The sequence below is a fragment of the Crinia signifera genome, chromosome 3 (assembly GCF_055691185.1).
Source record: "Crinia signifera chromosome 3, ASM5569118v1, whole genome shotgun sequence".
Taxonomy (NCBI): Eukaryota; Metazoa; Chordata; class Amphibia; order Anura; family Myobatrachidae; genus Crinia; species Crinia signifera.
The window spans coordinates 28472117-28587775 of NC_139219.1; the positions used below are offsets into that span (position 1 = coordinate 28472117).

At 48.4% G+C, this 115659-nt stretch overlaps 2 protein-coding genes across 5 annotated transcripts; one reads left to right on the forward strand and one right to left on the reverse strand.

Annotated features, from left to right (window-relative positions):
* The first annotated feature begins 23827 nt into the window (after nt 1-23827).
* Nucleotides 23828-46580, forward strand: ACBD3 (acyl-CoA binding domain containing 3). The gene is made up of 8 exons (XM_083175537.1): nt 23828-24118; nt 37072-37213; nt 39679-39819; nt 40615-40773; nt 41443-41617; nt 42848-43049; nt 43135-43419; nt 44684-46580. Exons 1-8 carry the CDS (start codon nt 23899-23901, stop codon nt 44893-44895), a joined length of 1536 nt encoding a protein of 511 aa, XP_083031663.1. The 5' UTR covers nt 23828-23898; the 3' UTR covers nt 44896-46580.
* A 5970-nt stretch (nt 46581-52550) lies between these two features.
* Nucleotides 52551-112674, reverse strand: LOC146063288 (nuclear RNA export factor 1-like). Of its 4 annotated transcripts, none has more exons than XM_083175538.1 (22): nt 112533-112673; nt 108216-108263; nt 102976-103032; nt 102779-102878; nt 101304-101387; nt 99785-99889; nt 98976-99104; nt 95450-95519; nt 84451-84539; nt 84192-84299; nt 78494-78603; nt 77696-77732; nt 77249-77317; nt 73860-73915; nt 72721-72828; nt 70590-70651; nt 69474-69589; nt 69109-69151; nt 66709-66781; nt 59845-60027; nt 54237-54297; nt 52551-52864 (listed from the first exon to the last, which is right to left on the reverse strand). In XM_083175538.1, the coding sequence occupies exons 2-22, from the start codon at nt 108239-108241 to the stop codon at nt 52799-52801; spliced, it is 1752 nt and encodes a 583-aa protein (XP_083031664.1). In that variant the 5' UTR covers nt 108242-108263; nt 112533-112673; the 3' UTR covers nt 52551-52798. The 4 variants fall into 4 exon arrangements, with proteins under 4 accessions (XP_083031664.1, XP_083031665.1, XP_083031666.1 ...); XM_083175539.1 differs by lacking the exon at nt 112533-112673 and adding an exon at nt 112438-112519; XM_083175540.1 differs by lacking the exon at nt 112533-112673 and adding an exon at nt 111845-111923.
* Nucleotides 112675-115659: the final 2985 nt, after the last annotated feature.

The window sequence follows — 115659 nt, forward strand, 5'->3', positions numbered from 1 at the left end:
TGCAGTATTTCACTACGAAGTGGTGGTAGAATAAAATAGGCATGGCAAGGGGACGGGTTGGGATCATTTGGTCTACAGCATGATGGTCGACAGTCATTAGGTCGACACCATTGGGTCGACATGGGAAAATGTCGACATGGTTCTAGGTCGACATGGTTCTAGGTCGAAAGGACATTAGTTCGACAGGTCATTAGTTTGACAGGTCATTAGTTCGACAATTTCTATGTCGACAGTCAAAAGGTTGACATGGGGTTTTTCACAGTTTTTTTACTTGAATGTCAACACAGTCAACATGGACACAGTTTCAAGTGCACCGCATCCCCTCGCATCGGGCACGGTGCCTCGCTGCGCTTGGCAAACTATTTTATTCTCCCACAATGCCCTAGTGCAGGGGTGTCAAACTCAAATTCATCGGGGGCCGCATCAGCAGTTTGGTCACCCTCAAAGGGCCGGTTGTATCTGTAGGACTATGTGTCCACTCTATTTTATCATAATAGTGTCCTTCATACAAGTATGTCCCAAATAATATCACTGTAACCTAGCAGTAGCATTTCCCTCCTGCTATTGCTGTGAACTGCAGTGCATTAGGGCACACGCTGCCTGCACAGGGGGGCAGCACTCAGTCTTAGGGCATATGTCCTGCTTATTATCATGGGACACAGCAATTAATGATGGGCTGCAATGTGCCAGTGCACACACACACACACACACACTTAGGCAGAGAGTTTGACACTTACCCGCTCTGATGCGTCCACTCCAGTCTGAGCTGCTCCACCACCAAGGACACAGCTGCGCTCTCACACAGGCGCATTTCCCCCTCCCTCCTGTGAGTAGCGCTCCTTGCACTATCTATCCAGGAGTGGGGGGCAGCGTGCTCCCGGTCACTGTGCAGTGCACACTCAGCAGTAAGTGACCTGGAGCGCACAGCAGCAACAGCACCATTCACCGCGATGGACCTGCTCTTTCCTCTCTCTGGCTCCTATACAGCAGGTGGGAGTGGAGGAGGGGTTGACGACCGGCGGCACTGCGCTAGAGGGCAGATGTTCTCTGGCTTGTAGGCTGCCACGCATGCGCTGAAGAGGCGGCTTTCTTGTTTAAAAAAAAAATCGAGAATAAAAGGTGAAGGCTGGCGGGCCACATGAAGAGGTCTGGCGGGCCGGATTTGGCCCGCGGGCCTTGTGTTTGACACCCCTGCCCTAGTGGATGGTAGGGCCTGAAATACCGCCTGTAGGCACATGTCGGCTCAAAAAACAGTGAAAAACCCTATGTCGACCTTTTGACTGTCGACCTAGACATTGTCGAACTAATGAGCTGTCTAAATAATGACCTTTTGACCGAGAACCATGTTGACTTTTTCCTATGTCGACCTAGACACATGTCAACTTTTTTCCCATATCGCCCTAATGGTGTCGACCTAATGACTGTCGACCATCATGCTGTAGACCAAATGACCGTATCCCGAGGGGACACGGTACACTTAGATGGTGTCCACGACGACTATGTCAACATTCAGGTAAAAAATGCTAAAACCTTATGTTGACCTTGTGACTGTCGACCTAATGCGTGTGTCGACTTTCCAACCCTGTCGATGTTAGTCATGTTGACCTATTTCAGGTGTCCACCTAAGGCCTGTTGTCCTTCAGTGGTCAACCCAATGCATGTCGACCTAAATGACCCATACCCCTCCAATCTCTATCTTCACAGCTTCCTCTCTCCATATTCAGCAAGTTTAAAACAGACCAGTATCCCTGCAAAAATTGCTTTCACTTTCTGTTATGACATCTTTTAGCACACAAAGGAGTAATTTTGTTCGTCGAGTGACCTCTAGTGGTCACTGGCGATACTTCTCCTCATGGGCTACATGCAAAAGCAGTCAGGATTTACCCTGCATAATGTAATTGTGTTGCAGGAAAGCAATAGCAATAACTATAATGACGGCTGCACCTGTGGACGCTAGAACAGAGAGTCAGACGGCCGGTACAGATTTGAGGCTTAGGGTTGTATTCATGTTTGTATGGATTTGCGCGGCGACAAGGAAGCGGCTGCGCAATTCTGTCTACTTCAAATTCTGATGCTGCAGGCATGGGAGGAGGAGCCTATGTGCAGTTTTCTTCTGGGTCCCCTCCTCTCCAGCCAGCACAGCTCTTTCTCAGGGTCTAGCCTGCATGTGCAGGTACCTGGGAAAATGTCTCTTCTTAATGCACCAGCGCAAAACTCTGGGGAAATGGCTGTCTCTCCAGGGATTTCTGCAGCGCTATTTCTGACTCAGCGCCAGCGGCTGCAGGAGGCGTCTGTTGGAGGTAGATGCCTCCTGTTAGCATTAGCAAGGATCCGAGTGCGACGCCTGAGGTCGCAGCCTCGGGTCACCATCACGGCCATTGGTCACAATTTGCAATGGTTTAAGGCCCTGGCCAGTCTGCCTAGACCCCCAAGTATGAAATAGACCCCCTAGATCAGCCGATTGGCATATGAACATGGGATATGATCAGCGGGACGACCCTATTACGGTCTTCATGCATTAGGTCAACCACTGAAGGTCGACATGGCTAAGATCGACAGGGTCAGAAGGTCGACACAAGCATTAAGTCGACAAAAGGTCTACATGAGTTTTTCATATATTTTTTTGAGCCAACATGTGGGTGTGGTGGGAGAATAAAATAGTGTGCCGAGCGCAGCGAGCCATGCGGGGGGGATGCGGTACACTTAGACGGTATATGTGTCGACTACATTGACATTTGGGACAAAAAACGTGAAAAACTCATGTCGACCTTTTTACTGTTGATTAATGCTTCCGACCCTGACGACCTAAGGCCATGTCGACCTATTTCAGGTGTCTCCCTAAGCACTGCGGGCCTTCAGTGGTTGACCGAATGCATGTCGACGTTAATGCAGTTGACCCATACCCATGAACATAAGTGCAGTTGTTAGAGAAACGCGGCTGCAGATGCACGGGGACGCAGAATCAGCCCCTACTGCGGGATATGTCTGTATGAACCAATCCACAGCACAGCGAGAACGGGATTATCATCTGCTTTATTCATCTAGAATAATGATTTCTTTTTAGTTTTTTGCTAATGAATTCCAATGTGGCTCTGGATCTGGAGTTAGTCATCCCCATTGTATATAGGTTATAATACCCCGGTATATTTATATCACAAATGGAAAACACATATTATAACTGGTAACAAATGATTTGTTTAGCACAAGAGCATCCGTCTCATTTCCATCTCCAAAGCCTGTGACTGTCGCATTCAGGGTCTGTGTAAGGAGGAATCTGGGCATTCGGAGGGGCAGCTGTCAGTCATACACCCCGGTACCGGGTGTGACTCATACATTCATTGTGACACATTGTTACAGGTGTGAAATGTGCTGGCACTGGATGGAGATCCACAATGAGATGTTATTGTATCTCACATCTCAGACACGATGCAATCCTCTAGATGTGTCTGTCTGTCTGCTGGTAGCGCAGCGGCCTAGGCATCCAGCAAGACAATAATGGGATAATGCAATTAGGGAGGATTATGTAATAAATGTTAACGTATTCTCTGAGCGGCGCTGTATTCATGTGTAGATAGGAGATCGTTCCTGGAGATCTGTAGTTTATATCCTATCACTGTCATTATACAGAAATGTGATTTACATTCTAGCATCAATCACTAATTTATTTATTAACAGTTTCTTATATAGCGCATACATATTACGCTGTACAGAGAATAGTTGAACAGTCACATCGGTCCCTGCCCCAGTGGAGCTTACACTCTATATTCCCTAACACATGTACATACACACACAGACATTCTAGGGTTAGTTTGTTGGGAGCCAATTATCCTACCAGTATATTTTTGGATTGTGGGAGGAAACCGGAGTATCCAGAGGAAACCCACGCAAGTACGGGGAGAATATACAAACTCCACACAGTTAGGGCCATGGTGGGAATGGAACCCATGACCTCAGTGCTGTGAGGCAGTAATGCCAACCATTACACTGTCTGTGCTGCCCCAATCACTTGTACATAGGTGCACACTCTCCGCCAACATCACCTACTGGTTATCCTGTAAGTCCGCTCCTACATCATCTCCCAGTAGTAGGACAATCTGGGTCTCATATCAGTGTCATTACTAGAGACAGGAATATATGCATTTGCATATGCATTTGCATATTTTGCCCATTCTCACTGGTTATGGCATATTTTTCCTAAAATCTAGTGATGGTGCATATTTTAGGCCCCGCCCTTTTCCCACCCGCGAGTTACAGCACTGCTTTGCCCTGCTGCTGCTGGCCAGGTAGTGGTAGAGTGTGCAGACTGGGGCAATATGTGTGCAGTGTGGGGAACCTTGGATGTACGCTATGTCTGACACTGCTCTAGGCTGCCAATCCATGTTGATAAAAGTCAGTCGGAGTGGATGCCATTACGAAGCTCCTGAACATTGCTTGCCCCTGGTCTGGGACTTTACACCAAGAGACAGACTTCTGCAGCAGAGGAGGCGGGAGGAAGGGTTGTGACATCACGCGGCGCGGAGGAAATGCCATGTCACAGTGAGTATGCGCCACCCTCACACGCTATGCTGACATTTGATCCATCGGTGCTGGAGATGAGGGTCCGTGTAGTTGATGCAAGAAGAGCTTTGGATGCTGCAGTCTGCTGTAGCAGCCAGGAAGTAAAAAAAATAGTGTGTATAGCACTAGACATCTGCAGATGCTGTGAGCCTATTTTTGAGGTTTATTTGCAACTAATTGTATGCTGATTTTTAAATAAATAAGTAAAAAATTATTTTTTTATTATTTAATGTAGCATGTAGTATTTTTCATGCATATTTGCATGCATATTTCAAGCTTTTTATGTTGCATATAATCCTTTCTCTAGTCATTACAAATCAATATTTGGCCTGATGGTAAGTACTAGTGTTAGGGTTAGGCCTAGGGGGAGCGTTATGCACTAGGGTGGAGGGTTAGGGTTAGGCACTAGTGGGAGGGTTATGCACTAGGGTGGGTGACATACACATCTCGGTCCTCGCACACTGTACCCCGGGAAAGGAATGACATTAGCATTAGCATAAAGCCAAAGATGCGACTACAGCAAAGCACACAGCCACTTTTTTTTTTAGGTATATAAGTGAAAGGAGAAAATCAAAACGTGGAATAGTAAGACTAAAGACAAGGGGGGGCAGATTTATTAAGCTCAGTGAAGTGCTGATATGACTGGTACTTTATCACTGGCCAATCAGCTCCTAACTCTGATGTTGCAGGCTTGGTTTGAAAATTGACGGGTAGGAGCCGATTGGTCGGTGATAAAAAACAAGACACTTTATCACTTCACTGAGCTTAATAAATCTACCCCTGAGAGTGGAAGTCTTCTTGAGAGGGACAATGTAATAGCAGATCAGATTAATAATTATTTCTGCTCAGTATTTACTGCTGAAAGAGAGGGGAAGGGCCCACAGTTAAGTTGCAAGTATAGTCAGAAAACTGAGGGAGAAACAAGTACATTTACAGAGGAGAAAGTCCTCACAGAACTCTCAAAACTGAAAGTGGATAAATCAATGGGGCCAGATGGGATACATCCAAGGATACTTAAAGAGCTTAAAGGGGAGCTGGTAAAACCATTAACAGAATTATTCAACCAGTCACTCGCTACTGGAGTAATCCGAGAGGACTGGAAAACAGCAAATGTAGTGCCACTTCACAAAAGTGGAGGTAAGCAACTATCGACCAGTAAGCCTTACATCAGTAGTAGGGAAATTGATGGAAACACTCTTAAAACAAAGAGTTGCAGAATATCTCAAAACCAGCAATTTACAGCTTAGATTTACTGGGGGAAGATCATGTCAAACAAATCTTATTGCCATTTTTGACTGGGTGACTAAAGTAATAGATCAAGCGGGGGAGGGGGGGGGGGCTGTAGATGTAGCTTATCTAGGCTTTTGACACTGTTCCACATCACAGACTTAAATAAACTTGAAAGCTTGGGATTGGATTCTAAAATGGTTAAATGGATAAGATCTTGGTTGCAGGACAGAAGGCAGAGAGTTTTAGTAAACAGAGCACAGTCAAAGGAGGGGAAGGTTACAAGTGGAGTACCCCAGGGATCTGTACTTGGACCAGTGCTTTTTAATATCTTTATTGGTGATATTGCAAATGGAGTTGAGGGTAAAATGTGCATTTTTGCAGATGACACAAAGGTATGCAACAGGGTAGACACACCAGGAGGGGTAAAACAAATGATTGAGGCTCTAGGTAGTGTAGATTAGCGAAATGGTCAAGAGCATGGCAACTACAGTTTAATGCCAAAAAATGCAAAATCATGCACTTGGGTCTCAGAAATCCAAAGACTAAATATAGTATAAATGGCACTATAATGGAAACTACAATAAAGTGACTTTGTGACTGGGTGCGCTTCTATAAACACCATATAGCAGCTAGATTGACAGTTCTTAAGGTGCCATCCAATAACACCTAACAAAGATGCACAGTACAAGTAATGAAAAAAACGGTTTTCCTGCGCTTAGGTGGTTCCCATCGAATGAATCACCAAATAGAGATTAAAGGAATGTCACAATGTTATACCACCATTAATTTCTTTCCATGGGTGGTAGATAGACACATCCAAATGTAATCCTCCTCCATACACAATACTATAAAATAGAAAGAAAAACAGATAGTGCAGACTGTAAACACTTATCTATTTGAATGAAGGTGTACACTTACAATATGGGGGGATAATAAAACACATGGAAATCCAAAACCCGGGGCAATGCAGGAAACGGAACAATCCCAGCAGCAGGGCAATCCAGTCTAGATCTGGCAAGAGTCCTCCTTACTGTGACCGATAAACCAAGAGTCCCAGGTCCAGAGTCCAACAAGGTACAGGTTAAGCTACGCCAAACGCATTTCGGATCGGACTGATCCTTCGTCAGTAGCGTCTGTACTATAATGGAAACTACTGAGGAAGAAAGGGATCTAGGTGTCACTTTTTCTGGGGACTTAAAGGCAGGAAAGCAATGTAACAAAGCAATGAGGAAGGCAAGTCAGATGCTTGTTGCATAGGGAGAGGTATCAGCAGTAGAAAGAAAGAAGTAATAATGCCACTGTATAGGTCATTGGTACGACCTCATCTAGAGTATTGTGTTCAGTTCTGGAGGCCATATCTCCAGAAGGATATAAATACATTCAGATATTAAAATAGTTTAGTGTAATATCTAACTTCAAGATTAATTCATCAAAAAACAGAAGTTTTGGATCTAAATCACTCCCTGCAAATGACAAATCAGATTTCATCTACCTTTAAATTTGATTGGAAAAAATCTCAATTCAGATATCTAGGTATATATCTTACTAAAAATTATTATCAGTTATATGAAGTAAATTATCCCTAACGGCGGGGGGGGGGGGGGGGGGGGGGGGACGCCCAAAACTTAGCTACGCCACTGCCTAAAACCTTTATTACTACGCGGTCCATATCTCACAAGCGGTGTTATGGCACTCAGGCAAGGGCACTCGTAGATGGGTGCAGCTGGAGTCAGAATGGCTCCAGCTGCACTCGGTCTCTACATTGTTATGGGTACCACGGAATTTGCGTTCCACAAATATACAGAGTTCTCCATCGAGCCTTATGAGTCAGACTAAGTTCTACGGGCTGTTATCTTCACCACCGGCCCTGGCACCAGTGCGAGACAAGCCCGGCTTTCCTGCCAGAAAAGATAGATTATTTTTCAAACAATGGGCTACTGTTGATCTACAGGAACGTACAGGAACGTATGACCCGCTCACGAGCTGACGGAGCCGCCATCCCGCACAGAAAAGGCACCTGATGTGATGGCGATCCGATCGCGACCTGCACCCACTGCAATGGTCGTTCCTGAGATCCTACCTGCAGCAGGGAGGATCTCAGAAAAGACCTAACGACCTGCGGGGCCGCGCATCGGATCGGGATCGCATCAAAGCGGCAGCGAAATGGCCAAAAACATGACCGATTTACATACAATCGGTCGAGATTGTATCTAAATTGACTCATTTTGTCTGGGTGAGTTTAGATATTGAAATATGGTCTAGCTGACACCAGTGGTACTGATAGATGAGTGACGCTGTATACTAAGAACTTTTGTATATCCTTTTCCTTTCCCTTACTAACCTATTATATATATTTTTTTCTTTTTGTTTTACCCCTTTCCCCTCTATAAGAATGTATATGTTTATATATGTACAATGATAAAAACTTCTAATAAAGTATTGGATAAAAATAAATAAAAAAACATTAGAGACTGTGCAAAGAAGGGCAACTAAAATGGTGCATGGCCTACATCACAAAACGTACCAGGAAAGACTAAAAGATCTTAATATGTATACTTTAGAGCAGAGAAGGGAAAGGGGGGACATGATAGAAACTTTCACATATATCAAGGGTTTTAACAAGGTGCAGGTGGGAGACATTCTTCACAGGAAGAGGAGCAACAGAACACGAGGACATGCACTGACACTAGAGGGAGGAAGATTCAGGGGAAATGCGAGGAAGAATTACTTCACAGAAAGAGTAGTAGATAAGTGGAATAGCCTCCCATCAGAGGTGGTAGAGGCAAATACAGTAGTACAATGTAAACATGCTTGGGATAGGCATATTTATATCCTTACAAAGCAATAATGATCAAATATGTTTCGAGGTAACATGTTTAAAAAAGGGGCAGACTAGATGGGCCAAGTGGTTCTTATCTGCCGTCATATTCTATGTTTCTATGTACCTGTCCTCGCCCCACAGACTGCTATTCTGCTCCAGAGACTGGGTCTCTAACCTGTGTATAACAAAGGCTCCTTTGTGTAGAGATCCTGCATTTGTCTTTGTCTTTGTGGATTGTGTCAGTGATGTCCCAATGGCTTCCTAATGGCCGGAGTCTGGAATATCACTGCCCTGAGGCAAATATCCACATTCTCTGCAGGTGGATGGATGGAGGGGATATGGTCATTAGGTCTGCAAGCAGATGGTCAACACCATTAGGTCGACATGCATTAAGGTCGACATTCAGAAAGGATGACATGACTGTAGGTCGACATGGGTAAGGTTGACATGGTAATTAGGTCGACACAAGCATTAGGTCGAAGTGGGGAAGGTAGACAGTCAAAAGGTTGACATGGGGTTTTCGGTACTTGTTTCCTAGAACGGCGCCCAGTACGCTTTTAGCGTACTGGGCTATTCTCCGTAGTGAAATCGCATCGCACAGCACATCGGTGCCGTGCGATGCGATGTCCATATTAAGTGCACAGGAGTGCTTATACAATGAAATATCGCATGGGATCGCACGGCACCATGCAGTGGGTGCGATCCGATGTGATATTTCAATGTATAAGCACCCATGCTATTAGATATGATCCGATGTCCATATTAAGTGCACAACAGTACTCCGTCCTTCTCATACCCCCACTATGCACGTCGGCGTGGAGTTGATTTTATAAACTGTGGCGAGCCCGAAGCGTGGCAAGCACAGCGAGCCCCATGAGGGGATGTGGAATACATGTGAAGTATTCCGCGTCCCCTTGCGGGGCTCGCTGCGCTCGCTTCGGGCTCGGTGGCTCGCTGCGATCACCACACTTTCTAAAATCAACTCCACGCTGACGTGGATAGTGGGGGTATGAAAAGGTCAGAGGACGCGTTCTGCCGCCCCTCGCGGGACTCGCTGCGCTCACCATGCTTTGGGGTGGCGTGGATATTGGTGGTGTTTTAGGAACACATTCACACTGCAATATCATACAGCGGACACAGTAATGACGATATGTGTTAACGAATAACTGTAATTAACTTAAATAATTAGAATGAAAAAGCATAATGAATTAATCACATTACAATAAATAATGATAATAATAACAATGAATTACAACATTAATTACTAAAAATCATGAAAGAAAACATATTAAAAAACAGTCAATCTGCTTTAGGCAGGAGCGAAAGTGCTCGAAGGATGCGTTCAAATGGGTTATCACCACCCAAAGTCTTTCGCCACATAAATTCCTGCAAATATGATTGGAGCTGGTGGCGTGCTGTGCCTCTTTGGCGCTTATTGCGCCATTTGCATGCGCCCCAGTCTTTCCACATTCTGGGTATGAACCCCTGTGGCCGGGTCAATGAAATTAAACCTATGGTTCACTCGTGAATGCTGATAACCAGCCAGTTCCAGCTGTTCAGTGCTGTACGCCCTCCAGCAGTCCCTATAAATAGTGGTCAATGTTTTCAGTTATAGCCACCATCAAAGTGGTGGCATCACGTCTGGGCACCATTTTAAGGAAACACTGTCCAGTTTCCCGACAAATTCCACCAAAATTCCACTGCTGTGGTAAAGTCCAACCGACGTTGCTTTTTCGCTTGACCAACAAGCTTTCATATACCTCCACAATGTGGCCAGGACCACCGATACGCAGTTTTTGGTACTCTTTACCTAGAAGGGCGCCCATCGCATGCACTAAAAAATCGCATGCGATGCGACCGACGCGATGCCCGCGATTTCCCATAGGGAACAATGTTAAATGTCCCAATTGACCCGATTTTCCTGTTCAATGTCTCAATTAACCCGATTTTCCATAGGAAACAATGTTAAATGGCCCACAGAGGCCAAATAGGCACCCTGAAGTGTGAAATGGCCCCCACAATTGTTAACGCCACCCCACGATCAACCTCAACCCGAAGCGTGGCGAGCGGCGGCGGTACGTGTCCTACGACCTTTTCATACCCCCACTATCCACGTCGTCGTGGAGTTGAGAATAGAAAGTGTGGCGAGTGCAGCGAGCCACCGAGCCCGAAGCGTGGCGAGCGTAGCGAGTCCCGCGAGGGGACGCGGACACCTTCACAGGTATACGCGTCCCCTCACGGGCTTCACAGCTGTCCGCGTCCCCTCGCGGGGCTCGCTGCGCTCGCCACGCTTCGGGTTCACGTTGATCGTGGGGTGGCGTTAACAATTGGGGGGGGCATTTCACACTTCAGGGTGCCTATTTGGCCTCTGTGGGCCATTTAACATTGTTTCCTATGGAAAATCGGGTTAATTGAGACATTGAACAGGAAAATAGGGTCAATTGGGACATTTAACATTGTTCCCTATGGGAAATCGCGGGCATCGCGTCGGTCGCGTCGCATGTGATTTTTTTGGTCGCATGCGATGCGACCGACGCAATTTTTTTTTTACTAACCATGCCCACGATCAAAATCGTGGGTGCCCTTCTAGGTAAAGAGTACCCAGTTTTTTTAGATATTTCCAGCTGTCGCCCACAATATTCGATGGACGTGAGCTCCTGGGCCCAGGAATATATGAAGCGAATCATAGTGACGAACGATAAGCGGCACCCTGGAAACCAATGGGCCGCTCTGAGGCTCACCTTGAGACGACATGCTTCCACTTGGCACCGCCACATACATTCCGTTACGGACAACCGCATAGATCATGGTGCTGGAAGAACTGGATAGCCGCCTCCTCCTCCGTCTCAGGTAAGCGGAACATGTTCACTGGTACAGACATTTCTCCTGCAGGTCTGAGGGATACGGTCCCTAGGTTGACACTACGAAGGTCGACATACATTAGGTTGACCACTAAAGGTTGACAGGGCTTAGGTGGACACATGACATAGGTCAACATGGCTAAGGTCTACAGGGTCGGAATGTCGGCACGAGCATAAGTTTGATAATGGGAAGGTCGACAGTGAAAAGGTTGACGAGTTTTTCATGTTTTTTTTTTAAATCTTCTTGTGCCGACAGGTGGTTTGTCATATACCCTACCATCCACTGGGGTATGAAAGCGGTGAGCCGGGCAAGGGGCTGCGGTACACTGATACGGTGTCCATGTCGACTTACATGTCAACTTACATCGAAATTTGGGACAAAAAAACGTGACAAACTCCTGTCGACCCTTCCCATTGTCGACCTAAATCTTGTGTTGACCCTCCAACCCCGTCGACCTTAGCCATGTCGAACTATTTTATGTGTCAACGTAAGCCCTGTTGACCTTTTAGTGATCGACCTTCATACAGTCGACATTATGACCCCTACCTGTTGTGATATTACATTATACTTGGCAGGACATACTGGGACTTGTAGTTCCACTAGGTCGCCTGCTCCTGTATTCTAGTGATGCCATTACCCGATCATACATTTATAGACCGGCTGCAGGTTATGTTGGCCGCACACACTGGCTGATATTGTTCAGGATTACCGCTCACTGGCGTCACCCGTCCCCGCTCCGTACATGGGGCCTTATTCTGATTGACTCGTAAGGCTGTGAAATTCGCAGCCTTGCAAGTCCATCAGACGCTGCCCTCCGCCCGCAGTGCCGGCTGCCCCCCTCGCATGCAGTACCCCCCCCCCGCACGGCTGCAACTGTATTGGGTTCCCGGGTTCCGGCGCAGTATGGTCCGCGGTACTGCGAATGCGCAGAACCCATTTCAGGGGCTGCCACGCATTTGCGCAGAGAGAGGTATCCCGGAGGGAGGGAACACCTCGCGATGGGACTGCCTTGAGTGACTGGCAGGTCAGACTTCCAATAGGAAGTCACTGCCAATCACAGTGAAGCCAGAGCAGTCTCACAGACTGTATCTGGCTTCACTTTAGGCAGAGACAGTGGTGGATTTTACCTGGGGGGGCTGCAGCCCTGCACAATACATCGTCAGTCCGCCCGAACATGCAGCCGTCAGACTCAATCAGAATAAGGGCCTAAAGGCCCCCATACACTATACGATTTGGGCACGATTTCACCCGATTCGGATGAATCGGGCCATGAAATCGGCCCAAATCGCATGTTTTGACATCCGATCCGATGCGCGGTCCCGTGCACATCGGATCGGAGTCGGGCAGTCGGACCGGCTGTACATAAGATTTCCTAAATCTTATGTGCAGCCTCCGGGCGGGGGACGCCAGAGCCGGGCAGGGGGAGAGCCGGGCAGGGGGAGAGCCGAGCAGAGTCAGCAGCGGCAGATGCTGGGATGGGGGGGGGGGGGCGCAGGAGAGCCGGGCAGAGTCAGCAGCGGCAGATGCTGGGATGGGGGGGGGGCGCAGGAGCAGGGGCAAACACAGGATTTTCAGAAGGGGGTTTCCAGAGGGGCGGAGCAAAGCACGGAGATGGACACTTAGGTGACCCAGTATATGCTTTGATGTCCTGCAGGTGGTAGGGGGTATTATATCAACTGCTCAGCATGTAGGGCCCGGATCAGTAATTTCCACTTATTACCCCTGTACTGTACAGATGGTGGGAGATGGGGTGGGAGAAGGGGGCATTGGGGTAGATGATGTTTAATATGCAGAGGAGGGGTGTATAGTGCAGTGGGCTTATTATTCATAATTTTCTGGTGGGAGGACAGCTTGCTTGACTGCAGATATCTCCAGTTCCCGGAAATAGATTTCTTAGATTTTAATGGAATTAACTAGAGAATCCCACCTACCAAATTATATTGGGGACTAGGGGATCAGAATTCAGAAGGCAGAGCAATCTGCCGAGTATATAAAACTATATACCAGGTGTGTGGAGCTGGAGCAGTAACCATCTGCTGGAAGGCTGATATCTCTGGTTCTGGGAACAGTAGAGACAAGCTACTAGTCTCCATCAAAGGGGGAGAGTCCCAGCTTTTGGAATATAACCTCAGAAAAACTCTAAGTCAGATAGAACCTGAAATATCTGACTGGGAACAGCAATTAACAGGCTTGGATGGGGACCACTGCTTTGAAGTCAGATATCTCCAGTTCCCAAGGTCCGATTTTTAAAAATGATTGTACTCATGGAAAGAGGGGACCCTCAGCTTTCAGCCTAGGGCCCTTAGACTCCTGGGGGGGTTTCTGGGTACTCGGAAACCCCCCCTGCGTGCGCTACTGCAGGAGAGCCGGGCAGAGTCAGCGGCGGCAGATGCTGGGGGGGGAGGGGGGGGGGCGCGCAGGAGAGCCGGGCTGGGGACACAGAGGCAGTGTGCGGGGTGGACACCGGTGAACTGACGAGGAAGCTGGGCGCAGGAGGACCAGCGACAACTCTGCATCTGCAAGGAAGAAAAAAAAACATTACAAATGAATGGGCAGCCAGTGATTGGCTGAGAGAGCTCTCAGCCAATCAGCAATTGGCTGAGAGAGCTCTCAGCCAATCAGCAATTGGCTGAGAGAGCTCTCAGCCAATCACTGGCTTCCCATTCATTTGTATTTTTTTTTCCTGGCTTGCAGTGCAGAGAGAGTGAGTCCCCGATCCTCCTACCCAGCTCCCTCATCTGTTCACCGACGTCTACCCCCGCACGCTGCCTCTGTGTCCCCAGCCCGGCTCTCCAACGCCCCCCCGCCCGCTGCCTATTTGACAGCTTACTATGCCCGGCCCCTCGCCCGCTGATTCTGCCCGGCACTCCCCCTGCAGCTCCCCGGGAGTTTCATATGATAAATCGCATGGCGATTTATCATATGAAAAACTTGGCACATCAAGTGCCTCATCATGTGTGAAACCTCCCGGGGAGCTGCCGGGGAAATCAGGTCCGACTTGTCCCTAGGACAAGTCGGGCTAATGTATGGGGGCCTTAAGTGTGGTGTTTGGTGGTGTTTGGTGGTGTTTGGTGGTGCTCCCTAGTGCTCCCTGAGCTAGAGACATACATAATTTTGCAAGGAGAGAGAGAAAGCTCTTTTGTTGGGGCACTCTTATTGGTATCAAAAGGGGGTTCACGAATGTGTATTTATTTTGCGCTAGGTTATTTAAAACGTAACTTTTAATTTATTTAACACTAGGTGATTCATCGCGCCCTCCGGGCGCTCTTCACACCGTCGTGTGGGTCTTCGCCCCCATTAGAAGTAGAAATATATGTGAGTGTGAGATATAGTCTAATTTGCAGAATAATGTGCTTAAAGTGCATTTGAGAGCATAAATGTTGGAAGCATGGATGTGTGTGTGTGTGTGTGTGTAGTTGTGAGTATTGTAGGCATGGATGGGGGTGTGTAGTTGTGAGTATTGGAGGCCTGGATGGGTGGGTGTGTGTAGATGTGAGTATTGGAAGCATGGATGTGTGTGTGTGTGTGTGTGGTTGTGAGTATTGTAGGCATGGATGGGGGTGTGTAGTTGGGAGTAATGGAGGCATGGATGGGTGTTTGAGTATTGGAGGGATGGATGGATGGGTGTGTGGGTGGGTGTAGATGTGAGTATTGGAAGCATAGATGTGTGTGTGTGTGTGTGTGTGTGTAGTTGTGAGTATTGGAGGCATGGATGGGTGTGTGTAGTTGTGAGTAATGGAGGGATGGATGTGTGTGTGGGTGTCGTTGAGAGTATTGGAGTCATAGAAGTGTGTGTGTGGGTTAAAATCACATTGATGCGTTAGTGGGCAAACCTAGTAAAGTGTACTGTGTTACACAGAGTTTTGAAGGCACCTTGAAGCAAATGTCAAAATTATAAGACGTGTATTTTGGAGGCATGGATGGATGGGTGTGTGTGTATTGTGTATTTTTGGAGGCATGGATGGGTGTGTGTGTGTAATTGTGAGTATTGTAGACATGCAGGGGTGTGTGTGTGTGTGTAGTTGTGAGTGTGGTAGGCATGGCTGGGTGTGTGTGTGTGTAGTTGTGGCATGAATGGGTGTGTGTGTAGCAGTGAGTATTGGAGGCATGGATATGTGGGTGTGTAGTTGTGAGTATTGGAAGCTTCGATGTGTGTGTGTATTAGTGTTTTTTTGAGCTATGGATGGGTATGGGTGTGTGTTTGTGTGTAATTGTGAGTATTGTAGGCATGCATGTGTGGGTGTGTGTAGGTGTGAGTGTGGTAGCCATGGATGGGTGTGTGCGTAGTTGTGAGTATTGGACGCATGAATGTGTGTGTGTGTAGTAGTGAGTATTGGAGGCATGGAGGGGTGTGTGTCTGTGTGTAGTTGTGCGTATTGTAGGCATGGATAAATGTGTGCATTTGTGGGATTTTGAGGCATGCATAGGTGTGTGTGTGTGTGTGTAGTTAGTATTGGAGGCAAGGATGGGTGTGTGTGTGTAGTTGTGAGTATTGGAGGCATGGATGGATGTGTGTGTAGTTGTGAGCATTGGAGGCATGGGTATGTGTGTGTGTGGGGGGGGTTGTTGGGTGCCATAAGACATAAAAGGAAGTGTGCTAAAGTTTAAAACTGAGGTTTCAAGGGAGGAGAGGTGTGTTAAAAGAGGGGTTGGTGGTGTAGCGGGATCCGTGCGGGTGTGGGAACGGGGCATAGAGGCTGAGCAGTTTTAGGAAGGGGCGCATACCTCCCAACAGTCCCTATTTTAGCGGGACAGTCCCGATTATTAGGGCCTGTCCCGCTGTCCCACCCGCGGGCGGCAGTGTCCCGTGGTGAGGGGGGGCTGTTGGGAGTCCCCCCTGTCGGCTGCTAAGCAGCGGTAGGGATGGCCATCGACCATCGATGATTCAAAATCATCGATGGTTCATGGCCGATGTCAAATACTTTTGCCATCGATGGGGGAGTACCAGATGGTTTCCCTCCATCGATGGAATAGCAAAACGATGGGTTTTTTGTTTTTTTTTCGAAAGTGCTGGGACACGGAGCATAGCTCCGCCCCCCGACACCCGCGAAGCCCCGCCCCCGTGTTTTGATTGGTCCACAGGCCAATCCATCAAACACAATGGATGACCATCGATATGTAAAAATATCGATGGTCATCCACTGCATAGTTAAGCACTATCGATGGCCAGTTGCCGATTTGCCATCGATGGCAACCATCGATGGCAATGGCAACGATGGCCATCCCTAAGCAGCGGGGAATAAACGCTGTGCTGGGGGCTGGGGGCATGGCTAGAGGCTCACAGAGCCTCCGGGTCATGCCCCCATAGCGGCAAAATGGGGGCGTGGCCTCGCGGGAGCGTCGCGAGTATAGACCACGCCCCCGAAATTAGGCCACGCCCCGATTTTTCCGTCGCGCATCAGCTGGGTCCCGCCGGAGGATCTTCAAAAGTTGGGAGGTATGGAGGCGGTGAAGGGGCGGTGACGTTGGATGGAGTGCGAGGCTGGGGGTGTAGCCGTGATGCTGGACTTGTATGAGAGTGAGGGGGGGGGGGGGGTGTCGCACGTTGTGTAGCTGCTGGCTGAGTCAGGAGGCTGGTGGGGAGGGGGGTTGCGCGGTGCGTTTCCTTGGGGATGCCCTATGGCCGGGCATGGGGTGGTGTGCCATGGGATGAGTTGGGGGTGGGGTTTGCGGGCGGTGAGCAGCCGTGGGGCGGAGTCAGGACATGTATGGGCGGGCATGGGGAGGGGCGGCCGAGGAGGGGTGTGAGCTGATGTGGAGATCGGAAGGCAAGGGGGTGCTGTGTAGAACGGAAGTGGCCAGGTTTTGCAGTGTGGCTGACGGTGGATGGGCCTGTTAATCACCCGTGAAACCCCGCCCACCGTTTGCCACACTGCGTAGACTGACAGATCTGGCTAAATATATAAGAGATAAAAGAAAGTTCTGTGCATACAATATATTAGAAAATACACAAACAGATGAACAGTAGTAGACAGGAGACAGGCAACTACATGTGCAGGTAGCTTTGATGGTTCTGTTCAAATGTCAAATGCTGTTATTATTAAAATAGTATTAAATATATATATTATTGGCTAGGATTGCACTAGGACCCAGAAACAGTGTTTGGTGAGATGCTGGTTATTTATAATAGTGCTGTTTTTTCAAGAATAAATTAAGTTAATTTCTAGCACTAAATCAAACCTTTCCCACACATACAGTAAAGCTGCTTGTTAGATATAGGGGGACATTTACTAACATGTGTATTCTACTTCACATGTGATGTTGCTATGGGCAACCAATCACATGTGAAGTAGAATACACATCTTAGTAAATGTCCCCCATAGGCACACTTAGCACTAGACTCATGTGTTACTTTGTAGTATGTATTTGTATCAGTTCAGACATTGCAATCAGAATACATTGTAACCATTTGACAAAGATGGATATAATTTGTAGGTAAGATTCCCTTCTGCTGTCCCTGCTAGAACGAGTGTGATTCCCTGCTGTGTCACAACATTGCAGGGGGTCACACCGCAATTCGGGGATAAAGGTGCCCACACACTCGAAAGATCTGCGATCATAAGATGTGCGCATAAATTAGCCTTCAAATCTTTTGTCCGATCTGGACAAAAGATTTCAGGCAAGCGCACATCTTTACCAAAGATTTTTCTTAAGATCCCGTGTGCGTTCCTATGGATCTTTTGTTAAATCTTCTGATCTTTTGTGCAGCACGTAAGATCAGAAGATTTAGCAAAAGATCCACGGGAGCGAGCATCGGCCGATTTTCGACCGATTTTCGACCGATTATCGGTAAATATCGGCCGATATATCGGCCGATTTATCGAAAATCGGCCAATCGGCCCAAAAATCGTTCTAGTGTGTGGGCACCTTAAGAGAGAGGCCCTAAAGGTGCCCACACACTAGAACGATTTTTAGGCTGTTTGGCCAATTTCCGATAAATCGTCCGATATATCGTCCGATGTTTTCCGATAATCGGTCGAATTTCGGTCCGATGCGCGCTCCCGTGGATCTTTAGCCGAATCTTCTTATCTTACGTGCTGCACGAAAGATCAGAAGATTTAACAAAAGATCCATAGGAACGCACACGGGATCTTAAGAGAAATCTTTGGTAAAGATGTGCGCTTGCCTGAAATCTTTTGTCCAGATCGGACAAAAGATTTGAAGGCTAATTTATGCGCACATCTTATGATCGCAGATCTTTCTAGTGTGTGGGCACCTTAAGATTTGTGTGAGTTATTTTGTTTCTGTGCAGAGTAAATAATGGCTGCAATTTAGATTTCAGTTTCAACAAACCCCACCCAAATGTAACTCTCTCTGCACATGTTACATCTGCCCCACCTGCAGTGCACATGGTTTTGTCCATTTTGAGAACAAATTTGTTCTGCGATCAGATCTGAATAAGGGCCAGAGTGTGAGATAGATAAGAATAATGACACTCTTCTGTATGCGACTCCTTGTTGTCATGTGACATTGCAAGGAGTCACTACTATAATCTGGGGATGAGAGGGAGTGTGAAAAGAAAGGGGGGGGGGGAGGGACGAGAGGAGCACAGTAGTAACAGTAGACTTTTAGAAAGTACAATAATTCGTATACATGTAGCACAATTGTTTAAATTGATTGTGCTCAATAATTACTTGACATACATGTCCCACAATGCTCAATCATTTACAGTGGGCTATGTCCAGTTCAATGTTACGCTCTGTGATATTTTGAGTGATAGAGCTAATGTTCGTATGCTGTCAAAACTGAGGTAAATGAGTCTCTGCTTATCAATTTATCATTAAATTGTGGTTTTTTTTGCCTGCTGTAAAATTAGAAGCACTCATCAGCCACATATACAGCTGCTCCCATCCTATGGAATGCCCTTCCACGCACAATAAGACTCTCCGCTAGCCTCCAAACTTTCAAGCGTTCCCTGAAAACTCCCCTCTTCAGGCAAGCCAATCATATTTAAGTTCTATACGCAGGTAATATAGTAGTGATGTCCCGCTGCTGATGCAGTGGAGGGGAGTAAGTGAGGGCTGTCCTGCTGGTACTTTCGAGCAGATACCTGCGTGTGTGCTGTATCTGATAGAGCGAGTGCTCTGTATTCCTCTGGAAAATGCGTTTCACCCTATGATGGGCTTGCTCACATTATTGCAGGTAGCTATATCCAATATCCACCCCAGCACTGGTTGCCTTTAGTAACCAGGTGGCAAGCGAAGCGAGCCACCGTGCCCTAAGCCTGGCCATTTGGGTCCCTCGTTCTGACCTTGCTCCTCCTCTCTCCTCCCCAGGTACTTACGGCGAAGGGAAACTAGTCACAACTATTCACAAAGCTCTGAATAATCTACAACAGGCAGAAGGGGTAGATTTACTAAGATGAGAGTTCTATTGAAGTTTCCCATAGAAACTAGGGATGTGCACCGGCCACTTTTCGGGTTTTGGGTTTTGGGTTCTAATGGGTTTTGGCAAAACACCTCCTAAGTGTTTTGTGTTTGGATTTTTTGGGGGTACTTGTGGAGTATCACGGCTCCCATCGTATGGCATCGTATGCCATATGTAGTGGCATACGATGGCATACGATGCGATACGATGTTTTACCGATTTTTGAGCATTTTTGCTCAAAAATCGTATGCCATCGCATGGCATCGTATGCCATATGTAGTGGCATACGATGTCATACGATGCGATACGATGTTTTACCGATTTTTGAGCAAAAATGGACAAAAATCGGTAAAACATCGGATAACATCGTATGCCATATGTAGTGGCATACGATGTCATACGATGCGATACGATGTTTTACCGATTTTTGAGCAAAAATGGTGAAAAATCGGTAAAACATCGCATGGCATTGTATGCCATCGATGCGATACGATGTTTTACCGATTTTTGAGCCATTTAAGCTAAAAAATCGTATGCGATCGCATCGGATGCCATACGATGGCATCCGATGCGATGCGATGGCACCCGATTTTGCACTGAAATGCATCAGAATGCATTGAAATGTGTATTAAAGTAGTGAAATGCCCCCAAATGCCATTTTTCATAGTGCACCACCCCCACTATCAACGTCAACCCGAAGCGTGGCGAGCGCAGCGAGCCCGCGAGGGGCGGCGGTACGCGTCCTACGACCTTTTCATACCCCCACTATCCACGTCGGCGTGGAGTTGAGAATAGAATAGCGTGGCGAGCGCAGCGAGCCCCGCGAGGGGACGCGGATACCTGTAAAGCCCGCGAGGAGACGCGTATAGCTGTGAAGGTATCCGCGTCCCCTCGCGGGGCTCGCTGCGCTCGCCACGCTTCGGGCTCGGTGGCTCGCTGCGCTCGCCACACTATTCTATTCTCAACTTCACGCCGACGTGGATAGTGGGGGTATGAAAAGGTCGTAGGACGCGTACCGCCGCCCCTCGCTGGCTCGCTGCGCTCGCCACGCTTCGGGTTGACGTTGATAGTGGGGGTGGTGCACTATGAAAAATGGCATTTGGGGGCATTTCACTACTTTAATACACATTTCAATGCATTCTGATGCATTTCAGTGCAAAATCGGGTGCCATCGCATCGCATCGGATGCCATCGTATGGCATCCGATGCGATCGAATACGATTTTTTAGCTAAAATGGCTCAAAAATCGGTAAAACATCGTATCGCATCGATGGCATACGATGCCATGCGATGTTTTACCGATTTTTCACCATTTTTGCTCAAAAATCGGTACAACATCGTATCGCATCGTATGACATCCTATGCCACTACATATGGCATACGATGTTATCCGATGTTTTACCGATTTTTCACCATTTTTGCTCAAAATCGGTAAAACATCGTATCGCATCGTATGACATCGTATGCCACTACATATGGCATACGATGTTATCCGATGTTTTACCGATTTTTTACCATTTTTGCTCAAAAATCGGTAAAACATTGTATCGCATCGTATGACATCGTATGCCACTACATATGGCATACGATGTTATGCGATGGCATACGATGTTATGCGATGGCATACGATTTTTGAGCTAAAATAGTCAAAAATCGGTAAAACATCGAATCGCATCGTATGCCATCGTATGCCACATGCGATGCGATGCGATGCGATTTTTAGCATACGATCTGCATACGATGCAGGTCGTGGGAGCCGTGATACTCCACAAGTACCTTTTTGGGTTCTGATTTTTTGTTAAAAAAGCATAAAAACTGCTAAAATCGCAGAATTTTGGTTTTTATTTTTTGCTCCTACGCTATATTAACCTCAATAACATTCATTTCCACTCATTTCCAGTCTATTCTGAACAGCTCACACCTTTTTTTAGGGCAAAAGGTTGCACCGAGGTAGCTGGATAACTATGATAAGCCACACAAGTGTGCGGCACAAACACTAGACTGATATGGCACACTTAGCATCCCCTCTAGGCTGATACTGCACACCTAGCATCACCCCTGGACTGATATGGCACGCTTAGCATCACCCCTGGACTGACATGGCACAGGTAGCATCACCCCTGGACTGATATGGCACAGGTAGCATCACCCCTGGACTGATACGGCACATTTAGCATCACCCCTGGACTGATATGGCACACTTAGCATCCCCCCTAGTCTGATATGGCACACCTAGCATCCCCCCTAGTCTGATACAGCACACCTAGCATCACCCCTGGACTGATATGGCACGCTTAGCATCACCCCTGGACTAATACTACTAATACTAATAAATAAATAAATAAATAAATAAATAAATAAATAATACAGCACACTTGGCAGGACCCCATGAATTATACGGCAGACTTGGCTCACCCCAGGAATTATTTGGGAGACTTGGCTCGCCCCTGGACTGATATGGCACACTTGGCAGCACCCCATGAATTATACGGCAGACTTGCTTACCCCAGGAATTATACGGCACAGATGGTGGCACCCCTGACCTGATACAGCACACATGGAATTATACGGCACAGATGGCGGCATGGAATTATACGGCACAGATGGCGGCACCCCTGGACTGATACGGCACACATGGCGGCAGGCATGGAATTATACGGCAGACAAATTCCTGCAGTAAAAATAAAAATGTGTATTCTTTTAATTATAAAAAAGAGCAGCACACCTTACTTAGCAACACCCCATGAATTATACAGCACTCTTGGCTCACCCCTGGACTACAGCGCATTTAACAGCCCTTGCAGTAAACAAACAAAAAAACAACTTATTTTTATTTTCATTAAAAAAATGGCAGCTTCCCTGGTCTGATATGGGACACATGGGGCACCCCTTGAATTATACGGCACATATGCGGGCACCCCAGGAATGATACAGGACACATGGGGGCACCCCTGGACAAATACAGCACACATGTGGGCACCCCTGGACAAATACAGCACACATGTGGGCACCCCTGGATGGATACAGTACACATGCGGGCACCCTGGACTGATGCAGCACACATGCGGGCACCCTGGACTGATGCAGCACACATGCGGGCACCCTGGACTTATACTGTGCACTGGCAGCAGTCATTTAAATTTGCTTAATTAAAATAATGTAGCCCCCTCTGTAGCACTAGCAGCATCCCCCTATGCATAAATCATTCCCCCCCCCCCCCCCAACATTTCATCCCCCCAGCATGTTTCCCCAGCAGCTCAGCTCAGCAGACACCACGGACACATCAGTGCTGTCTGAAATCACCAGCCTGTTTGAAAATGGCGCCGACCGCCGGGAACTATATATCCCCAGGTCTCGCGAGAATCCGACAGCGGGAAGATGACGTCCGGCCTCGGATCAGGTAAGTCCGTGGGGGTTCGGATCTCTAGGATCCGAACCCGCTCATCTCTAATAAAAACCAGATTCAATTATCTTCTAGAAGGTGCTAAATAAATAAGTAGTAATCGGTTGCTATGGGCAACATCCCATCTTCAATAGAACTCTCATCTGGAGTTATCCTCTGGTATGTCAAATGTTTGGAATGTGTGGTTTTGTCTCCCTCTGCTGGTGAATATGGGGAACAATGCTCAAGTACATTGCGATGTGATGGTAACATGAAATAATATAGGCCTTGTAGATATTAGCGTGCTCCCTACAGGTTACCTATAATTACCATGGAGATTATAAACCCTCTGTGACCAATAGTATCCTTATCACTGACAAAAGGGCTGATTATGTCTACATATTTATTATTACTATACCCTCACTGTGAGGATACGGGAACGCGCAGGGCGCTCCCGGCACCGCCTGACAGGCAAGCTCCCCTCAGAGCAGGACGCTCGGCGCGCGCCCCGCCGGCTCCAGCCTCCCACCGCACATGCGCTCTGAGGTTGTCTCGCTGGCGGCGCGCCTCCCGCTCCCAGCGCATGCGGAGTGGGGATGGTCTTGCTGGCGGCGCTAGCGTGCGCGCCCCCGTGCAGGAGCCGGAAGTCGGGACGTGGCCGGCGCTGTTCGGGGGGAGGATGGCGGCCGTGAGCAGCGCAGAGCGCTTGGAGGTCTCTATAGACGGGATGACGCTGACCCCGGACCCCGAGGAGCCTGCGGCCGGGGATTCCAGGCCGGTGGGAGGCGATCAGAGGCCGGAGCCGCCGGCAGAGGACGAGGCGGACTCCCTGAGCATGGAGCAGCGTTGGGGCTTCAGCCTGGAGGAGCTCTATGGGCTGGCGCTCAAGTTCTTTAAAGGTACCGGACTCCTCTGTGTCAGTGGGCCAGGGAGACATCCCCGGGGGCTTGGGATCCAAGGAACCTTCTCCAGTGGTACAATGAGTTTACTGTGGTGGCCCAGATAGGCTTCCCGGGGGTTGGTGCCTCAGGGTAGCTTTCACAGGGCGAGTTGCTTTCCTGGTAGCCCAAGGAGGCTTCCCCATGGTCCAGTAGCCCGGAAGGCTTTCACAGGGTCCGTACCACTAGATGTCTATCTTGGTGGCACAGGGTGGTTTCCCTCAGCAGCCAGTGGTCCATGGAGGCTTTCACAGGGTCAGTGTCCAGAGAGGATGCACTGCTGGCATGTGTCAGAGATTGCTTGAGCATGTGTATGATAATGTGTGATCTGTGCTGATCTATTGCATTCACCAATGTGGTAACCATGGTAGTCTAACCTGGTGTCTATAGGAGAATGCACGGCTGGTTGATGTCCCAGACAAGCCTTCCTGTTGACACCAAGAACGTAACAGCCTTATGTTCTGTCCTCTCCCCCACATATGTATTTGGCCCCTTCTGGGATGCACCCACCATTGTCCTACACCTCTATGTCCCCTTTACTACAGTCATATGTTGGACATACATCATGATGACGACTTCACTTGGAAATGTCACATTTATCCCCCTTGAGCCCCCTCCTTTTGCATGGAACCAATCCAGCAAATCAGCTGGTGCGATGCACATGGGACCTGCTGTCATTCACCTGCAATTATGGCTGTTTTCCTGCGAGTGATCAAATTGCATGTGAATCGCCCTAGTGTATGAGGGCCATGCGGAATCACATGGTGTATGCTTTCTATGTTACCACTATACTACATTCTGTACTATTGGGTACGTTATATAGGTGGTTATTCTGTACTATGGGGCATTCTGTTACCACTGGAGGTGTAAACTGGAAGTATTAGAATGCGAGTTGATGAGGTTTAAGACTAAAGGCCGATACGCACTGGACGATACACACTCACGGCTTGGCAGTGAGCGCTGACGCGGGGTGGATCGCCGTCCATTCCCACGAAAATCACTTGGACAGGTGAAAATCTCTCAGTGTGTATGCACCTTAACTGTCTAGGCCCCAGGAAGTATAAAACGGCTGAGTAGGATTTACTGACAATTAAAATACCGAAATGGCCGGCACTTATACCGGCAGGGTGTAAATACCGATGGTCAAAATCCTGACAGGTACATAATGCCGACACTCAATATACCGACATGATCATAATGCCGAACATGCTTGATGACATGATTGTAATGCTCGCCATGCTTTGGGCACGGTGCCTCGCAGCACTTGCCATGCTTAATGCATAGTGCCTTGCTGCGCTCTCCATGAATCGCATGGTGCCTCTCTGCACTCTCCATGCTTTAGGGACGGTGCCTATCTGCACTCTCCATGCTTTAGGCACGGTGCCTCGCTGCACTCTCCATGCTTTGGGCACGGTGCATCGCTGCGATCACTACACTTCAGAGACAGTGCCTTGCTGCGCTCTCCATGCTTTGGGCATGGTGGCTCGCTGCGCTTTCCATGCTTTGGGCACGGTGCCTCGCTGCGCTCTCCATGCTTTGGGCACGGTGCCTCTCTAAATGCTTCAGGCATGGTTTCTGGCTTTGCTCAGCGCACTTCTATTTTCCCTCTATGCCCCTTGGGATGAACAAGTCGTTATTTTGTGAAAAAAGTCATGAAAAACTGTATTGGCCATTATTTGTGTCATTATTTTGGCTGTCGGCATTGTGCATCATCGGTGTTGACTGTCGGTACTTGGACTGTTGGGGTTCTGTTCCTGACAGCATTTTGTCCATCAGCATCTGGTTGGATTCCGTCAATCGGTATTTTGTCCGTTGGCAAATGCATCCCGTATTGAGCGTATGGAATGGGCCAGAGAGCCACCTGTCCTTTGTGTTGTGTGTGTGCCGTTAGCATTTATGACAGTAACCGCCTGTGTGTCATTCCCAGCGCACGCTTCCTCATGCCTCACATTCTCCAGCACATCAGGAAGCTGAGCAGTGACATCTCCTGCCTGCAGTGCTTGTGCCCCGTCACAGCTTCCTATCAAGTTGACCCCTCATTCCGTAGTGTGAGCCATTAATACTGTGTGTCTTTGGACTGTTAATGAGGTTTGTGCATCGTTACCCTAGCTACAGCCTTATTGTCTATACAGTCAGTCCAGGATCACATGGGTCACCTGCAATATAAATGCATCTGACAGTTTTATGCCTGTTATAAGGTGATGTCTGCGAATGCAGAGTAATCAGAATAAAGGCTGCAGATTCACACTCTGTAGATTTATGATGGTAGCCGTATGGCCTAGGTCTGCCTGTCATCCGCTGAGCCTTCGCCTGCTGCCCCGGCTCCTTCCTGCTTTCCTGACAGAGGTTTCTGTTAAAGCTGTAGTGCGAGTTTCATATACTGTACCTGCTGATGTTCTTACACATAGACGTTTGTCCCTGACTGATCACTCAGCGCTGACACATCGCTGTGTGCTGCGCGATCTAGCATCGCTCAGTAAAATCTCCCCATGTGTAGGCCCCTTAAGGGCCCTTTTAAAAGGTTGGCAGCCGCCCGTTTGACCCTTTCAGTGTACCAGGTTGCCCATTACCGCTGTACATTTGCAGCTTCGTGTATCGCTCACTGAGTATTTGCTTTTCCCACGAGTATGCTCTATAAACCCTTTAGCAGTACATGAGATATTATTGCTGCTATCAGTATGGTATCTTATCAGTTAGTATTGTGCGGTTGCCCTGTAGATCTGGTGTATAAGTGTCCAGTGTTTGGGGAACTCTTCTCCTCTCTGCTACCATGTAATCCATCTTCATCATAACAGCGTCAGGAGCCCGGACAGTTCGGAGACCTGCGGTCCGCGGTATCTTTAGTGGAAACTGTCAGCCGCGATAAGATCACTGGACAGAGCCGTTATAGGCTGCGCACAAGTCACCCCGCGTCTTATCAGCTGTGATAACGCAGGCGGACGTCCTGCTCGCTGAACAAACAGCGAAAGCTGATGGCTACAGTAACTTGTGACCATCAGGCAGCTTGTCAGTAGCATACGAGCTGTCCTGTACTCATCAGCACAGTGTTGTACAGCGCAGCGACTGGGAGCCCTCCTAACTGTTATACAGCGCAGGATCTCAGGGCTCAATGCTATCCAGTCAGCTCCTATTGTTTCCACAGAAAGCAAAGGTCCGATTGGTGGGATCTTTTAAGTAATGAGGGGTAGATTTATCATCGGGTCCCTAACGTTCCTTAATAATGCACTTTATCGTGGTGAAGCAGCTCTGCAATTTGCCCTAATGTATGAAGAGTGGAGTACGTTATGGGACTGCGTTATTCCCTGCTGACGGGGATACGCTGCCTCCCACAACGTATCGTGCGCTCCCGTCCGGCTGTGTTATCTGCGCAGGCACCGGTTTCCATGACATGTGATGTGTCAAAGGCGCATGAACAGATTTCCATGTTCGGCGCCGCTCCTGGTTTCCGGCGCCGGGTAATGTTCGTCCGGGATGATGTATACCCGGCACATGCGCTGATTTAATTTCAAGACGCCGGAGACCAGGAAGCAGGAGGAGCAATAGTATGGAGACCCGCCGCGCCTTTCTGGCGAAGAGGAGAAAAGACCAGGAGCGCGCGGCCACTAGGAAGCATAATAAATACGGTATGGGGCCACTAACGTATGTGCGCTATGTCGCCTGACCAGCATCGATGCTCGCTAAACACCCGCATCGCGGGTGTCATAGATCAGGGGAAGCAATATCCCCTGCAATATAACACACGGGGATAGCGCATATTCCCCTGATCGACCTTTTAATAAATCTACCCCTGAATTACATATAATATATTCTTACTAATATAGTAATGTGATGAGAACGCTGGGAGAGGTGGTGTGTGTGTGTGTGTGCGCGCGTGTGTGTGTGTGTGTGTGTGTGTGTGTGTGTGTGTGTGTGTGTGTGTGTGTGTGTGTGTGTGTGTGTGTGTGTGGACCTCTCCTGGGGTATGGTCTTGTCCCCCGCAGACCACCTCATCACAGCGCAATAAATGGATCAGAGGCTGCGGAGATGCAGGAGCTTGCAGAGTAGGTGGTTGGGGCAGAGATGAGCACACACCTATCAGAGGAGAGGGCCTTGGGCGTAATTCAGGTTGGTTTGCAAAAGCAAACTCCTTCCTTAATGGATAAAACCATGTGCACTGCAGGTGGGGCAGATGTAACATCTTCATAGAGAGTGACATTTGGGGGAGTTATTTTGTTTCTGTGCAGGGTAAATACTGGCTGCTTTATTCTTACACTGCAATATAGGTATCCGTTTGTACACACCTCACCTAAAGCGAACACTCTGCACATGTTACATCTGCCCCACCTGCAGAGCAGCATGGTTTTGTCCATCTGCAAACCAAATGTGCTTTGCAAGTGAACCAGAATCAGGCCTATTATCTGTTTCCAGAGGAGAAGAGAAATCTCCCACAATCCCTTATTGGGTCGTTAGTACTGCATACAATATATCGTATTGGGTCCTTTTGCAAACAATATGGAGATCCGACAGATCTCTTCTGCTGGCGATGCGACTCGCAGGCATCCAATGCGATGTACTCGGAACCCCAAAATCAAACCTGCTGTCAATTACATGCGATTTGGATGCTTGAATGCTCCAATCACACAAAAAATGACCAAATCGCAAGTACGTCGCTCTAGAGCAGCGGTTCTAAAACCGTGGCTCCGGACCCCAAAGTGGGTCCCGACCTTCTCAGCATGGGGTCGCGACTCCATGTTGCTGACCATCAGGCTGATGACTTTTCTTATCCCAGTCAGTGATTCAAGGAGTCCGAACAATCTGTTGAGTTGTCAGTTATTTAGACTCCTCCCATCACTCTGTGCCTCCACAGTGCTGCCATGTATGTGCTGTCTGCTGACTACACATGTGATGTGATGGGTTATGGTATATCAGACTCCTCCCATCACTCTGTGCCTCCACAATGCTGCCATGTATGTGCTGCCTGCTGACTACACATGTGATGTGATGACCTTCTGCAGGACCTCGCTGGGGTCCTGTAATTATTGTTATTGTCTGATGAGGTCCCAGAGCAAAATAGTTTGAGGACCCCTGCACTAGTGGATGGGCATCAAGAATGAATGATGCATTTCGGTCCGGGCCATTCTAGAGGCAATGCTCACTGTGGCTTTTTGCACCTAGTGTAATGTAAAGGCACAGGAACTCCCTGCATAAATAAATTGTGCAGTTGGGTATATGTCCCTTCCTCAGTGAGTGCTGATTGTGAGCACAAACGCCCATGATGGATTATTTTCCATGTTCTAGTCATCGCCCTCACTGTGTACAGTCCATGGTGCGTAGTAACAGCCCCTCAAGTGCTGCGATAAGGAATCCCATCATCTATTACGGAGTATTCAGCATGTAGCTCTCCGGCCGTGGAACTACACATCCCAGCATTCTCTGCCACAGTCTTTGCATGCCCTAATAGCCAAACATTGCCAGGGCATCCTGGGATATGTAGTTGCACAGCAGCTGGAGGTCTGCATGTTCAATACCCCTCGTCTATTATATTAATTTAAAATGTGCAATCTTTCCAGACACTGCCGGATCTATTGAAGGAGCTGGTCTGTAAAAGTGCCAGAGGATTGTGGCCACTGGGTGCACACAGACACACTCGCAGCAGAGTGTGGTCTAATCATGTGACTCGATCACATGACCCTCTGTCACAGGACATGACCTCTTAGATTTTTCTTGTAGGGAAAGGAGGGCGGAGGGGTAACGTTTTACTTTTCCTAATTATAGAGATGACCTATAGTAATTCAACTACCAAAAATTAAAATACATGAAGGAGTTGCACCCATGTTGATTGGAATTATTATTTTATGTTTCCTGATTATCCTTAATTAAAATAACAACCCAAAGCCTTTATTTTCAGCATTATCATCTTTTAGTTATTTGGCGCCACAAGGGATCCGCAGCGCCCAAGTGTAGACTGCATGAACAAATAAGCAAAGCAGTGACTTAAACCTGAATACAATAAAGTACAGGGTACATAACCATAGCTGGATCAGCAGGGGACACTGAAAGGGTGACAGAAAACCACAGGATTTGGTGCCATCAAAGAATGGTTTAACCCTTTGAGTGCCGAGTAAATTTGTCAAAATAGGTGTGAAAATTACCCAGCAAACCTTTTTGTTCATCATAATGAACTGTAATATTACCTTATATATGAAATATAATCTTTTGGGTTTTTTTTCAAAACTTTTTTTTATTTGAATTATATAATATGATGGGGCAGCTGTATTAAGCCTGGAGAAAGAGATAAAGTAGAGATAATGCACCAGCCAATGAACTGTGTTTGAAAACGACAGTTGGGAGTTGATTGGCTGGTGCTTTATCTCTAGTTTATCTCTTCCCCAGACTTAATCCATCTGCCCCAATGTGAGCGACGCTGGTATTTTAGTGGATATTTTTCAGATCTCAGAGAGAGGAGGGAAAAAGGCCCTGCTCGTGAGAGCTTACATTCTAATATAATGTGCCTTTTCACTTATTGGGGGAAATTTATTAAGATGTGTATTCTACTTCAAATGTGATGTTGCTATGGGCAACCAATCAGAATCTACTTCTTATATATTTAGCACCCTCTAGAACAGGGCTGGGCAACACCGGCCCTCCAGATGTTGATGAACTACACATCCCAGGATGCTTTGCATTAGTTTTTCTATGTGGCCATGCTGAAACTGATGCAAGGCATGCTGGGAGGTGTAGTTCATCAACATCTGGAGGGCCGGTGTTGCCCAGCCCGGCTCTAGAAGATAGTACACTGGATCGGATTGGTTGCCCAGAGCAACATCACATGTGAAGTAGAATACACATCTTCGTAAATTTCCCCCAATGTCTCAGTATTTTTGGATTGTTCTTCATCCTATACATTTGCAGTGAGGGTAGATGCGACTTCTGACGCCGGTCAGCAGGTACAGTCGTTTGCCCGTGATGAATAAGTCCCCAGAGAGCTGGAGAGACGTCACAATTTTGTCTGCGCGGTCGGATGTAGCAATAATTCACCCCAAGCTCCGGAGAATTACCTGGCAAACACAACAGCGTACAGCCTGTGCACCTCGCTGGGTCATTAGTACGTTCCCTACCTTCTGAGTAAGGATTAATGGTCCCTGCTGCTGACTACAACGTTCCTTACACCACCTGATAAATGGACAGATTTGTGCTCCTTGCGTATCAGCAGGCAAGTCGGCCATGTTTCATTGGCGGACAGCTGTGTGTGTGACTGCTTGCATTTAGACTGGGTGGGCAATAATGTGTCTCCATGGTATGTTATAGGGAAACATGAAACGCTGCCAGCCTGCAGCCTGTTGCCATGACCTCGTGTCTCCAGGGAGCGGCCATTTTGTTGGAGTGCTACATGCCTGAAGTGAGCTCGGAGCTAGCTAGTCAGTTGTACATTGCTGCTTACACTTCACTGCAACATTTGCCCCTGGTTTCCTAAGGCAGACATTGGAAACTTGCAGAGGAAAGCATGACTCATGTTATGTGCTGTACAGCCCAGCTGAGGGACATGCGTGTCCCATCTCTGGCTCATGGTATACAGCATGGGTCTAAGCCAGGTCACATTGGCCGCTGGCGTCATCCCTGTGGCCATGCCAGGTGCTCAGGGGGGACGCTTGATGAGCACATCTCACAGGCTGGGACTGTACATAGGATAAAGTGCTGTGGTGCCAGTTAGGGGTCATTGCTTTATAGAAGTTCATTGTTTGTGAGCAGGCAGAAAACCGACTAACATTGTGCAGGTCTGTATAGAGGCACGGATGGGACACACGTTACAGATGTTACACTGCAGACAGGTGTACACAGCAATTCTTCTAGAATAGATCTTTGTGGCCCCAGAAAACATATCTCACACACATTATATAATATGGATGTGGGGCAGACCGGCACTCACCCTATTTGTGCAGCGATGCCCCGGTGCCTGCTTGAACAATGGGAATAGAGCTTTGGGTGGTGGAGGCACTCAGAGGCTGGTCACTAGTATCAACAACGTCTTTACTGAATGAACAAGTGCATGGGTAATGCCAATGTTTCGGGGTACTTGGACCCCTTTGTCAAAGTGCAGAACCTTGACAAAGAGGTCCGAGTAGAATGGCTGTCGTTGCCTTTGCCATAGATGGAAATAGTGCAACTGGCCATCAATAGTGTCATACTATGCAACGGATGACCGTCAATGTTTTTAACTATGGATGGTCATCTATTTTCTTTGACTGATTGGCATGCGGGCCAATTAAAACACAGGGGTGTCAGGGGCAGGGGTGTCAGCTACAGATAGAGCCATCCTCATCTAGCCCTTTAATAGGATTAAGTGAGCCAGAGCTGTTGGATTTAATCCTCTGCTAATCCCCTACTGCAGGGGTTCCCAATCTTTTTAGAATCACGGCACCCCTAGCCCCCCAAAAATACATATAAAATGAAGTAGATTGTGTTTATATGTGCTTTTTAGGGTCAGTTATGTAGTAAAGGGCAGGATTTGCTTCTGATTGTACATATTTTATGATTGGCAGCCACCAGCACTGGTTTTGTCCAGAAATAATTGACGTGTGTGTGTGTATCTTACACACGTGTGTATTCCGACATGCAGAGATACGTATATGTGGCTGGCTTGTGTGTTTATGTGTGTATATCTTACACACGTGTGTATTCTGACATGCAAGGATATGTATATGTGGCTGGCTTGTGTGTTTATGCGTGTATATCTTACACACGTGTGTATTCCGACATGCAGAGATACGTATATGTGGCTGGCTTGTGTGTTTATGTGTGTATATCTTACACACGTGTGTATTCCGACATGCAAGGATATGTATATGTGGCTGGCTTGTGTGTTTATGTGTGTATATCTTACACACGTGTGTATTCCGACATGCAAGGATATGTATATGTGGCTGGCTTGTGTGTTTATGCGTGTATATCTTACACACGTGTGTATTCCGACATGCAGAGATACGTATATGTGGCTGGCTTGTGTGTTTATGTGTGTATATCTTACACACGTGTGTATTCCGACATGCAAGGATATGTATATGTGGCTGGCTTGTGTGTTTATGTGTGTATATCTTACACACGTGTGTATTCCGACATGCAAGGATATGTATATGTGGCTGGCTTGTGTGTTTATGCGTGTATATCTTACACACGTGTGTATTCCGACATGCAGAGATACGGATATGTGGCTGGCTTGTGTGTTTATGCGTGTATATCTCACACACGTGTGTATTCCGACATGCAGAGATACGTATATGTGGCTGGCTTGTGTGTTTTATGCGTGTATATGTTACACACGTGTGTATTCCGACATGCAGAGATCCGTATATGTGGCTGGCTTGTGTGTTTATGTGTGTATATCTCACACACGTGTGTATTCCGACATGCGGAGATACGGATATGTGGCTGGCTTGTGTGTGTGTGTGTGTGTGTCGCATGACAGTGGAACTTGGAGCCTTTGTGTTTTGGGACACTGCATCTGGCCTCCTCCATCTTGGCTGCCCATTAAGCTGTCTCGCATGACTGCTGGCATTACAGGAATCCGCCATGGGGTATGGAATCCCTAATGAGTACAGAGCCAGGTCTTTGTTACAGTCTGTTCCGCAGTAACCATTAAATGCTTTTAGCTGGGGACTCCGGCCAGGCCGTGGTCGCCGGCGGCCTCCTGAGATCACGTGTGATATCCGTATATCTCTGATGGGATCCGTTCTGCATGGCATGTGTCCCATGTCACAGGTGTGACAGCAGCTCATGTCGCCTTATGTTACAGCTATTGGGACGCTTATATATGTGCTGAGTGTTGTGTCACTGGGGTGCTGGGGCTATCTCAGCGGTCTGGGAACCGTCCTATATAAAGACCCTACATAGATCTGCTCTGTATGCCGCACTCCTGCATTGTTGCTGCAGTCTTGGGCTGAATGATCGCACAGTGGAAACATTTTCTGTGTCGGAATAGAAGGAACGGCTGACACATTGCAGCCAGTATCTGCCTGGGATATGGTCACTAGGTGCATCCTATTTAGGTCGACATGCATTAGGTTGACCACTGAAGGTCAACAGGGCTTATGTCGACACAGAAATAGGTTGACATGGTCAACAGGGATGGAAGGTTAACACAAGCATGTCAACAATGGGATGGTCGACAGTCGAAAGGTCGACATGAGTTTTTCTTGGGTTTTTTGAGCCGACATGTGCCGACAGGCGGTATTTCATGCCCTACCATCCACTACGGCGTGGTGGGAGAAGAAAACATTGTGGCGAGCGCAGCAAGCGAAACGGTACACTTTGATGGTGTCCATGTTGACTTAAGTTGACATTCGGGCCCAAAAAAATTTGAAAAACGCATGTCGACCTAATGCTCGTGTCGACCATCCAACCCTGTGGACCTGCGTCATGTGTCGACCTTCAGTGGTAGACCCAATGCATATGGACCTAATATGGTTGGGGCAATGACCTGTACCCATCCGCACGGCATCTAGGCACCTGTCACTGGCCGTTCAGTCCTATATTTGAACCACTTAGAAGTGAATTTAATTGCATCAAAAACAATATTACGGCGTGTACATGAAATGTCCAGAGAATGTGTGAGATTCTTACAGATACTTACTGGGCGAGTTTGAGCTGAAAGCCGCCCAGTGTGTATGGCCCGGCCATGAAGCGCTGCAGCGCACTCCTGCATCATTGCCAAGAAAGCAGCTCATCTGCTGGTATTACCAGCAGATGAGCGGCTTTGTGGACGGCTCTGCATAGCGCTGCGCTATGCAAAGCCGCTTCCCCTTCTGACGGCGCAGGGCAAGGGGAAAGCTGCTCAGTGTGTATGCACTGTGCGGCTTTCCCCCCAGCGATGACAGCGGTCATCGCTATCCATACACGCTGGGCGTAGTCGCCTAGTGTGTATGGACCTTTACAGCACACAGCGTTTACTCTACATATGGAACACAACAGGCAGTGTAAAAAAGTTCCCTGCCTGGGGAGTGGCTCTCTTGCTTCTAGCACTGGTCTGGTCTGCATATCAGTGCTAAAATACAGACCGCACTGTGCTAGAAGCACCACAGCAAGTGTGGTGAGGATAATCTTGGGGTGAGCGAGTATTGTGGAGTGCACTTTGCCCTGTCCGTGTGTCACAGTCATTCTGACATGACCTCGGAGTCACTAGTGGTCAGGTACTGGAACGCCCATCCGTCGGCGACTAGGACATTTACACTGATCTCATTGCCTGCTCGGTATATACTGTGCTGCCTGGTCAGGGTATATGCATTACCTTACCACATACTATAACCAGCGAGGCGGCTGGTTATATTATGTGATCATTTATTAGAGCCCTGCAATTATTTCATGTTGAAATAATAACTTTGATTGCATTGTTCAAATGTAAAGATCTAATCTATTTAATATACTAAGCGATGACTGAGCTGAGCAAGGCACATGAACGAAGTGAAGTGCTTCTATATACCCGTCCGCAGGGCTCCTCCGCCTTACTGCCGCACGCAGACAGTGAGTGACTGACAGGCTTGTAGACATGTATCGTGGGGATTCAAGTGAAGGGCCAGAACCATTGCTGAACCAACCAATCACAATACTGCTTCATCAGATACCGTCTTGTCTCCTCTTTGGCTATTAGTCCTTTTTGTTCCTACTTACCAATAAATAGATGGATAATGCCTCTTGAATTTAATGTAACCATTAATTCCCAACCCTTACCCTCTCCAGGCCAGGAATCGCGCCCACCCCCCCCCCCCCCCCCCCCCCGCCGTCCTTCCTGCAGAAGATACACACCGTGTGCTGCCTGGGGGAGGGGGGGGGGGTCAACTAGTGACGAATCTGAGGCACGAGGTGCTGTGTACCTCACGCCTCCGCAATGTCTCTTGCTCGCACTGTGACAGAACTAGACCAGCCTCTTTGTACATAACTGTCAGTTACAGCAGATCATTGCTTCCCTTCTGGTTGGCGAGGGCAGATACGGTGGCATGGACCATGTTATGGGCACTGCAGAACCACGCCACGGGCAGAACGCTGCTCTCTGTCCCGCAGGCTTGGCGGCTCATTGAGTATATGTGAATAAACTCCAGAAAATCAGTATTGTGAACATTTGCTGCAGACATCAATAGCTGATTGATTTAGCTGTAACTGAGCCGCTGGTAAACCTGAGGCCATGAGATCTGCAGCGGAGGCAGAAAGCTGTGAGTGCTCCGTGTATTGTATAGAGGGGCTCATCTCCCCAGGGTCCTTGTGCCGTCACATTACCTGCAATGTGCAGCCAGCTGATTCCTGCGAGCGAAGATGTCAGAGGATCCGGTGGGGATCAGCCCGAGACTGGAATTCATGTCACTGGCTGCACTAATTGTAGGAGATAAAGTGTCGCTCTGGAAACCCTGTAGTCTGCTTTCTCTTGTATTCATCCAGATAGCACATATTACAGGTCCTGCTATAGCCTTGCAGTCTGTGCTATATTCCCTGTGTATAGGACTGCGTGTATATCCGTGTATATCCTGTAAATAGGACGGTGCGGGGCATATGTACACCATATGAAGGAATGTGCAGTCAGGACATGTATGTAGTACGGGAATGGTGCATTGTATGTGATGCGCATGACTGTGTTGTGTCCCCACAGATAAGGATGGGAAGGCCATGTATGTAGGACTGTGCGGGCAGGCCATGTATGTAGTACAGGAATGGCGCATTGTATGTGATGCACATGGCAGTGTTGTGTCCCCACAGATAAGGACGGGCAGGCCATGTATGTAGTACTGGAATGGCACCGTATTATATGTGATGCACATGGCTGTGTTTTGTCCCCACAGATAAGGACGGGAAGGCCATGTACGTAGGACTGTGCGGGCAGGCCATGTATGTAGTATAGGAATGGCGCCGTATTTATTATATGTGATGCACATGACTGTGTTGTGTCCCCACAGATAAGGACGGGAAGGCCTTCCACCCAACATATGAAGAGAAGCTGAAGCTGGTGGCTCTGCACAAACAAGTTCTCCTTGGGCCGTACAACCCCGACACCTGCCCTGAAGTGGGGTTCTTTGATGTTCTGGGCAATGATCGGAGGTAACATAACATTTGTCACTCCTAATTCCCCCTTCCATGTAGCGTCACCTTCTGTAGGCCATTCCGCTGCAGCTGTATAACGGCTTCAATGATAATAATCAGCCACTTAATCTCTTATATATTTGGCTACATCTGTCACTTAGTGTGTCTGACTCTCTAACGCTGGGTGGAGCCTCTGACTCACATGACTGACTCACATGACAGAGAACCAGCCCAGTGAGCTCTCTGCCTCCCCATGTTACCCAGCAAAGACACAGCTACTCACCAGACACACCAGGTGAGCGCCCCCCCTCCCGCAATTCATGGCACCCCCCCTCCCGCGGTCGCCCCCCCCGCGCAATTCAGAGCAACCCTAGGATCAAATGGCGCATGCAAAACACTGACACCGCTATGGTCAACGATGAAAAAGGTTGACATGAGTTTTTGAAGATTTATTTTTCACTTTTTGAATGTTTTCATATTCATTCTCATGTGTCGACATGGACACCAATGAAGTGCAACACTTATGTCAACATTTACATGTGTTGATCTTTCTGTGTTGATTTTTTCTTGTGGCGATTAGCGACCCCCCCCCCCCCGCGCGCGACTCCCGCAATTCGCGGCCCCACCCCGTGACACCCCCCCCTCCTGCGATTCACTGCACCCCACGACCCCCCCCCCTCCCACGATTCGCGGTACCCCCCGCAACCCCCCCTACCGTGATTCCCCCCCCTCCTGTCATTGCGGCAACCCCCCGCGACCCACCCTCCCACGATTCACTGCAAACCCCCCGCGCCCCTCCCACGATTCGCGGCACCCACACCCCCCGCGACCCCCCCCTCCCGCAATTCACGGCATCCAACCACGACCCCTCCTCCCGTGATTTGCGGACACCCCCCCCGGGGATTCACGGCAACCCCAGGATTAAATGGCACATGCAAAACACTGACACGGCTATGGTTGACAATGAAAAAGGTTGACATGAGTTTTTGGAGATTTATTTTTCTTTTTTTTTGAATGTTTTCATATTCATTCTCATGTGTTGACATGGACACCAATGAAGTGCCACACTTATGTCAACAATTACATGTGTTGACCTTTCTGTGTTGATTTTTTTTCCAGTGACAACTATGCACGTCAACCTAGACATCATCAACCAATTCTTTGTATAATATATAACACCTGTTCTGTTTTACTGTAGGTGTTTTAAGTCAGATCTTTTGCTGCTACTATAACTGTTTATGTAAATGCATTCTGAATGACAGCAACATCCTACCATCCTTCTACAAGAATATATAACCAACTAGGTGATTCATTGCGCCCCGTGCCCCCTCCTGCAATTCACGGACCCCTTGCACAATTCACGCCCCCTCCCACGATTCACGTCACCCCCCGTGCACCCCCCTCGCGCAATTCACGCCCCCTCCCACGCTTTGCGGACCCTCTCCCGCGATTCGCGGACACCTGCGCCCCCTCCCTCCCGCGCCCCTCCCGCAATTCACGGCACCCCTAAGCCCCTCTTTAGTCCCCCGTATACTCACACACCCCTTTCACTACCCAGCTTCCTGCTCTCCTGAACCGTAACTTCCACCACTGGGGAGTCGCTGACGCTGTTTTGCCCATATGCCCCTATCATGCCTCATAGCCCAGCCTCCTGCTCTCATGCACCCTAACTCCCACCCAGTAGGAGGAGACACTGACTCAGGGCCACCATCCTGTACTCCTGTGCTGCCACGCTGGACCCTCACCCACTGGCAGAAGCTGCACAGTATCTCCCACCCTCCTCTTTAGTCCCCCTTATGCCCACACACCCCTATCACTACCCAGCCTCCTGTTTTCCTGTGTCGTGACCTCTGCCAGTGGGGAACCGCTGACTCAAAAACACCCTACTATACTATTGCACACACACACGAACACACACACCTAAACAACACGCACACACAGCCCCCCCCCACACCCACAAATGTCACTGTACCATACACACTATCAATGTACATCTTACTCTGTAACCGCTTTTTAATTAAACAAAACAATACACACCCCCTTCCACATCATATGATCTCTATTTAACACATTTCACCTATAACTCAAGTTGCAATACAGGCATCTTTCGTACAATTCTAACCATATTTCTCACAATACAAACAAATTAAGGGGGCGCAGCCCCTCACAACGGTGTGAAGAGCGCCCGTAGGGCGCGATGAATCACCTAGTGTGACAATATTAGACTACAGTCCGGACGCTCGGATTGGTTTTTGGTTTCCCACAATGCACCTGTTGCCTTGTTTCATCCGCAGTATCTGATTCCACATACAGAGTGTTCTCTAGATGTTTGATGAGATCCCAGCAATTGCTAGTGGACTATATGACCGAGATCCTGTGTGCATCCTGAGTGTGGCTGCTTTGTAGCACAATGTGACTCTGTGCCCAGGAATCATGGTGTCGGAGCTGTTACTGTATCCCGTTATCTATGTTTGTCTCCCCAGGAAAGAATGGGCTTCCCTGGGCAACCTGAGCAAGCAGGAAGCCATGACGGAGTTTGTCACCTTGTTAAACAGATGCTGCCACCTGTTCTCCACATACGTCACGTCCCATAAGATAGAGAAGGAGGAGCAGGAAAGAAAGCGGTAACTATTCCCCGGTCCAGTCCTATGTCTGTCCTTGACTGTCAACGTTCTGCCAGGTCCTCTCCCCTGCCCCTGTCCATGTCCTTCGCAGCTGGCTCCCTCCACTTGGGGAGCAGTAACCTCAGAGGCCTTTATAATGTAAGGTACTGGGACATGGGATACAGCAGTGGTCACTTCCTGTTATCATGGCCCTTAACCACGTAGTGTTGCCAGACCTCTCATCGTTACATATATATGCCGGTAGCTAACTCTTTCCAGAGCTACCGGCGTTCTTAATCCGACACCTCGACTTATGATTTCTAGAGGTCAATAAGAACTCGTTGGCAGATGCCGTAATCTCTCTGTTTACATCTAGTGCATCTCATGGATCTGCTCCAGAATATAATTCTCACGCTGTCTAGTAAACAGATAAAGCATTAAGTCGCAGTCTCTGTAGTAAATGAGCTGCAGGCTTCTGGCGAGAGGTGCAGATCTCAGGTCTCTACAATTACAACGCGCAGGAATAGAACCACTGGATGAACCTACCTCCTATTACACTGCAAGTTTTGTATCTCTGTGTCCAGTGACGTAGATGTAACGCCGGCACTGCTGCAAGGGGGGGTGTCTGCAGATTGTAGGAACCAGGAACACATTCGCTAATGAGCGGGCAGGATCTGGGACATCAGCCCTGCATTACTAACCTCTGCTCGTTATATGTTGCCATGTAATGCAGATTAAGCTGCTCATTAGCCCAGTGCCCCCTTTTCCTGGTCTGCTTTTCCAAGACGTGGTTGTTTTCATTCTCTGTCTTAACAGGAGAGAAGAGGAGGAACGCAGAAGGCGGGAAGAGGAGGAGCGGCAGCGCTTGCTGCGGGAAGAGGAGAAGCGGAGGAGAGAAGAGGAGGAGAGAATGAGGAGGGAGGAAGAGGAAAGGATGCGGGCGGAGGATGAACGCTTTCGTATGGAGCAGCAGAAGTAAGTACTCCTATCTCCGTGTAGTACATACCGCTGAATCCGTTCTAGAAATATGGTTGGTCATTGTTACCATGAGCTTGAGGAAAATCGGACCACCAAGTATCTGCACCGTGCCGTGTTCTTGGCAGGTAATAGGGCAATGGTTCCTAAACTGGAATACATGCACATGACCAGTGGTCAGACGACCACCAGTGGCACCCCCCTCCCCCCCTAAGTACCCTCTACACCTCGCTTGCCCTGCGGCCCAACCATAACTGTACCCGACGTACTCATGGATTTTGCCGTCAGCATTCTGGAGTTCCAGCGCTGTTATTGTGGCCGGCGGTCAATGGGATCCCCTCTCCTGGCATCCCGTATGGCGAAATGCTGACCACATCCTCCCAAACACACTACTTAGGCATACTGAACAGTCCTGGTGTTCAGGATATCCATGATAGAGCACAGATGGCTAAATCAAACTCACTGAAGTACTAAACATAGATGTCTGTGCTCAAGCATGGATAGTCCTAAAACCTGGACTGTTAAGGTGTGTTGAGGGCCAATTTTGGGAACCAGTGCCTTAGGGAAATTCTCTGCTGGTAGTAAGTGTTGGGGCCTGTGGTTTTGCTTTGGCCTGGATGCTGGAACGTGCCCAGCGGTAAATGTTATTCTGATGCTTTCTCCATACAGGCAGCAGATAATGGCCGCTCTGAACTCACAGACCGCGCTGCAGTTCCAGCAGTACGCAGCACAGCAGTATCCGGGAAACTTTGAGCAGCAGCAAATCCTGATCCGGCAACTGCAGGAGCAGCACTACCAGCAGTATATGCAGCAGCTGTACCAAGTGCAGCTGGCTCAGCAACAGGTACGGCTCTAGGCCCCAAGCTCAGCAACATGTAAGATTCTAGGGCCGGATTCAGGCCTGTTTGCAGATTGCCAAAACCATGCTACACTGTAGGTGGGGCAGATGTAACGTGCAGAGAGTGTTGCATTTGGGTAAGTTATTTTGTTTCTGTGCAGAGCAAATACTGGCTTCTTTATTCTTACACTGCAATTTAGATTTCAGTTTGCACACCCCACCCAAATCTAACTCTCTGCACATGTTACATCTGCCCCACCTGCCGCGCAGCATGGTTTTGTCAATCTGCAAAAATTGCAGCCTTGCTCACAGGTGTGAATCACATGCGTGTCCTCGCTAGCTCTGCAACATGTATGGCTGGCTCTAGACCCCAAGTGTGTGTCCTCAGTAGCAAATTTCCAGCGGTGGCATGTGTGCTGCACATCGAACCTGACACTATCAGTAGTGACTTGCTGCATGTTAGGACAGAACAGTGATAGTTCTGTACCTCATTAACATGGTGCCAGTGTGTACTGGGAGTCCCCTCTGGTGGGCATTCCATGCAATGTCAGAACGAATCCCCATCACTGCAGTGTGTACCCTGCTTAGGTTGTTTCTTTTTATAGCGAATATTCCATAGAGATTTGATATGTTCTAGGCTGTGGGGCTTACAATCTACACTCACACATACACTAGGCTTTTGGCAGGGACCAATTAACCACCTGGTATGTTTTTGGAGTGTTGGAGCAAGCAAGCGCGGGGAGCAAATTTACGCTCCATACATATAACCTCTTGGAATCGGAGCCAAGAACGCAGTTGAGACTTAAATACTAACCACTATGCTAACTGTGCCGTCCCAACATCCTTTACAGTGGTTTGCATTGTAAGCTGTACTTAGAAATCCTACCGTTAAAATATGATCTATACAACATTATACATAGACGTAAAGAGGGCAGATGTTCTGTAAGGGAGAGACTCTGGGCCAGATGCACTAAGCTTCAAAAGTGATAAAATGGAGAGTGATAAAAAACCAGCCAATCAGCTCCTACCTGCCATGTCACAGACTGTGTTTGAAAATGGTCAGGCAGAAGCTGATTGGTTGGTTATTTATCACTCTCCATTTAATCACTTTTGAAGCTTAGTGCATCCTGCCCTCTGAGAGAAGCCGGGTTTACTTGTATCATATACAGAGATATATAGATGGCCATTCTCATGTCTGTTTCCTATGTTTATAATATGTTATCTCTGCTCCCATAGGCCGCTTTGCAGAAGCAACAAGAATCGCTGTTGGCAGGAACAATCTCCCCCCTAAGCTCTCCCGCCAAGATGAATGTGGCAAGTGTTGCAGCCCCTGGCGAATGCCCCTCAGTCAATGGGCAGAGTCACCCTCACATAGACAGCACAGAGACGGAGCTGGAGACAGACCCCTTGGAAGACATACTCGAAAATGGACCCAAAGGTGCGTCACTGTGTAGACCAGTATATTACATTACAGGGAGGGGGACAGGAAGCGGCGGCCATTAACGTTTTGCTTCTGTTGGCAGAGTCCACGCCGGTGATCGCGGCGCCATCCATGTGGACCCGACCCCAGATAAAAGACTTCAAAGAGAAAATCCGCCAGGACGCGGACTCTGTGATCACGGTGGGAAGAGGGGAGGTGGTCACCGTCCGCGTTCCCACACACGAGGAGGGCTCATACCTTTTCTGGGAGTTTGCTACAGATAGTTTTGACATTGGTTTTGGGGTTTACTTTGAATGGACAGACTCCCCAAACACGGCTGTGAGTGTGCACGTCAGCGAGTCCAGCGAGGACGAGGAGGAAGACGAAGGTATGTGACACTGTAATCTATCTAGCTCTATGATCACTGTATCGGTGAGGCTGCGGCAAGATTCTGCATTGATGAATGTGTATAGCCCACTGATTAATGTATGTAGCCCCACATGGTCCTCCAGCTACCCCGGATCTTGTGTATAGCCCTGTGCGGTTCTCCAACTGCCTGGGATCTTGTGTATAGCCCTGTGTCGTCCTCCAGCTGCCCGAGATCGTGTGTTTAGCCCTGTGCTGTTCTCCACCTGTCCCGGATCTTTTGTATAGCCCTGTGGGGTTCTCCAGCTGCCCTGGATCTTGTGTATAGCCCTGTGCGGTCCTCCAGCTGCCGCGGATCTTGTGTATAGCCCTGTGTGGTCCTTCAGCTGCCTGGGGTCTTGTGTATAGCCCTGTGCGGTTCTCCAGCTGACCCGAATCTTGTGTATAGTCCAGTGTGGTTCTCCAGCCGCCCGGGATCTTGTGTATAGCCCTGTGTGGTCCTCCAGCTGCCCGGGATCTTGTGTATAGCCCTGTGTGGTCCTCCAGCTGCCCGGGATCTTGTGTATAGCCCTGTGCTGTCCTCCAGCTGCCCCGGATCTTGTGTATAGCCCTGTGCGTCCCTCCAGCTGCCCCAGATATTGTGTATAGCCCTGTGTGGTTCTCCAACTGCCCCTGATCTTGTGTATAGCCCCGTGCAGTTCTCCAGCTGCCCACGGATCTTGTGTATAGCCCCGTGCAGTTCTCCAGCTGCCCACGGATCTTGTGTATAGCCCCGTGCAGTTCTCCAGCAGCCCCATATCTTGTGTATAGCCCTGTGCAGTTCTCCAGCAGCCCCATATCTTGTGTATAGCCCTGTGCAGTTATCCAGTGATCCCGGATCTTGTGTATAGCCCTGTGTGGTCCTCCAGCTGCCCCGGATCTTGTGTATAGTCCTGTGCAGTTCTCCAGCTGTCCCATATCTTGTGTATAGCCCTGTGCGGTTCTCCAGCTGTCCCGGATCTTGCGTATAGCCCTGTGCAGTTCTTTAGCAGCCCCGGATAGAAACTATTTTCTCACCCGTTTTAGGGAAAACAATTGTCGCTATGTGGTAACGTAAGTATATGGTAACCTCCCTCTACCTAAAGATGTGTTTCCGAAATAATTACCTTTTGTGACACAATGTATTATCCTAATATTTCCCAATTTACATAACTATCTCAATGACTATAAACCGGGAATCTGCATATAATAGTAAAATAAGTAGGGTTAGAGATGATTTTTACTCTCCCTTTCCTTGCTTGGTACAGAGAACCCAAACAGTGAAGAGAAAGCCAAAAAGAACACCAACAAGCCTCACCTGGACGAGATTGTGCCGGTGTACAGACGGGATTGCCATGAAGAGGTCTATGCTGGCAGCCACCAGTACCCAGGCCGGGGCGTCTACCTGCTGAAATTTGACAACTCTTACTCTTTGTGGAGGTCGAAATCTGTGTACTACAGAGTGTACTATACTAGATAAAGGGGGCGGGGTCAGTGGGGTGGGGCTAGGGCAGAGAGTAGATCACGTTTCCGCCAGTGTTGTCTCCCCATGTGACGTCATCTTACTCGTGTGCGATGGCTGATGGCGCTTAATGCTTCACATGTTCAGCCGTCGGCCATGTGACCCTTTCCGTGTTACAATGCGCCGGCATTGGAGGGGTAAAAGTGGCCAGATCTGCCTGTACTCAGAACTTTTTGATTTACTCCTGTCTGGGTTTTTTAAATTCTATTTTCCCTGTGTGTGACGGACAATTCATTATCTACGGAGGATGAGGTGCATGGAAGCAAAGCGGCGTGACTGTCGCACAGTATCCTTTCTGTCTTTCCATAGTTCCTTCAGGCATCACAGCTACATAACTCCAGTCCCTTATTGTGTTAGTGACGGGGGCTCCTTGTACGTCCTCATCTGAAGTTTTGTTCCTGTCTTGGAGGCTCTGCTACTACAAGAGGTAAAATATCTTGGTGTGTCGCTGGAAATGGGGGGGGGGGGGGGTCTGCATCCTGTAGCTCTCACTGTATTTAGATTTCAGCTCTTTATTAATAGAATGCCACTAATTACAACCACAAGGTATGTCACAGCGCAGAGTACAACTTCTCTGCTGCATCGCTCTCAAGTACGAAAGTGGTCCTTGTTGGGTCTCCTCCCACTCCAACTATAATTCATTGCAAAGTATAAAACACAAATGTGCTGCATATAAGGTATTAGCAGTGGCTCTGTATAGCGCACGTCTGGTTTATACCAGCAGCTGCGGCTGTTTTGGGCTAGTACCATATATGCGATTTAGGCTCTGTGAAGTAAGCCCAGAGTTTATTTAAATTTATCATCTATTCTGACCAGTCTGAAACTTGTTTAGGTGCAAATGAAATGATCCGATATACTCTGACTTAACTCTGTAAATATTAAAAAGGGCTTATAATTGAGGACTGTATGTACATTTTAACCTAGGGTAAGACACCTTATCTGCCTGGTCATCTTGGCATAAGAGAACATTCCCCAAATAGATTGTTTTGGAACACCCCCCCACCCCACACCCATTGCGATTTGGTGAAAACTAGTGCAGAGGCAATGGCACAAAATGTTGCAGTAACCAACGGCAAACATTCAAGCACCATGACCTCTCTAGTCGGATACACAATGACAACAAATGTCTTCGTTTCTGGCAGTCACCCATGGAGCCGTTTCCATACCGTTGCCAGTCACCGTTTACTGCTCACGACGCTAGCCCATTGTCCTAGCTGCAAAAAGATCAAGGCAGCTAATTATTAATGATGTTTTGTTTTTTAATGGGACACTGAATAGTAGTAGAATGTGCCTGACCAATTAGGTTGTCCCTGTGGAAGACCACATGACCTGCATCCAATTGTGGGCCACCTTTCTTACCAGATAAATGCGGATGGTATGCAGCCCAGGCATATCCTATCCATTACTCCTTGTGACAGAATTCTGAATCTAGTCGGCAATCTGAACACCTGCACTAATGTAATAGATGTATTTAATAATTCTGGTTAGCCTTATGTTATTTTCTGTTAAGAGGATACTTCGTACTCCGGATGACATTTTATATGTATTGGTCTGATTTCCCGGTAAATGACATCATCCTATTTGCCTGAAATTAACCCTTTTTTTCCTGCTAGAGAACATGAACTTTCTCAGATAAAACTAACCCCCCCCACCACCACCCACTCACTTCTGGCACCAAATCTGACGCTTGGAATGACTGAACTTCTATTTATATATTTCTACAATGATCCCCTGCAGAGATTGCGGTGCAGTGTGTCTGATAGCGGTCTGGCAATTATGGGGTGAACTAGAAGTAGAGGTTTATTTTCTGTACTTTTTTTGTTCCAATTGTAGGGGATGTTTGCTGCATGGGTTTGTTAATACTTTTTTCGGGGAGTCACCTTTTAGAAAAGAAAATGCCCTAAAATATTATATATTCAATGTTATCGGTGAAACCTGGATGTTAAATGGAATTATATGCAAAAGTTAATTTAGGCCTAATCACCCTTGGAATTTTAAATGCACACCAAAATCGATGGACTCAGACGATACTATGTATTACAGAACTGGCTTGTTTTTTAAGGCAGAGGAGGTTTTTTTTGTGTGTGTGAAAACTTTATTTTATTGAGCAATCAGTAAAAAGCTGGTTCTGCTGGGACTTTTTTTTTTTTGGAATGGCTGAAGGATGCAAACCGGCTTCTAAAACCCATTGATTGGCCGTTTATTAAGGTGATCTTAGAAATGCACACTACCATATTGGACCATAGACATAACTGGCTCATTCCGGGACGCATATATAATGTAGAAAGACTTAAAGTTGGCATCTCTTTGTGGTCTGCTGGGTCAATTTCCACCTCTAGACCAACTCCGAATAAGAACACGGTGACGTCTGATAAAATCCAGCTGTTTTTTTAGATTATTTGAAGTTGATGTCAACGGTCCGGTCTATGAACGATCTGGATGCTTGGTGGGAATTAAATTCAAGTTATTACAGGTAATGGAGGCCAGCTGTTGGCTGTAACTAGCAAGTGACAGGTGACTTTAGTTCTGTACAGAATTGTTTTTCGGGACAGAAGATCACAGGACACTGGATGTAGATTGCAGAGGAAGAGCAGCAACGGTTACTGGTAGATCATTCTTCCCGATGTTTTCTCTCCGGCGATGACGCTAGTTCTGATCCTGGGACTTTCCTGTCTAACTGCCTTTTAGCTGTCCAGTAACGCAGTACAAGTGCAATTTAAAGGAAGAAAATCTCTTGGAATAATATATTTAATCGTAATTAAAAAAAAAAGAAAATGACAATTCTCTGTATATTTCCTATTTTTCATGTGTTTTGATATCTCATCCGTTTGTGTAATGTCTCACCATAAGGATGTCATACACTGTAAATTTAGTTCTTATAAATAATAAGTTTATCCTCATTAAAGACAGAATTTTCTCCTTTTATTTTAGTCATTTGTTGCATTTGTACAGTATTTACTAATGCGATTACACAGAACAGCTGCACGGTTCCGTATGTCGCCACCATAGGTAACTGCTGGCAATTATCAACCGTTCTTCCGACGAGATTGAACAGACCCCAGCAGGGAGTGTGCATCCTGAAACCATGATTAATGGAAGGGGGTGTGCTGAGACCCTGGTTCTAGGACAGTTATACAGCTTGAAAATCCTGATGAGCAGGTGGAGTGGAATGAAGTTTCCCACCTGGAGCGAGAGAGCCTGAGATCTTTTATGGTGCAGATTACAGCACCGGGCACCACTGCTTATGGGTTGTAGTGGGGAGTAGCCCTGTATATAGGTGGTCTTCTGCACCGTGGCACCGGAGCGTGGTTCTAGTGGTGAAGAAATCACAGATGAGCTATACCAGGGGAAGCATGCTAGGATGTGTAGTTTCATGCCAGCTGCAAAATAGTGAGGCCACGGGCAGATGTTTCTACAACACGCGTGGAACGGACAGCTTACAATTATCCAATTTCCCTGTAAGATCTGCATTCCAGCTTAGAACGCACTAGCGACCCACTCCTGCATCTCACGGGTACAGTAACCGTGATGATTGTATATAATAATAAGACCACAATTGTAATTTTTCCTTCAGACGTGAGTACAAAAAGATAAAAATGTAACACACGAAGTTGGCCGTAGGAAAACCATCCCCACCTAGTACAACTCCAGCTACATTACGTGTTTGACCTTGTGCTTTATTTATGGTTCTAGCAAAACTAACTGTTATCGGGAACTGGACTTGCTTAAAATGAAATGGTACATCTAAGAGCATCATTGGAATTTTGGGTGTTAAAACAATTTCTCCAGTTCCACAGCCAGTAAGAATGTTACACACTGAGAGCTTTTCAGTTGTAATTTGCAATCATGCGTGCCCCTTGCCTCAGCCACCCACTCTATGCCCCCTGGTACCTGTCACCCACCCCCTGCCTCAGCCACCCCACTCTACGCCTCCTACTTCCATTACACACACCCTGCCTCAGCCACCCCACTCTACGCCTCCTACTTCCATTACACACACCCTGCCTCAGCCACCCCACTCTATGCCCCCTGCCTCAGCCACCCCACTCTATGCCCCCTACTCCCATTACCCAGCCCCTGCCTCAGCCACCCCACTCTACGCCCCCTACTCCCATAACATAGACCCATCCTCAGCCACCCCACTCTATGCCTCCTACTTCCATTACACAGCCCCTGCCTCAGCCACCCCACTTTACGCCTCCTACTTCCATTACACACACCCTGCCTCAGCCACCCCACTCTATGCCCCCTGGTACCTGTCACCCACCCCCTGCCTCAGCCACCCCACTGTATGCCCCCTACTCCCATTACACACACCCTGCCTCAGCCACCCCACTCTACGCCTCCTACTTCCATTACACACACCCTGCCTCAGCCACCCCACTCTATGCCCCCGGTACCTGTCACCCACCCCCTGCCTCAGCCACCCCACTCTATGCCCCCCTACTCCCATTACACACCCTCTGTCTCAGCCAGCCCACTTTATGCCCCTGCTATTCATCACACATCCCCTACCACAACCAACCCACTTCCCCATATCCCACCCCCCTGCCCCAGCCAGAATGCTTGACAGGGGGGTGTCTTGGGCCTAATGTAGTGAAGGCAGGAAGCTGCCCGCCCTGTATCCAGCAACATCTCCATCCAGAGAGAGGAGGAGAATTTATCAGGCTGCATCGGCTTGTTCCTCCTGTAACCAGCGGTGCGTCGTACTCATGGAGTTTGTTTGCCAGGAACATAAAGTCCTGCGCTTTCTTGTAATAATTAACAAATTCTAGCACTCATTGTGCTTCTTGTAACTAAGTATTCCCCTTATTCTTACCTGTAGTGTGGTGTAATAAATACCAACATTCTCATCATATCCTGATCCCAGGTAATCCCCGGCAAGAGGGAAACCACAAAGCAGATGCTTGCAAGGAGTAACCTCCAGCACGGAGCGGTCTCTTGTCCTTTTTTGTTAGGGAGCCCGTGGTGTGTTCCCAATGCAGTGACCATATGCGCCCATGCATAGGGGGCATATGTACTTATGGACCCTCTCCAAAAGGAGAAGGGCCCCGTTACTCCCATAATCCCTCTCAGCCATAAGGCCGAAGCAGGGAAAATAAGCATCGGTGGGTCCTCTTCGCCGGAGCTCAGAGAGACCCTCAACCCCCGGAAGAGTTAGGGCGGGTGGGTCTTTCCCAAAAGGAGAGAGCTTCGGTACATGAGGAGTGGGTAGCCCATAAGGGTCGTACACACAGCCCATAAAAAAACGTGGTAAACTAACATAAAATGTGAAGTGAGAAGGAAAAGAAATAAATAATAGAGACGCCAGCCAGAAGGCCGTGGTGGGGGTGTGAAAAATTGTCCTACCCCAGCCAGAAGGCCCAGGGTGAGGTCGTGCAGCGGTAACCTAAAGGGAGAGTGTGCAGTGCAAGTGCCATACTTGTGCATAGTGACATGAGTATCACCAGTGCATGTTCCGGCACCCCGAGTTTCACCTGGGGCACAGTGCAGCCAGCCAGGGTCCGACCAAGCTTTTCTCCGTTCCAACCCCTGGCATGGGAATGGGTACTCCAATGGGCTTTTCTATTGACTCCCTTAGGGGCTGAGACCCCCTCGGAAGAGCAATCTACTCAGTCCCAGTGTTTCTCACATCCCAAGGTTACAGTACTAAGCTGGGCTTTTCGCTGTCTCCCCATCGGCGGCTATGAACCTCTGGAATGGGAGCAATCTACTCAGTCCCAGCATTTCCCCGCTCCTTGGGAATGGATACTAAACAGCCTTTTGCTGTCTCATCCTTCAGGGGCTACAAACCCCACCAAGAGAGTCACCTGCTGGGCCCAGTGTGTCTCCCCTCCCCTTACCAGTGGAATTACTACCCCGAGCATGAGGAGTCCCATACCCTCCACCAATTGGAACAGTTACTCAGTCAAGCCTTTCTCTATTCTTCTGCCAGGGATTTTTTGTAAAAATAATTTGGGACATGGAGATGTCCGTTAAAGTGACAAAAAAACTGGTGCATTTGTCTTTTCATACCTTGATCTCACTGCCAAAGAAATGACCATGTCAAACATTTCTACCCGGAAATTTGACTTTAAACACAGGTTCTTTTCTAGTGTGAAAGGGGGTCAACATTCCGGGTCTTCAACCTGGGACTAAAACAAGGTTAAAACCACAGGAATGTCAACCCGGGTTATACTGTTCACACTAGAAAAGGACCCGTGTTGAAAGGCAAATTACCAGGTAGAAATGTTTGACCCAGTTATCTGCTTGGAAATAACGAGGGGGCTCAGAACCGCGCCCAGCAAAATAATCCAGCATATAAATGGTGGGTAAAAGGTGGATGTTTCATACTATCAATCTAAACCAGAACAATTTTTTACCTTTTACCCCTAAATATATTTAGATACACCGATGTTACACCCTTGATTTGAAAGGAAGGAAATCATTTGTCATACACACTGTACCCCCAAAAATTGATAATATATCCTGCTAGTACGGTACACTGCCTGGCAGCCACTGATGATGACTACCTCTGTGTGTGGTATAGCTATTCATAATGTGAAGTCCAGGCAACTATTAGTGTCAGTATTACAAGATGATACAGTGATAGTCGGTGCACGTTTCCCCTAGACTAGAGATGGGTATACCTAGACAGAAACTCTGCGCAGTATGGACTGCACACTGCCGAGGTGGCACAACTAGTCGACTCTACTGAAGAAACGGACAGACTTAGAGGCGGGACCCGGGGCATCACGCAGGGAAGTGTGTTATACAAAAAGGCCTGGCACGCTGCACTGCGTCCTTGTACACTACAAAACTGTAACACACACACACACAGCCAGCCATGCATATAGATTCTATATGCAATGATATGAAATTGCTGGAGGTAATGGATGGTCGCGCTGACAAGACACAGCCAGGCATGCATATAGATTCATATGCATGCCTGGCTGTGTCTCAGCAGTGCGACCGTCAATTACCCCCAGGAATTAAATTTTTACCCATTTGGAGTCATTTACCCGTTCCCTGACCACTGGTCTAAACGTAGTATCAGTTTCCTCTTAGAATGCAAACACTAACAGCCTGACTATATGACATGTGCTCCCCATGGTCATCCTGCATAGTACGGTCACCTGATTCTCCTCCAATCACAATGCAACCTGAATTTTATTCATTCTGCTCCAGAGGTCCAGGTGTGGTTGTGGAGTGGGCTGTATGGGTGTTGTAACAGGGGAGGAATGTGCAGGTGTGTATGGTAGCATTTGTACTTGTAGACCCCACCCCTACAACTTAAATGCCTGCCCCTTCACCCCCGCCAGCCTTAATCCAGCCCTGAGCCCATCACAATGACGACACAACAAAAAGTATACCAAAGCCACTCGGCCATGAGTTTTACCGCACAGTAATTACTACTAAAGAACCACAAAACAGACGCTCAGCGCCGGTGAGTCCCCGCGGGACTTGGTGCACTCTGGGGGGCTATTTGGTGTGCCTGAAGCCGCAGTGTAGGAGGACACCATCCGTATGACCCTGTAATTCTTCCCGCCTCTATCCCACAGATCTTACAGACCAAGAATACATCACTAGTAAAATCTGCCAGAGTTTACCATAAACACACAAGACCACACATGGAACAGAACACTTGTTTTAATACAAAAGTGGATTGCGCCTAAAACCCTACCGCACACTAACCAATTTCCCAGCTGCCACATTTACTGACGCCTCTGCGCTATTCTGCTGTGATGTAACATAAACCACTCACATTCGCTCCGGATAGTCTGCAAATCTCTGCAACATTTAAAATATAATAAAATAAATCAGGAATCTCCAAAGAAACAAACCAGCGGGGTGTGTGCGAGGCCAATGTCTGTGATAACGGTTACTCGGACATGTCAGGGATGCACTCGTCACTGGCGAATGCCTCTGGGGGGATGCAGCCCCGCTCCTGTGGAAGGGGAGAGACAATGAGCTGCGAAACATGTATATAATTATACTGAGCAATGTATTACTATGTTGTAACGAGCACATTTTTCTTGTGGTTATACATCTATTTTATTTAAATATCATCAAAAAAAATAAGGGACAAGTAATAACCCTTTTACACCAAAATTCCGGATGCGACCCGGTATTTGGAACACGGTTCCAAGCAAGGTCCGATCCAGGATTTGCACAGTTTACACTGTGGTGCCGTTCTGCAGTGTATACTGGGGTGGCTCTTGAAGATGACATCATCTCCTAGTGCCGGACCCGCTGATCGTCGCGCTGGGGGCAAGCCCAGCACCAAGGTAAGCTGCTGGGCTGCCCCCAGACTCCGTGCACCTCCTTGCCCCACGAGGTGAATGAATACCGCACACAGGCTTCTATGCACCTCCTCCCTGCCACCGCTGCTCTCTGCGCAGACAGCAGCGGAGGCTGTGTGCACTCCTGCCCAACCTCCATGTTGACCGTAGGATATTGCGGTCCGTAAGTTGGGCTTCCCCCATTGTTGTAAACGGTCAGATGACCCGGCGTACCTGTTTACACTGCCCACTACCCAGGTCCTTTCCGTGTTCCATCCTGGTCAGGACTTGGGTAGAAGTCCCATGTAAATGGACATGGGTTGACCCCTTTTACACCGCCGCTGACCCGGGTCCATCAGGGGGAAAAAAGTTTTTTTGCGGCGGTGTAAAAGGGGTATAATTGGCCATGAAACTCCAATTGCAATGCTGTGTACAGGACCTGGGCAGCAGAGCACACTGTATGCTAAAGGCGTGTCACCCAACTGTACAAAGCACCAATAATCTGGTTACCATGCCAGGGCAGCGGATGCCAAAAAGCTCACCCGTAAGCTAGCATTAGATCCACTTTTCTGTATAAGCCCAAGGCTCATGCACAGATGGTGCGGGGAGCTTGGGTCTTTGTCCATCTCTGGAAGGAGGAGGACCTGGTTCTGCTAGGGTAGGCCTGGCAAACTTGTGGCTATTCAGCTGTTGTGAAACTACACATCCCAGCATGCTCCATCCTGAGTTTAGCCTTCTCTAAAAGCAGAACTGTGGCAGTGCATGCTGGGACTTGGCCAGACCTGTCCTAGGTGGATGAGGACCATCTATTGGTCCACTGACATATGTTATCACCAGAGCGAAGGGTCTTAGAGGGAAGGGTCTCAGGACAACCTACCATACCATTAAGAGCGTAAACTAATCAGTGCATTACTTTTGTTAAGTTATTAAGACCTGGAATATTATTGCTCTGGGCTGCTGTAAAGTGGCGTTGGTTCCCTTTGCATGCCCATATTGGGAATATCAGCGATAAAACGTTGCTTAGGAAAATACTTTTACCTTTAAGAGATCAAATACTCTCTTTGCTTTTTCCACATCCCAGTTGTTGTCTTGCAGACACCTGTGCAGATAAGTCAGCATTAATCAAATAACATGACTCCGGTATTACACAGATTAGAGGCAGGGGGGTGTACACATCATAGTTTGCAGAATGTACTTCTTATTTCTTAACTAGATATGTAACTGGCACAGCTGGGGGACAGGATATGTAACTGGCACAGCTGGGGACAGGATGTGTAACTGGCGCAGCTGGGGACAGGATATGTAACTGGCGCAGCTGGGGACAGGATATGTAACTGGCACAGCTGGGGACAGGATATGTAACTGGCACAGCTGGGGACAGGATATGTAACTGGCACAGCTGGGGACAGGATATGTAACTGGCACAGCTGGGGACAGGATATGTAACTGGCACAGCTGGGGACAGGATATGTAACTGGCACAGCTGGGGACAGGATATGTAACTGGCACAGCTGGGGACAAGATATGTAACTGGCATGTAACTGGCACAGCTGGGGACAGGATATGTAACTGGCACAGCTGGGGACAGGATATGTAACTGGCACAGCTGGGGACAGGATATGTAACTGGCACAGCTGGGGACAAGATATGTAACTGGCATGTAACTGGCGCAGCTGGGGACAGGATATGTAACTGGCGCAGCTGGGGACAGGATATGTAACTGGCACAGCTGGGGACAGGATATGTAACTGGCACAGCTGGGGACAGGATATGTAACTGGCACAGCTGGGGACAGGATATGTAACTGGCACAGCTGGGGACAGGATATGTAACTGGCACAGCTGGGGACAAGATATGTAACTGGCATGTAACTGGCACAGCTGGGGACAGGATATGTAACTGGCACAGCTGGGGACAGGATATGTAACTGGCACAGCTGGGGACAGGATATGTAACTGGCACAGCTGGGGACAGGATATGTAACTGGCACAGCTGGGGACAGGATATGTAACTGGCGCAGCTGGGGACAGGATATGTAACTGGCACAGCTGGGGACAAGATATGTAACTGGCGCAGCTGGGGACAGGATATGTAACTGGCACAGCTGGGGACAGGATATGTAACTGGCGCAGCTGGGGACAGGATATGTAACTGGCACAGCTGGGGACAAGATATGTAACTGGCATGTAACTGGCGCAGCTGGGGACAGGATATGTAACTGGCACAGCTGGGGACAAGATATGTAACTGGCATGTAACTGGCGCAGCTGGGGACAGGATATGTAACTGGCGCAGCTGGGGACAGGATATGTAACTGGCACAGCCGGGGACAGGATATGTAACTGGTACTAAATTTGTGCAAGAAAAACAAGAGTTATAGTAGACCTATCTTAGGTTAACCCTCTTTCTTCGAAGTTCATGGGACCAATAGGGTGACATCGGGGTTGTAGGCGGATCCAGAGGACCGTGGCACCAATCAGCGAAGCTTTCAAGATTTACCAGGATGCACGGCTCCTCTCCCCTATAACCCCACCTCCATGCTCAGCTCCTCAGTTTTGTTAGCCAGCCAATAGCAGGAAGCGGAAAAGGAAGAAGATGACCAGAGCATTCCAGTGCACTCACACATACATAGGGCGGTATTCAATGTGAATACCCTGCGAGGTGCAGCGAATCCTTTTTAGGATTCGCTGCACATTCGCCACGTTCCGGAGCCAGCGGGCTCCGGTATTCAACGTGTCAGGGGCTCGCTGCCCCTGACAGGCGAATATGAGCTCCTGCGGCGATTGCCGCAGGGAGCCTCAGGACGGTGCCAGGCAGAGAGATGGTAGTCTCTCTGCCTAGCCCAGACCTTTGTGGGGGGTTAGGTGTGCTCCCCAGGTGCCAGGCAGCACAGGCTTCCCCCCCGGGGGTCCCAGCAGGCAAGCGTATATTCACTACACAGGATCGTAATGATCGTGCAGTGAATATATGAATATGTAATGAGCGGCTCTGCTCTGGCGCCACCTGCTGGCTGCTGTGTAAAAAAAAAAAAAAAAAAACAATATTATTTTTAAAATTAAATATATATTCATGTGCTTACAGCACATGAATAAAAATAGCATGCCCCTCCTCAGAAGAAAATTCCTGATTTTTTGACACCAAATGTAAAAAACAGAACACTTTATTTTAAAAGTTCACATTCCACTTCACCATAAAAAGATAGCGATTGCTGCTCGGTGAATCATGGTGACCAAAACCTTCAAATGTATTCGCCAACTGGTCATTGAATAGGGTGATTCACCGTTTTAGTCAGAAATTCGCCAAACAGCACAAATTCACCATAAAAACCTGGCGAATCAGGCTCATTGAATACCGCCCATAGAGTGAAGGAAGACATAACTAAGGTCATGGAAGTTACATTTTGTGTATCACAAAGAAACACCTCAGGACTAAATAAGGGTGGGTGCCCTGTGGGTCCCAAGAACCTCGAAGAAAGAGTTAACCGAAGGTAGGTCTACCATAACTTTTGTTTTCTTCTTCGCGTTTCATGGTCCCCACAGGGTGACTCGGGGATGTCCGAAAGCAGTACTCAAGGGAGGGTACCCGTCTGAGGTGTCAGAAAGACCCGACGACCAAAAGGAAGCATCTTGGGAGGCGAACGTATCAAATGCATAGAACTTTGTGACTGTATGAACAGATGACTACATTGCAGCCTTGCACAGTTGTTCAGCGTATGCCCCGCGGTGTGCCGCCCATGATGGACCTACCGATCTGGTGGAATGTGCGTGAATTACCATACGTATCCAGCGAGCAACCATTTGTTCTCTGGCCAGTCCTTTTTTTAATGAAAACCATATAGGACAAAGAGCGTGTCTGATTTCCTGATAGACGCAGTGTGGTTATACATAGTTAGGCCCTAACTACATCCAAGGAACGTTCAGCTGGATGTTGTGGCATTTTTGACCTGACTTGCACAGGTTTGCCTTTGAGGAGATCCTGTGAGCGAATTAAAGCGTTGCGCACTGCCCGAAACTCCAGAACATTGATGGACAGGCGTGTTTCTGAAATGGATCATATGCCTAGCAAGGACCGGGATTCTACTACCGCTGCCCAGCCTCGTAGGCTAGGTGTCTGTAGTGAGGAGAAAACAATCTGTGAACCAAAATGGACGTTCCTGGTTCAGGTGAGAGATTTGTAGCCACCTACAGAGAGATATCCAAACCTCTGGAGTCAGTGCCATGAATGTGGTCCTTATGTGCTGATGTTGTTTGTCCAATTTCCGAAGGATAAAACGTTGCAGAGGACGTGAGTGAAATTGTGCCCGAGGGGCAGTGGCCAAGCCGAATGGAAGTTCCTGGAACTGAAAGTGGCGGGACATGATCGCAAACCTGAGAAATCTGGTGTGAAGGAAGGATGGGGACATGTAGATAAGCATTCCGTATGTCCAGGGAGACCATGTAATCTCCAGGGTTTCAATGCGGAATTTGGGCACTTTTACAAATTTGTTGAGCGCCTTCAAATTTAGTATGGACCTGTAAGTCCCATTTGGGTTTGGAACTAGGAACAGGGTGGAGTAAAAACTGATCCCCCGCTGGTGTTGTCCACAGGACAAATTGGACCAGTGTATAAGCATGTACAGAGGAAACAACGGGCTAGCATTTAGTCACACACAATACCGCTTAAAGTATATTAAGGCCCCCTTACACTTGTCCAACTTGTCTGAGGGACAAGTTGGACCTGATTGACTTGAGATTTATCCTATAATCTCTTGGTTAGAACCAATGCGCACGGAAACATAGATCGGGTCCTACAGCATCAGGCACATCAGATTTTGTCAGATAAATTGGCCCAATCCATCTGAATTGGGTCAAATCTGACAAAATCTCACAAGTGTAAGGGAGCCTTAGGCAATGCACCTCAGTCAACCTCTATGTTCTATGTAAACCAGTGGGATATGGGTGCCTGTAAATGCGTTACAGCTGTGGACGGTTTTACAGGGGAGACGGTACCCGCACTCCAGGAGACTCCGAGCTGTGATGCTGAAGATGGCCGCTGGTCTCTGAAGGAGCAGGGAAAGTGAAAGCAGCTTTCTGGGTGGCAAACCTGAGGGAGATTCGGCGCCCAAAGAGCTGGGGGAGGTACTGCAGGCTGGTGCCGCCTCCTCTGTGCTGGATATCCACTACCAGCGCAAGTATGCAGCGCCAGTGGTCTAGTGGAGTCCCTGATGAAAGCAGCAGTGTCCACCCCAGCTGCTGTGGCCCGTTTCCCCGGCGAACAGCAAGACAGCGATTTCTGCGCTCTCATAGAGAGCCTTACCTACCCCTGTGTTCCCGGCCATGCTGTCAGAGGTTTCTGGTGTCTGGCGGTGCTAGGTGCTGGGTTCCTCCTCAGCCGCAATACCCCTCTTGACCAGGGTGGTGAGGGAGTTTCAGCCCTGGCAGGGGTGATGGAGCTGCCGCACTGTCGTCAGTGTGACTGACAGCGCAGTCAGCCCGGCAGCGTTAAAGCTGCCATGAAACAAGAAGTTTCTGTGCAAAAGTAAAAAAAGCTTCTTTGGGATTGCCTGAGGCAATTCCTGCTGAATAAAGGCGCTCCAGCTTCCTGCTGGCACCAACAAAAAACTGAGGAGCTGAGTATCGAGGCGGGGTTATAGGGGAGAGGAGCTGTGCATCCTGGGAAATCATGAAAGCTTCTCTGATTGCTGCCACGGTCCTCTGGATCCGCCTACAACCCCGATGTCATCCTGTGGGGACCATGAAACCTGAACAAGCAACGATTGCTTGGCTTTTAAATTCAGTGCCTGAGATAGGACACAAACTTTGTTTCAAGTTTTAAAACCTTGTTTCATGCACAAGTAATATATATTTGTGTTTATTTCATGTGTTTGTACAACATAAATGCAAGATACCCAATTAAAATATAAAAATGTTCCGAAATACGTAACAATCCGTTATCCAAAATGCTCAGGACCAGAAGCATTTTGGATAAGAGATACTCCACCTGATCCGTAATAATGATTATGGTCAGTCTATAAATCCGCTTGTCAGTAAAACCGAACCGGTCACTCAGATTCGAGGTGTAAGTGGTCGGATTGCGGGGCGGTTGTTCTAAATCCTGGAGAGAGATAAAGAACCAGCCAGTCAGCCGATTGGTTGGTACTTTACCTCTCTCCAAGATTTAAGGTGCCCATACACGTTGAGATTTTTCTGTGCTGTGCCTTTTGAACTTGAAGGTGCCATGCGATTTTGGCACTTGTAGGGGATGCGATTTTATTTTAAGATAATAGTCACCTAATGGACATCGCATCGCATGTACTCCAAAAGTGATGCGATGCGAAGTAGCACAAAAAGTACTGCCTGCAGATACTTTTTATGCTATACAATACTGTACTCACGGGGATGCGCATTGCATCGCATCCCCGCAGGTAGGTACACAGTGCCATTCTAACCAATGCGATGCGTTTTGAACAACAAAACGCATGCTAAATTCGCAACATGTATGGGCACCTTAAGTAGATCTCCTCCTGGATGAGCAATCACTCCCGTGACCTTGTGGCCTGTTACCGTGGTCAGTAGAGGTTACGGCTGTGGATCACGGTCACTGTTATTGGGTCCTCAGCTGCAAGGACACCTAAATGAACTATCATATTATTGAATGTTTAAACTCACTTGAGAGCCCAGCTGGTTTTCATTCCTGTATGTTCAGAGAAAGAGCCGATGATCTCATCTGTGGCAGCAGGAGTAGACGGCGCTTCTAGGGGCGCGAGTGGGGGGTTTGGCGTTTGAGGTGTTTTCTTTTTAAAAGCACCAGGTAAATTATTTATTACCATCTGATCATTCAATATCTGTGCACTGAAAACAGGAAGGAAGACATAATTACATCACAGCGCTCCTGTGTGCACCGGATACCAAGCTAGGAGCAGGTTACAGAACTGGTGCAGGAATGGGAGTGACACATAATTACATCACAGCCATCACAGTGTTCCTGTGTGCACCGGATACTGAGCTAGGAGCAGGTTACAGAACTGGTGCAGGAATGGAGTGACACATAATTACATCACAGCGCTCCTGTGTGCACCGGATACCGAGCTAGGAGCAGGTTACAGAACTGGTGCAGGAATGGGAGTGACACATAATTACATCACAGCAATCACAGCGTTCCTGTGTGCACCGGATACTGACCTGGGAGCAGGTTACAGAACTGGTGCAGGAATGGGAGTGACACATAATTACATCACAGCTATCACAGCGCTCCTGTGTGCACCGGATACTGACCTAGGAGCAGGTTACAGAACTGGTGCAGGAATGGAGTGACACATAATTACATCACAGCAATCACAGCGTTCCTGTGTGCACCGGATACTGAGCTTGGAGCAGGTTACAGAACTGGTGCAGGAATGGAGTGACACATAATTACATCACAGCGCTCCTGTGTGCACCGGATACCGAGCTAGGAGCAGGTTACAGAACTGGTGCAGGAATGGGAGTGACACATAATTACATCACAGCAATCACAGCGTTCCTGTGTGCACCGGATACTGACCTGGGAGCAGGTTACAGAACTGGTGCAGGAATGGGAGTGACACATAATTACATCACAGCTATCACAGCGCTCCTGTGTGCACCGGATACTGACCTAGGAGCAGGTTACAGAACTGGTGCAGGAATGGAGTGACACATAATTACATCACAGCAATCACAGCGTTCCTGTGTGCACCGGATACTGAGCTAGGAGCAGGTTACAGAACCGGTGCAGGAATGGAGTGACACATAATTACATCACCGCCATCACAGCGTTCCTGTGTGCACCAGATACTGACCTGGGAGCAGGTTACAGAACTGGTACAGGAATGGAGTGACATATAATTACATCACAGCGCTCCTGTGTGCACCTGACACTGAGCTAGGAGCAGGTTACAGAACTGGTGCAGGAATGGGAGTGACAAATAATTACATCACAGCGCTCCTGTGTGCACCGGATACTGACCTAGGAGCAGGTTACAGAACTGGTGCAGGAATGGAGTGACACATAATTACATCACAGCAATCACAGCGTTCCTGTGTGCACCGGATACTGAGCTAGGAGCAGGTTACAGAACCGGTGCAGGAATGGAGTGACACATAATTACATCACCGCCATCACAGCGTTCCTGTGTGCACCAGATACTGACCTGGGAGCAGGTTACAGAACTGGTACAGGAATGGAGTGACATATAATTACATCACAGCGCTCCTGTGTGCACCTGACACTGAGCTAGGAGCAGGTTACAGAACTGGTGCAGGAATGGGAGTGACAAATAATTACATCACAGCGTTCCTGTGTGCACCGGATTACATCACAGCGTTCCTGTGTGCACCTGACACTGAGCTAGGAGCAGGTTACAGAACTGGTGCAGGAATGGAGTGACACATAATTACATCACAGCCATCACAGCGTTCCTGTGTGCACCGGATACTGAGCTAGGAGCAGGTTACAGAACCGGTGCAGGAATGGAGTGACACATAATTACATCACAGCAATCACAGCGTTCCTGTGTGCACCGGATACTGAGCTAGGAGCAGGTTACAGAACTGGTGCAGGAATAGGAGTGACACATAATTACATCACAGCCATCACAGCGTTCCTGTGTGCACCGGATACTGAGCTAGGAGCAGGTTACAGAACTGGTGCAGGAATGGAGTGACACATAATTACATCACAGCGTTCCTGTGTGCACCGGATACTGAGCTAGGAGCAGGTTACAGAACTGGTGCAGGAATGGAGTGACACATAATTACATCACAGCCATCACAGCATTCCTGTGTGCACCGGATACTGACCTAGGAGCAGGTTACAGAATTGGTGCAGGAATGGAGTGACACATAATTACATCACAATGTTCCTGTGTGCACTGGATACTGAGCTAGGAGCAGGTTACAGAACCGGTGCAGGAATGGAGTGACATATAATTACATCACAGCCATCATAGCGTTCCTGTGTGCACCGGATACTGAGCTAGGAGCAGGTTACAGAATTGGTGCAGGAATGGAGTGACACATAATTACATCACAGCAATCACAGCGTTCCTGTGTGCATCGGATACTGAGCTAGGAGCAGGTTACAGAACTGGTGCAGGAATGGAGTGACACATAATTACATCACAGCCATCACAGCGTTCCTGTGTGCACCGGATACTGAGCTAGGAGCAGGCTACAGAACTGGTGCAGGAATGGAGTGACACATAATTACATCACAGCGTTCCTGTGTGCACCGGATACTGAGCTAGGAGCAGGTTACAGAACTGGTGCAGGAATGGAGTGACACATAATTACATCACAGCCATCACAGCGTTCCTGTGTGCACCGGATACTGAGCTAGGAGCAGGTTACAGAATTGGTGCAGGAATGGAGTGACACATAATTACATCACAGCCATCATAGCGTTCCTGTGTGCATCGGATACTGAGCTAGGAGCAGGTTACAGAACTGGTGCAGGAATGACATCACAGCAATCATAGCGTTCCTGTGTGCATCGGATACTGAGCTAGGAGCAGGTTACAGAACTGGTGCAGGAATGGAGTGACACATAATTACATCACAGCCATCACAGCGTTCCTGTGTGCACCGGATACTGAGCTAGGAGCAGGCTACAGAACTGGTGCAGGAATGGAGTGACACATAATTACATCACAGCGTTCCTGTGTGCACCGGATACTGAGCTAGGAGCAGGTTACAGAACTGGTGCAGGAATGGAGTGACACATAATTACATCACAGCAATCACAGCGTTCCTGTGTGCACCGGATACTGAGCTAGGAGCAGGTTACAGAACCGGTGCAGGAATGGAGTGACACATAATTACATCACAGCCATCACAGCGTTCCTGTGTGCACCGGATACTGAGCTAGGAGCAGGTTACAGAACTGGTGCAGGAATGGAGTGACACATAATTACATCACAGCAATCACAGCGTTCCTGTGTGCACCGGATACTGAGCTAGGAGCAGGTTACAGAACCGGTGCAGGAATGGAGTGACACATAATTACATCACAGCGTTCCTGTGTGCACCGGATACTGACCTGGGAGCAGGTTACAGAACCGGTGCAGGAATGGAGTGACACATAATTACATCACAGCGTTCCTGTGTGCACCGGATACTGAGCTAGGAGCAGGTTACAGAACTGGTGCAGGAATGGAGTGACACATACCGTATTTATCGGCGTATAACACGCACCGGCGTATAACACGCACCTTCATTTTAAGAGGGGATTTCTAAATAAAAACTTTATTACAGTGTTTATTAACATAATTGATTATCTGTAAAAGAAAAAAAAAAATCCACCTTGAATAACAGAAGCAGGGCAGCACAGTTAGCACAGAAATCCTTCTCCTCCTCCAGGCTACAGCCAGCGCTTGGGAAGGCTGATGCTGCTGCTGTAGCCAGGGAGGAAGGAGTCACTGTGCAGGGAGGAGTTTTAAGTGTGCTGCTGCTGCGAGGACCCGACGGTGAGCAGCAGCAGCAGCAGCAGAGAACACGCGATTAGTAGGCGCCCCGTGGATGACAGGGAGGAGTTTTAAGCGTGCTGCTGCTGCGAGGACCCGACGCTGAGCAGCAGCAGCAGCAGAGAACGCGCAATTAGTAGGCGTCCCGTGGATGACAGCAACGCGCATAACAGCAACACCCGGCATTACAGGCATTACAGGTACCCGCCGGGTGAAATTACCGCCGTATAGCACGCATATCGGCGTATAACACGCACCCATCTTTTCCCTCTATTTTCAGGGGGAAAAAAGTGCGTGTTATACGCCGATAAATACGGTAATTACATCACAGCAATCACAGCGTTCCTGTGTGCACCGGATACTGAGCTAGGAGCAGGTTACAGAACCGGTGCAGGAATGGAGTGACACATAATTACATCACAGCGTTCCTGTGTGCACCGGATACTGAGCTAGGAGCAGGTTACAGAACTGGTGCAGGAATAGGAGTGACACATAATTACATCACAGCCATCACAGCATTCCTGTGTGCACCAGATACTGAGCTAGGAGCAGGTTACAGAACCGGTGCAGGAATGGGAGTGACACATAATTACATCACAGCCATCACAGCGTTCCTGTGTGCACCTGACACTGAGCTGGGAGCAGGTTACAGAACTGGTACAGGAATGGAGTGACACATAATTACATCACAGCGTTCCTGTGTGCACCGGATACTGAGCTAGGAGCAGGTTACAGAACCGGTGCAGGAATGGGAGTGACACATAATTACATCACAGCGTTCCTGTGTGCACCTGACACTGAGATAGGAGCAGGTTACAGAACTGGTGCAGTAATGGAGTGAAACATAATTACATCACAGCCATCACAGCGCTCCTGTGTGCACCGGATACTGAGCTAGGAGCAGGTTACAGAACTGGTGCAGGAATAGGAGTGACACATAATTACATCACAGCCATCACAGCTTTCCTGTGTGCACCGGATACTGAGCTAGGAGCAGGTTACAGAACTGGTACAGGAATGGAGTGACACATAATTACATCACAGCCATCACAGCGTTCCTGTGTGCACCAGATACTGAGCTAGGAGCAGGTTACAGAACTGGTGCAGGAATGGGAGTGACACATAATTACATCACAGCCATCACAGCGTTCCTATGTGCACCGGATACTGAGCTAGGAGCAGGTTACAGAACTGGTGCAGGAATGGAGTGACACATAATTACATCACAGCCATCACAGCGTTCCTGTGTGCACCTGACACTGAGCTGGGAGCAGGTTACAGAACTGGTACAGGAATGGAGTGACACATAATTACATCACAGCGTTCCTGTGTGCACCGGATACTGAGCTAGGAGCAGGTTACAGAACTGGTGCAGGAATGAAGTGACACATAATTACATCACAGCCATCACAGCGCTCCTGTGTGCACCGGATACTGAGCTAGGAGCAGGTTACAGAACTGGTGCAGGAATAGGAGTGACACATAATTACATCACAGCCATCACAGCGTTCCTGTGTGCACCGGATACTGAGCTAGGAGCAGGTTACAGAACTGGTGCAGGAATGGGGGTGACATAATTACATCACAGCGCTCCTGTGTGCACCGGATACTGAGCTAGGAGCAGGTTACAGAACTGGTGCAGGAATAGGAGTGACACATAATTACATCACAGCAATCACAGCGTTCCTGTGTGCACCGGATACTGAGCTAGGAGCAGGTTACAGAACTGGTGCAGGAATGGGGGTGACACATAATTACATCACAGCCATCACAGCGTTCCTGTGTGCACCTGACACTGTGCTGGGAGCAGGTTACAGAACTGGTACAGGAATGGAGTGACACATAATTACATCACAGCGTTCCTGTGTGCACCTGACACTGAGCTAGGAGCAGGTTACAGAACCGGTGCAGGAATGGGGGTGACATAATTACATCACAGCCATCACAGCGTTCCTGTGTGCACCTGAAATGGAGCTAGGAATGTCTCACAAGCAGTTACCTCTTATTATTATCCTTTATTTATATGGCCACAAGAGTTCCGCAGCGCCCAAATACAGAGTACACATCATCAAAATGATGGGGGGGGGGGGGGGTGTCTGCTGGCTGTCTGTGTCTCATGTCATGTGTCACAGGATCACGTCTTTCCTGTCAGGAGTCACAACACCAGGCACCATGTGTGACCTCCTCTCATGTGGGGGGGTTTACCATGTACAGCTGCTACTGTACATCATACAGAGGACTGAGAACTCCACCCCCACTTGGGCTGCCAGTACAGGGAGCGATGAAAATAGCTTTCTAGCAGGAAGCCATTCTGTGCACATCACCAGAGCTACAGTGATTCCATGGGCTGCTGAATGTGCAGCCCAGCACAAGCAAATCCTCTGCAGTGAGCATGCCCAGACTTCAGTGAGTCACTCAGTGTGATGCAGCTGAAGGAAGCTATGCATTGCACCAGAGAGGTGCATGGAAGTTCTTTTTTATTATTATTAATTAATGTTTGAGCCTCAGTTTAAATAAATATTATTCACTATTATTTGTGTGTAGATCTTTAATAGGAGTATCATTTTCTGTACTTTAATTAATATTAAAGTTATTCAAAGTGTGTATTTTGCTCCGTACCTGTGTTTGTGTGCATATGGGTACATCATTTGTTTACAGTATATGCACAAAAACACTGGTACAGAGCAATCACATCCAAGGTTACTTTATTACATAGTTTAATGTGATTTAAAGTAGATTATCTGTATGTTGTGTTCTGTTTGCAAAGAGCAGTATCCAGGCAATTGCAGCCCCCCCCCCCCTTATGTCTAAAGGCAGAGCCGCCACTGCACCTAATTACAGCACAGTGATCACAGCGTTCCTGTGTGTGCCTGATACTTAGCTTGGAGCAGGTTACAGAACCGTTGCAGGAATGGGAGTGACACCTTAATACCTTACATCACAGCATTCCCGTGTATGCCTGACACCCACCCACCCCCCACCCCCCCCTCACACACGCACTCCCCAAAAAGTAAATAAAATGTAGTAGAACTGCAGAGACTTGTAGGCGTACCTGGTGTCTGCGCTCGGGGTGATGAGGAACGTTCTCCTGAAGGGAATAAAAGGATTCTCTCCGTTCACATCCACTGTAGGAGAGAGAGATAGACATGTCCTGGGTCTGTGTTCTGCCTGCTCTCCCGTAATACTAGAACCAGGTTCATATTAACGCGTGCGGTCTGTGACCCGGGATTCCATCTGCGCATGCGCAGAGTGACGCGCCGGCCGCAGGGCATGCTGGGAGGGATCCTTGACGGATCCTTTAAACAGCGCTGCGGTAAGAAGCCCATAGGCTTCTGCAGGGAATCGCCAGCTTTCGCTGGCGATTCCCTCTGCAGCGCTGCCACTGCGGAGGGGGGTTAGATCATACAAAAATACGGTAAAAACCCAGATAACAGGGTTTTTACCGCATTTTTGTCTTAGAGAATCGCCCCCCATATCACTTATTTAGTACAGTGTGTACATGATAGCTATAATCATATTAGTTGCTATGGGCAACAGCTCCAACTTTCCTTGTTTAGGTTTTACAAAACACATGCACAGACAATGAGGTTTTACTGAATAGATGAGACCGGGTGTACTGAGGCTGGAGGTATGAGGTATATGACGCTACATGGTGTACTGAGGCTGGAGGTATGAGGTATATTACGCTGCATGGTGTACTGAGGCTGGATGTATAAGGTATAATACGCTGCAGGGTGTACTGAGGCTGGATGTATGCGGTATATCACGCTGCACGGTGTAATGAGGCTGGATGTATGAGGTATATCACGCTGCACGGTGTACTGAGGCTGGATGTATGAGGTATATAACGCTGCACGGTGTACCGAGGCTGGCTGTATGAGGTATATCACGCTGCATGGTGTACTGAGGCTGGATATATGAGGTATATCACGCTGCATGGTGTACTGAGGCTGTATGTATGAGGTATATCATGCTGCATGGTGTACGGAGGCTGGAGGTATGAGGTATATCACGCTGCATGGTGTACTGAGGCTGTAGGTATGAGGTATATCACGCTGCATGGTGTACCGAGGCTGGATGTATGAGGTATATCACGCTGCATGGTGTACTGAGGCTGGATGTATGAGGTATATCATGCTGCATGGTGTACGGAGGCTGGAGGTATGAGGTATATCACGCTGCATGGTGTACTGAGGCTGTAGGTATGAGGTATATCACGCTGCATGGTGTACCGAGGCTGGATGTATGAGGTATATCACGCTGCATGGTGTACTGAGGCTGGATGTATGAGGTATATCATGCTGCATGGTGTACTGAGGCTGGAGGTATGAGGTATATCACGCTGCATGGTGTACTGAGGCTGGATGTATGAGGTATATCACGCTGCATGGTGTACTGCGGATGGATGTATGAGGTATATCACGCTGCATGGTGTACTGAGGCTGGATGTATGAGGTATATCACGCTGCACGGTGTACTGAGGCTGGATGTATGAGGTATATCACGCTGCACGGTGTACTGAGGCTGGATGTATGAGGTATCTCACGCTGCATGGTGTACTGAGGCTGGATGTATGAGGTATATCACGCTGCATGGTGTACTGCGGATGGATGTATGAGGTATATCACGCTGCATGGTGTACTGAGGCTGGATGTATGAGGTATATCACGCTGCATGGTGTACTGAGGCTGGATGTATGAGGTATATCACGCTGCATGGTGTACTGAGGCTGGATGTATGAGGTATATCACGCTGCATGGTGTACTGAGGCTGGATGTATGAGATATATCACGCTGCACAGTGTACTGAGGCTGGATGTATGAGGTATCACGCTGCATGGTGTACTGAGGCTGGATGTATGAGGTATATCACGCTGCATGGTGTACTGAGGCTGGATGTATGAGGTATATCACGCTGCATGGTGTACTGCGGATGGATGTATGAGGTATATCACGCTGCATGGTGTACTGCGGATGGATGTATGAGGTAACTCACGCCGCATGGTGTACTGAGGCTGGATGTATGAGGTATATCACGCTGCACGGTGTACTGAGGCTGGATGTATGAGGTATATCACGCTGCATGGTGTACTGAGGCTGGATGTATGAGGTATCTCACGCTGCATGGTGTACTGAGGCTGGAGGTATGAGGTATATCACGCTGCATGGTGTACTGAGGCTGGATGTATGAGGCATTTGGTGCTGATCTCCTGCACTAAATGTTGGGTGGTGCTAGTGCACCGATATAACAATGATGGGTATGGCACAGCCTATTAATAGGGGCAGACACAAAACATTTATTCCCATGTGCGCCATGCGGTAGCAACAATGACGGATTTACTTTCAACTCCACATCAATGAACGTCAATGAAAGAAAAAGCAGAAACAAAGGAAAAGCAGGATCGTGCCGGCGGCTGAGCTGTAACCGCGTGTATGAGGAGATGCCAACTCACCTTCCCGAAATGTTCCTTCTACAACGAAGCACAGAAGTGTTGCCTGAGGAGGAAACACAACAATGGAAGATATGAGCTGTTTTATAACATAGGAAGAACTAGAACAGCAGCACAGAGTGTGTCAGGAACCCTGCTGGTAAGCGATCAGACACACTGATACATATTCAGGATAGTAAAACTGATCTACAACATCTGCCCTTCTCACGCCTTCCACCAATGAGACGGCTGCTCACGTCACCTGACACAGAGGAGGGCAGATATGCAGGAGCTCCGCTAGCTTACGCTCCGAGCTCTGGAGCAGAGTAATGTCTCAGGGAATGATCTACGTATGAACAGAAGTGGAGTATATGGAAGAGGAGACTTACTGTCTGCATACTGACATCTATTCTCATGGTCTGCAGGTCGTGTTCTGTTCTCGGGAGATTGCACAGGAAGCCGACCACCTGCAGTCTGTTGTATTTTAATAACTGCAGACTCTGACCTACAAGAGGAGAAGGATATTTACAAGAAGCAACTCGTTAGATACTCGTCTTCAACAGCGTGTATCTGACTGACGATCAAAGGACACGGGGAGATTTGTCAACTCGGAATCAGAGATGTATCAAATGGAAAATGCGGTAAAACCACCTTTGGGTGGCGATACCCTATAGAAGCCTATGGGCTTCTTTTCGCCGCCCCCCCCCCCCCCTCTGGCTTACCTTCCTGAAGGGTCCTCCTGGACCCTGGAAGGTAAACCTCTCCTCCCCCTAGTGACGCAGCCGGACGTCCTTCCGGCTGCAGGGGGGAGGAGGAGGCGCCCGGCGTGACGCCACGTGAGGGATGCAGGAACCGGCTGGGAGGTGACGGAGACACCCCGCACACCACATTCCAGGTATCGCGGGGGGCCTCCGTCACCGCACCGCGATGCCAGCCGCATATGTTAGTACATATGCGGCGGCATCGCGGCGGGGGGGGGAAGGGGGGGGCGCGGAGGGCGGCGATGTATTTTAATACATCCCGCCCCATGTCTCAATGGCAGTAGCCCGAAACCCGATGTTGATACATCGGGCAGCGTCGCATCCCCCATTGAATCCTATAGGGATGCGGCTGCTGGTGGGACAGGGGGATCACAGTCCCCGAAAACGGGTGTTGTGGCTGGCTAGTCCCCGAAAACAGGTGTTTTAGCGGAATTACCTGCAAATAAAAGTAAACAGGCCCCTATGTCCTAAAGGGGTGTACAAACGGCAGGCAGGCATAGCGAATTTGACAAAAGCCATGGGCTATTTGGCTAAATACACTGCACTGTGCGGCGTCGGGTCAAAATTGCCATGCACGCACAGTCTAATTGGCACATTGGTACCGTCCGCAGTGTATACACGGTGCCATTCTGGGGACCTAGCACATCGCACTGGTGTACACCCCTTATCTCTGGGGGGAAAAGGCTACAATGACAATGGCAACAGACAGACAAGAAAAACACAAATAAATATTTATTGACAAACCTAATCCTTTCATTTTGTAGAGGTTCCGGTTCTCCCTCCAATATTCTGTAATCTGGTCAACGCTAAACACAGAAAATGGGTTCATTTAGCCAAGCTCGTCCGGTTACACACAAACACCCGCTGACAATGTACAAAGGAGTCACAGGGGCGGCACTTAATAGTCAAAATGTCGGCATAATGAATGTTGACATGATGACTGTCATAACACCACAGCCAACCCTTTTGAAGAGCCCAGCACAGCAAGCACTATTGCAGGGTTTCCTAAACAGGGTGCTCAAGACACCATAACAGTCCAGGTATAAAGGATATCCTTACTTTTGCACAGAAGGTATAATCAAACTGAATGAGATTTTAATTAATTCAGCTCTGTTTAAGGCCAATATTCAATGCCTCAGATTCGCTGTATTTTACCGCGAATCTGGCAATTTGTCGGGGTAACGGTGAATTTTCTCTCATAAAAAAAAAAAAAAAAAAAAATTGCCCTATTCAATGGAGACAATTCGCTGAAAATGAACAGCGAATATCTGTCGATTTGCCGCGTGCGATTCACCGGTGGTTTTCAATGGGATTTTTAGTCAAATTTGCCGAGAGTGTATTCAATCCTCAAATGGAGAACTGCTTTCTCCAGTGATTTTCGCTATGTTTCACCGTTTTGCATTCGTCATCTTTTTTAGGTGAACTAGAATGTGATCTTTTAAAAGAAAGGGTTTTTTTGTTTTTTTTTGGGTGTCATAAAAATCTGATTTTTTTTTTTTTCTGTGAAGGGGCATGCTATTTTTATTCATGTGCTTGTAGCACATGAATATATATTTAATTATTAATTTTTTTTTTTTTTTTTTACACATTCGCCAGCAGGGGGCCGGGAGCCGCTCATTAATATTCATATATTCACTACACTCTGGTCCAGATCATTACATATGCAGGATCGGGACCAGTGAGTGCAGCGGCTACTATCCCAGTCCCCTGCCAGCTCTCGGGGGGCTCTCCCTGTGTCCCTGCCAGCCCTCCTTCACCCCCCACAGTGTCCGGCGCAGGCAGGGAGGCTTCCATCTCCCTGCCTGCCACCGTCCCCTGGCTCCCTGCTGCATTCGCGGGGGGGGGGTGTTAAAATTTGCCACCAGAGGCAGCGAGCCCCTGAGGCGTTGGATAGGGGGTGAGGGAGGGCTGGCAGCGAATGCAATAGCCCTCCGGAACCCGGCGATTGTGCAGCGAATCCAAAACAGGATTCACTGCACAGGATGAATTAGGGTATTGAATACCTGCCTAAATATGCATATCCTTAAAACCTGGACTGTTAGGGGTGTGGATCATTGTATAGACAGTAAATGGATGAACAGTCAACCCCATATGGTTTACGGGTCAAAAGTAAGTGTCGACCTCATGATTCTCTAAGTAGACACTATCGATCTAGTGTCTGAAATCAGGCTGTTATGTTACCTTAAAGACTGAGCGGTAAAGAAGCATCAATGTGGGTAATAAAGAAGCATCGATGTGAGTAATATCAGCGCCGTAATCAGTGGTTATGTGGTAAGTGACCGAGGTGCTATGTGCCAGGGCTTTGAATGTGTGAGCGGGGTTAGCTGGCCATTTATCACATAATATAAATGTTTGCCAAGTATATAGTGCTGCAGAGACGTATACACAGGAAGTTATGGAGAGACATAGTATGACATCCCTACAATGAGAAATCTGCCATTCCCTACACAGACCAGTATAATGGCCGATCGTCCCTTCGCTCCCCGACCTGCATTGTCCGTGTGTGTGTAACAAGAACCACAACTAGAGAACCTGTACCGGCCTCTCTATGCCTATTTACGCTCAGGGAACCCAGGAAACCATGGCCATGCTGCAGGGAAATCTTCGAAAAAAGTAGGGTCTAGTGTAAAATAAAGGTTGCAGGTCCTCCAGACACCCTAACAGTCCATGTTTTCAAGATATCTATGCTTTAGCCAAGGCTGCTTAAGCAGTACCTCATCAATTTGATGATTAATAGCATGCATTGAGGACCGAGTTTGAATATGCTTTGAGAATCTCCAGAGCATATATGATCATTTGAGATTGTTACACGATAACAATAATATTAATAATCGATTTTCAGTAGTTACAATAAAAGTCGTCCTGTAATACCCACCGTTGCTTTGGAAAGTGGGCATTTGGCATACTGATGGAAAAGCAGGCATGCTCATGGTATAGGGGTAGGAGGGTCTGGCGGTCTCCGGAATCGTAACAAGTAAAGTATCTGGAAGGAAAGAACATTTATACATCAATACTCCAAAGAAAGTTCTAGATCAGACTTTCTCCTTTATCTTTTGAGACTCGAAGAAATGCAAGTGCCGCCATATTGTGGTATACAAGCTTCTGCATTCAACACTTTGACTGCAAGCTCCTCATGTTGGCTTATCGTCTAATATATCCCTGACCATCACATGTGCCACATCTATCATAACAACGGGTTACCACAATCCAGTAAATAATGAGTCGCTTAACGAGAGTAACCGCAATTCCAAGTGGGCCAGACTTGGGTGAACACTTTGTGGGTGTAAGCCTCATCGGGCAACCTCAGAAGGGGTTTGTAGACCCAGACCCTGGTGGACGTCAATTAATATGTAGCTTAGTGCTAGAAAACATGGATGATGTTCCTAAATAAATCAGGGATGCCCCCAGTCTTTATGCGATGGGCTGCTATTTCCAGAACAGGTACTAGATAGGAGGGAGGATATGACTAGTGTCCACAGTTCTACTACAACTGCAGCGGACACCTTCTAAAAAACTATGCACACTTAATTTCTCCACTGATTTTATCTAGAACCAGCCCATAGCGGATATGGACTACGATCCCAGGAACTACTATGTGAATGGAAACTCCATATTGCATTTTTTTGACCATGAATATGTGCAATACAGGGAACCCCTGGCTAAAGATCTACTAGGGCTTGGTGAGGGCCGCAGGTTATGAGCAGGGAACCCAGTAAACACATTACAGTAATAACTGGCTACCGGCCTTCTCTAGCCCTGTAAGTGTCCTTGGGCAGATTCAGTTAAAGCAGAGCTCATCGTGGGTAGGAAGCTAAGAGCAATTTAAGTTCAAGCAATTCATGTAGCATCTTCTCGTAGGCTACAACTCTGCCCCCTAGTGCGCTGACTGGATACACATAATCTGGCCCACATCAAAGATTGCCACCTATTGGATACCACAAACATTCATGTTCATTATTTACTCAACATCAGAACGTCAGCAATGCAAAATAACTTTAACTGCTGAGAACTTACTGTTGCAGAAACTGCAGTAGAAAAGTTTTGATTTCGTCGGTCATAAAAAAGCTTCCCTGGAACATAGAATGAAATCTGGTAACTGTATGGTAATAGAGGTGATCAGTTTACATGTTCACTAGTTATAAATTTACTTTTGTTTTGCAATACACATAATAAAAAAAGAAAAAGCATTATACAGAGAAGAGGAGGATTTAGCAAAGGATAACACATCATTAATGAAAACAAAAAACAAATATACAAACCGAGTTATATTTTCTATAGATCTCAGATCTAATCTTCTAACCTTGTAGAGCCACATAAACAACTAAGACTCCTGGAGGAGCAAACGGGAACGGCAACTGGGCCTCAACAAAGAGCGGAGAAAATGCAATGGGGACAATTCATTTCTGATTTCTACTGCAATAAGCCGATTACGATCTCGAACATTATTGAGTTGTGAACTTCTAAGTGGGAAGATACATTTAAGAAAAAACTAAATAATTAAAAAGTTTTTAATTACTTTGAGTGCAATCTCCTGTGTTCCCATCTCCTATGCATCTCCTGCATAGTGGCAATGCTATGTTCATCAGCAATCACTGATACAAGCGACCAGCACTGGGGCCTGATTCTTGGACGTGCTGAGTTTGTAGTGGCTTCTGCATAAAGTCACAGATGGGTGACCGCTAATAGTCGCTGCTGCATTCAATTTAGGCTCAGTATGCTGTAGAGTGCACAGTATAATCTACCTATTTCCCAGGATTTGCTTGCTATACAGTACCACAAAGACACATCTGCCAATAGAATGTCCCTCAGACAATGGAGATCAGCCCGTTTCAGCCCCATAACACCCATTCTGTACTCCCTTCACTGGCTGCCTATAAGATGGCAAATCATTTTCAAGATAGGCTTCCTGACTTTCAAAGCTCTACATGACCAAGGCTACATGACCAGGGCCCAAGGTACCTGAAGCAGCTTCTAATCCCTTATTGTCCCACTCGATTACTGCGATCAGTTGATGAAGGACTACTAAATGTACCCAGAATTCATCTGGGGGTCGAGCTTTCAGTTCTGTGGCTCCAATTCTATTGGAACTCACTTCCCCGCTCAGTTCGAGAAGCTTCCACTCTGGAAACATTCAAAAATACACTCAAGACTTTCCTGTTCACCCAAGCATTTCAACTAATGTCCCTTGTTAGGTTTGTTTTGTATTTTGTGCTGTAAAAGGCTAATAAAAGCACTTTGAGTCCTATTAGGAGAAAAGTGCTATATAAATAACATTATTATCATTACTACTACTACTACTACTACTACTACCTGGCATCTACAGCTTTGTGCTTTATACACTTCTTCAATGAATACCCAATACCATACTACCAGCCCACCTAAACCAGCAGTGAGGCACATATTGCACATCCTCAATACCTGTTGCACCATTAGTCTACTCTCCTTACTTCTTCAATATAGATGTTTGGTGGCCGCTCCACCTGTCTTTTTACAGGTTTTTTTTTAAAAACATGTCATTTCTTTTTTTTTTTTTTTTTTTTTGTTATGCAAAAAGTCTCAATAGCTTCAACCAAATCTGAGGAAAGTAAATGTTCCTTTTCTTTTGAATGTTTTGCTTCAGACATAATGAAGGAATAAAGACCACTCTAGGTAGAAATGGCGGGTTAGTTTTAAGAACTCGCTCGTCTTCATATATGAAGACCCAAGTCTCCGAGAAGCATCTTGCGGTTGCCCAAGCGCTTCTTCTGGGAGTAACTGCATCAGTTCCCGTTCTGGATGAAGAAATAAATTTCCCTGGAGCTGTGTTCAAACATCTCCCATAAAATTTAGATTGAGAGTTGGTACCCCAGGCTGTTGCCATTACAAGAACATCTTCCAGTTAAGGCCATCAAGATATTCTTACACTGCTGCTCATCAGGGCAGAAGTGGACAGATCTCCACCTAAGGCAGCATCTGGTCACAAATACAACATTTTAGAGTTTTCAACGTCTAACCAGACCTGGTCTTAGGCTCCTCTACTGGGCCCAGGCTGTGCATTGACAATGGATTACAGTCAGCTCTTGGAATCAGATGAACGTTCCCTACGTACTCTGAAAGAGCATGAATTATCTGTACTCCATCCCACAATGCATCAATCTTAGAAGTAGACATTTCAGTGGATGCATGTTCCAAGGGAAGGCATTGCTACTAACAAGGCCGGTCCTCCTGGCAGTGGTCCAAACCAAAGGTCCTCGACATCATTGGCGAAATTAGAGGACAGAAGACTTAGGAAAGAGGGAGAGGTGGCCCTATACAACATGTGTGTCTTCTTTCCTGCCGTGACTGTGGAGGAGGGGGGCATTAACCCCAATGCCCAATGTGTGTATCGCCATGGACCAGGAAATATAATTAGGAAATCTGCTCAGCAGTTATAGGGTTCAACTGGGGATCTTGCTTATCCAATGCAGTCTGCAAGCTGACTCTTCTGACCAAGGAACGTGCTTCCCACCAACACCATTAGTCAACTGGCAGCCTCAAGAGAGCAAAAGCTAAACTTTTCCTCAATAAGACAGCGCCTCCCAATGGCAGAGGATGGAATGGTAACTACAGCTGTCAAATATTTATATTCAATGATAACAGAGATCAAATTAATATCATTAACTGAATATCCTGAAGAGGAGAGTGAGAGTGGGCGCTCTACCTCGGTTGCCAGCTGCTAAGTCTGGTTTGTCCAAACCTAGGGTAAGTTAAATAACAAGAAGGTGACTAGCGCTCAGGCTATAACTTGATAACGGAGATGATATCTAGTGTGGTACAGCTTGCGTGTAAAGCAGGGTTATAAATAACAACAGTGTGCCAGTATAATGAAAGCAAAGGTGTTTATTGTCATTTAGTAAAAAATTACATCCAATGGTGGGGGGTGGGGGTGGTGAGGGATGGGAGCCCTCTATAGCAGGGGTGTGGGGGGCTGGTGGTGGCTGCAAGAGCCAGAGTCTCACAGGAGACCCTGTGAGACTCTGGACTCTGGCTCTTTCAGCCACCACCAGCCCCCCACACCCCTCCTATAGAGGGCTCCCATCCCTCACCACCCCCACCCCCCACCATTGGATGTCATTTTTTACTAAATGACAATAAACACCTTTGCTTTCATTATACTGGCACACTGTTGTTATTTATAACCCTGCTTTACACGCAAGCTGTACCACACTAGATATCATCTCCGTTATCAAGTTATAGCCTGAGCGCTAGTCACCTTCTTGTTATTGAATATCCTGAAGGGTAATTATATAGATTTTTGCTATTTTGGGACACTATTCCTTGTTATTGGACGTCATCTTATCCTAATCCACCAGATGTTATTTACAACCTGAACTATATCCACATTAGACCAGGGCTGGTTTTAGCTACATTGCATTGGGTAATACCTTTGGACTTGGCAGCATCTTGGGTTCTTCTTCCTCAAAAAATGCAGGGTGTGTAAAATTAAGTCCGTCCTAAAGAAAAAAGTAGACATGAGATCTGTCACCTGAGATGCAGGAGCCTAGTTGTGGTGATATGAGGGAGGTTACCGGTGGGTGACAGATCAGGGTGGTCTTGGTGAGGCAACACAAAGAAAGGTGTTGACAAAGGGATGAAGGGACATCCGAGCAACACAACAGGTGGGGGAACACAAGGGAAGGTGTGGGTGGAGGGGATGGGGCTAGGACATCCCAGCAGACACCATGGGTGAGGGAACACGAGGGAAGGTGTGGGCAGAGGGGATGGAGCAGGGACATACCAGTAGACACCAGCAGGGGAAAGAGAGGGTGACAGACAGACGGGGTTGGTTATCCCAGCAGACCCCACCCACCTAAGTGCCTATAGATACACACCAGCTTTTGGATTGTAGGAAAATGATAGGTGATCAAACTGTGAAAACAAACACAAGAAGGAAATCAGTCATCTGTATGTGACAAAGGGGGAACAATGCTACTGAATGCCACACAGTGACATTGCTGTATGTAAGATGGTATGTTATAGGCAGGCACAAGATGGGGAGAGGCTTTATTTGGTCAGAAACCTTGTTAGAAGAAACCTAAAAACCTAAATCAGACATGTCCAAACTATGGCCCTCCAGCTGTTATGAAACTACAAGTCCCATCATTCCTTGCCACAGATTTGCTATTGGGATGTGCTTAAACTATGGCACGGCATGCTGGGATGTGTAGTTTCACAACAGCTGGAGGGCCACAGTTTGGACATGTCTGACCTAAACAAATCTAGAGAAGAGAATACAAACTGCACACAGATAGATACAAGCTTGGTCAGGAATTTAACTCATGACCTCAGCACAGGGAGGTAGTAATGCTCACCACTACACTACCGCATAGCCATATAATCATACGGTATGTCGTAGAGCAGGGATGGGGAATCTTCGGCCCTCCAGCTGATGTTGAACTGCACATCCCAGCATGCCCTGCAACAGTTTTAGCATGGCCAAATAGCAAAACTGCAGCAGGGCATGCTGGGATGTGTAGTTTGACAACAGCTGGAGGGCCGAAGGTTCCCTATCCCTGTCGTAGAGGCATGTTAGGAATCTCTCATCAGAAGCCTTATACTGGCCCCGGTGAGGCACGTGCCCAGACATATGTTCCATGACACAGACAGGTAATTATAACATGCCCACTCACCTGTAATAAGCAGTGCAGCTTTCCACATACTCGTACAGTGGATTCCCCTCTAGCCACAGTTCCCTTAGCTCTAGGTTGTGGATGGGACTGAGCTCCTGGGTGTGGCAGATCTGCAACAGACACTACAATTACACACACACGCCGGGCGGACCCCATTCTACACTGGTGTTGGCCCCTGGGACTCCAAACACTCCAGGTTTTCCAGACCTCCTGAGGTTCTTCAAATATGTGTCAGCTAGTAAATGAGCTCTGCCCCAACCAGGAGATCGGAAAAACATGAACTGTCAGGGGTCCCTGAGATCAGAGTTTGGCCAACCCAGTTCTACACTAACCAATTACACAGGGGGCAATGGGTACCTTTGAGTGCCAACATCTCTGTGAGTTGTGAAAAATATCCGCTAAAAATGTCAGTTTCACTCAAATTTGTTATATAAATGCAAATTAATAATGTGTAAAGAAAGATTATATTTCCTGTATAAGGTAACACTACAGGTCGGTATGATGGATACAAATATTTACTTGGCAATTTTCACACCTATTTTGACAAATTCACATGGCACTTAAAGGGTTAATATAAACATATTCTTATAATCTATGTAAAATAGGTTTTCTAGCGTAACACAGGGCGCGACAAATCCTGGGCACCAGGTTTTTTGCCACAAGGGAGGAAGCATGATCTGGTTGTGGGCCAGCGTTGCCCTCCTAATAGAGCTCAGCACGGCAGCGATGCCCGACCACCCCACCTCCTAACAGAGCAGCACCTCACCCTATCGACCCCTGTTGCCTCACCACCTCTCAAGTAACCCCTGTTCACACCCCCCCATCACCTCACTCCCTCTTGCACCTTAGCACTGCTCCTCCAGCACCTTACCCTCTCTATTGCTCCCGTTACCTCACCCCCTCTCATCTAACCCCCTGTCACCTCTCCCTCCAACACCTTACACCGGCGGGTCAGCGGCAGTGTAAAGGGTGCCGGACGGCTACCCGACAGTCGGGATTCCGACAGTCAATACTCCGACGTCGGAATCCCGACTGCTCCCTCGTGGGGGTCCACAACCCCCATAGAGGGAGAATAAAATAGGTGGCGAGCGCAGCGAGCCCGCAAGGGGCTTCATTGCGCTCACCCCGCTGTGCAGTCGGGATTCCAACGTCTGAGTAATGACTGTCGGAATCCCGACTGTCGGTGATTTATACCACACCCTTTACACGGGACTTCTACCCAGGTCCTGACCTGGGTAGAACACGGCTAGGACCTGGGTAGAGGGTGGTGTAAATAGGTACGCCGTGTCATCCAACCCAGCTCCCATTTACATCAATGGGGGATATGCAACCTGCGGACCGCAGCATCCGCAGGTTGGACGGGGGGGCACAGACAGCCTGCGCTGCTGTCTGCTATACCCTGCAGACAGCAGCAGCGGCGGAGGTGAACGAATGTCTGTGTGCGGCATCCATTCACCTCCCGGACAAGGGCTGGGGGGTGCACGGGGGCTGAGGGCAGCCCAGCAGATTACCTTAGTGCTGGGCTTGCCCCCAGCGCAGCACTCCGGGTCCTGGCGGCGGCGCTTGGAGAGGACGTAATCTCCAAGCGGCTGGGGGGGATGTGGCAGTGGTGTAAATGGGAGCAAATGCCGGGTTGCACCCTGCTTGAAGCGAGGATCAAAAACACGGGTGCGACCCGGCGTTTTTGGTATAAAAGGGGTATTACTCATTCGCCCCCTGGCACATAACCGTATCACGTCTCCCCCTCTCGCTCCACCACCTCACGTCAGATTCCTACTCTCATCTCATTCCTCTCTCTCACTTCTCCCCCACCCTGTCTCTTTCTTCTTTTTGCTCTTGTGTGCTCTCACCAACCCCATTTGTCACCCTCTCTCTCTCCCCTGCTGCGCCCCCCCCCCCCACCTTGTCCCCTCTATTCCGCCTGCCCCCTCTCTTTCTCTCACGCCCGTCTCAACCCTTCATTATGGGCCCATTAATCATAAATCACTTGTTCGCTGGGAACAATCTTACTTACTCCACCTCCTGACAGATCAGCAGCAGCGCGGGCAGTGGTGGCCAACCACCCCTTTTTCCCTCCTTTTTTTGTGGGTGAGATATGGTGCCCATACATGGTACGTTTTGTACCGTGCGAGGCGATGCGCTCTCTGAGCATTGCAGGGTACAAAAAGTATTGCATCTAGTTCAAAACACACGCTGTTCTAGCACATTGCTTGCGTTTAGAACTATATGTGATGCAATCTAAATAAAAATGTACCGTGCACGAGCCAAGCAAGAGAGCGGACGCAAGGTGCGGGTGCTCCGTTGTAATCCGGCTAAATATCCTGACTACTGCTGTTTGGGCACCCCAGACCTGCTCCTACGTACCCTGTTGCTCCTCTGCACTTGTGGCGCTGGTTTGGAGCCTAGAGGTACCGTGGTGATTCGCCCGGCTTGGTGTGCGCTGTCCCCTGGACTCCTGTGTGCCGGTGAGCGGGCGCCATCTTGGAGGCTACGGCCTAAGAGACGCTTCCCCGCCGCCGCCCTGCTCTTTGTCCTGGGTGTCCCTGCTCTCCCTCTGCACCCGAGTTGCTAGCCGGTGCCCATTTGGAGGACTCAGCGCTCCTGTGGGGGATCCCCCGGCTTAGAGCGCCTTGCTGGGCTCTGGTGCGCATGCTGGCGGGCGCCATCTTGGGAGCTGCATCTGATGGTGTGCTTCCTCAGCCGCTGCCCTGCTGACACAAGCCTGCCGGCGACCGACTCCTGGACGGACAGGCAAGTGACATTCTGCTGCTGCTGCCGCCCATTGCGGCTTAACTGCAGTCCTGCGACATCCTGCCCTGCAAAGTCATCTGCTCCGGCTGCCTGCTGCGCTCCCTGGATCCTGATACACGCAGGGGGAGAAAACCCAGACGTGCCTCGTGGTAGTGAGGGGGAGGCCGTGCCCATCTTGACCTGGGGGGGCCCGGTATAACAGGCACCATTACATTTATTTTGGCTACACAGGCCTGGGACTGCCTACCTTTTATTATGTATGCAGCAGTATTGAATATGAGTCTGCACTCACAGTAGAAGGGACACATTACCTTTATAGTCACTGTTTTACAGAATTCCTACTAACTCACTGTTATCTGCGTTGCCATTGACAATCTGCACAGGTGCAGCTGTTCACTTATTAAAAAGGCTACAGTGCACAAGTATAATTTGACTATGTTCAACTGCTGTGTCTCTCTCTCTGACGTGCTGGTCGGGATTCCCGTCATTCTATAATCTCCTGTTTCACAATAGTGGTGAGGTTTGGCAGTGTGCTAGCCGCTGCCACATCGCTACTGACTTGCTGCTTAGATTGAACTTGGGTCACATCTTTCCAGCACTATGGAGAGCCATATACAACAAATCCTGTGTGCCATAACAGCCTCGACCAAGAGGCTTCTGCAGCTGTTTGACACTACTACACCAAGTTGCTTAGATGGGCAATGTAGTGATGGGACTGTCTTGGACTTACACTCAACGTCTGATTCTGTTAAGCTAACTACGCCTGCGGCTGAATATGCCTTCAGTTCTCCGATTTCTATGCCTGTGCCTATAGATGAGTCTCTATGCTGTTACTTTCCTGAATGTCCTGATGACGCCGCAGTCCCTTTAAAAATGACGGTGCTATCTTTTCTGATTGTACCTAATCCATACGAGCTGTTCACTATATGTGCTGAATACCCTTCTGTTTATTTTAATGCAAGGTGGGATCATGCTGCCTTTCTGACATTTTTCTTTGCCGATACAGAATATTGGCCAGATTATATTGGCCAGATTAGTGGAAATAGTCATACCTACCTACCTGACACACGCTGACACTTGGCCGGACTAAACTAAATGAATATGCTAAATATACTTGCCGAACTGAAGCAGAGCTTACATTCTGTTTCACCTATTTTTTCTTTTCTGGTATCTTATGTAATGCTTATCGCATTGTTTTTGTATCTGTTGGGTACAGAGGAGCCGCTGAAAGTAATTTGATCCTGCCTTAAAATTGCCCCTGTTAGGCATTCGTTTTATTTATCCTTCCTATATTTGGGTGGGGGGGGGGGGGGGGGGGGTTAGATAGATATAGTGTAGAGGGTAGTTGGGTTAGCAAGAGAGGTAGGTTATTTTTTGCATGGCTAGGTTAGCTACTATAGATATAGACCACTAGTCTGCCTTGTCCTGTAACCTATATTAGATAGTGGGGGGGATATCTTTAGGGATCCAGGTACGCCTAAGTTGGGGATGGGTTGTACAGGGTGGGGGGTTTTCTGGGCGGTTTGATTTGGGCTTATGGTTAAAAATACTACTTAGTACTATGCAATATTTAATTTGTAGGTCTCTGTCGGGATTTTGCACCTTGCTTATGTGTGTTATGTAATGAAAATGCAATAAAAACTACTTAATTAAAAAAAAAAATGTACCGTGCACATCGCACCGTGTATGGGGGCACCCTTAAGCTTGTCTGGCTCCTAGATTTTTTTTTTTTAAATGTGTCAAGCCCTGGCGTAACAGGTTTGTTCTACTTCAATTAGCGTTCTGTTTATAGCGCACTTTCTCCAATAGGACTCAAGGCGCTTTACAAACATCACAACATTGCACATAATACATAGGATTTGGGGAGTACAACAATAGATAAGTCACATAATACATAGGATTTGGGTAGTACAGCAGTAGATAAGTCACAAAGACATAACAGAAAGCCTTGAGGGCACAGTAGGCACAATGTAGTGTTGGTGCAGGCATTTTGGATTATAACTTCCATGAGTTGTGTATTTTACCCTAACAAGGTACCACAGGAGGCAGCCATCTTGGGCACACTGTGTAGGATTACCCTGGGTGGAATAGGTTACCCCTAAAAGAAATGACACAACATGGGGTGATTGCAGTGTAGAGTAGGGTCCCAATAAGACAGTCAGGTCTATGTATTTCTCATCCCATCTACAAGTGCACAGATGAGGCAGATGTGTTGGGTGCACCACGAAGATTACACTGTGGGAGGTGAGCCATATAAGGACCCAGTGCAGATATGGGAGAGCAGGTGCTTGTGTAGTAGTATGATATAGAATGTATGGAAACACCCTGCCCGCAGGGAAACCATCCAAGGCAACCAGCTTGGGGGGCGCTGCGTAGGTCACTGCTGGCAGGGTGTGAAATCAGTGGAGGTACACATTACAGGAAAGCGCACTGTGCAACAATGCCCCTCACCAGGACTGGAGCGCTGCCAAGATACCTCATGTCTGCACCAGGTGACGTGAGGAAAGGACAGTTCAACTGCTGCCCAGGGAGCCTCATGCACTGCCTACACCTGCCGGCTCCCAGCACCTGCAGCCAACATGGACAGCGCGGGGCAGATCATACTCACAGGATCATGGCAGCAAAACAAATAAAACATTTCAATGACATTGGCGATGGCAGCGTTATTGGAGCGAGGCCTCTTGTCTGATACATAGTGAGCCCGTGTGAGGGTATACACTGTTATGGATGGTGAATACAGAACAGTAAATATACAATATTAAACCCCAAATAACTTGTGTCAGTCATTGTCACGTCAACCCTTTGACCCAGTCTACTTTAACCACCGTCAACCTTTCATGCGTCGACAACGCAGGTAAACCATATTGGGTCAACGTAGTGACTGTCTACCTAGAGGATATAGATCTAGTATATCACTGACTGCAGCGGGGTCCCTTCCCGGACTCACCTGGTTGTAGGAGAGATTCAGGCTCTGCAGTTGGGGCGTCAGGACGAAGAGGTGGGAAAAGCAGCTGAGCCTTGACAGCTGGTTATAACTCAGGTCCAGAGACAGGAGCTGGGGGAAGGAAGGAAGAGGAAGGCTTTTAATTAGGGGGTGCATGGGGGGGAGGGGGGGTGACTAGGGTCGCAGGGGGAGCCCACAGAGGTTACTTCAATACTAGTGCAGCTGCTATTAATAGCGAATGAGACACAGAGAAATCTATTACCTGGGGGAAATCCTCGGAAATGATTTGCAGTATATGTTCTGTAGCCGACGGATTGCTGAGGGATAAATAGACGTTGGCAGATCGCAAACCTGTAATTAAAGTAGGCGATTATAATAGTGTAATTCCACATATACCCAGCCACAGATTCCTGTAGAACGTCATATATTGTTACCCATTAATGAAATATAACATATCAGTTGCTCAGCGGAGAGCACAGATCCCTGTTACACAACGCGGGACGTTACACAACTGGCGCAGAGATCCTCGTGTAACTATAAAACTGCGCAACACTACAACAAAATGACGCGCAATGTAAGTTTCTACAGAACGGACGATAAGTCAGACAAATCTATAAACTTGACACGGTAATGACACCACCATGGACATTCCCTGTATATCGTAGCAGCGCTTATAGGCAGGGAACCCGGAATACTAGGTTTAAAAGGCGCCACAAGGGTTCCATAACCCCGTAGAAGGGAAATCAAACAAAACAGCTAGGTACAGACTGATGCAGACCAATGCGCAGCAATTCATAAATACAAGGCCATATAAACACTGGCCAATCCAGTGCGAATACAGGCGCGTTGAAGCCTGCTCGGGGACGGCGGCTAACGTCAATGACACCAGCGCCCGCCTCGAATTTGGCCACTTCTGGACAAGAAAAGAGTCTGTTTAGTCTCATCTGCAACGGGAACAAAAGCATTAGATGGCAAGTAGCCATTGAATGTTTTTTTTGCCCATGCGGCCACGTGCAAGGGGATGTGTAAGCGCGGGCGTTTCGTCAGGGGTCGGGCAGTGTTTACCTACTCAATGGGCTGGTAACATATGCATCCTAGAGAACAGGCGTGAATCAGACCCTCAATGAGGGACTTAAAAATGTGTGGTCTGTGCAACGCCGGAAGCAGCTGCGTCCAAGCCACTCACACGGGACGCCGCGGTCAGACTGAAAAACTCCTCCTGCCATAGGGTGCCGGGTAGGAAACGCACCGTCTCAAAGACGCTGCAAGGGGGCAACCCAGTTAATTAAGAAATGAGTCGGCGCAATAGCGTAAGACTTGGGATCCGGCGTATATTGGGCGCATCTATAACACAGCAGAGATTAAATGAAAGGAATGAATAACACACTACACACAGCCGATGCAAGAATGCTCATGGGGACCGGGGAATTTTTTACTCTGCTTTTAAAAATAAACATCTTTCTCATCATTGGATGATGCGCGAATGTTCTTATGTTCTGGTTGTTTAATGCCGCCAAGCGGACAAGTGACGCAGTGAATCGCTCTTCAGATGATGTATGTTATACCCGAGCACCTGGTCGCAAAAGCAATTAACCTTTCATTATATCCTCAGAGACAAAATACTGAATTTTTTCAGCCGCCGTAAAAGCATGTAGGAAACAGGTATAATGGTGCGTCCGTGGAGCAATGTGCTACAGCAGCGTGCGTTCTCTTCTAGATGTGATGCAATTTAGTACAAAAAAGGACGTGCTGCACATACTTTTTGAGCGATGTGATGTGCACACTGCACGGGCAAAATGCACTGTATATGCGGCCCTTAAGGGCCTGATTCAGGTTAGATCGCTTCCCAGCGTATTTGCGCTTGGGGCCGATGGCGCAGATCTACGCATAGGCGAATATACACATGTGCAGGGCTGCTGTACAAACGCCTTCGGCGACTATCCCAGTAACCGAAGGCGCATAACCAATTACGCACACGTGCAGTGCTTCCACAAAAATAAATAAATTAGAATCAGGGGCCCAAGTTTCAGTTATACCCTTTTACACCCAAAACGCCGGGTTGCACCCAGCTTCAACCCGGGTGCGACCGGGCATTTGGTTCATTTAACACCAGTGGCTGCCCCTCCTGCACAACCCCCCCCGGCAGAGACGGTTCCCACGGCGCTTGGAGATTACATCATCTCCAAGCGCCGGGTCTGGCAATCGCCGCACACATTCAACCTCCTCCGCTGCCCTTCTGCTCCACAGGTGGTTTCTGTCCTCCCTGAGCTCGCCTTAGGACACCTGCATTACGGTTTGACAGGTGTACTGCCCCAGTCAAACTCCTCACCTGCCACTGTCCAACCTCTACCCAGGTCCTAGCCGCGTTCTACCCAGGTCAGGACCTGGATAGAAGCTTGACCCTTTTACACCACTGCTGACCTAGGTCTGACCCGCCGCTGACCCGGGTTTTTGCGGCGGTGTAAAAGGGGTATCACAGAGCCGACAGGGAGGTGTAAATATTAGGAATGCATTAAGGAATCAGCCCAAGTGTTTTATACCATAAGTCGCATGTGATCCAATCACAGTTCCCAGCATCAGGGCAGCTTTCTGCAGCAAGCTCAGCGACGCCCAGAAATCACATCATTAACCCTCTGAGTCCCAACGTTCCTGTGAGATATGTGCCAACTATTTGCTAAAAATTCCAGTGTCGGATCGAGGAACATGAATCACCTTAGTTATTGCCGGCAAATTATCTAAATTCAATTAATTTAAGTTTTTTTTAAAAACATTGCACCCAAAAAAAATAAAATAAACCGGTATAAGAGACACTGGCATTTTTAGCAGATATTTAGCAAATCTCTCACAGCAACTGCTGCTGGTTATAGAAATACAGAGGAACCCCAGCTCCCCCCCCCCCCCCGTTTGAGGACCATCTCAATAATCCCGCGGCTGGTTATAGCTGGGCGGGGGAACCCCATGCCGTTTTTTTTTTTTGTTTTTTTTATCATTTATTGAATTTTTCTATTTTATTACACAGAGAAGCCTGCAGGGATCTGACTGATCGATGGATCTGTGTCAGGCCTCAGCCAAATACACCTGGAAAATGAGGAGTATTTTCCAGTCGTATTTTCTGCCGAATTACCGGCCAAATTCAGTAGTATGGCAGAGATTATGGCTGATCCCGTGTTGGGAACGAGTATGACCGGGATCAGCAAAAATACAAATGGAGAACACAGCACATTCACTAAGCTGCCATATTTATGGTGCTGCGATTGCCCTGATGTCAGTGGCCCTCCCTTCCAATGCCCGGGCAGTGCCTGTGTTTTCACTGGCTTTGTGCGCATGTGCGGCTGACCGATAATCGGTCTGACTGTACATTTTCAGACCAACAGAAAGCGTCTGAATCGGCCCCATAGGTAGGGTAGCTACTAGCCTCTTCTACATAGCTTTAAATAGCCCTATTTAGGCCAGTCCCCCATTCACCCTGTAGTACAGCCTCCCCCCTAGCACCCTGTAGTACAGCCCCCCCTAGCACCCTGTAGTACAGCCCCCCCCCAGCACCCTGTAGTACAGCCTCCCCCCTAGCACCCTGTAGTACACCCCCACTAGCCCCTTGTAGTACACCCCCACTAGCCCCCTGTAGTACAGCACCCCTAGCACCCTGTAGTACACCCCCACTAGCCCCCTGTAGTACAGCCCCCCTAGCACCCTGTTGTACACACCCACTAGCCCCCTGTAGTACAGCCCCCCTAGCACCCTGTAGTACAGCCCCACTAGAACCCTGTAGTACAGCCCCCCTAGAACCCTGTAGTACAGCCCCCCTAGAACCCTGTAGTACAGCCCCCTGTAGTACAGCCCCACTAGCCCCCTGTAGTACAGCCTCCCCCCTAGCCCCCTGTAGTACAGCCCCCCTAGAACCCTGTAGTACAGCCCCCTGTAATACAGCCCCACTAGCCCCCTGTAGTACACCCCCACTAGCACCCTGTAGTACAGCCCCCCTAGAACCCTGTAGTACAGCCCCCCTAGAACCCTGTAGTACAGCCACACTAGCCCCCTGTAGTACAGCCCCACTAGAACCCTGTAGTACAGCCACACTAGCCCCCTGTAGTACAGCCACACTAGCCCCCTGTAGTACAGCCCCCCTAGCACCCTGTAGTACAGCCCCCCTAGCACCCTGTAGTACAGCCCCCCTAGCACCCTGTAGTACAGCCCCCCTAGCACCCTGTAGTACAGCCTCCCCCCTAGCCGCCTGTAGTACAGCTCCACTAGCCCCCTGTAGTACAGCCTCCCCCCTAGCCGCCTGTAGTACAGCTCCACTAGCCCCCTGTAGTACAGCCCCCCTAGCACCCTGTAGTAAAGCCCCACTAGCCCCCTGTAGTACACCCCCACTAGCCCCCTGTAGTACAGCCCCCCTTAGCCCCCTGTAGTACAGCCCCCTAGAACCCTGTAGTACACCCCCACTAGCCCCCTGTAGTACAGCCTCCCCCCTAGCACCCTGAAAAGAAATATATAATACAGCGCTTGGATTTGAATGAAAGAATTTACAATACTAATTAGAAGATTTTAATATACATTTAATGAATTAAATAAATCATACATTAATGCAAGAAAGTTTCAATCATGAAAAAGAGAATTCTCTTGAATAAATAAAATATATGATTAAAAGAATGAGTATAAGTATAAAAATGGAAATTGGTTCCAGCTAGCATGGATGGTTCATGGAGAGGATTGTTGTCATTTCCACTGCACCAATGAATATATAATTACCAGATAAGATGATTGAAGTCTCCTTGCTGGAGATGAGTTGATAATGTCCCAGTAAATTGCCCAGTGAATTGTCCAAAGTCTCTCAATCTGTAAGTAAGCAGGCTTTGTGGTATGTTAATACCTGGCTCTATCACTGCAGAGTGGTCTTGAATATGTGGGATCCAATGGAGAATTTGAACTGGTCCGGATTAAGTCTGGTATAGTCTCTCAATGGAGCAGGTTGGAGACGTAAAGAATGTGACTCCTCTCAAAGTGCCAGCTGGAGCAGGGGTGACGTGGCGAAACGCAACGCGTTTCGCCGTGTTCACGCGCCTTCATCAGGAGCCGAGAACGTGACTTGATATAAGAAATTGTATGGTACAAGTGTATGCAGTAAATTATTTTAAGATAAATTGCATGCAATTTAACATTCATGTACAAAATCTGACATGCAGGACTCCCAGGAAGCTCAAGGGAAATCTCATGCAATTTCAAGCCCCAGATACATTGTCCTAGTGTATGGCCACCTAATAGACACAGGGCAAGATTCACTAACGCTAGAAAGCAAGGTCATTTTATTTCCAGAACAAATCATGCAACTGAACTCATATGGTTTCTGTGCAGGGTAAATACTGGCTGCTTTTGCATGTAACCCACAGATATTGGGACAGCTTTATTTGTACACTGCAATTTAGATTTCAGTTTGAACACATCCCACCCAAATCTAACTCTCTCTGCACATGTTACACCTGCCCCGCCTGCAGTGCAGCATGGTTTTGCCCATTTGCATGTTGTTTTGCTTTGCTGACGACAAAGCTGAATCAGGCCATAATGCTGAATCACAGCGGGAACCAACACGTGTTGGGATGGATAGGGGCCGTTGCTAGCCTAACACAGAAAACAAAGGCTGGTCTTAGTGTTCCTTCTAGGAACAGGGGCGGGCAGGGCACCGCTGCACAGGGGCAGCGTCAAGGGGGCGTACCGGGCCCGCCGACGTCACTGTTCTGGGCAGTCCCAGGCCGTCGATGTCACAAAAAGGGCCCGGCTGCCGCCATCACTGAAGGGGACGGGCCTGGCTGCCCCGAAGGCACTGCACTGCCGGGGAAGCGCCGGGCATCGCTATCTACTGTGGCGCCGGGCTTCCCCGGTACCACCAGAGGAGTAGGAGGCAGGCTGTTTTAGCGGGGCGCTGCCAGAGGGGCAGGGCGCATTTTGCCCTTTAAAAATCGGGCAGGGTGCAGCGCCTCGCTAAAACAGCCTAGCGGGAACACTATGGTCTTAGACGCAAACTATAGATAGAAGACAGAAACGGTGGCAAGAGGCAGACTCGCGTTTCACCGGAATCCGCCAGCTGCTTCTATAGACTCGTTAGATGAAACAATGCAGCAGAGCAGCGTGAGTGAGCCCTAGGAACACTTTTCTAGCTGTAACTCCGGACACCTGTCTGGCACGGCCCTCGGGCTGGATTATGTTGTTCTGATGAGGGAACACTGTACAGCCCAAATGTGTTCTGTCGCATAGAGGTCCCTAGGACCAAAGCACACATGGTAGGAGCTGCACAATGCTCAGAGCCACAGTCCCTTCCTCATAATCCGGCTGTGCGGTACAGCAAGCTCTAGTACATCGGATAGACGCCTCGCTTCCAAAGCCTCCAGTGACCTCCAATGGTTATCCGTCACGCTGAAGGCAGGAAGCCAGACACACGTCAGGAAGATGAGACGGTATCAGCGACATAGCAGAGGCGGGGGATCAGAGCCAGCCCTGGCAGGACAACATGCACATAGTCACCCAGCCAGGGACTTAGCGCTGTGGGGCCTATTCACATTTCAGCAGCAATTACACTCACGTTACATGTACAGAACTAATATAAGATTGCACCTTCCATACTTTACAATGAGGCAGCATGCCGAAGGTGCAGTCTGAAAAAGGATGTATAAAGCCCATAGTAGTGGTAGTGCCTCTTATACACATAATGTGCCCAGTAACATCAGTGCCTTAACTAGACATATTGGTGCCCTGTTCCAGAAAAAAATAATTGGTGCCCCCCCCCCCCCCCCCCCACATACCCACTATAAACCAAGACAATGTGCACTGTAGGCACACTGCAAAAATTTACACCGTTATGCCACACCCCGTAATGTACAATACATATTATGCCACATACCGTAATGCCTAGTACCTATTATGCCAAATGCTGTAATGCATATTACATGTTATGCCACACACCATAATGCCCCTTGCATAATTATGCCACATGCCATAATGCCCATTACACCACACACCATAAGGTTTATTACATATTATGCCACATAAATGCCAATTACCTACATGCTCGTTGCCACGGGTTTCTTGCACAATGCCAGGAGTCACATGCTCATTGCCAGGGGATTAAATTACAGCAGGCACAGGCAGGTGCCATACCGGGGATCAGGATAGCAGTCGGAGGGCCAGAGTTAGGGATAGGCACAAGTGGCAGGGTTGGTCTATGGGAGGGAAGGTTAGGGGGCAGATTATGGACAAGACTACCTATGTAGTTAGTTCATGCCAAGATCTATTAAGTGTTGCCGACACGTCACTCCCTCTGACTTCCACTGTATGATTGCGGTTGATGTCCATATGTGTGGGGGGGGGGGGGGGGGGCACTCACTGTAGGGGGATTTCTGCAGCTGCTAATCTTTGCTGCTGTGATGGGAGCACGGAGTGTTTCAGTGTAAAGCGATTACTTCTTACGGTCGCATATTGCACCATATAAAGTATTGCACGTGTTTCTAAGCCTGAAAGGTAGCAAACCATAACCTGACATGAAGCTTTAATCATAGACTCTGATCACAAGCGATTCATATAAGAACAGCATTATTGCAGGCAATATGGATGTGACATATTACTTTCTAGCCACTAGATGGTGGCAAAATCCAGATATCAGTAATGACTTGATATAAGAAAACACACAGTGGGACACAGTGACATCATTTTCCACCAGTCTCTCTATTCCTCCAAACACAAAACCTGGCCAACACAGAGATTGTGTAACTTAGATATACAATCTATAATTTTTTTTTTTTTTTTTTTAAACGTAATTCTGATATTACTGAGCACATATCACCATTACCAGTGAGTTGCGGCGTAACATAGTTGGCAGCGTTTGGGGTGGCAGTTGGTGTGACTGCACTATTTGAATTTGGGACAGCGCTGCAGCACCACCCCTGGATCCGCCACTGCACGTCCCTAATTATGACTGCTCAGACCACATTTATTTACAAAAATACTGCATTTTATATCTTATGCTGCATTTCTCTTCCTTACTCGGAACCCAAGCCGCTTCTACTGGACACAAAAAGCATTTGCATCTTTGCTCACCGGCACCGCTTCTCTGTTACCCGTTGACGCATTAGAGTCGCACAGTTTGTGGACCCGCCATCAGTAGTGTATACCACCATCTACCCACGTATATGTGCCACTCAGGACAAGCGGAGGCTGGTCACCTAGACCGGGGTTGCACAGTTCGCATGCCAGTCGCTATGGCTACATGCTTCCAATCACAGACTGATACAGGTAATGCAGGTATTACACGGCTGTCTGGACATCAGGCATTGGGGGTAGGAACCGATATTTGATTACTATATCGCTGGACTTGTATAAATCAGCGTTATTGAACCCACTTGCTCTACAGTCTCAATGGAAACTACTGGGATATTTAAGGACCGCAACTCACCCTTAAGCACTTTCATCTGCTCCGATACATCTGCTGCTAGCATGCTTAAAGTAGCCGAATATTAATAATAAAAAATAAATTTTTGGTACTTGTTTCCTAGCACGGCCACACCGATTTACATCGGGGTGGTCGTGTCGGAAAAATCGGGTCGATCGCATCGCATGCGATTTGGTCGCATGCGATGCGATCGTCGCGACCGACCGATTTTGGACCCGATTTTTTTTTTTTAATTAAATGTAAATCGGGTCCCTGGGACCCGATTTTACATTGGATTCAATGTAAAATATTCCCAACCCCCCCAAATGTCACGGCGTACACCCCACCCCACGATAGACGCCAACCCGAAGCTTGGCGAGCGCAGCGAGCCCGCGAGGGGCGGCGGTGCGCGTCCTCCGACCTTTTCATTCCCCTACTATCCACGTCGGCGTGGAGTTGAGAATAGAATAGTGTGGCGAGCGCAGCGAGCCACCGAGCCCGAAGCGTGGCGAGCGCAGCGAGCCCCGCGAGGGGACGCGGATACCTTCACAGGTAAACGCGTCCCTTCGCGGACTTCACAGGTGTTCGCGTCGCCACGGACACCTGTGAAGCCCGCGAGGGGACGCGTATAACTGTGAAGGTATCCGCGTCCGCTCGCCACGCTTCGGGCTCGGTGGCTCGCTGCGCTCGCCACACTATTCTATTCTCAACTCCACGCCGACGTGGATAGTAGGGGAATGAAAAGGTCGGAGGACGCGCACCGTCGCCCCTCGCGGGCTCGCTGCGCTCGCCACGCTTCGGGTTGGCGTCTATCGTGGGGTGACGACGGGGACATCTATAATGTGAAATGGGTCATATTGGCCCATTTCACATTTTTTCACTATTTCAATGTCAAAAAATATTTTAACATTGAACCCGATGGAAAAATCGGGGGCATCGCGTCGTGACCATTGTTAATGGTCCCGACCGACGCGATGCCCCCGATATTTTACCTTTCCCGACACGATTTCAATGTTAAAATATTTTTTAACATTGAAGCCTATGGGGAAATCGCGGGCATCGCGTCGGGACCATTGTTAACGGTCCCGACCGACGCGATGCCCCCGATATTTTATCCTAGCCGGCTAAATGGACCTGATTTCAAAGGAAATCGGGTCCATCTTATGGATCGTGTACCTTAACTAAAGGTACACGATCCATAAGATATGTGGCCGTGCTAGGAAACAAGTACCAAATTTTTACTTACTTCTAGCACTCCCTCTTCTATTATGTGTCTTGTCTGTAGGGGCTGGACTGCATCCTGTGCGGAGCAGTTCCCAGAGTAAGGATTGGGTGATTTAGTCATCCAGCGCCAGGTGTACACACACTAACATTTGAGCAAATCACGTAAAAGCTGCCCACAGGAGAAGCAGACCTACGCCCGCAGCCGGCCGCCACACCTGGGCCCGCATCTGGCCGCCACACCTGGGCCCCCAGCCAGCCGCCACACCTGGGCCCCCAGCCAGCCGCCACACCTGGGCCCCCAGCCGGCCGCCACACCTGGGCCCCCAGCCGGCCGAACAGACCTACGCACGCAGCCGGTCCAGAGATATACGCCCAATCCTGAGTATTTGCCCCTGAGACTTGTTGATTGTCATAGCGACGCAGGTGCTTACAGGAACCTGCAGACACTTGAATTGATCCAGTATAAACGCAGTCACATCTTCACCAAATTCTGTCTCCGCAGAGCAGTCGCTAGGTGCTGTTCCCCCGCAGAGCAGTCGCTAGGTGCGGTTCCCCCGCAGAGCAGTCGCTAGGTGCGGTTCCCCCGCAGAGCAGTCGCTAGGTGCGGTTCCTCCGCAGAGCAGTCGCTAGGTCCGGTTCCCCCGCAGAGCAGTCGCTAGGTCCGGTTCCCCCGCAGAGCAGTCGCTAGGTGCGGTTCCCCCGCAGAGCAGTCGCTAGGTGCGGTTCCCCCGCAGAGCAGTCGCTAGGTCCGGTTCCCCCGCAGAGCAGTCGCTAGGTGCGGTTCCCCCGCAGAGCAGTCGCTAGGTCCGGTTCCTCCGCAGAGCAGTCGCTAGGTCCGGTTCCCCCGCAGAGCAGTCGCTAGGTGCGGTTCCCCCGCAGAGCAGTCGCTAGGTGCGGTTCCTCCGCAGAGCAGTCGCTAGGTCCGGTTCCCCCGCAGAGCAGTCGCTAGGTGCGGTTCCCCCGCAGAGCAGTCGCTAGGTCCGGTTCCCCCGCAGAGCAGTCGCTAGGTCCGGTTCCCCCGCAGAGCAGTCGCTAGGTGCGGTTCCCCCGCAGAGCAGTCGCTAGATGCGGTTCCCCCGCAGAGCAGTCGCTAGGTGCGGTTCCCCCTCAGAGCAGTCGCTAGGTGCGGTTCCCCCGCAGAGCAGTCGCTAGGTGCGGTTCCCCCGCAGAGCAGTCGCTAGGTCCGGTTCCCCCGCAGAGCAGTCGCTAGGTCCGGTTCCCCCGCAGAGCAGTCGCTAGGTCCGGTTCTGCTGCATAACCGGGGCGGAGTCGAGTTCTGCTTAAGCATGATTTAAACACTGACTTCCGGTGTGCCGGTTGTCACGTGTTTGTCCTTTTTTACTCCTATCCCTGATGTCCATTGAGATAATACATACCTCAGTTCCGTTCTAGGTCTATAGCGATACAATAGTGACCGCACCTCCATCCAGATTCATCCAGTAGTTTTTGCTTTTATGCCGGAACAAACAGCCAAAAACTCAGAAATAAATAATCGGCCCCTAGTTCGTACACGGTCCCTAGAAGTATATTTCTCCAATGTACAGACACCACCGTACAGCTTTATTATCTGTACAGATTACAGTAAGTCTATCAGTGTTACGTAGTAAGCTCTCAGTCCTACCTGGATCGTTAGACAGGTCGCTTAGATCCAAACTTTGCAGAGAACGGTTATATCTGTTCTGTAGACACATCTGCAATGTGACAGAGACACGTCACACGTACAGTACATACATACATACATACATACATACATACATACATACATACATGTACTCTCATTATGGACCCATTTATCAATAATCCGATCTGTGCACTGTATAAGTATTGGGTGTGTCCCATTATTGTGCAAGCATGTAACACAGAACCCCCGCAGGGACAGGAGCCCCTCAACGCAACGTGTTCAGGGTGGTTATGCGATTCACACACGTGTCGTCCGTCCATGCATTCGTGGAGGGTTTAGGACACTATGAAGGTGGACCACAAAAGGTTGACAGGGAGTAAGTTGACACATAAAATAGGTCGACATGGCTAAGGTCGACAGTCAAAAGGCGACATGACTTTTTCCCCAACAGCCAGTATTTCATATCCTACCATCCACTATGGCAGGGATGTTGAACTACACATCCCAGCATGCCCTGCTACAGTCTTGCTATTTGGCCATGCTAAAACTGTTGCAAAGCATGCTGGGATGTGTAGTTCAACAACTGGAGGGCCGAAGGTTCCCCATCCCTGCACTAGGGCGTAGAGTAAGAATATAATAGTGAGCCGAGTGCAGCTCGGTGTCCATGTCGCCTTACTTCGAAATTCAGGACAAAATTTTGACTTTCCCATTATCGACCTTCCAACCCTGTCAACCTATTTTATGTGTTGACATAAGCCCTGTCGGCCTTTAGTGGTCAACCTAATGTATGTCGACTTTTATTGTGTTGGCTCTATGACCCATACCCATTTAGGAGATATCTGCTGATGTCCCTGCTGCAGCTCGTAGCCGCATGCAAAATATTCAGCAGCCGCATCCCGCCCCGCGACCCAGCAAAATGCAGCTATAAACCTGCCCCCGACGGACTCCGCTGCCCGCCACTACGAGCTGTCCGACCCAAGGACCATGCTGCCTGCTGCACGGGGAGGGAGGTCCCAGGTCATGTGATTGGACGGCCAGCAGGTCTGATGTGCACGGGACCGTGCAATAGACCTGAGGGGACATCAAACTGAGCCGATTTCACTGCATGAACTTTGGAGAAACCACAGGTTACGGTGTCCGAGCGATAGGTCAAAAGTCAATAGGTCAACCACTATTGGTCAACATGCAATAAGTCTACAGTGGAAAAAAGGTAGACATACACTAGGTGGACATTGAGAAAACATTGACACAGCAAAAGGTCAAATGTTTTTCATGATTTTTTATTATTATTTTTAAAACTACTTGTTCTTACTTCATGATCCAAGTGGGCATAGAGGGTGCCGACATAACAGTGTGTCGACAGCAGGGAAACACCGTACCCAAGGGGCCGCACTACTAATACAGTAGCCATGTCAAAAGACAAAAATGTGAACATTGTGTGTTGACATTATCCTGTGTCGACCATTGCAATGTCGACCTTGTGCCAACTTTTCTCAATGTCAACCCAGTGCATGTTGACCTATTGGCTGTCGACCTAATAATCCATATGATAGATCAAGATACTGCAGATCGGATATACAGGGGAGGACGCCGAATTCACCTAGCGCCAACATTTATCATTCCCAAAATGGGGTATTGTGACCGCTGCTCCCAGGGAAGAAAGAGGCTGCCGGTAAAAAGAAAACGGGTATGGGTCATGGGGTTGACCCAATTTATGTCAACATGCATTGGGTCGACCACTGAAGGTCGACATGGCTTAGGTCAACACCTGAAATAGGTCAACACAAGCATTAGGTCGACAATAGCAAGATTGACAGTCAAAAAGTCAACATGAGTTTTTCACGTTATTTGTCCCAAATGTCGACATGGACACCAGCTAAGTGTACTGCGTCCCCTTGCATGACTCGCCATGCTTCGGGCACGGTCCCTCGCTACGCTCGGCGCACTATTTTATTCTCCCACCACGCCCTAGTGGATGGTAGGGTATCAAATACGGCCTGTTGGCACGACGGCCCCCTGATCCGCGCAGGCACACAGCGCGGCCCCCTGATCCGCGCGCGCGCACAGCGCGGCCCCCTGATCCGCGCGCGCGCACAGCGCGGCCCCCTGATCCGCGCGCGCGCACAGCGCGGCCCCTTGATCCGTGCGCGAGCACAGCGCGGCCCCCTGATCTGCGCCCGCGCACAGCGCGGCCTCCTGATCTGCGCACGGGCACAGCGCGGCCCCTGCGAATGGGCCGATGCATGAACATCAGGTTTGCGTAAATCTCTTCTTAGCCCATTAGAATACGAATCATATAAAGTCTGGCCTGACACTACAATAAATGTGAATGTATGATTAGTACTATGCCAGTAATAGTGACGTTCCAGCCTGAAGGGCGCAGTCTAAGCCGGCGTCTGGTTCCCTTGGCTGCCTTACACGGTGGGGTAATGCGACGCCATGGTAACAAACAAGCGCGAGATAAAAGGAGGAGACAAATAGTAAATATACAAGCACAGCTTGTAACCGCTAATTACGCTAATGAGCAGAAATAACGTCTCCGTTCCTATTGTCATGGCAGCGGTGACCGTCACCAAATATCTTGATTAGAGATCAGCAAAAACTGCCAAACACTTGTGTGACATTCGTGTCATTCTGTCGGCATCTGGCCGGGTCACAGGTGTCAGTGTGCAGAGTTCGGCCTTGTATGTTTCCAGTCCTAAACCATGGACCGCAGAGCGGACTGAGGCGCCCACTCATTCCACAGGGTAATAACTGGCTAAGAAAGGGCGGAAAACGAACATTTGTTCCGCTGCAAGCTCAGTTTGTGTAATTGTGCCCCGTACGGGGAGTCGTGTTATTATAGCTGACTCATGACAGGCGATTATAATATACACATAATAGTGTTCCTTCTAGGAACTAGGGTGGGCAGGGTGCCGCTGCATGGGGGCAGCGTAAGGGGGTCGGACCGCGATGAAAATGGGCGGGCCTGGCTGGCAGCGTCACGCAAAGGGGCAGGCCCGGCCGCCACCGTCACTGAAGGGGTCGGACCCGGCCACCCGGAAGGCTGTACACTGCCGGGGAAGCGCCGGGCATCGCTATCTACAGCGGCGCCGGGCTTCTCCGGTCACAACAGTGGAGACAGAGGCAGGCTGTTTTAGCAGGGCTCTGCTAGAGGGGCTTCGCTTCAGTTTGACCCCATATTTAATGATTGGCAGCCACCAGCACTGGTTTTGCCTATTATTTTGACCATAATCAATTATAACTGGTTCCGGACCACCAAACCAAGGCACCCTTGCAAGCGTACGGAGGCACCCCAGGGTGTCTAGGCACACAGTTTGGGAACCACTGTGCCAGTGTATGACCTGCTCCCTGTGCCAGTGTATGACCTGCTCCCTGTGCCAGTGTATGACCTGCTCCCTGTGCATTGGGCCTAATTCAGGCGTTCGCAAGGCTGCAGGTTTTGCAGGCCCATCTCTGAACCAGGCAAACGTCACTACGTGCACTAGAGACAATTCCCAATTTAGGGTGAGAGGTTAGAGGTTACCTGGATGTGGGCGGGGTTGTGCTCCAAGAAATTCACTGCCACAAAAGGGCTGGGACAATGTGTATCCGTCGGCCTCGTGCGCCTCATCTGATCACATAGGGGGTAGATGGGAGTGACATTAATAATGATCTGTAAAGTAAAACACCGGATTGGTCATTGCTGATGGCATTGTACAAACACAAGAGCAGCGAGTGCAGAGCAGACCGGTCACATGACTGTTTAGGGGTTGTGGCCCCTGACCCTTAATAATGGAGCATTCAGACCCACTTGGTACTATCGTGTTCCCCTCCTGGCCCTCAGGAATGGTGGGCAAGCCTACCGCATTTAACGGGGCCCCCACATCAGCCCTCCCACCCCCTCCCTCTGCTGGTCAAAAATGATGCAAACCGCATCAATTAGTAACATTCCCTCCCCAAAGAGCCGCGAATCACGGTATTTACAGTAATGGGGCGGGGCTTAATTATGGAAACCCCGCCCCCAACCACCCAGAAAAGAGTCTCCTCGTTGGGCTTTTCCTGGAGAGGAGACATAAAATGTAGGCAAGTATGGGTTAAAATGCTTAAAATATTATAACTACCGCGTCGGTATTCTCTAGTCAACATACCGCTGTTGATATTCTGTCTGTCATCAAACCATACCTAACCCTACCCCACCCCACCCTAGGCAGCAACACAGTGCAAGGGAACAGATGACATTCGTTCTGCATCGATTCCAAGCTAGCTATAACACAGACATCCTGCGTGACTGGTCTGCTCTAAAGGACAGACATGGTGCATGGTTCCGTACCTTCTACAGCATTACCCAATTACCTTGTGGTAGTGCTCGCCTGGAATCCTCCTGGAAGCCCAGGCAAGAGATCTGGCCGCTTGAAAATTGTCCACGAAGAAAGAGGCCACGTGGTTTACGTAGCGGAACTGCCGAAGCAATAATACATTGTGATTAATATTTACACATTTGCCCAAGTCACCAAAACAGTCTCCACAACGTTATTATGGATTTTTTTATTTTTTAGCAAAATAACTGGTACAGCGAGAGGAGTGTGACCTTGGCTTGACAGCGGAGGTTAAGTTAAACGGTACTTGTGTATTTTGGCGGCGCCCCCGATCTCCATAGCGCGATGTGTACATCGCATCGCATGCCATGCACCCGATGGCATGCGATGCGACGCCATTTTTGCCCCCTATGCGATGAGATTGTATAAGCACCCTAAAGGGTGCTTTTAAGCACACTAATGGGTGCTTACAATGTTAAATGCACCCCCACGCCACCCCCCCACTATAAACGTGAACCCGAAGCGTGGCGAGCCTGCGAGGGGCGGCGGTACGCGTCCTCCGACCTTTTCATACCCCCACTATCCACGTCGGCGTGGAGTTGGGAATAGAAAGTGTGGCTCGCGCAGCGAGCCACCATGACCGAAGCGTGGCGAGCGCAGCGACCCCCGCGATGGGACGCGGATACCTTAACAGGTATCCGCGTCCCCTCGCAGGCTTCACAGGTGTCCGCGTGCGCTCGCCACGCTTCGGGCACTTTCTATTCTCAACTCCATGCCGACGTGGATAGTGGGGGTATGAAAAGGTCGGAGGACGCGTACCGCCGCCCCTCGCGGGCTCGCTGCACTCGCCACGCTTCGGGTTCACGTTTATAGTGGGGGAGTGGCGTGGGGGTGCATTTAACATTGTAAGCACCCATTAGGGTGCTTATACAATGTTTAATCGCATCGCATTGCATTGTATGTCATTGCGCGATATCGCATCGCATGCCTTTTGGTATGCGATGCGATGGGCGCCGCCAAAATACACAAGTACCAGTTAAACACATGAACAAGCGCATGAGTGATCCAGGCCACCCAAACGGTCCCAAAGCTCGTCCAGCTAACAGGCATACATAGGACAGCGGTGAGTCGGATTTTGGTGGGACCTGCTGGCTACCTAATGATACTGTTGCTATAGGTGTCTAGAGTGGTTCAACCTCAGCACACTGATTAGACAAGGGCATCAGTACAGGTAAGCGCTGATGGTAGGATCTATTTCCTCCTCAGTAAATGTTTCCGTCTGACGGGACATACCATATCACCCGGCAGGGGGTGCATGAAAGTAGGCAACAGGACACACAAAGTCCTCGCGGGCTTGCTCCGCTTGCCACCATACTAGAAGGAATGGATGGTGGCATGGATAAAGAAATTGCTGCTGCGACTACCAAATGGTATGTTCCATTGGTCATGTGGCCCCAACTACATTCAGTACAGGGGAACTAGCCACAGCCAAGCGTTGGATAGAGAAATAGTTCTTCCGCCGCCCCCTTGGGTTGGAATACCGGCGAGAGCCTTACCTGAATAACTGGGAAATGAAAGCCGCACTCGTTCGCAATGGAATTCAGCAGCCACGCCTTATCGTAGTTCCGCCCATACGGGATCTAGCGACATCGAGAATACAAACAAAGCAGCAATAATGGAGACACTCAGGATGATCCCAGAAACACAAAAACTCTACACAGATGGTTGGGATGGACCCATGGCCTGAGCACTGAGAGGTAGCAATGCTAACCACTGTGCAGGAGTCATATACAACTACACATGTATTATTGTAAACATGTTTTATGTACTAAACACACACTTCATTGTGTGTATTACACACATTGGCCCTTATTCAGATCTGATCGCAGCACATATTTGTTTGGAAAAATGGGCAAAACCATGTGCACTGCAGGTGGGGCAGATGTAACATGTGCAGAGTGAGTTTGGGTGGGGTGTGTTGAAACTGAAATCTAAATTGCAGTGTAAAAATAATGCAGCCGGTATTTACCCTGCACAGAAACAAAATCACTCACACAAATCTAACTCTCTCTGCACATTTTACATCTGCCCCACCTGCAGTGCACATGGTTTTGCCCATTTTCCAAACAAATATGTACTGAGATCAGATCTGAACAAAGGCCATTGTTGCATCGCATTGGAAACGGTGCTGTTCCAGGGTGTGCCAAGGGTGATGGTTTCTACGACATATGTTCGCCGTGAGTTTTTGGGAATCTTTTGCAGTTGAGCAACTCTTCCGTAAGTTACCATTGACGATCGGGGACAGTGACCTGTGCGGAGCGAGCGTCTACCCCTTTCACATGGCGTTTGGTTTCTACCTGTTACACCACACCCACCATATAACCGTGGTCATGACTATATCCGTTATATAGAGATAACACTAATCTAACAGCACAAGTACTGAATATATGGAAACATATGAGTAAGTACTTGGGGAGATTCTCTCCATAAAACCAATGGCTGACGCTCGCTTGTTGTACAAGTTCTGCCAGCAATAACTTAAGCAAGAGTCCCGGGTGACTGACCTATCGGAACTCAGACTAATGGGGGGGATTCAATCCCTGCCGATATTTCCGACAGTGGAAATATTGGCAGTTCAGTATTTAACACCGGTCGGGACTGGCCTGCTACAGACTCATCTCCCTATGGAGGAAAGTCTGGATTGTCGAATCCGTGGGCGGTTTTTGGACAAAACGACAGTGACTTCCCTTACGGTCGGGTCTGACGAAAAATGGCCCAGGATTCTGACTGCTGGAACGTTCCAAAAGTCTTAATCCTGGAATGAATACTATTAGGGGAATGTACCAAGCACTGAAGAGAATGAACGTGCCCCTGACAGATCGCAGATCCCCTTAACCCGGGTTGTAGAGGAATTTGTGTTTCTCATCATTTCACCACCGGTCTCCTCAAGACTTAGCTGATAACAGGAGTAATGTAGTTATGGCGACACTCGTGTAGGAGGTGTTACAGGCGGCAGGGACCAGCTACGCACCGTTATTTTAAACCACAAAGGTTCCACATTATGATACTGCTTATTCCGGAAGTTCTCCATCGGTTCCTCACTTCTGTGCCACCCGAATCCATGGGGATTCCTATGAAACAAAAAGATCAAAATACAAAACGCGTCCGAGAACCCATCTCAGGGCCCCCCGGGAGCCCATCCCCATTTGATCTGCAGAACCAACGTACCTGCCATGCGCTGTATAGGGCCACACGACGCGCTTCCCTTTCTCTGAAACCTGCACTCTATTAACAAAACAATAAATCAAATTAAAAACCAATATCGTTACAGCATTAGGGAAGCAGTTGATTTACCATCGGTCATAATTTCCGACACCCTTTGACGACAGTGAAAAAACTGACACGGACAAAACACCGTCATTCATTATGCCGACATTTTCAAAATGCCGATGTGTCAACATGTCGATATGAGTTTTAAAGGATTTTTTGATCACTTAAGACATTTTCATGTCAACAACAACACAAAAAAAAAAAATATCACAGAAACACATGTCGACATTTTAAATGTCAGCATTTTGAACATGTCGGCATAATGAATGACGGTGTTTTGTCCATGTCGGTATTTTCACTGTCGATTAATGGGTTTCGGGATTATGTGTTAGTCTGGAAATTATACTGAACCCCGCGGCATTATACTAACAACATAGGACAAGAGGATCAAAGGGTGTAAAAGGGTCCAACCCATGTCCATTTACACAGGAATGCTACCCAGGTCCTGGCCAGGGTGGAACACGGACAGGACCTGCGTAGTGGGCGTGGTAAATGGTCCCAGAATGAGTTGGGACATCCAGGTAGCGATGCTAAGATATCGGAAGTGTGGGACGCACTTTCCGGATGTCAGTGGCGGGAGCAGAGAGCGCACACGTTCCACGTGCAGGCAGCGCACACAGGCTCCGGGCACCCCTGCTACCTGGCGCACTGTGATGTGCCTCCCACCTCAGTGACATTTTTGTTTGATGGGGAGCACAGGGGAGGGGAGGGGGGCTGGGGGTCATATGGGAGAAGGTGCTTGTGGTCTGTTGCTGCAGGGCCGACCCAGGTTCAGTGTAAAAATCGCAGACCAGGGTCCGACCTAGTGCTGTGGGGTATGAAGCTGGGTCCGACACTGGATACTCCTGTGTTTGAAGACCAGGGTCCGACCAGGGATTTTGGTGTAAAAGGTATTATTCTGCTTCCAGACTTCTGCTACAAGCACAGAATGAACTCGTGACCATTTTTTTTTTTTAAATCCTGGGATTGGCCTCCTAACACCGAAAACTGCAGTTCTTTGGCACGCAGAGGCAGCGGACAGATGCGGCGGGCAGACGCAGTGGGCACTATGCCAGGTGCATACGCATCAGGGTCTGGAGGATGCCTGAAAAGGGGATTATTGGGTCCTTTTTTAATAAGCCAAGGTTGATGCTGGAATTTGTGGGTATTCCTGGACGGGAGGACCGGACACCAAGGAGAACAACTTTAAGGACAGTGCAGCTTGTAGCTCCTCCCCCCATACCCCTTCCTGTCATCAGGGACCAGTTTTAACTTAACAAGCCGAGGAACAGGGATAGGAGAGAAGAACCATTCAACAGAACATACAACAAAAGGGCAGATAAACAACTGCCAATATGAAACCTAACTGCTGCTCTGGAGCGCAAGGATAGGCGCCCAGCACCTAAAATATTTTACAGGTAACCAAAAATCCCCTTTTTTCTCACGGCCTGAGGTGGATGCTGGGATTTATGGGATGTCGTAAAGTGATGTCCCTTATGGGTAGGAACGCGCCTGAGCTGAACTAAGGACACCGCTGTCAAAGTCCGCATCGACCGGGGCAAAGGTGTCAAAATGATAGAATTTGATGGACGCGTGAGCAGAAGACAACGTGGCCGCCCTACAGATGCTCTCAGCCGGGTCACCAGCCCGACCGGCCAAAGAGGCCCCGACAGACTTTGTGGAATGTGCCCGTACAGAATGAGGAACCGGCACACCAGCCAACAGATACGCCTGTCGTATTATGGATCTTAACCAACAGGCTAGGGTTCATTTAGACGCCAGCCAACCAAGCTGTCGAACATCGTAAAGGACAAACATAGAATCAGATTTTCTGATCTCCGTCGTCCTAAAGACGTAAAAGGCGCAAGGCCCTAACAACTTCCAAGGACTCATCCACCACCGTGAGGTTATCAGCATCCGATGAGGAAGGAGATGGAGAATATACAGGGACCACAATCTCCTGGTTAATGTGGAATCTAGAGACCACTTTCGGAAGATAGCCCAGCTCTATCTTCATGGAACATAGAAAAGGGAGATCTACAAGAGAGAGCACCTGATACTCAGCGAAGCGATAGCCAATAGGAACAACTTTTTCAACGTAAGCCAGGAGCGAGCCACTGACTCTAGCTGTTCAAAGTCCCTGAAAGGAGTAATGCTCGACTACAGTACCCCACTCGTGCAGGCTGACATCCGTGGTCACGATCAGTCAATCGTGACTGCCTAACGAACAACCTTTCATGAGATGAGCTGAATGCAGCCAACGTCCCTTAACAATACCATAAACTGTGTTTTTAGGTGGAGATGTGAGCGGTTCCAGCGACCCAATAGTGGGAGCTGGAGGATGTGAGAATGGAATTGTCTGAACTCCACCATAGGGAAACTGGACACCATTTTCCCGACCCCTTTCATGCATAGGTGGATCGATACCCTGCGATGTCTTAGTAAGGATTGAACGAACACCTGTAATTCCATCATCTTGTCTCGGGGTAAGAAGACCCTCTGTGATACTGTATCTAAGAGAGCCCACAGATGTATCATAGAGGTCGAGGAAAACAGGCTGGACTTTTATCAGTTGATTATCCAACCGCGAGACTGGAGGAGGTCCATCGTCAAGAGGAGAAGGTCGTTGAGGTATGGAAGAATCCATACCCCTTGTAGGTAGAGGCGAGCTGCCAGTAGCACCATGATCTTTGTGAAGACACAGGGTGTTGTTGAAAGGCCAAACGGCAGGGCCTAAAACTGGAAGTGGCGTTCTATCACTGCGGAACCTGAGAAATGCGCTAACTTTATGGGTATGTGACGGTACGCTTCCTGGATGTCCATGGATGCCATAAAGTCTTCTGGTTCGATGGAGTGTAGAATTGACCTGAGGGATTCCATGTGGAATTTTGGAACTCAAAGAGGTTCAATCTCTTTAGATTAAGTATCGGGTGGAATGAACCTTCCGACTTGTTGACTAAGAAAGGGTTTAAGTAGAAACCCGTTCTTCTTTGCATTGGAGGAAGAGGAACAATTACATTTGATTCCAACAGAGTCAAGATGGCTGTGTCAAGGGCGACGGCCTTCAATGTGTCCGCAGCAAGACCCATTGTAAAGAATTGGGACTGGACCAAAAGGTGAGGGAGTAGCCTTGTGACAGTACATCCAACACCCAGGAGTCCGATGTTGAGTTTGGCCAAATCCCTGCGAATTGAAGGCGACCCCCTACTCTTGACACAGCCGGATATTGTATTCTGGCATTAGGCTGCTGCCTTATCAGCCTGCTTTGGGGCTTGTCGATGACCGGCCCAGCCTTGTCGGGGTTTGGATTTTTGTGTTTTTGAAGAGGCAGGCTGAACTCTTGTAGAGGTTTGAGCTCTTGCCTTACTTTGGGGTTGAAAAAACCGAAAGGACTGTTGCCTTGGTTTTGAACTTCCTTAGGGAAGGAAAGCGGATTTAGAGGCAGCTATAGAAGCAACAATCTTATCTAATTCCAGACCGAAAAGCACTGATCCTGAAAAAGGTAAGGCTTCCAATGCTTTCTTGGAGTTATCGGACTTCCAAGATCTGAGCCAGAGAGCTGCCACCGATACCGCTGATGCTTTAGAAGTAAACCCCCCCCCCCCGTCCAAAACAGCCTCACTGAGGTAGGCGCTTGCTTCTCATATATTGTCCACTAGGGACAAAAGGTCTCCCCTCTGCTTGTATCTGACTGCAGGCCTTCTGTTAATGCATCAGCCCAGCAACCTATAGTCATGGTAAATTGATGTAATTTCTTATCAACCGGGTCCTTACGAGACATTACATCTGGTATATTTAGGGTGGTAGCTTTAACTAGCCTGGTCACGTGGTCGTCCACCGGAGGAGGAACTTCCCATTTTTTATAATCCTCAAGTAGGGGATTTAAAGGTAGAAATGCGCTTAGAAAGCAGGAATTTCTTATTTGGATGTTTCCAAGCTTCCTAAAATATTTGTCCAGTTGAGAAGACTGTGGGAACACTGCCAGATCTTTATTTTCCACTTTAAAAGCGGGACCTCAGAAGGAGGTTGAGAAACCGATTCCTTAAAGTTGTAAGGATAGTTGGATAGATTTAATCAGACTGTCCACCCTGGCCTAAGTCATGTGATCCTCATGGGCCTTAGAATCATCCTCAACTGGGCAATCGGTATCAGGGTGCTCGTCTGAGGATCCTTCAGTTGAAGATCCTTCCAAAGTAAAGGCCATGAGGTGTCACGTCGTGCAGCAGCGCGCGAGCTCGGAACCCCTAAAGCGTGCTGCAGTGAAGATGATACCTGGACAGATTGGGACATGCCTTGTACCCACACTGGTTCCTCTGGCTGGGGAGGAACCTGGGGAGCAATAGAAGTACATGAAGCTTCCAGCTGAGCCGCCAGCTCCTTCGTTGCTGAGGACAACGCAGTAGCGCAGTCAGGCTCGCAGGGAACCTCAGCAGTGGCCAGCGGACTGGGTCCCGGCAGAGTGCAGCGCTCACATATGCCAGTGTGGTTTTGCTCAGCACATGCAAAATTTTCATTACATGAAGTGCAAGGCTAAGTCTGCCCCCTCCTGAAACCCCAGAGTCTGCTTAAGGCCTTTCTTGCAGGCAAATATTCCCTGGTGGTCTAGCGGTTTCTCAGCATGAGCTGAGTACAGCTGCCAGGACCGCCGATACAGCCCCCACTTGAGGTGTGACCCACGTCCCTGACTCAGCTGCCTCCTCTCCCTCAGCCGCGGCTCCCTCCTAGTGCAGAGAGGTGACTGGTGTGAGTGGCCGTGAGGTCCGTCCACCAGGCGCCGGGGAGAAGACACCGCTGACACCCGCAGTGTAATGACAATAAAAGTTTAAAGTAAAAAAAGAAGAAAAACTAGGGCTGAAATAGCCCTCTCCTAATAATGGCGCCCTGTTCCTCAGATCCCCAAGGAAAAAAATGGTCTCTGAGGACAGGATGGGGTATAATGGGGGAGGAGCTACAGGCTACACTATCTAAAAGAAGTTGTTCTCCTTGGTGCCCAGTCCTCCCATCATCCAGGATTACCACAAATCCCAGCATCCACCTCAGGCCAAGAGAAAAGTCCCAGGTTTCTGCTCATCCCACGATTGGCATCCCTAGACTTAACCCTGTTGCGCAGAATCATTAGGATCTTTAGACGATGTACAGTTGGGACTTCTCCAGCTTACCGCAACTGGTAACAGCTTTCCTGCATGGTTCCGGATCAGTCTTTAGCTCTACAACGTGAAAACAAAAAATCTGTGAAAGTAACTTTGATAGTGCTGCAGTCTCGTAGCCTCCAACATTGTACCTCAGTATGGGGGACATTAATCCGCTTCTAACCCATGTTACAGTGATATCAATGGGAACACCATGCTGCGCTGCAGGGAGGCAGATGTAATGTATGCAGAGAGTTTGATTTGGGAACAGAGCCCTAGCTCAAATCGAAATTGCATGGGAATAATAAAGCCGTCCAGCACATGTGGGCTTACAGGCAAACAGAATATCGTTCTCCCCTGCATTGCAGCATGACTTCATCATGATACAAAGAGATCCATTTATCAAAGAGTTTTAGCTCTTGGAAACTTATTGCATATGATAAATGGTGCTCCAGCCAATCAGCTCCTAACTGGAGTGCCCTTTAGCATAGGCAAAGAGTTCTAAATAGCTAAAACAGTGATAAATAGGCCAAAAGTTATATGCTCCCCCCCCCCCCCCTTTTCTTTGTTCCCATCTCAGAACCAGACTCTGATCTGTACCAAGTCTGTGAAACCATTCTAAGTGCTATATTAGAGAACTACTATGGGAGCTTTTGGTGTACCTGCGAAACCTCTGCAGTCACAAGGAAGTTTAGTAAATATGTATTGGGATCTACATAGATTCTCAAACTCCACCCTACGGACCACAGTCTCCTCCCAGAATCACAAGTGAAATAATTAGCTCCACCTTTGATCTTTTAAAATGTGTCAGTGAGAAATGAGTGCACCTGTGCAGCTGCTGGGTGACCTGGAAAACAGGAGCTGTTTGGGGTCCTGAGGACTGGGTTTGAGGACAACTTATCTACTCGGTTCGTGCCCCTTGCTGGTTTAGGGGCAGAGTTTACCAAATGTGGTCCTTAAGGGACCCTAATGGTACAGGTAGTAAGGATTACCAAGCTTGGCCGCATGTCACTTCATTAGTGACTCAAATTAATTACCTGAACCATGGATATCCCTAAAACCTGGACAGTTAGGGTGCCCTGAGGACTACAATTGGGAACCACTGGTCTAGGGGTAAACAGAGGTGGGGGTAGAATGGTTATAGAACAGATGCGCTCCTTTCCCAATAACCTACGGTAGTATATGGTTGTACATTTATCTGTAAATATTTACCATAGACAATTACATAAGATAAACAAATAAATCGGGATCTGGTCACTTTCATATAAACTACAGAATTTTTCATATTATACTATTGGATATTAATGCCAATGTTATGACTGAGCTAGCGCCATTTACTGGACATTACAAAGGGGCAGGACATTACATTAGGGATGGCCATTGACCATTGATGATTCAAAATAATCGACGGTGGCCATAGACGTATACAATGTTGCCCTTTTCTACACGATTGTGACGTATCGGGCGGAATAATTGTGTGAAGAGCATCAAATCGTATGTCGTTTACTTCCAATTCTGATCCAGCGCGCATCGGATCAGATCGGGTGATTGTCACTGTTACATCATATCCTGGGGCGTTGGACGGGATTACATACGATACAGTTTGCAAACAGACTGCATCCGATGGATCGTTTGTGATCTAGTCGCCGAGGTCTCGCATGTGAGATCCCGGACTAATGTAACAAGAAGTATCGAGATGGCTGATCTGGGTATCTGGTCTACATACACATGGTCGACACAATCAAAAGCTCAACGTGGCAATGGTCGACACATGACACGTATAACACTGAGTGTTAATCTTTTGTGGTCAACCTATTATACGGCACCAGTAACAAGATTGCCAGGTTTCTCTTTGTACAACATAATGGATTACTTAGGAAATCTTTAGACGTACTTGAAGCACACGTGGAAACTCTGACGCACCACTAAAATGCCAGTTACTTTGTATGAAACATCTAGGAGCAAATTTACTAAAGCTTCTAAGAGGTAATGTTGCCCATAGCAACTAGATTCTGACCATCAATTGTCTATAGCATCCTAGGAAATGATGTTCTACCAGCTTCCAAGTTTGGCATAAGTATAGCGCCATCCGCTCAATGTCTGTTACGGGTAACTCATTCCTTCCCTGCAGGCGCCGTACAACTGCTCTGCGCCAGTCTGAAGATGGCCATACACTAAGCCAAGGTATCGCACGCAGCAGCTGTCATGTCGCATATGATGTATCGCATGCAGTCTCATTCACTGCCCTGGGATATCTTAATAATTATCATTAATATGGTGCCACAAAGGTTCCGCAGCGCCTGACAATACATAAATAAGCGGAAGGGGGGGGGGGTTACAGTACAAGGCAATTTAGGACAAGTACATGGTAAATAATTACAGTTCCATCAGGGGACAGGACACCGATACAGTTATCAGCGGATATAAATATACAGTATATAAGAAAAGCACATGAGGAGTGAGGGCCCTGCTGATGAGAACTTACATTCTAAAAGGGGAGGGGTAAACAGACGGGGGTGACACAGGAGGGGTAGAAGAGAGCATAAAAAGAGGGTTTGGATTAGAGATGGCTGGGTTTGGTGAACAAGTGGGGTCTTGAGAGCCCATTTGAAGTTTTGTAGGGAGGCAGAGAGTCTGATAGGGAGAAGTAAAGAATTTCAGAGGTAGGGAGCACAACGGACACAATCTTGGAGGCAGTAATGGGATATGATGTATCCTTGATGCAACAAGTGACAATCTGCGCATCGGAATGGAATGGCAAATAAATGACATACGATTCAACACTTTTTACAAGATTTATTGGCCAGATGCATTGAAACAGTGTAGAAACGGCCACATTGTCCTAGTGTATGGGCAGCTGTACAGCAGCAGCAAATCTCACACTTCCACACTTGTGCCTGCCTTGTGTCTGACTCCGGCATGGTGAGCGCATCATTGCTGAACAGTGTTATCCAGGGGGTGTGATCATTAGTCAAAAGGTCGAACACTAATGGTCAACAGGAAGAATGTCAACACATGCAAAGAGTAGACATGCATTAGGTCACCATGTAAAAATCCATGTCAACCTTCTGCCTGTTCACCAATAGTGATCAACCTTTTGACAGTTGGCCTAGACACTGTCACCTTAATGACCACACAGCGTTATTAAGCAGTGTTGTTGCAGCACATTGCAGCAGACCTCCATGGCTGCATTACGGAAATGGAACAGGCTCTGCTGCAGGGGTAGACAACATGAAACACTCCAGCTGTTGGTGAACTACATATCCCAGCATGTCCTTTCACAGTTTTACCAAAACGGTGGCCTGCTATGTGTAGTTCCACAACAGCTGGCATACCACACATCACAAGTAGTGTGACAGTGTGAAACCATGGCTGCGCTACTATCCATACCATGCCAGAATTGAATCCGGGAATTACACAAGTTCTGGGGCTTTTAAATCCAAGCATGCATCTCACCTGGTTCCAATCAGCCACAAAACATGTGCAATTCATAGGTGCACATAAAATCGGGGGCCCCTCAGTGATCAGGAGCCTAGGAGTTACTCTGTGGCCTCTGTACCAAGCCAGTGCAATAGAGGAGTAATTATACTCAACAGAAGGGGACCGCTGAATATATCTTCCCCTCTAAACCCAGCAGAGGATTTCCAAAGTGCACTCACCTCTGCATGTGGTATGAGCCAGCAGCCACTCAGCTGCCCAGTGCAGGGACACTATACTGAGGATCCACTCACCTCTGAGCCAGCTGCCCAGTGCAGGGACACTGCTGAGGATGCACTCACCTCTTGGCCCTTATTCAGATCTGATTGCAGTACAAATTTGTTCTCAAAATGGGTAAAACCATGTGCACGGCAGGTGGGGCAGATGTAATTTGCAGAGAGAGTTAAATATTTGGGTGGGGTGTTGAAACTGAAATCTAAATTGCAGTGTAAAAATAAAGCAGACAGTATTTACCCTGCACATAGAAAAAAATAACTCACACAAATCTAACTCTCTTTACACATGTTACATCTGCCCTACCTGCAGTGCACATGGTTTTGCCCATTTTGAGAACAAATTTGTACTGCGATCAGATCCAGTGCAGGGACACTATACTGAGGATGCACTCATCTCTGAGCCAGCAGCCACTCAGCTGCCCAGTGCAGTGACACCTGCAGACACAATCATGGCCGGGGTAGGTCCAGCACGCTGCAGCAAACTGTATAGGACAGGGTAACTTAAAGGAGGCTGCTGAAGGCCATGTCCCACGGATCACCCCAGCTGTAGCAGCCCCATGAGTACAGATTTCCCATGTGCTACGCTGGGGACACACGCCTGCCTGCCGTGGACCTATCGACGCCTCTCACCTACCTGAAGCTGACAGAGGGCCCTGAAGTGCCCGCCCACACACCCGATCGCTGATCTCTCTGATAGGCTGAGGCAGGCTCCCTCACGCAGCCACCGTGACGTCTACTCGCGCGCTGCGCCCCCTCTCAGCCAATCGGTGTCCAGGGACAGAGGCGTCACGTTACTCCGGCTCTTCGTGAAGCGTCATTAGGCAGGAGAGGTCTCATGCTCAACGTCCTGCGCTGGGAAGGTATAGAATAGATAGGGAGGCCGTTGACTGACATGTGGGAGGGGCTATTGACAGGAAGCGGGGAAGATGACTGACGGGACAGTGATGTGGGGTGGGGTGGTTTAAAGAGCCGACAGTGTCTAGTCAGTTAATATGTCGAGTTTTTTTTTTAATACCCAATTAATCACTCATCATGGTTTGGATGCATCGCTTACAGTCAGTCCACGTTGGTTGTAAAACATAAAGCCTTAAAAGTGAAGAATTCATGTCGACCTTTTCATGTGTTAACCATTGCCTTGGCAATCTTTTGCCTCACAACTTCTTATCCCTCTGAAGAAGGGAGTGTGGCTTATGCAAATATCATCTGGTCACGCCCCCATTTTCACCCTCTGCGCCGCTGAATAGACCACTGTTCTATTCCCTTCAGGCTGGGGCCCGGGGACTTCCAACTGCCTACCCACGGGACACTGCCGGCAGCTGGCTGGACTGGACCGTCCCAAAAAAACGGGACAGTTGGGATTCCCAACTTGATTTCCACTGCTGGGTAGTGATGACTGAAAGAAAGTAGGTATAGTGAGAGAGCGAGGACAATGACTGACAGGAGGCGGGAATAGTGAGGGACGGGTGATGATGACTGATAGTGAGGGGCGGTGATGACTGATAGAAAGTGGGTAGTGAGGGAGGGGGAGTGATGATTGACAGAAAGTAGGTATAGTGAGTGAGCGGGGACAATGACTGACAGGAGGCGGGAATAGTGAGGGATGGGTGATGACTGATAGTGAGGGGCGGTGATGATTGACAGAAAGTGGGTACAGTGAGGGAGGGGGAGTGATGATTGACAGAAAGTGGGTATAGTGACGGAGCGGGGGTGATGACTGACAGGAGGCAGGGATAATGAGGGAGGGGTTTTGACTGACAGGAGGAGGATTAGGTGAGTAACGAGAGGTCAGGATAGTGAAGACTGGGGTCAGTGGTATATTTATTATTGGAGCACACCAGCCCCTTTTTTAATACTTACAACACATTAATGTTATAAGCTGAACAATTCTTAAGGTGCGTACACACGGGGGCGATTTTGTATAATATTGCGGGCAATAGCGACCATATTGCCCGCGATGGGAGTGTGCACCGGCGACCTATCGCCGGGTGCGCGCTCCCGTTTTTACCCCTGTAGTGATCGCTGGTCGCAGGAACATGCTCCTGCGACCAGCTGATTTCCACTGCCGGGCTCCCCCGGCAGTTTCTTTTTCATCGGCGACCATCTCTGGTCGCTGAGGAAAAGGAGAAACTGAGCAATATATCTCCCCCTGTGTACAGGGCTTTAGTTATTTTGGCAATATTAGATCTGATTAATAGTAAAGTTGAGAGAAGTGTGATCTTAGGTATGACGTACACACTGGGCAATTTGTAGGACAGCCAATACTGTTAATGGAGGACCATAATAAGCAACACCACGACAGAACTACCAATTAAGTCACCTGTGTTCAAGCATGGATATTCTTACAACCTGGACTGTAACAGCAGAGTTTGGGAAAAACTATCTGCTGTGGGGAATAGGTATTTTGGGTCAGCAGCTAAATACTGACAACGTATTAATGTTATTTAACATGTAAACAGATATATATATATATTTTCTTTTACATGTTAAATAACATTACATCAGAGTATAACCATCGGCACTCATAGGTCTTTTTTCATAGTGATCTATTGTCACATCAAACCAACATTTCGGGATGTGACAATATATCACTATAAAAAAGACCTACAAGCGCCGCTGGTTATTCATGGTAAAATAATTCTCCATTTTGGTTTGAACAGCAGCTGAACCTCTTGACCGGGTCGCTCTGCTTTTTCTACATTGTTTGGCTGCTTGGATATTTGCATTAATAAAAGGCTGTTCATATATGGCTAATAAAGTGGCTACTGATTGGATACTGATGTTTCAGTGGCCACAAATGCGTTATTGCAGTTAGCGTTAAAGAATCCTTGGTAGACGGGTTCCCTTCTATAAATTGCACATAGTGTACTTCCATCTTACATTCAGAAAGTGTAGAGGTATTGGTGCCTCCATCTTTCATGCAGTGTATAGCGGTGTAAGTCCACCCCCCCCAAGAACACTCAAGACCATTGTCCTCTACTCTCCACATGAACCCTCGGTACTTATATGTTAGTTGGGCACCCAATTAGCATATGGACGGTAACGTAAGAAAATCGCATCGCATGCGATGCGATTTTTTTTTTTACACCACAATATCGCATCTCCCGCAAAATCGCATGATTGTATGTCCTAAAAATAGGTTTAACACACCCCAACTATCCACGCCACCCAGGAGCGTGCCCCGCGAGGGGCGTCGGAACGCGTCCTCCGACCTTTTCATACCCCCGCTATCCACGTCAGCGTGGAGTTGATCTTATATAGTGTGGCGAGCGCAGCAAGCCACCGAGCCCGAAGCTTGGCGAGCCCCGCGAGGGGACGCGGATTACTTTGCATGTATTCCACGTCCCCTCGCCGTGCTTCAGGTTTGCCACACTATATAAATTCAACTCCATGCCGACGTGGATAGTGGGGGTATGAAAAGGTTGGAGGACACGTTCCGCTGCGCTCGCCACGCTTCGGGGTGAGGTTCATAGTTGGGGGGGGTGCGTTAAACCTATTTTTAGGACATACAATCATATTATTGTATACCTCATGTCATGAAATCTCACACGATTTTGGGCCAGATGCAGTGAATAAGTCGCATCGCACGGCCCATGCGATTTTCCTACGCAGAATAGCACAACTAACAAGCACCAAACCCTCTAAAATCAGTAGTTCCCAAACTGTGTGTGCCATGCCACCCTGGGATGCTGTGGCGCACTTGCAGGGGTGCCTTGGGATGGTGGTCCAGGATCAAGTCAAACTATTTATGGCCAGTGCAATAG

Bases quoted from the DNA above. Each gene is read 5' to 3' on its own strand.
- ACBD3 (XM_083175537.1), top strand. From the start codon at position 23,899: ATGGCGGCCGTGAGCAGCGCAGAGCGCTTGGAGGTCTCTATAGACGGG. The intron at 40,774-41,442 runs GTAAGTACTCCT...TTCTCCATACAG, and splicing joins TTTCGTATGGAGCAGCAGAA to GCAGCAGATAATGGCCGCTC. The intron at 43,420-44,683 runs GTATGTGACACT...TGCTTGGTACAG, and splicing joins GGACGAGGAGGAAGACGAAG to AGAACCCAAACAGTGAAGAG.
- LOC146063288 (XM_083175538.1), bottom strand. From the start codon at position 108,241: ATGCAGGAAAGCTGTTACCAGTTGCG. The intron at 102,879-102,975 runs GTACGTTGGTTC...TTTGTTTCATAG, and splicing joins CCCTATACAGCGCATGGCAG to GAATCCCCATGGATTCGGGT. The intron at 95,520-98,975 runs GTAACCTCTAAC...GTCACATTGCAG, and splicing joins ACAACCCCGCCCACATCCAG to ATGTGTCTACAGAACAGATA.